This window comes from Diorhabda sublineata, chromosome 8, assembly GCF_026230105.1.
Source record: "Diorhabda sublineata isolate icDioSubl1.1 chromosome 8, icDioSubl1.1, whole genome shotgun sequence".
Taxonomy (NCBI): Eukaryota; Metazoa; Arthropoda; class Insecta; order Coleoptera; family Chrysomelidae; genus Diorhabda; species Diorhabda sublineata.
The window spans coordinates 20,715,237-20,817,275 of record NC_079481.1 but is presented as its reverse complement, the minus strand read 5'-3'; the positions used below and the strand labels follow the sequence as shown (position 1 = coordinate 20,817,275).

The following is a 102,039-nucleotide window of genomic DNA, read 5'->3' as shown; positions in this document are numbered from 1 at the left end:
AAAACGAGAAAAAACGCATGCTGAATGAGGTCCTATATATACACCTGCCCATTGGGCTAGCATTGTGAGATTGGCAAAAAAGGGATACTTCCTATAAACTTACAGAGATTAGTACAACTGGAAAAGAATTTTCTAAAACATACAAATAATGAAAAAATTGTGTGGAAGTATGTTAAGATTGTAGGGGTAGAAAAATCGCAGCCCAACATACTATTTTATAAAACTTCTTATGAACAAGGTGATTTCAAGTCAAAGACGAAAGACAAAATGTCTCAAAAACCAAGATCAGAAATCATCATTTAAAGTTGAACCTGTTTCTAAAAAGGCCCCGCTCATAGATTCATAGAGAAAAAAAGATTTATTGGATCTCTGCAAAGAAAATGCTATCAAACCTGTATATTTGTCATTCTATGAAAGTTTGTCAGAAAATTAAAACAACAGAGAGCAAGAAACAGATACTGATGTCATTTCAGATAGTTCTGAATCGAAATGTGTACAAACCTTACAAAAATTCACAAAAAAGTTTATCAATAATAATTATTATTATCTTATTATTCGCAACAGTTATCTTCAATGTTAACAATGTATAAATTTGAATAATATTTTGGACAATTCTTATTTTTTGTTTTGTTTGATAAACTAAACGGTTCTGTGAGTTGTTAACAGCCTTATTCAATTTTTAAGTTTTCAAAATGTGAGCTAAAGTTTAAATTTTAATACAAAATTACTGTCTCATTATTAACACGTATTAAGAAATTATGTTCAGTGAATGTCAAAATTAATTGAACAGTTACAATAATAAATGACAAATTATTGATGCAATTCTTAATTTTGCTATTTTCCCTTTCTTTTTTAGACATATTACACTATTGAACTAGACTATCGATATTTTGATTATAGTGTTTAATGATTTTTCTGGTAATAAATGGACTGAAAACGATATTGGGCTTAAATTTTTAAATGATTGCACAAGCTGTAACATAAGCTTTGCAATTTAACGCACATCTCTAGCACTTTTTAAAAGTGTAATATTTTTACAACGCCCTCATTTGTTCTTAAAACGCGCCAATCACTTGGTTACTTCACCAGTGCCGAACGAGTTTCATCAGACAAGCTATAGTTGATTTGTTGTATTTTTTGTTAGGTTGTCGACGCCTGAATCGACATTACTACTACTGCACCAAATAAAGTATTTTCAAGTATCCCTAAGGGAGAAAAGTTACGGAAAAAGATGTGATGCAGTTAAGGGAATTTATCAACAAATCATCTCTTTGTCATCAAAATAGCGACTCTAGCCAGTAGCAATTTGTCAAACAGGCCGGCCGCTTTCCTATACAATCGGCGCTGATGACGTAGTACCTATTTGGAACGGATCTCGGGTGGTATAAAATTTATCAGGTGTTTCAAAACGTTCGCATGCGAGTTATATCACCGCATTAAACGAAAAAAAATCGATCAAAAATCACCAAACAATCACATGTTTATAACGCAAAGTTCAAAAATGCGGCAGCAGCTAAATACTTTTATGGCTCTCTCGACCGCTCGATAGGGAGGAACTTAAACGTTCCACAAGCTTTGATTGGCTAAACATTATTGTTAATTTGCGATTAATCTGCGCGTTATAGATATGCGATTGTTTGGTGATTTTTTTCGCTGAATGCAGTGATATAACTCGCATGGGAAAGTTTTGAAACACCCTGTATATAGACTTTAAAGCTTTTTCTCTTAATACTAATCCTATCGTCTTGGAATTAGCGATTGTTTTGCGACGTGCGATTTTGTTAGGTAATAGGATATATATATATATATATATGTATATATTATTACTTAATCGTGGAGAATAATATTTCTCACAGTATGAGCAATATATAGTTTTGAAATCAAGTAAATTATGAGAAATAAGTCAATATTCATAGCAGTTGTGGAGATTATATATTATTGTTGACAAATAATATGATTCAGCGTCATTTAACATGGCAAATACCATAGTAATTATTAATACGTCAAAAAAATAATAACCGAGAATATACGTCATTTTTGTATTAAGTGCGTTAAACGAGTGTTTTTTAATAGCACAAGAAGGTGGCATAAAAACACGAATTTTATACAAGAAATACAAACAATATTTTTTATACAACTGTGAATGTGAAATATTTTAAAAATAAATGCTTCCAATACACTTTGGCGTGTTTTTTTGTTCCGATAAGTTATAATTTTTAAACGACTGATGTCACAAAAAAATAGTCGAAAATAACTAAATAATACTTTAGGATTTTTCGGAGACTATGATCGGGTTAACCCGAACATGATCTGAATATTCGAAAACTAACCATTAGTTAATCGGGTCGTATTCATATGATATGATCCTTTTTACCCTGGTAGACCGGTGGGTAAATGCTATCAGCTGAAGGGTTGTTTCATTTGTGAATCATTTTTTGAACTTCAAAAATTATTTATTGTCTACTCTTAAAGCCCAATTTTACATGTGAAGTTTAAACCTCAAACGTCAGGTAAAACTTCAGATATCGACTTTTCATGTTTAATAGATGGCGTTTACTGACAAACTACAGTTTAAACATTACTGGTGGTCTGGAGGTAACTTAAACTTCAGTTTAACATGAAACGGAGGATCCGAATCTACCTTTTCCAAATTGTTCTCATTTTTCCAATATTATAAAAGGTTCGGTAAAATGATTTACACTTTATATTTGATGAACTCGACGATGATAAAATGCAATTGCAATTGGTTCTTTGTCCATTTTTGTTCGTACAGCTTTCTCAAATAATTCAACTTTATAACAAAATTTTGCTTATATTTCCGCCTTAGGCACAACTGGCAGAAAAATGTCTGTTTAGCTGTGACCTGTAAAATAGTTTGAACTCTTAATTAATCTCCAGTTTTACCTTAGGTTGTAAAATTGGGCCTTAATGGTTGTCTACTATTAATTAATTAAACGTAAATCATCGATTTCTGCTCAATAATACAATTATTGCACATCTATTATACAATTAAATAATTCAAAGTTCTTATAGATCATCTTTCAAATTTGGAATTTCTACGGAAAATTGAAAGCGACGTTCGGAAACTGCGATGTGAGTTTCTTTCAGTGTTAGGATCTGCAATCAGCTGATTGGAAATTTACCTGAACTCGGGTCATAATTTCCGAAAAGTACTTTTTCCATACATGTTATCCTTATGGTGCATGCCACTAAGTGTTCACAAAAGCCTGAAATACTCTTTTGGGCGACATGGCGACTACGATCGTTGTGGTTGTGGTGAGAAGGTCACGACGAGGTGGGTCCAAGTGAGCGTTGAAAGAATTATTAGAATTTTCAAAACTCAAAGCAACAAAGATTGCAACCATGTGAATCTATCTCATTATTAAATGGGGTAAGGGATATTATAAATATTTAGAAACATTGCTGTGACACACCACCATTTCTCACTATCAACATTTTAACTTTCTTTAATGTAAATTAGTTAAACACTCCACTAGAAATAAACAATGACTTATTTATTCTGTTTTTACATTTTTCATTATTTACCCCAGCACTCAACACTTTTCATAATCAATTCTACTTTTGTTTATGATTATAACGCTCTGGATTAAGTGGAACAGGACAGACGGCTGCCATGAGTGCTTAGTGGAATGCACCATATTAATGTTATCAATATCAATCAATCATTAGCAACTAATATAATAGTTATAGTCATATAAAAATATCAATAAGAATAATAAAATAATTGAAAATAAAACATTTTGGTTCATAGAAATAAAATATTGAACTCTATCCGCAACAAATATAATAATTATAGTTTTGTTAAAATATCATTGGTAATTAGCTTATGCAAGCAGGTACAGAAATATATCAAGTTCTTAATAAAAAATAAAAATCTAATAAGATATTAAGGATTGCACAGCTTTTCACATGAATATAATCAAACGTCAGTCCCATAGTACAATCAGCGCCACGTATTATCCCTACAGAATTCAGACCATATTTTAAACGTACCGTCCATAAGAGATGTTCCTCCTTCTCTACACTCCATAATCCACAGTATCTGATGATCTTTCTGTGCCGTTACTATAGAAACAGTTTGTTGGCACATCACAAGTTTGACTGGTTTTGCTGTAAGTGGCTTCAATTACAAATTATTTTCAGGAAAGTAGGTGTCGATTATGATAGTGGAAAGTGTTTCATACAATAGTTGTATATAATAAAAAATTTTGAAACTTTTATTGCATATATTTTTCGACGAACCTCAAAGTTTTCGAGAAAATGACGAAAAACTGTTTTTTTTTTCGCGTGAAAGTTATTCAAATTCAAATAATTTCAATTCAAAATTGAATATTTTTCGAGATTTTACTATTTTTCCGCAAAAACACTAATTTCGGCTAACTTTATTGATTTTTTTTTTAATTTTGATGTAGTTCTAGTGTTGGACTTTCTTTCGACGAGATGTCTACGTTCAAAGTATATCGATTTTAATGATTTTTTGTTACTGTTATTTAGAGGTTTAAAATTGAGAAAAACCGAAAAAATTTTTTTTCGACCCTGAAACTTCTCGTTTTTTTCATGGGTTCCAATTTTTTAGTATATTTATGTAAATAATTCATAATATTTTGATGGAAAAACTTACTTTGGTATAAAATAAATAAAGTTGAATGAGTTTACTTATTAGAAATAACGCTAAAATTGGATAAAAAAAATAGTTATGTATTCAAACAAAAAAAAATTTACGAAATACAAAATTTCACAACATACAGGAACTTGAAAGCCCCCCCCAAAACGACTGAAGGTTGTGGGAAGGGGGTAGGATAAAGTAAGCCTGCATTCGTAGGCTGTTCTGGTGTAGTAGTAAATCTCTATTTGATTAGTTGTATTTGTAATATTTTATTATTGGTGTTTATAATCAAAAAGATGCAGATCACATAACCATAGCAAAAAATGGATCTCAAATTACAGTTTGTATTTACAAAACTAAACAAATTTATAATTAATTAGTGAATCAATAATTGGGCCGTGCCGTGAACAATTTGAGCTGTATCAGCAAGCTAAAAACAAATCCACTTTTAAATTGGGAAAACTCCCTTCAACTGAATAAGCAACTGCATAACTAACACTCCTAAATAATCTATTATCAATTGCAAACTTTGTTGGGTAATTTTGACAAGGATCGGGACAACAAAAAAGTAAAGGACTGGGGCTGGAAAGAAAATGTAGAAGCACTCGTGCCGTAGCTTTGAGTGTCTACTCAATGTTGAAAAGTATATTGAATTTAAATGAAAATATTGATATAAAGAATTTTCATGATTAATCCAGCTCATTAAGAACAAAAGTGTCGGATACCGAGGGAAAAATCTAAAGTTCATCAATTTTAATCAAGATGCTGATAAAAGACAAATTTGCTTTATAAGGTACAAATATAATCAATTCCGAGCTTGATTAGAAAATGGCTTGAAAAATACATGTATAATAGTTACACATGTCACCAACAATCACAATTATACTGTTTGAGGCGCGTGTCGATAACCAACGTCTTCAGAGACTGAAGGTAAACTTGTAGTATAACCAGTGTGTTCGGTATAACCTATATCATAAATAACTATTATTCAAAAATAAATGGAATGCAGAAATAAGTATGTACTCATATTGCATAAATGCTTTTTTGAATTTTTTTCTCGAGAATTCTATTTATCTATCTACCAATTTAAACATTTATGTTTATAATTTATCTCAACTAGAGGTTCAAATACAGGACTAGGACTGAAAATATATGTATCAAAAAGAAAATATTTTATTCAAGTTAAAAGAAAATTTTCATATAGATACTAATAAATATTTACAAAAATATTCTATTCCTTCAAAAAACAAAATACGACTATCTCTATCCTAAAAAGTTCACAAAAAATTTCTTGATGATATGATCCAAAATAATGGAAATATTCACATAAAAAAATTACATATATACAATGGTGAAGAATCCCGACTTATTTTTTGAATGGCTTGTGACAAGTACTGTCATGTTGACTTTTTTATTTTCGTTTTGTAAAATAATGAAAAACTCTAAAACCATAAATTGTGTCGGTCTGAGTTTGTTTAGATTAGAACATGAAAATCATATCATATAAAAACTGGTATATTGTGTATAGTACAACTAGACTACATAATAATCAAGAAAAAAATAAATTTCCTTTGAATAGTATGAATTTGAATTCCCCAGAAACAGTTTTCTCTATTGTAGCGTAATTTTAAATTAACAAAAATGAACACCTATTAATATAATTCTTCATATTTTAACTTGGCATTCAAAAAAGTAAATTCTGACATGAAAAATTGAGTGAGAAAGCTTTTATTCCTAGAATACCTAACCAAATAGGTAATCTGCTGATAGGCAATTTTTTTCAATAGGGATGGCAAAAACTGACAATTTTTTCATGTGTACACTACAATAATATGTTTATGTGTAGCGTAGGCGTAAGGAAATATAAATGTTAAACTTCAATGACATCACAATTTTACAGCCTATTTATTCAATTATTTGTTGGCATAACACTTCTTGATAAGTTTTCTAATGCATATAATTTATATGCTACTGAAATCGAAATGTATCCCAACATTTTTTTCTGTTTCCTAACCTCAAAGTTTCACTTGTAGGAGATATATATTTATCAAAGGACGGCGTTATAGCATATGTAAACCCCTTTGCTATGAAGAATGACGGTTGCTGTTATATATTTCGATCAGGAAAACGTACCTTTTCACAGTTTGGTGATGACCAAGGATAAAATTTACGAATTTGCGTATTCATAAGATCTGGATCCCAGTAATTTTTTCCGTTTCCCAACCTCAAAGCTTTACTTTCAGGAGAGATATTTTTATCAGATGTAAATTCTCTTGCTATGAAGAAAGACGTTAACTGTTTTATGTTTCCATCAGGACAAAGCACCTTCTCACACTTTGGTGATGACCATGGCTAAAATTTATGAATTGTACTGCAATTGGATGACCACCCATTGTATTAACCAGATCTGGATCCTAGCCACTTTTCTTGTTTTTTAACCTTAAAGTCCCAGTGTGCAGGACTTTAATATATTTTCCGAGCTTTCGAATACTTATGTAATCATCGTCTGGAAATAATTACTTAATTGAAATTTTCGGTGGTTTTGAATTGTATTAATTCTTGTGAAAATTTTAAATTCATAGGTTTGAAAATCCAATATTCAAATTGACGTTTACAGAGATAATGATTAATTGAAATATTGATCAATATTTCTATATTAATTATTTCCCAGACGATGAATACACAATTATTCGAAAGCTCGGAAAATATATTGAAGTTAGTCTACTTTGGTGTTTCATTGTATAAATTAATTTATGATAACGGGTCAAATTAGTCCAATCTTGTAATAAAAATAAATAAAATGATTTTACAAATAAACGGCTTAGGAAAAAATGAATCTTACTCAGTCTTTATCTTGACTAGAATCGTTTATTTACTCATAATATCTAAACAAAATCTGAAGTTCATAACGTTTGTCGACATCTATGTGTATTTACGAAATTAGAAGGTTTTTTAAATATATTGTGTGCAAACCTTCTGCAAAGATTCTGTAGGAATTGTCCATATTTGTAACAAATACAATGTTAACATTTACGAAAATTAAGTTGGATTTTTTGCCGTTTGTGATATTCACACTGAACACATTGTTCACACTACCACTACACCAACACTCAAACTTAGACTGTTTGACACGCGTTTCGATAGCCAAGTTATCATCTTCAGACTAAAGGTAAACTAAAACCTATCAACTTAACTCACTAAATACTAAATTTTTCCACCATTAAACGTTCTCAAGCTAAAAGTAATTCCAGCGGGAATTTCCATTTATTCCTTGACTACTGAATTTTAGAGTGAGTTGTAAGTAATATACCTTTTGTCAATTTCAAGGCTCTCAAATCCCTCCAACAATTTATTATTGGATACATATCTTAACAATTTCACATTATTTAAATTTATTTAATGATTATGACTGACAGCGGGATCGGCAATATTCGATTTTCCGGTTCATCCATATTATAAATGAGTATGTGCTCTTTAAACCGGAGATTAATGGATCTCTTAGTCTGCCCGATATACTTTCCGTCACAACATACAGTCAATTTCATCTACAACTCTTTTCTAAAGGTTTTTTAACCTTAGGATTACCCAACAATTGTTTTAATGTATAATTGGATTTATAAGCCAAATTAACACCTACTCTGTTGAAAATTCCCACCAATCCCTTTGAATAAACAGGATTGAAAGGTACCAGAGCAAATTTTACTTTTTCATTTTGATTTTGGAAAAAGGTAGCTTCACATAAAGATTTCTTAAGCCTATGATGGTTAATTAACCGCTGGAATTATTTTAGTGGGAGAATTTACTATAAAATAGTTAAGTTAATAGGTTTTAGTTTACATTCAGTTAAGTTATACATTATCTATGTCTGTAAACGAATACAGGAGAATTGAAAAGATAGGTTAGTTTTGAGTTTTGTATTAACCAGTACAACAAACGAGTGCTAAAGTCGCCAATTTAGGAACCAATAGGGTACTTGCATGATTTAAAAAGTATTTATTTTTTTGGTTGTCTATTTTATAATTATCTACTTGATATGAAATGTCAGAAAGCAGAATATTTAATTAAGCGTGAAAAAATAATATCTAAATATTTAATTGAAAATCGCAAAAATTTCAAATTTTTAACTACATAAGAAAATGATTCTCATTGGTTTTTATTTGTGAGGTCATAGGTTTAATAAAAACATTGAGCAGTTGTCTGCTTGATGATCACGAGGTTATCGTTGCCAGCAACATAGCTTGTGCTGTTATAATACAGTTTTTATTTATTAGTTACGTATAAATTATTAAAAATTAAAAGCATAATAAACTTAATTACTATAAAATATTAAAATAAGTTAAATTTGATTCTTACTTACCATTTTTGTTGAATATTCGAATTTCTTGGCATCATATAAAATCAGGTGTTTTAGCCGTGGTATTTTTACATACTGGCACAAAATACGATTTATATACCATTTTTCAGATTAATTAAAGTTTGACAATAACGCTTATTTTAGAATAACCGAAGAAATAACTGTCGTATTTACTTTGTATCATATGTTCAGTGTTGCTGCCTTATTGAAATGTTTGAACTACCTACAAAATTTTTCAATTTTTTTCTCTATAAATATTGATCAAACAATTAAAAAAAATTTATGACCCCAGAAATTATTTTTTGCAGACCCACAAGTTCACTATTGTTGATCATAATAAAAAATACTGTGTTTTTGTACAAAGCTACATTCAGAACATAATATTTTGTTACATTCAATTAGTCTTTTTAAATATTGTATCTCTATTCATTTTTGAACATATAACCTTACTTTGGAGATTGCCAGTGCTGATTCAGGAGAGGGAGATCAATAACTGATCAAATAGTTACTATTTGCTGTCTGTTGGAAAAAAAGCTATAAGCATAATACACCAGCTTTGTATAGATTACAAACAAGCCTATGATTTTGTTGATTTTGATGTTACCCTACGTCTTTTTGGCATTCCTCCGAAACTTATTCGCCTGGTGCAGATGACGTTAGCTGAGACCAAGAGCAAAGTGAAGATAGCGGGGGAGGTCTCACGAGAATTCCAAATATTACGAGGTCTTAGGAAAGGAGACGTCCTCTCGTATACCCTCTTCAACCTGACACTGGGTACGAGTCATCAGAAATATCCAAGTTAATAGAGGAGGAACTCAGGTCAATAAAACAGTGCTGTACCTGGCCTACGCTGATGACATTGATCTACTCAGTCGAAGTCAGCGTGAACTGAAGGGAAGCTTTAAGCTGCTGGAGAAGGAATCCTGTTGAGTGGGGCTCACCATTAACTAATCTAAAAAAATAAATGGTCATGTCAAGGAACAGAAGAACTCCCCCGGGGGCTTTTGAAGTAGGCCGGTATAAATTCGAAAATGTACCGTCATTTAAATACCTGGGATCACTAGTGACCGAAAATAATGACAACTCGATGGAAATAAGAGAACTTGTGAAAGCGGGGAATAGAGCATACTTCAGTCTCCAACGACTACTAAATTCACGTTTACTGAATTGGAGAACGAAAAAACGGATCTATCACACAATTCTCAGCCCGGTTGTCATGTACGCTAGCGAGACCTGGGTGTTGAACAGCCGCGAGCAGCGAAAGATCTTACGCCGAATATTTGGCCACTGTGCGAGACGAGAGTGTGCCGCAGCCGTACAAAAACCGAGTTCTAAGGGCTCTATGAAGGCCCCATCTTGGTGACAGATGTGAAGAGGACCAGACTCAAATGGCTAAGCCACTTAGAGCTTATGCCTAAGAAGCGGTGGGTGCGCAAAGCATAGAAGCTGAGAGCAGGCTACCGCGCAAGCGTTGACTGGAAGATATCGAAAAAGGCCTTCGGGAGCTGGGTATGAGAAGGTGGAGACGCCGAGCGTTGAACCTTGATTACTGGAGGAATGTGGTGGACGAGGCCAAGGTTCTTTGAGGGCTGTAGTGCTTGTGGTAGTAGTAATAGCCTTATTTTTAGACGTACGTTGGGAAGTCTGTAATACATAAAAATTATAATTGAGAAGATAGTCAATATAGTTATTTTTGTAATAAGTGCCTTAAAAGGGTGTTATTTAATGGTACAGTAAAGTGTCAATTTTTCGCTGAGATCGTAGGTCGAGGCCAAAAAGTTTCTGGAATGTGCCACACATATTTAATACACGAAACAACATTTTTTGTACAACTGTGAATGTGAGTTTATATCGTTTGAAATATATTAAAAATAAATAGTTCCAATACATCTTGACGTGATTTTTTTGTCCCGATAAGTTATCATTCTTAAAAGACTCTTTAGGACATTTTGGAGTCTATAATAGAGTTACCCGGATCAGGATCAGCTAATTAGAATTGAACTTTACTGCAAAATCAGTGAGAGGCAGTAAATCGTTAGATATCATGGAGGAATTAACGCACAAAAAAGTCATAAAAATCAAAAGACAACGTTTTAAATTTGAAATTTCCACCGAAAATTGAGCGCGATGTTCGTAATTTGTAATCTAAATCTCGTTCTGGGTTAGGATCCGCAATCAGCAAATAATGTGATATACATTAAACCGGGTTGTAGTTTCCAAAAGTAGTATTGTACGACATGAAATAGTTCAATACTTCAAATTCATTTATTCCGTTTATTCTAACTATCCAGCAATTTTATTTCTATCCATTCTCGGTGTTTTGCTTTGTGTTCACCCCCAAAAACATCACTTTTTGTGGTTTAGTGCAAAAAACCTGATTTTTTTTAAATAATGCATTTTTCGATCATTCCTGCTTAATGACAAAAAGTCATGGAAATTGTGTAATTACTTATTAAATAAATTGTATTAGGTTATCAATGATTTGGTGAACTCTCCAAGATCACTCTGGAAACTAAGTTGGAATTTCTGAAACCGTTGGAGATATTCATGCTGAAAACACAGTTTACACTACCGCCTAGAAAAACTGTGTTCAACGCGCGTTTCGATAACCAAATTATCGTCTTCAGATACTAAAAGTAATCCGTAATTATCAAAACGCGGGTCAGACAATGTAACTGTTAGTCTTGGTATAGTGATACCGTAATAGTTATTTACGTAACTAGTTTTGAAAAGAGCAATATTGTTTAAGAAGCTTAATTGCAAATTACGCAAGTTGAACAATATCGCTCTTCTCATAACGTGTTTACGTACAACGTTTTATCTAATTCCGCTCTTTTATAATATACAATAGAATCATCAATTACAATGAAAATATTGATATGGAATAAAATGGTGTTAGAAGTATTGTTACTATGGAAGCAAACAACAATTTTTCAATATATTTCAAAACTAGTCAGAAGATATTACTTGAAATGTCTTCAGATAGCGAATCAGACATTCTATTTGAAGTAAGAGAGTCGGCAAATGTTGCAGTGGGTAGTTTAATTTAAAGAACATCAACGAAAAGGTACTACTTGCTTATTTTGAAAATTGAAAAACATTAAATGCTTAGATGAAGAAGGCTGAATTGACGTTCCTACGAGAAGGACACGTATTTGATGAATGCACCTTTTTTAAAATTACAAATCCAGAAATCAAAACACACTTTATTCGCGAATTTCTGGTCACCGTTGGAACTATTGCTGGTGCCAATTTTGTTGACCTCCTCAAAAAGTATAGAAATATTAGACCTTCTACTGTAAAGCTCGACAGATTTTTGTGCGATATTATAATGGAAAATGTGGCATCCAACGCGTGAGTATAAAACCCATTGAAAATTACCAGCAAAGATCGCTAAGTACCTGGGTATACCTAATGTTAAGGATACACAGGACGCTAGTCGGCGTCTCTCCTGGCAGACTTAGTAGCGGATATTCTAACAATGAAGCAACATGGAGGATGAAAATCCAACAGTGTAGCCGAAGGTTATATTGAGAGTGCACACGAAAATAAGAGAGAAATCTTAGAAAACATTCTGGGCCAAGCCCCTGGTATACATCTAGATATCACAGATTCAAATAAAATTAACATTAGACAAGAAGGTCAAGAGAATATTCACCTAGAAAATAGACTTACTTTAAATAACTGTGTCTTTAATAATGTTGTTTTCATGTTTATAAATCTTAAAATACTATTGAATCAAAATAAGTTAATTGTCAGTTTAAATAATGAAATAATTAATTATTCTTTGAAATTTAAACAGTTACCTAAGTTTATACATTACTAGTTTTCATAACTGATATATGAAGGTTTTGAAAAATGTCAAGGAGTAACTTACAGTGTCACATTTGATAGCGGAATTAGATAAACAGTATTTTCAGTATACTCTATATATATCGATACATAAACTTGATGTTCCACTCATCTTTCTCCCTTAAGTAAAATCATTGAGCTTTTAGGAACTGCATTTACTGTCAAAGCAATTATTTGCACCTTTCTAACATAAACCAATTTCATTTTAATTTGTTACATAATATTAATCACTCGCCGAATATTTTATTTGTCCCTTTAAGATATATCTAGTTATAAATAACCCATCAAATGAAATTTGTAGATTAATTAAATTCAAAATCACTAATCAAGTTTTTAGCTTCATCTTGGAATTATTATATAATTAATTTTACTACGATGTGATGAACGATTTAGCAATTCAAAAACGTTTTATTTTAAACACAAGTCACTTTTCTCTATAAAAAAAATAAAATCTGATATTTGATTACACGTAAGTCTAATGCTTTTTATTGCAATTGAACTTGCAATTCCGATATATCTGTCATATCTTCTTCCATGTCGCTACCTTCGACATTTTCGAACTTTTGTTCATATTTGGTTTCAACGATTTCTTCATGGTCGGCTTCTTGTACTACATTCGCTAAGTTCGCCGCGGAAGTTAACGAATCGGAGGAAGTATTATTTTGAGCGTCGTTACTGTTCGATGACGAAATTTGAGGTTTCGTTCTGCCATATTTTTCGTGGATATTTCGGTGTCGTTTTAGAGCGAATCTGAAAATAACATAAAGTAGCAGTATTAAGGTAAAGAGACCGCCCAGGGCGACAGGCAAAGAGGGGCCCTGCTGGCGAGATATTTGCGAAAAATTTGTTAAGTTGGCGGCACTATAATGAAACGCAGTGTCAATCGCTGCACTGCATGCAGTTCATTTAAACGGGCATATCCTACTATAGAGGAACACATTATCTATCTCTTTTCAACAAAACTTTCGAAAAGATAACTGTACTGTACTACACATAAACACAAGACTGTTTAAAAAAAAATCTACAATCTTTTTTGCCTGATCAGAATGTAGTTACCCCTGTTATGAAGCCGGTCCTGTTATATTATGTTGATAAAATCTAGTTTGGCGAATGTTCCGGGTGCGATTTCTAATTATATTATGTTTTTTTATATATATGGCAGCAATTTCTTTATATTGTTTTTATATACTGTTTACAGTACGATGTCTGCGTTTTTACAGAGTAAATTTCTAAGAAGACCTTCTTATTTGTTAATGGAAAATTAAGAGATTTTGAACATTCTGGATCTGATTATAGTGTAAATAATCATGTCTCTAGCACCCGTTGCAGTCAGTAAATAATCCGATGTCGTTGTGAACACGACGGAATAGTAAAAATTAAAATAAATAGGTATTTTAAGAATGAGATAATCGTTATGTCTTAGGGCATAGTTTAGAGTATAAATAAATAAGATACACCACACGTGTGTATGAATTCACCCCACTGTTCAAAAAACTATTTAAATAAATAAGAAAAACATTATTGTTTAATTAGATAGATATTACCGTGATAGATATATTTGTATTTTAATGCAATTGAAGTTATGATAGGAAAATCTAAATAGTTTCCCCAAAAATATCAACTCAGTAATCAAAAGTGGATAGCAGATAAAAAAAACAAATTCAATCCCTTTTATTATCAACTTTCGGTGAATATAAAGAACTGCCCATATTTATGTAGGTTGTATAAGCTCTAGAAATTTTACCAAAGTCTGGACTTCCTTGTAGAATGATAAATAGATTTGAAGACTATGATATGAATTTTGTAAAACAAATATACCCAATCAAAAGAATATTTAGGCGTTCTTAAATGATTTTTAATTCTTTATGAAATTTGAAAAATTTATAATTCCTTACCTATCTGAAAATCCAACAGAGCAAATATCGCATTTGAAAGGTTTTTCTCCCGAATGGACTTTGGCATGGTTCTTCAAGTGTGTCGCTTGGTTGAAGCAAGAACCACAAATATCACATCTAAAAATAAATTAAAAACTTGGAAAAGGTTTCGATAAAAAAGGTCAGATAATTTTAAAATTAATAAGTTATATCAACTCCGATTTTTTTGTTAATTATACTGAAGAAGTGGTAAATATTTTTATTTGTTTAACAGCGATGCTTTGTCAATTCCAACTTCTTGTCGAATTTTTTATTTTTCCAAAAATAAAATCAATACTTTAATGCACTCATTATTTTATTGGAGAAATAGGAACACATTCATCTGAGATATGTTTTATTTTAGAAATTGCTCTGAGTTACTTTTGTGATATTTTCTTTTCGTGTGTCCCTCGCTCACTGTGTGTACGTCAGCTTATTATCGCGGGTGGAAATAAATTCAAAATATGAGGAGAATAAAATAAAATTAAGCAAGATGGCTCGACCAATCAAATTTATAGAGTTCAACAGGAGAATAAAACTGTGGCTGTATTATTTCCTGTGGTCGATCATTTGACTTCATTAGGTTACAGGAAACCCACAGAAAGCCTGTAACACTGATGAATGGAGAGGTGGAGTTTAGAAATGGTTTTCACCTTATGGCGATAGGGGAATTATCGCGGAATGCAAGGTAAATTTCTGAGAGTTCTCCATAGGCCGTTGCTAGTAGTGGTAGTCTAGCATACGGAAATGGTGTTTTTGGGTGTAGCGTTGCCAGATGCGGTAGTATGAATCACGTATTGGGCTTGCAGGTGGTTTAGACGGCTCGAAATAATCTTACTATCTACGCTGACATAAAAGGTGTTGCTGGAGTTGAATCGACATTTTTGCAATATCTGAAAAGTACCTGCTTGTAAGATGTTTTAAAAAAATCAAAAATAGCATGTTGCTGAACTGTTGTTTCATTAAAAAAAGTAACATATAAATAACGGCTATTCCAACCCCTTTCTTAATATTTAGAAAAGTAAAGAGAAAATGTTATACTATTGTGTGTATATCATTAATGATTTGTTACATTGGTTTTAAATTGAGAAAATTACCTATAAGGTTTTTCTCCAGTGTGTATCCGCCTATGGTTCCAAAGTGTAGAATGTCTAGCAAAGGATTTGTCACATACTTCGCAGATATACGGTCTCTCTCCCGAGTGTATCCTCTCGTGATTTTTAAGATGAGGAGATTGAGAAAATTGCATCCCGCATACATTACATCTAAAAATAACAAAGTTATTTAGTAATATATTTATTTCAGTGAGAACATAAAATATGTAAATAATTAACAACAGTATTAGTGAAATTGTATAAAGTATAAGTATTAAGAGTTAAAGGTGTTTATGAATAGAACTTTGCTTTTAATTTCAAATATATATAGTTATCATAAAATTTAAATACACAATATCATATAATTGACGCTTAATTTTGATTTTTTCTCTAATCTTAAAAAAGATGAAATTTCAACCACTATTGAAGGGAAGGAGTTTGAAAAAAAAGCAAAATAATTACAACATATCAGGAATCAATTACAACATCTGGTATGTGCATCTCATTTATGTTTTCATTTTAGTCACAAGATCTTTTCATATACCAAAACGAGTGAAATAAATCTAATCTAAATTATGAATTGATTTAAGAGCGATTTCATTTACATCCTAAACAGGCTCTACTGGATTGAGGTTAGGGCTGTTTGTTGGCCATACTATTACTGTCGATCTTCTATAACGGAGAGAAAGGAACTACATTTTGGTTTTAGTACGTCCACTATGTGCCTGTGTGCATTAAGACAATATCTGTCAATAATCAACATGTTAGTATGGTTCTCTATATTAATACAATCTTATACCAAATGCATACCTTGGAAGCATGCGGCATTGCAAACATATTTTGTTCTCTATTCGTCATACCAGTACAAGTTGAACATCATCAAGTTGCAAAATAAGAAGATAGAACATTATATACATGGTGATCTCAATCCAAATGATCTTTGGCAACTTGTAGTGATCTTCAATCTGATGGAGTTAATGTTTCAGAAACTTTGGATCTTGAATCGAGCTTTTCAAATCGTCTTCTTATATCAATACTTATTTCTTACTAATAGCGCCATACAAAATGTTTAGTAAATAAAATGCTTCTTGGGTATTTTTTGATTTTCAAGAAATTATTTAGTAAGACCGAGGCGAATCCAAAACTTTTGAAATTGTGTACAGTTACATGATTGTACTGAAATGAGAGTATGCAATTGCAACAGTTTAGTTTTACATTGTCATTTGGCACCTGGACACAGACAGTGTCAGGCACATAACCAATGAATTTTGCCAAGAGTCACGAACAGCGGCTCCCAAAAAATGTAAATATCCAGGCAATCCAGCTCCTAGAAAGGAGAGAAGAGGACTCATAGAGAGGAGACTGAAGATGACATAACCTTTCAAGTTAATTACTTAAGTGCTTCATGTAAAAGCAGATCATATGCGAGATCTTACATATTAGTGTTAGTGTTAAGAATGTAAAACAATTCAAGGAGCTTTTACTGAGCAAGACATTTATAGTAACTTAGGATAGAATAAATTTATTTATTGATCTGTAACCATTGGTGATATTCATACTGAACACACTGCTCAAACCACCACTACATAAACACACAATTATACTGTCTGCGTGCGTTATCGTAAACAGTGAGTGTGTATTGATCGTGATGTTGATCAGATTACAATGTTAAGAAAATCTTTAAGGTTTTCTTATAAAAAAGACAAACAAAAAATAATAATAAATAAATAAAATATTAATATGTACATTTAGATGAAATCGCACGATCGGATTAATGTTATTCAACCACATATTAATTAGTAAACCTGGCAAAGATCCAACCAACGTGTCATCATACCGTCCAATAAGCCTTCTACCTACAATGTCCAAACTTCTTGAAAAATTACTCCTATACAGAAAACTGAAGACTTACCTCAACAGAATTGGATCCCCTGCCATCAATTTGGATTCCGACAAAAACAATCGACAGTGCTACAAGTCCACCGACTCACGCTGAAAATAAATAAAGCCCTGGAAAACAAAGAATACTGCTCTGCTGTTTTCCTTGATATTGGCTTTTTACAGAATGTGGCATCAAGAGCTGCTATACAAAATTAAAAGAACCCTTCCCCCAAACTACTAACCACTTCTGAAATCTTACGTAACTAACAGAACCTTCCATACAAAAGTTAATGAGGAAAAGTCCGAACATTTTACTATAGCAGCAGGGGTGCCACAGGGTAGCGTACTAGGCCCACTATTTTACATACTGTATACATCAGATATACCAGAGACACAGTAAACAACAACAGGAACTTTTGCTGACGACACAGTCATCCTCTCTATTGATCAAGCAAAAAATCAAACAGCAGCAAAAAATGTCTAGGCTGATCTTGACCAATTACAGGAGTGGCTAAAAAAATGGAGGATTAAAGTTAATGAGACCAAATCAATAAATGTAACATTCACGCTATGTAAGGGTACATGTCCGCCAGTCAAGTTAAACAATACGGAAATACCCCAAGCAGATAGTGTCAAATTCTTAGAAATCCACCTGGACAAAAAATTTAACTGGAAACAGCACATCACAAAAAAAAAGAAAACAACTTGATATAAAAGCAAGAGAACTACATTGGCTGATAGGAAGAAAATCCAAAGTCTCACTTGAAAACATCCTTATCTACAAATTTGTCATCAAGCCTATGTGGACATATGGAATAGAGCTGTGGTGGGGCTGCGCTCCTAAATCTAAAACAAATATTATTCAGAGATCCCAATCTAAAATACTCCATCAGCTAGTAGATGCTCCATGGTATGTAACAAATCACACTATTCACGTGGATCTGGAGTGCCCACTGTACAAGAAGTTATCCAAGAGAGAATCATCAAATACCACCAAACTATAGAAACCCACCCAAATCCACTACTAAAGGAGTTGTTAACGCCTCGAAAAGACTAAAAAAAAGTTGGCCAATAGACCTAATATGAGGTACAAGAGGTTGCATCACTGGATGTAATAGAATGTAAAAAGTATTCTGATTGTTAATAAAAACTTGTAAAAAAAACCACATGTCCATAATATATGGAGTATACGATGACGGTTTTACCCAAGAGTGACTTTTCAGTGGTTGACAACACTTTTGGTGCGATGATTATATTGTTATTTTCCGCCTTGGTTCTGATGTTAACAACAACAAATAGTTTTCTTTATATGACTACTGTCATATAACTGTCATATATATTTATGTAAAATTTTCGTTGTTGCATAAATATGGAGAAAAAAATAATTTCGGGTGTTAAAAAAACAATGTTTTCTATGTAGAAAAACAATTGAAGAAGTAAATGAAAGGTATACAATAACTTTCATGAATAGTTATTTATGAACAATCCATCTAAAATGTGAGTGTTGATAAAAAAACTCAAATGTTTGGATATCGTTAAACGTAATATAAGTGACTTCATGTGAGTAATGTGATCCCAAGATAACAAAAACCTTTTTTACGGCCAATAAATTATTATTAACCAAAAGGGACAACGATAACTGGCCAATATTGTACCGATTTACTGACACGTTTTAATGCCGAATTCAAGAAAAAAAGCGATTTAAGACATATGAAGAGGTAATGGCTCAGACAACCACGTATTTAGAGCAAAATTATTTATTGGATAGTTTTAAAAAATTGGCATCTTGTTTGACCAAGTGTGTAGAGTTCAAAGGAGATTATATTAAAAAATAAATTATTCAATTGAAAAGTCACATTTCTCTCATATGCATTATTAGCTAATTGAAATATTGCCGCACCAATTTATCTCCTATATGCGGATGGGCGGAATTTATAGACCTATTCTATATAATATAGTCACAGCAAGGTAAACTGTATCTACCAAGCAAAGGTGAGTTGAATAATTGCCAAATCGAACATAAATATCAGGGCAAGTATGTGTAAAACCGACTGATCTGAGGAGCAACACTCTCCCCTATATAGACTCAATCGTTATCACTTTTTTAAATTATTTTGTCAATGTTTCAAATACTTAACATACCTGTAAGGTTTTTCTCCTGTATGTATCCTTGAATGATTTTTAAGATATGCTGCTTTCGCAAAAGCTAAACCACAAATATTACATTTGAAATTCTTTTCGCCCGTGTGTAAACGTTTGTGAGACCATAGAGAAGAATATCTGCTAAATGAACCTAAAAATATTACAAAATCATCATCTCTATATTGTAAGAGTTCGATGATAAAATTATACAAGTTAATATATTCACAATTAAAACTTGTTCATAGGGATCATGAATTCTTTAGAATGTCTTTTCATTTTTTTATAGTCTCCTTCTGTATTTTTAGATTTTCAGCCTAGTGTAACGAAACGTGAAAACCATCTAGTAGGTGATCGGCCTCTACTGCTTTTTCCATGTCCAAAATATTGCACTTTCTTCAAGAATAAAGATGATAGTTTGGTAGTGACACCTAACTCTTTCTGTATTGACAGATTAGTTCTCTTTGTAGATCAGGGGATTCTAAACAATCTCAAGTAACACCACATTTCAAATGAATTGATATATTTTGGGCGCCTTAGCTCTAAGTTTCCACGATTCTGAACCGTGTGGAAGATTGAGACGACCAACCATCAGACCCGATTCATTTTAGTGTTTTGTTTATGTATGAGTTTTTCCATATTATAGTAAATTTCTTGGCTGAGGCTATTCTTCTTTTAAATTCGTCTACGCATTCACCAATGTTCTTATTATTGACTCCAGATGTGTTTACCCTTTCTAGATTGTCAAGCAGATGGGTCTATCTAACACTTAACTTCAAATATCACTTCTTTACCGCCCGGATTAGTTGCATCTTTCGCCAGATATCTTCAATATTCAAGTAACTCCTCTGCTATGAGCTTCTGCTTTATATATGCTCTTGCAATCATTCTACAACATTGTAGAACTTCTTAAGGGTCTATTAATAGATAATTTCCGTCTAAAAACTTCTTTCTAGTTACAGTTAACTTCTTTTTAGAAACATCTGGAGCAATAGTTCAACAATCTGTTACTCAATAATAGATAGGGTCACCCACCATCTTTTACAGTTTCTTACTTTACCAGTCGGCACCACAGCTCGGTGTGAGCCTCGACAATTCGCCTCCAAATTGATCTGTTCTTCACCAACGTTCACCATCCTCTCACATTCATTGTCTTCGTTAACTTAATCAGTCCATCTAATATGGGGTCTGCCTTTTTTTCTACTGCTGTATATTTTGGCATTCATGATTCTCTTAACATTCGCTTATCCTCCTATCCTACTCTTTGAATGTGACCAAACTTCTCAACCTCCGGGCTTTTCTATAGTTTCTATTACATTAAAATATGACCGCTGCCGTTAGATGGCGAATCAAGAAAAAAAGACCTTATTACGACACGAGTATAGTTATAAAATTGTTAATTTGTAAGAGAAATAAGTTAGATGTTCCTAACATACAATAGCATACCCTGGGGGTGATTATTTGGAGAAAGGCAACCTTCAATCACCACTGATGAGTGTAATGATTTTACTTTATATACAAAAACGTTGAATTTTATGTGCAAAAAGCTAATTACCATTACAAATATTACAATGGAAAGGCTTGTCTACATTGTTTTGTTGATTTTTTGAGCCCCCAATGAAGATGATCCCACTACCGTTACATTTAGTACATTTGGTAACGCTCGCTACTCCCCTTCTTTTAACCGGGTGGTTATTTTTTATTCCTATTGGTATTGTATTTTGCGTACCTGAAAAATAAACAAATTATTTTATTTATTATAAACAGTTTAAAAAGTACTACACTATTTGAAATTTTATCTATTTGTTAGAAAATTGTCTTCTTGATCAAAATTGGCGCATTTCGGAAAACTGGTGCTATGAAAATTCTTAATTCTCATACCATATAACAAAATTAGAAATTTTATAGTGAATTCAATTTTATCCTTTTTTAGTCGCTTGGAATCAGAAACAATATTTTCATTTAAAATCATAGCACACAATAAAAGTTCTTTAAACAATTTCTCATCCTTATAGCATCAGAAAGAAAACTAGTATTACCGTAATAATATTTCAATAACAATTTTGTCTAACTTCTTTGATAAATCGCCTTTTTACAAGAACAATGTGATATTTTTAAGCTACAACTTTACAGGAGAGCAATTTTAATCATTTAAGCGTTGATAAATTAAATTGTTGCGGTAATTAATGTGGGTAAAAAAATTGATTTACACAAAACACAGACACACATGTCACGTTTTTAATGAAAATATGTCACAAAACGCTTGTAACATATTAAATAAAACACACTATCAAAATAAAGATCTTTTATTTAGAAAATACATATTTATGAAAATAACGGATTACTTAAACCATGAAATTAGTTTAAGGCACAACAATCAACAAGAAATCAATCAATCACGTAGTACTTAGTACTTGTTTTAATTAAAATTATAAGGTAACTGAAAAATAACGTTCATACAAATAAAAAAGTTAACTGTACTTGAAGTTATCTGATAGTAATTAACGTCTTCTAAGATAATTATGGCATCCAGTTTCATAGTACTTAGAAATTCAAAATAGGAACAACACTCTTTGAAAAATATGGCATCAGTATCAGAGGTTTGAACTTTTATCATCTCCATTAACATGAAATGACTGGCTTTTTTTGTGCCGCCTTTATAGTCCCGATAAATGCGTCAGGTGTATACATTGGTCCTGATCTCAGTTGCCTTTTAACTTCTCTTTCTCTTTGAGACTGAGTTGAATCGCCCTCGTTTTGCGTATGTCCTTCAACGAAGTAGTTGTGTGTAATTGATCTGAGATTTGGCAGAGTTTTGAGTGTGTAAGTGTACATTGAGATCATAAACATATTATTTTGGTGTCCGGCACAATTATCTGATTGAAAGACAACATTGAAGTCTATAGTCATTTTGGAAATTTTCTCCAGGCATTTGTAAACACATAACTATTTTATTGACACCTCTATTGGCATTAGACTCGTCCCATACATAACACTCAGCTGAACTATTTTGTAAGTTATAAATTCTTAAATTAAGTACATTTTGTTTGGACTTGTAGTAAAAAACTGAGTCATCTTTGGGGAATACTGCTTGAAGATCATAGACCGCTACTAAAATATTTTTGTTCTTATTTTTTTTTATTTTCAATACAGACAAATTCTATTCCTTAAGATATAATTCATAACCTTGTTTCTTAGATTCTTTCTCTTCATCTGTGATGTTTTTTAAAGGCTTCGCATATATCATATAAATCCTTTTCAGGAGTGAAAAACGAAATGTTAAAAGTTTGTGTGAAAATAAGATAAAATGTAGGTTCCATAGGGGGCATTTTGGGATTGGGATTTTTCCACTTAATATCTATGAAGATGGTGACAGCTTTGCTACCATCAATTTCGTTTTCAGTTAGCCTAGATGTTCTATGACTCAATCTTCAGTATTGACTCAATAAACAATTTGATGCCATTTTTAATGCTTTCGTCTACTGCATAATGGTTTGAATACCTCGGTTATCTTACATGGAAGAAATATTAGTGTTGGGATTTTTCTTTTTCAAAGCAGTCTCTATGGATCGAATATTAGCCCCCAAAGTATTTACAAACTATTGTTTTTTCACCAGAAATATTCAAAAAGAAAGCGTTGCTCTTGTTTCGAATAGTTGTCAAATTTTCATACGAATCGACTTTGACGTAACTTTGTTTTGGGGTAACTATATCTATCTATATATACTTAAATTATTTTTAACACCTGTAGCTAATTGAACTAACTCCTAGATCGTGATGCCATCTGAAAAATAAGTATGTAAAAGTTACTTTATTTTAGCATAATATAAACGCAAACTTGAAGGTTTTCAATAATAATGATAACCTGTAGTATTTGAAAACGATTCAGCAACAACATGGTTACATTCAAATGTATCACAAAGAAAACTTGAACTTTTTCATCAATAATGTAACAATAATCATTGTTTCATTCTCGATACTCACGAGTTAAATAACTAATACAGTGCAACCTTAATATAACGTATCTCAATATAACGACTTCCTCGATTTAACAAATTCTTTGTAATCCTCTTGAATTGTCCATAAGACTCAATGTAAAATATACCTTTACATTACGAACATTTTTTGCGAACAACCTCTTTATAACTAATTTTCAACTATCAAGAAAAAGTATAAATACCTCTAATTAACGAATTTTGTAAACCCAAAACCTTTATGTAAAATTACTTACCTAATTATTTTTAAATAGAAAATACATACAGTAATTTGATAAAATTGTGTTATCATTTATTAGTAGTTGTTTTTTATAACAAGATAAGTACGTAATGTTGAGGTGAATAAAACTATTTTTACCTCTTTATAACGAATTTGAGACCAACCTAACCTCAACGTAACAAACCTCAGTTCAACGAATTACTTGATATAACGAATATTTACTTTCGATTTGTTATATCAAGGTTGCACTGTATCACATTATTAATGTTAAAGTAAATAGCAACAAGAAATATACCTTTGCACTAAAAACATGGTATATTAGTGATGCCACGTTTTTTGTGGAAAGCCGGAGCACTTGTTGCGCCTGCAGGGCAAAATAACGCGTCGCGTTGTCGAAATCGTGCGCCACACTGAAAAAAACAACGTGATAACGCCATTTGCCTCGGTGGTGTCGTCTCTTTCATTCATAGCTCCCCGAACATTCATTTTTAAAATGCCGCGTTTTTGTAGAAAATGAAATTCGACATCGCGGTTTTGAATATCAGATAAAAAAAACGTATGAGATGTCACGTTGCTCTTGTAAAGAAGCGATATTGTTTGTTATAACTGTTTTGAATTTTATTGATTTAAGATCATGATGGTAGAGCCAAGCTTCGTCTACAATTATAAAACGATACAAAAAATTCATTTTATCCTTTAAAAACATTCCAAATATTGATGAGAAAGTCGCATACAAATGTGGCCCAAATTAGCTCATACTGCCTAATAAGCTTCCTGCCTGAGCGTCAAATCATAAAGCTGATTTTTGTGCATAAGTTAACAAATGAGTATCACTTGGTGAGATGTAGATAATCTCTAATAAGTGTTATGACGAAGTCTTCTCGATTTTCTCATAAGCCATTCGACTCTTCCCTCACCAGTTTACTCAGAGTTTCATTGTTTTCTGAGGTAACCACAGTGGCAAGTGGTGGTGGAAAGAGCTGTTTGTTCTCTAATATTACCCCTTTTGAGTTCTGCATACCAATTAAACATTGTTGATCGCAAAAAGGGAAAGACTGACCACACAATTTCATCAAATATAATATATTGGAGGTAATTATGAAGATAGTGCAAATATATGTAGACACAAATTTTGATCTATCACCAAAAGCATCAAATTTTAGCATATGCAGACGACATTGTATTATTAGCCAGATCCCGGGAGGAATTCGAAAAAGTCTATAGTAGATTGGAAAAGGAATCCAAAAGATTTGGCTCAGAGGGAATTGCAAAAAAACTAAATATATGGAAATGCAATGGCAAAGGAAGAACTTGAACGACAACGCTTATAAATTGACCTTTACTCTTCACTAACTTACACGTGTAACTATTTACTAATATTTATGTATATACTCAACATCTAATTTATTTAAATACCCTTTTCATTTCACTTGTCACCGTATTCACTATGAGGACAAATCCTTGACTAACTCGTGACTATCGCTTTATATATTTAAAAGTGCCTTCTAGATCCTTCGACTTTTAGAAGTCTTTGACGTAAACATGAAAAAGGCCTTCTTAGAAATTGTCTATATAAAACCAATCACAAAAACATGTAAATGTCACTAAAAAAACAAACTAATAACGGGCGCCTCCGCCAAACTTTAACTCCGATAACATATTAGAATAAGACCGGCATCACTGAGTGTATCAGTAAACGAGCTCGTAACAATATGAAATGGCGCGAAAGTCACGTTAACACAAAATTTCATAAATTTTGTTAATTCACAACTCTGAATCGTAATTAACTGATCCAGGTTTTAATCCCGTTTTAATACCAAACATTCTACCTACAAGTCCTAAGTTGTGGGACGTTGTTCCAGCTTGACCCTTGTACATTTTTTGTCCCAAAAAATCAAACGATAGAAATAAATAATAAGTCAGAACGACATTATATATCAATTTTTGATGTTTTGATCTCACCTTTATATAATAAATATCTGTATTAAGTACTAACCAAGAGCTTGTGTCTGTGTTTGTGTCCCTGTAGTTTCTTCATACTTTACAGTCGCATCAGGCGCTGCAGCTACGACGAATATTTGTGGCTGTATTGCCTCGGCGCTAAGACAATTTTCACATTTAACCTTCATAACAGCCCTCTTTTTATTGTTATCTTGAGGAAGAGGCGCCCCACACGATTCGCAATTTTTAATTTTTAGAGTATTCTGTTGAGGCTGAGTTTGGACCTGAAAATGCTTGGACATTTATTAAAAGTGAAAAAAGTAAATAGGAATACCAGGTGTAACTGTTAAATTACGAGACTGGTGCTATAAGATATTTTATTTTGATTTCAAACATTTTTACTTATTGTGAATGTAAATTTGGAGCTCGGCCCGTAAGCTTGCACTGTGGATGCTCGACTCAATATAGAAGAGAGCAATTCTATTTATAGGCGACCCAGAATTGACCAGAAACTTGGACAGATGAGAGCGTAAAAGAAAGGCACATCTTAACCAAACACTACAGCCTATAAAAGTTCAAGGTCAATATTCATATGCCTCTTCACACTCGAACTACTCGAGTAGTGCTTGCTTTTTACATAAAAAGAACGGCTAGAGGACATTCTGTATGCATGGTAATAATTTTACATAGTTTTACATAATTGATGTTCATGATGTTGTCACTAGTTGCCTGGCAGAGGTCATATAAATAAAGTTGATTCACCTTGTAAAGTTAGAAAAATATATCATATTATTTTAGGATTTTGTATTAGAAGTAACATTTCTCCCCTGTGTGTACATAAGATTCTATACCAATTAAAGTGAACTTAAGCAAGTTGCACTCATATCACTTAGAAACTTTTTGAAGATGAAGAAATTCTATCAATAATGTCAGCATCGGTTTATTAAACACTCTTCTTACCTGCTGCTGATTTTGTGATTGATGCGATTGAATTTTATGTGTTTTTAGGTCATGTTGTGTGTTGAAAGTTAGACCACATTCTTCGCAGGAAAACCTTATACGATCTGCTGATACTATTTGAATCTGAGTTGGCTGCTGTGGTGGTTGCTGAACCTGAAACATAAATTTTATTATAATAACTGAAATATTACAAGTCCCTGGGTGTATACACTTTTTTAGGAAAAAGTATTTGCCCTCAATCAAAGTATATACTCAAATGGAATGAATTATGTGCAAGTTGAGTGTCGAAATTGTCTCAAGAAAGAACATCAAAATAAGCACTGTAAAAATTTCAGTATAAAATTGATTTCGCCCTCAAAGTCTCCATAATCCATTCAAAGAATGTTTCCCTTCTAAAATCGCTAATTAGCATCTAATGAATCTCACTTTCTAATAATGAAGAGCTGTGCATGATAACTGTGTTTTAGGATTCCGAAGGTATAATTTTAGTAGATTACCTACAAGAGGGAGTTCCTTTAGAGGCGCTTATTATACTAATTTAGTGAAGTAATAAAAGTAATATGCACAAGGAAATTGCTCAAAGTTGATTTCTTGCTTAAAGATAATGCACTTAATTAGTCCATTGTAACAGCCGCTATAGCTTACAGGGACTTCAAATTAGTTTGGTATCCACAATATTCTCCATATTTGACCCCAGGTGATTACTGGCTATTTTCAAGACTTGCAGAACACTTGAGTGGTAAAAATAAATATATAAATATAAAATAAAAATAATATTTTCGCCAATTTTTCATTGAAGTGGGTCAGAAAATACGCCCTTGATATAACTGTCAAAATATTTCAAAACAAAGAACACTTTAGCCTACTAGATGAATCATTATAACGGCCAATTCAGTAGAATTATTTTTAATTATCGATATTTTTGTACAATGAGGCATATACAGAGTGTTTCCCATTTTATTACGAAAAGTTCTTATAAACATATTTGAGTTGAGTCTTCTAGTTAATGAGAAATATGATGACAAATTGTTTTATTTTATTAGAAACAACAACATGTGTTAAACATAAAGGAAAAATAGTAAATTTCAGAACATATGTTCAAAATGTGCTTGCCAAAATGCAAGCATCCTTTCGACGTCTAATGAATTGCCAAATATGTTCGAAGATACCAGGATTATTAAGAATAAGCTTACAGCCTTGTTTGATACAATTTTGAAGATCTCCTAAGTTGGCTTAATCCGTAAACAGAATATTGGCAGCAAAATTGGGATTATTTCCCATTTTTTTAAAATCTATTGGCAATATTTTATACAGAGCTGACAGTAAATTATCTTTTAGAATATTCCAAACAGTTCTGTTACTAACATTTACTTCATTAGCAATTTTTCTGGTACTCAATTCTGGATGTTGGTCAATAATTTGAAGAATCTCGTTTTTTCAATTGTGAAGTTCTCACATTTCTGGGTCGTCCAATAATATTATTTGCTTTAGTAGTTCTAGTAATGTCAATGGAAAAATAAATTTCACTCATTTATTATAAACCATACGACAAGACTTTTCATCTTATGAAGTGACTACAATATTTTAGATTACTTAGGAAACACCCAGTATAATAAGATGATAGTATAATATTGAAAGGAACATTTTTGATAGCTCTTTGAAGTCTAGCGAATTTTGGAAATTTTTTCAAATTTAACTCTTTCTCTTCAATAGCTTGCTTACCTCTAACAAAAATCATTTCGTGTTATTCATTTCCATTCTCAAAATTTCTTTTAATCGCTTTTGGAAAATAGAGGCGAATCAAATCATTATCATCTATTTGTTTTTAGTATTGTTTTATAATCAACATTATAAAATAATATTGTATATTGTTTAACAAGCAAGAAATGATAGTCATTTCCCACGAGTATGAAGTTTGGGATGTGAGACATTAACATTTCATACGAGTTATACACTATACTTTTTTTTCGGCTTCAATAGATAAATAGCGATATGATGAAACAAATAACATGAACATTGTTTAATAAGATAAGGAAATGAAATTGAAGATACAATGTACCTCATTGATCTATCAAAAACATCAAGGATACAGTAGTTTTGTGCTATAGTCGTAGAAAAAAATCTCTTCATTACAATACATATCTTTATCCCCATTGAATCAAGTTATTTTTCAGTAAAGTGACACTTGATATTACAATTGTACAATATTTTTCATTTTCAAAAGTACCTATATCTACAATTAATTGAATTAAATTGAATTTTATTATTTTGATGAGTGATAATTAAAAAATTTCCTCGACTCCTACACCAATTAGAGAATAAGCAAAAAATGGAATTGATAGTATATTAATGGAGAAAATTTGAAAAAATGGAACTTATTATGGATTGTAGAAACATAAAATATATCATTATTTTCTAATGTTTTGGTGTGTTTACTTTGAAGAATTGCAAAACAATATGAAACCATCATCTGTACAGAGAATAAAACATAAATCTGAAAGATTTACTATTGTCAATGGAACTGGTTCCTGAAATACGAATTTTGGGTATACTCCCGAATTTGCAATATACAAGGTGTTTCTGAATTATTTCGGACAAAATTCAGGAGTTAATTGTTCATATGAAATTAAGATGAGTCTTTCCTATAAATAAAATTTCCTCGGCCCACCCCTTCCCGAGATATCATCCTAGTAATGACTTAAATTTGTTTTGTTTCAGTAAACCTAAAAAATTGTAATTCTGATATTTTCATACACTCCCAAAGGAGTGTATAGGGTGTTGGAATTAGCAACTCTTCATATCAAAACATTTTTTAAGATGAAATTTTGTGAAATAAAATTATAACTTAAAATTCTTGTTTTATTCAAAAATATCTTCTATTGTTAATTTTTTTCCAAAAACCAATTGCTGCAGAGAAAAAAGTAAAAACCATAATTTATATTTTTTTAATAAATATTACATTTCACATATTTACTGTTTCCCACTCAATATATAAATTATACATTTTTTCTGCCGCTATTAGATTTAGGAAAAATAAATTAAGAATAAAAATATTTTTAAATAAAACAAGGATTTCAAGTTATAATTTTATTTCATAAAGATTCATCTTGAAACAAAGTTTTGATATGAAATATAGTAAGGGTAATTTCACTCCCCTATAATGTAATAGGAATATTAAAAAAATTCTGTAGTGAGTCCTTTGCAAGTATACGAAAATTACAGAATTTCAATTTTCTAGCTTTACTGAAATTAGAAAAGAAAAAAATTTTAATCGTCACTTTTTAAGAATGATATCTCGGAAAGGGGTGGGCTGAGGAAATTTTGTTATAGGAAAGTTCCATCTTAATTTCATACGAGCAATCATCCTCTGAATTTCGTCGCATGAATTTAGAATTACTTTGAAATATCCAAAATATATTTATCAAGAGCAGCAGTTACTCCAACATGGGTTTATGCCTGGTCGATCTGCAATAAATCTTCTGACATGCCTAGACCAGTGGACCACTGCTTATGACAGTGGAGATGCTACGGATGTCATATACCTGGACTTTGAAAATGCATTCGACAAAGTCCCTCATAGATTATTGTTACACAAACTAGAGCATCTTGGAATAAGAGGGAATCTTTTGGTCCTAATTTCATCCTTTCTCCAGCTTAGGCAGTTCCAAGTGAAAGCAAATGGTACTTTGTCAACCAAGCATGAGGTTCTTAGTGGAGTACCTCTGATCTACATTAGTGATCTTGATGTGAACATTAAAACAAATATATCATTCTTTGCTGATGATACAAAGATTTTTGCCAAGTCTGCTTTTGAGCGGCAATTACTCCAAGATGACTTGCACACAGTAGAGGAATGGAGAAACACCTGGAAAATGAAGCTCAATGAAACAAAATGTAATGTCCTACACATCTGTTTAAACAATACCAGAAGAGCTTATACACTAAAAGGTGTGGATATTATAACAGTTGATCAGCAATGTGATCTTGGAGTTATAGTGACCGAAAACCTAAAATGGGATGTACATATTAACCAAATAGTCAAGAAAATCAACTCATTCACTTATATGGTACAAAAAGCTTTTAAGGATCACTCAGTTGAGATGATAAGACTTCTTTACAAAACGTATATAAGGCCAAAAAGCTTGAATTCGCGCATTCAGTGTGGAATCCATATTTTGTGAAGGATATTGAGCTTTTAGAACGAGTTCAGTGAAGGATTTCTAAAATACCTCCCTTGCTGAAAGATTTATGCTATGAAGAACGCCTAAGAATATTCGCCCTACCCACTCTCAGAGAACGTCGCTTCAGAGGAGACTTAATAGAAACCTATAAAATTCTTGTGCATATCTACACTTGCGACATTTTCCATGTGAATACAAAACAGCAGTTAAGAGAGCATTCAAGAAAACTATCTAAGGAAAGAAACTGCAAGTTTCCCTGGAAGAACTTTTTGACAAATCGTATAGTATATATGTGGAATCCATTAGAAGAAGAGACACTTATGCACTACTTTTAGTAGACTAAAAAGTGTGAGTAGTTTAGAAAAACTTTCATTTTTAAATTTATAAAACAATAGCTTCATCGTTTTTTTTAACCGCCTACTATTGTCAAATAATAATAATAATAATAATAATAATAATAATAATAATAATAATAATAATAAAGATTTTTTTGAAATTATCTCTTCGGGAAGCGTAAAAACATTTATAAGTGATTTATCTGAATTTTGGAAAAAACGGTAATATGTTCAGAAAAACTTCAAATCAAAGTTATAGATCTTTTTATTTTACATAAAAGTGGAGCTTAGAAATTTTTCTCTATTACTGATATTCATAATATTATGGTGGCTACAGATTAAGGGATGATAATTATAGCTTTGAAAAATCATAACTCTCAGAAAAATTGAGATTTCATAAAAACAGAAAAAAACTAACTACTTCCAGATAATAATAATTTTTTTATCGATTCAAAGGGTTAAAAATGAAATTTAAAAAATATAACTAAGCCTATGCAAAACGTTAAAAATCGTACTGTTCACATTTCTCCTGACATTTAACCATAAAATACAGGTAATATATTTCGACAATTGAAAAATATAATTGCTTTTACTACTAGTGAAATAAATTTGGGAGCAAAAGAATGAAGGCCCTAAATGCCGCACACATTATACAATTTCTCATAAATCGCTTTTCTAAGCATGTTATGGAAATAAAGCTAATGACATTTATATAACCAGTTTTGGCAACAAAATTTTATTGTTTATTTCATTATCAGAAAAATTTCTCAAGTTTTATAGAGATATGAGTGGACGTAGAAAAAATATAGTGCGATGCACAAACTGAAGTCCATTAGACACTCGTGAAATCTCCGTACCCGTCGCTGAGCAGCTTTGTATGTGAGCTTTCTCACTTTTCAAGTAATGAATTACCACTTGTAACTCTTGTTACGTCAAATATTATCAATTTTATATAAACAATTAACAAGATCTCTGAAATTCAAATTCATAATTGTTCAAAATTTTTTGGAGATTTTTCAAATTTTTTGAGTTCTCTAAATTTCCCCAATTTTATTTAATTTATTTGTTATAAATCTTCTACATTTTCCAATTTTCTTCTTTTTATGAATTTTATAATTATAATCTTTTCTTTAATATTTCTAATTTTCATAATTTTTCTTTTTTTAATTATTATTTTTTTTTAAACTTCGGATTGTTCTAATTTTTTGAATTTTCCTATTTCTTGCATTCTGCAAATTTCTCAATTTTCACAATTTCTAGCATTTTTGCAATTTTTCTATTTTTTTCAAAGTTCCCAATTTTTCTGATTTTGTAATTTTTGTAATTTTCCATAACCAATCTATCTTTTTTCTAACTTTTTAATTTTCCCAATTATTGTTTTTATAATTTTACTAATTATTATAATTTTCTTTAACTCATCTAATTTTCCTAGTTATTCTAATTCTACTAATTTTTTATGATTAATTTATCTTATTTTTCAAATATTTACAATTTTCCTAACTTCTCCAATTTCTCTATTTTTTTTGTTTTCCTAATTTTTCTAGTTTCTCTAAATCACAAGTTTTTGAATATTCTCCAATTTAACTAATTTTTATTATTTTTCTAATATTTGTAAATTTCCCGATTTACAAAGTTTCCCAATTTTCTCAATATTTTATCTATTTTTCTAATTTCACCAATTTTCTTCAATTTATCTCATTTTTGTTATTCTTCTAATTTTATTCTAATATCATCCCTTAAGCTACAGCCACCCTTTGTAGATATCAGTAATAGGGAAAAACATTTTTGAGGAATGTTAAAAGACCTACAGCTCTGATTTGATTTTTACAGTTTCTTGAAAGTTTTGGAGAAACATTTTCTATTAACTTTTTTCTTCTCTACCCAATTCAAATAACATATGTAGGAAATTCTGCTACCGTCCCATTTTCTAGGACTATTGCTAAAAACTCAAAAATATATTTCTATCAGATAAAATTAAAGATATCTAATTCATTTGAAATGAAGAAAGAAACAAACGTTAATACATCCCCCCCCCCCCAAATAAATTTTAAAATAGTATTTTGCAGCGATCATTATAACATTTAATATACGTTCATGTTGTGTTATTATTAAGAAAATGATAATACCAGTTGAAAATATAATGTATATAACATTATCTTATATTAATTGTTAAATTTCAAACAATTTTTACCTGGACTGTAATCTGCTGCTGCTGCCCTTGATTTTGGTCACTTTGTCCATGATGAACTTTCTTGTGATGATTAAGCAACGAAAGATGAGCAAACATCAAACCGCACACATCACATTTAAATGTAATATTCTGAGTTAATAAATTTTGATTAACGAGCGTATAATTATAACTAAATGGTTGAGTTATATAACACTTGTCATCTGTTAATTGAGACATGTTAACTGTAGAATTATGGGTTTGGGTAGTATTGGGAGCAATTTTATGGATCATGTTGACATTAGCGTAACAAAAGGGTGCAAACGTGTCCTTCTGTCCTTGCTCTTTATCCTTGTCATTCTGCTGCGGTTGCTGATACTGTATTTGGGATTGTTGGGTTGTTATGGTATTGGGATCGAACATCATCGATAATTTGAAAGCTGACAGTAGGAACTGTCAACTTGACTGAAACAAAAATAATCAATTTATTATTTTATTGTTCAATTTGAAGAAGAACGATATACAATCGACCTTTAATGTGAGGTTAGTAACGGTAACGGTGAACACATATTTTATATATTCTATTATCAGCAGAAACATATAACATTTTTAGGGATTTTTATAGTCAACGAAAAAAAAATTAAGAAACTAGACATAAATACGTTTATTTATTAAATTAGCCTAGAGTTGGTAACACTTTACGATGTTGTTGAATCAACATCATAAAAATTGTTTGTTTACATTTATTTAGGCTAGACTTCCGTATCATGCTGGTGACGGATGGTAGTGGAATTTGGTATGTAAGATGGTGTTGGGGTGAGGACTCTAAATATGGGATATAAGAGGAAGCAACTGGGAGGCGGAGGTATGCCAGTGATATTTTGACCATTATAATGTACTTTGTAAAACGTGTTCTGAACACGCAAAAGCCAAAAAATGTCTAAAAATTAAAATTATAATGAACTTTTAATCATGCAATGTCATCTAACACATACATAGCCATATTGATAAAAGTCCTTGGCATTGCGTAAGCTGAAGTTCTGAGTTCGAATCTAAAATCTTGGGTTGTGTTAGTTTAATTTGGGTTAAATTAGGTTATACTTGTTTTAGCTGTCGTTTCAAACTATCTAAGTTATTTCAAGCAATTATATGCCATTTATGCGATTTTATAGTTTCAACATCCTTTTTGTCCAATTAAGTACAGCTGCAGCTCACTTTTTCATAACTCGTCTTTTTATTTCCGCAATGTATTGTTGTTACATATTTTGAGTCCACGCCTTCAACCCAACTTTTGTCAACGGCATAATACAAAAGTTTTACTTTCATTTAATATCATTCATTTCATTAAATCATTTGTGAACACCATATAGTGTATGAAAAGGAACACTTGTTGTCTGTCACTAATTTTGATATTTCCTCTACCCTTGTACAACATCGTGCCGAAACCAAACACACAATCGATTTCAATAGAACCAAAACTATCGCTCCACTTCGCTCTTCGAAGTCCAGGATTATTCGAGAAGCTATCGAAATAGAGAAACGTGTAAATTGTCTGAACACGGGAGATGATTACTGTCAATCTGGAAACACCTTCATCTAGTTCTTCCCAATGCTACTTCTGCCAAACATAACATTCTCTCAAAGTCGATCTCCACACATTTATTACCTCTCCCGCCAATAATATACCTCCCTTGCGCGCCAAAAAGACGAAACCCACCAATAGGTCTCCTATAGTTACAAGGTCCAGGCGGGTAGTTCATCAGTTAACTCAAGACGAGCAGTGATTGTGATAGTGTTCACGGTGTTCTCGATGGTAAGCATATTACTTTTTATTTCTATTTTAATTATTTTATATTTTTTTTGTTTCAACTTTTCATTTTCTCGGCGAAATTACAAGTTATAGACAGATTGAGGCCTTGGATTCAACCAAAAAAAGAAGTAATTCATTGTGTGGAGGAGGCAGATTGAAACCTCGAAATCGGATAAATGCTTATCAATGAACGAATAACTACCCTACCCCCACCCCTCTCTTGATAATGGCTTCGTAGTTTGAAGCGAAACGTCTAGAATTTTCAAAAATCCAACGCGATTCAACCCGTGATCCTGAGCGTTAGCATAGAGGAATGTGACAAAATTAAACACCAAAATGTACTAACTCTAATATATTTCCGAGCTTTCGAATACTTATGGTCAAGTACAATATAAAAATATGTATAAAAGTATAACAATAATAAAAATTAATTACATTATTTAGTCAAGAATTGTGATGTGTTAAACTGTTAAATGTTTTTAAAAAGATATTATGGGGTTTAAAACGCCACAATTCTTGACTAATTAATGTATTTAATTATTATTAAAGTTTTATACATATTTTTATATTACTTGACCATCTTCATAGTCCCAGACGATGAATACATAAGTAATCAAAAGATCGGAAATATATTGGAGTTAGTACATTTTGGTGTTTAATTTTGCCACAATCCCACTACAAAATGGTTTTTATATAGAGAGCGTTCCGGGACTTGGTGAAAAAAATTCGGGATTGAGTAGATGACGCGAAAATAATGCCGTGACATAAAAAATCTCATACGACCCCTCGTTTCTGACTAATAGGGCTTTGAAGATGCAGAATCAGAACTTATATTTAAATATATTTTCTAAATTATATATTCGAACATTATGAATTTTTAATCCGTAACTTTTACAGGGACAACCTGTAGAATATAAAGATAGCAAAAATAAAATTTTCAATCGATTTCTTAGCAAAAAGGTAGTCTTTATTTAACTCGATAAAGTTTATGGTTTAGGAGATATGTCGTCGTACATGCCAAGGAATCCGTTCGCCATAAAGAGACATTTGATTGTAATTTTTTACTGAAAATACTTACAGGGGGATATTAAAACACAATGAAACAGTTTTAATTGAAATGTAGAAGAATTTTTTTGGTTAATATAAAAATAAATTTTTCTACAAATACAACAAATAAAAAAACTATAATAAATATACGAAGTAGGTACCTTGCACTTTTACATACTTCCGGAGTCTATGGGGGACATTTCTTTGAACTTAAAAGAGCATTCCAAGATTCTGCCTTATAGCGTCACAATGGAAGATTATTCTATCGCTCATTTTGTTCCTTGTGTTTACCGGTGTTGCATGTACCAAGTTTTCAAGATATCCCCAAAAAAATGAATCTATTGTATTTAATTCAGGGGAACGTGGTGGCCTTGCAAATGGACCTCCCTGACCAATCCCCCTATTAGGAAAAATGTTGAATGAAATAAATGAATGAAAAGTTGATTTTTTACATCATTTAGAAAGTGGGGAGAGGCTCCATCGTGCATGAACCACATGTCTCTGCGATGTCTAGAGGAATATCACATAACATGGGTGGGAAATCATTTTGAAGAAATTCTAAGTATCGCTGACCATTCAGGTTGCTCCTGCAGAATCCTACCCTTCGATATTATGTAGTACAAATATTTATTTGTTTATTCATAAGTTTTCCAAGAAATGTCTGATTGTGTTTTAATACCTGCTTCAAGTATTTTTTATATCACAGCATTATTTTTACGTCGTCTACTCACTTCCGAATTTTTTGCATCAAGTCCCTGTATATAAAGAGATATGTGCAATATTGGAATGAATATTTGGTAAATGTCGACTAGAAACAAAATAGAATCAAAAAATCCAGTTAATAAAATCTCAATTGAAAAATTTTAGACTTATTTAGAACAAATATATTTATAATGCCCTTTAAGCAAGCAAAAATAAAAAAAACAATGTTTAGATATGAAAGAGATGAAATACAAAGTATTAACTTTATAAGTATCAAGCAAAAAATAATACCAACAGATTCTGGAAACAATATGCCTTTATTAAGAAAAGGATTGACGAAATTTGAAGCTATTGAATAATCACTTTATTTAACATTATATTCAAAGTTTTCACTTAGAGAAATTACATGAATGATAACAGTTATAACAGATATAATTATAAAATGAAAAATATGAAGTCTAAAATTACATTTTTGGAAAAAAATTGTAGAACTGAGTTTGGTTCATATTTTTCACATTCTTATCAATACCCTGTAAAACTAGTTAAATATAAATATACATTTAAACATCAAGATTGTTATATTGTTTGATTCAACTTAGAAAAAAGGACAATGAGATGTGGGATGGCTGCAGCTGCCAGAGATATTCCTCTTTTATTTCATATGCTCCCAGGTGTAGTACTCTGGAATTCCATAGTGTTTCACATTTCAAGAAAATGTGGATAGAGGTTTTGTCCTCTGTGTAACAGAATCTACATTATCTGCTAAGTCTAGTGTGCATTTCGGAAACAGTGCCTCGAAAGAACTGTCAGTATTCCTAGGTTCTTCTTACTTGGGTTGACACAATCAGCAGCTTTTCTCTGGTTATAGTTTCAAAGTAGAGTCTTTGCCTACCTCAGGCCCTGTAGGTTTTCCCAATAATTGGTTTTACTCCTATTTACCTTCTTTCCCAATGTTTTTTATATTGTTTTGTAGCTGATACAACAGAAGGGTTCAGGTCCCATGAAGGGCTTATCTCCCTCCCCTTTAGTGAACATATATGCTGTTTCCCTTCACTTCGGCGTGTCCCGGAATCCATTATAAAGTAACTTTATTTTTCTTTTCTTGATCATTTAATTTGTCTAAACAATCCCAAATAAGTTTGGATTTTATGATATATATCGGGCAGGATGATTTCCTGTAGTTCCTATCTGGATTGAACTGGACACATTTTTCAGTTGCATAAATTTCTGCTCGAAAAATACTTAGTGTGTTGCCTAGGTTTTCAGAGTGTTTGGTTCTGGGCTCATAAACTCCTATTCCAGTTCAGTCTGCTGCTTTAGATCCGTCCATACACCATTGGTGGTGATAGAGTGAATAACAGAATAAAATTCTGTATTAATTTATCCATCCTTGAAAGTTTTGTGGCATGGTCTTTGTTAAATATAAAAATAAATATCATGTTATATTAGCAAAATCAATTGTATTGTCCATAATCCCATTCAAATTGTGTGTTAACAGTGTCACATTGTGTATACGTATGTGAAATGTAGTTTTACACAATTTTGAAATTCAATTCAATACTATAGGTTAGTGGCAAATACTTTGTTTGTATTTATGAAACTTCCAATAATGTCAAATGACAAAATAATGATTTTGAGTTTGAATTTTCAATATAATGTTTGCCTTTGTTATGGAATCTATAGTCATTAATAGAGATAAATTTTGATAAAAACATATATTACCATCAGCACTGCTTATAAAATAAAATAATTGATTAAAAAAAATAGTATTATAATTGTTCTCCTCAAATATGTATTCCATCTTTCTCTAAAGTTGTTCATGGTTGAATACACAATCAAAATTTTAGCCCTGTACATGTGTAAATAACTATAGTTTTTTTACCATTGATCAATATATCTATCAACCAATCACAATTTCATATCACAAAATTGTAACTGCAAATTATCTTTATGGGCACAATAGGTATTAAATTTAATTTTCAATACACACAAATCAATTTATGATATGGTTGCTTTGTACTAAGTATAATGTATTAAATAGTAGCTTATGCTTAATTGACTAGACATTTTCTAATTTATATTATGCTTTGAATTGACAAATTTCAATATTTATTATATATATTTAATAATTTATTTAAAAAAAATAGCTCAGCAAAAGGTCTTTCTATTAGTATATATGTGCAGAATTAGAAGTACTTACAAGTTTATGAAATTTTCATTATATATTCCATTAAAAAAAATTCAAATTATTTTTCCAATTAAATTTTAGAAATGTTATGTGTTTATAAATCAAAATACAATAGCGAAAAGACCAAAACTACTTGGATTACAATGTAACTAATCTATGTAACCAGGTGTTTATAAATCGTATACCTAACCATAGAAAAGAAAAATTATTCGTTTTTATAGAAAAAACGACACGTTCAGTATATTTTATACCTATGTATATTAGAAATTATTGGTCAAAATTAACTTATTAAAATTGAAGGGTGCGGCAATTTGTTAAAATTATTTTTACAAATGTAAGAAGCAGAAAATCAAAACAAAAATATCAAATGTCTAGTTTCTCACTCAAAATTTATCTCTTTTTATAACAAAGATGCTGATAAAATGAAATGAAATAAGTATAAGTAACAAAGAAAACCGTTTACCTTCTCTCGCACAATGGATCTTCCTTGGGAGACGCGTACTCACGATGGCTTGTTATATGTTCACTTAAGATCTAAGACACACTTTAACTACTTTTACCGATTAAACATCTAAAAATGAAACGTTTTCAATATTGAGATTTTCAAATTAATCTATAATTTTATCAGAAATTGGCAGAAACAATTTGTTCTATCTCACTTTAGAAAATGGCGGATAGATCCATAGCCATCTTTGTTCCCCTCGCTGTTATGTCCTAGACAGCCCAACGCGCATGTTCTCAACAAATAGGAGACGTTCATCGAATACGTCGAACTTGACATCGAATAGTTTTCGAATTATACAATATAATTGTTATTAAATTACAATAACTTCTATTTTTAGAACCAACAGATCTTCCGCGCTCTATTTTTAAATATCTGTCATGTATTATCGTACCTCAAAAATGTATTCAATCATTATAAAAACAGATTAGTTAATTCCTAAAAATGTGATCACTACGTTTATTATTTTTTTTATCTATAAAATACCTCTTTTAAATAATCACTAAATATTACTTCCTAAACAGAACGTTTTTCTATTAATACCTTTTTTTAAATTTTTATTATATAGAGAAAATTTGAAAATCATTTTAAAACCAAATATAATTTATAAGTATTTAATATTCTTAGTTTAGTAAGCAATACATCAATGTTAATTGAATTATTGAATGAACAATTTCTCAAGGAAAAAGTGATTTCAGCGGACGGATCTGGATTCGATGTAAATGTCAGAAATTTTAGTAACATTTCATGTTTTCCTAAATAGTGAAGGCTGTGTGTGTGTTGGGTTGCGATGTCGGATATAGGAAGTGGTGATGAAGGTTCAAGCTCGCAAAGTAAGTGCTTGAAATTGTAAATTTTGTTAATCGTAATACTGTGAGGTTTCTAATTAGTACAAAAAAAAGACTTATCCTCTTCTTCACCGGACTTCCCTTCAAAATAATTTTATCGAGTTTGACAAGTCTACCAAAATGGCGATTTGATTGTTCCCTTAGAAAGTTTTCCAATTTTTCATTAAATTCGAGATTTAACATATGATATATCTTCCACAGTAAGAAATTTAATGGAATATATTGTTGATTGAATAGTTATTGAGGAATTAGGTCATAAAGTATGTCAAAATTACTGCAAAAGACCTGCATAAGTTGAATATTGTCGTAGTCTATTAATGACCTTGGCTAACGTCAATTTGGTTGCCTTTTATTTTAAGCAAACGTCAAATCGTTGGAAAATGATCTTTATGAAGCAGTTCGGTGTTTTTGATCAATTTTAATAAAAATCTGTTTAATTTTATCACAAAACTGAAGTATGCATTTTATTAAAATGAGGTTTTAACTATTACAGTGCTGTGTAGCTTAATTGTGTAAATTTTTCAGAATACCATCAGGGCATGGAGCAGGGCAGTGAATATGATTCAGGTAAATACTTTATGAATATGTTTCATTTTCAATAATAAAAATAATGTTTTAATAAATGAAGACATTTAACACCAAATCGTTTAACTTTAACTCTTATCAGTGTAGAATAAATATGAATGAAGTTCTTGGGTGATGACTCATTGCATTCCAGGAAATTCATAGTAACTTCTACTACTATAGAATTCTCATCAATTATGATTCATAACTAGTTAAACCAATTTCATTGCCGGTTGTGTTGCTTCTTATGATTTTAATTCAAAATGTTATCAAGTGAATGGACTTTAGGAAAAATTCAATATTGGCAAGATCCCAGTATGTGACTTTTTGACCTGATTATGATTATACATTTATAGTTAAGGAAACAATGGAGAATTATTGTTTGTATTATTTTGAATACTGAGAAGTGGTAAGTGCTACAGATGTAGGTGTAGAAATTGGCATAAACTGATACAAAGCATAAAATTAAATACATGGAAACTATTAATATCAATGGCATTCATTCGCTTATATATAATTTTTTTACTAGATTAGTTTACATATAACTGTAATATTTATAATATCTAATAAGTTTAAGACAATATTATAAAAATACATATTTATTTTATTATCTCTTTTTGTTAGTTGTTAATTTCTTAAACAAAATTTACTTCCTGGCGGGTGTATGAGGAACAAATAAAAATAATTTTAATGCTCGAGATATTCTATTTCCAACATTCTATGTCTGTAACTCTTTACAAAACTATAATTGCTGCCTTTTTGTTTTTCTTGCTGTGGTATCCTAGCCACCAATGTTGTCAATGTTTTGGTTATCTTCTGCATTTTTGTACAGTTTTCTCCACAAGTTAAAGACATGATAAACTGATAAAAATAAAACAATTTGGGGAATTTGAATATAGCAATGGTGCTGTGCTTTTGTATGAACTAATTTCCATAAATTCAAAGTTGAAAATTCATGTCTATATTCAATTTTTTGTAGAATAGAGTACGTTAGTCCAAAGACCCAGTTTATTAAGTCTATTTTTGATCTTTTCAAATTACATTGTAATAGTAATAATAATACTTTCTACATGGTAATGTTTTGGATACATTTTCAAAGTATGGTATTAGATTCTAAGCCAGACTAGTAGAAATATTCTCTCATATAAATATGATACGTGATATATTCAAAAAGCAGATGAGGAGGCTAAAACAAACAATTTATAGTTAAATATTTTAATGAAGCAATAGTGACATTGTAAATGTGTGGTATTTTTATGGGAACACTTGTAAGCAGTATAACTTTTATTTTTACCTATCCATCTCCATCATATTTGGTACAAGTAACATGATAAATTAGATGCCAATATCATTAGGATTAATGAAATCAGTAGCATTTATCACACTCTTGTGTAGTTAAAACATCATTTAAACAATGTATTTCTTTTTTAATTACTTTTGGAATTTTAGGCCAGCAGCAGATGGAGCAAGAACTCGCAACCAAAATGTTGCAGATTCAGAGTAAGAGATTCTACTTAGATGTGAAACAAAATCGTAGAGGACGTTTCATTAAGGTTGCAGAGGTATTAACTGCTTTTTTATTTTTAATTTGGACTCCATTACCAGTCATTAATTTTATTTAGATTGGTGCAGATGGACGACGTTCCCAAATATTCCTTGCCCTATCAACTGCTGCCGAGTTTAGAGATCATCTTTCTGCATTTAGCGACTTCTACTCTTCTTTGGGTAAGTCACATTTTAAAAGAAAGGTACCATTGGTTCCTTGTGTACCTATTTCAACCACTGCCTTTTCCATCTTCCCCAATTTCTCTTAAAATTTCCCTCTATGTTCCCAATTCCTGTATTTGGTCTGTTCATTTATTTCTTAGTTTCCCCCTTTATTTTTTAATGGTCTTTCCAACTTCCATTATGTGCCACCATACCAATTCAGCTGTTATTGTTTATTTATTGATGTTTTGTATCTTGTTCTGCCTAGTTTATCCACCTATTCATTTCATGTAATTTATTTCTATTGTGTTTGTCCAGTTTTTCTGTAATCTTTTATCTTAATTGTAAATTTCTGCTTCATATATGATGTCATTTTCACATATCTATATTTTTGTGTGCTGATATTATTTTCTTCAGTACTTAGCAAATGTTCGTCGATTTATTCAACCCTTTAGCTTTTTCTACAACTATTTTCTCCTCTTCTACAGACAAATATTTTAAAAATTTTGTCCTTATTCCTTATTATATCAGTTATTTTAATATTTGTTTATTATGCCTATTCTTCAATTCTTATTGTAATCAGGTTTTTCATGTTGTCATTTTATGTTTTTATCCAAGATTAATATAAAAAGTAATAAGTCTAAGCTGTCCCTTTGCTTTATTCCTCACTTCGTTATAAACACTTTTGAAGTTTACCCTGCAATTCATACTTTTGCCATAACTATCTTTTGTGTTTCTTATTATGGTTTCACAATTTCCATAGTATTATCCATATTTACTTTCTAGAGTCCTAATCAAAAGCTGATTTTAAATCAATATATATTAGTAGAAACTCTTTCCCTTCTCTATTTTACTTTATATTAATTTTCTTATCTTTTATATATTATTATTAGTTTGACTTTCCTGTATAAAAGCTGTTAATTTCTTTTAGCTTTAGTTCTTAGAACCACTTTTTTTCATAAAATTTTTGAATAAAATAAAATACAGAAACGAAAAAAAATTATGAGATCAACAATGCTTGATACTTTTGTGGTGTGATAAAAACAATTAACTTTTGTAGAATCTAAAGAAATTTCATAATGATTGAAATAAAACAAGAAAATTATTAGAAGCGCAATGGTGGTAGTTTGAGCCGATATGTTTTATGACCAAAATTGAGAAACCAAAGGAATAAAAACAACGCACAATAGGAGTGAAAGGTAGTTGACTGGGAGAATTTAGAAAAACATAAAAATTATCAATAGAAAGTTAAAAACCTTCATTTGTCTTAATAAATAAATTGAAATCCTCCTTGTGTTAACAATTGGTATCAGATGTGGAGTTGTTTTTAAAAAGAGGCAAGAAAGTTCAGAAAGAAATCATGAGAATGGTTGATGGCAGTGTTCAGAAAAGAGCTGGAAGCAAAAGTTGGACACCAAAGGTACTAATGAAGATAAAAAATGGCTGTTGCATTGATAAGAAGTGGGTTTGTGAAATTTTACAATGAAAGATCTATTGGATTGTCCAACTACTCTAAATCAATTCAAGGGGGACTCTTTCTAAAACTGAAAACATATAAGCTCAACAAGTGATCCGATCCTGTCCATATTCCTTACATGAAAAATTATTCTAAAGAGGGGTAGTATAACAAGGCTAGATAAGTTATTTGTCCTTCCTCTGGAACTTAGCCTTTGCTAATATGATCACTCAGTTATCAAATATTCTGGAATGTTATAAAATTTTCTGGAACTGTTCTGAAGAATTTTGTGAATATTATAAGGTCTTATATGGGTTATAAAAGGAGCGCCTAGTTTGACTAAAAAGTAGTTTATAAAATGAATTTGAAAAAATTGAGTTCTGTAAAATCTTTGATATGTGTTAATAGATAATTTAAAACAACTGGAGGTTACAGTATTAACAAGTCCCCTACCTGAAGAATGATTAGATTATTGCTTAACAATTTTTGAGGTATTGCCATACATATAATATGTCTTGAGAAAAATCTTGAACCAAAAAATGTCATAAAGTCTTAAGTACTGTTATAGGTCTCAATCAAGTATCACACCTCTTAACATTTTTTGTTTAATTTTTGAATAAAAATTTGTTTTCAAAACCATTCTGATTTTTAGGTCCACCAAACCCAGACAATGTTCCCGAAGATGGCAAACTAAAAAGTGAAATGATGATTAAAGACAATCGTCGTTACTACTTGGACTTGAAAGAGAATTCTAGAGGACGTTTTTTGCGGGTTTCCCAAATGATTGCTAGAGGAGGACCTCGTAGCCAAGTCGCCATTCCGGCTCAGGGTATGATCGAATTCCGGGATGCTCTAACTGACTTATTGGATGAATACAGTACTGACGAGCATGCTTATAAACCCGATTTACCAGAGGGCAGACACATGCATGTCGACAACAAAAATTTCTATTTTGATATAGGTAAGGAATTTTCAATAAAAATATTCCTAGCAGTTTAAATATTTACAGCGTGATCAGTGGTAAAAAAACATTTATGATATATGATTATGTTTTCTAAGCTCGTTTATACAAAATAGAATCCATTTAAATAGAATATTTTTGGAAAGAACTCTTGCATCTGTGACAGTTGCTTGATGGGTGCACTTCTGAAATAGAAGGATATTTTTATTGTAGAAGAATGAGTCATTATACTGTTATAAGTAGGCCTATTTTGAGGTATTCAATGTCATAGATCTATCTATAAATAAGTGAATATCCATAGAAACTATAATAAATGATGAAGAAAAGATTGCTATCTATTTCAAACCAATTTTTTCTAGGCTTTCTTGGTCCCATATTGCCCTGAGCTTTTTTTCGTTGGTGTTTTTCCTTTCACTTTTATAGATTTTTTTGAGTAATTTCTCTTTTATTGCTTAGTCATTCTTACGATGTATTCTAAATGTAACTCTTCTTTGTCTTAATTTTTAGTTTATGATAACTCCCCAATTATTTCCCCAATATTTTTTCTGTTACTTGTATTTTTACTAGCTATTGAAAATTGGTCGGAGTACATTTTCATCATGGTTATAACAGATACTTTCCTTTTTCATATAAAGCTGACGTTCAAAAACATATAGGCTTTAATGAGCTTTCTATATTTTCTCATTACTTCTTGGTCCAAAAAGAATAAATCGCAGCATGTTCTTGCGGCTCACAGGGCTAACTGGAACTAAACTACAATCATAAACACGGAAGAAATAATAATATGTATTATTTTGACATTTAATAAATGGATTATAGGGTGGGCAAAAACTTTTACTCAATAGTGAAAATCTATATTTGTTCAACTTGCATTCAAGTGTTGTAGTACACAAAATTGTTTAATTCAACACAGTTGCATTCGTTATTTCAATTTATTTTATCATAATTACATGTTATTTGCTCCAACCTAACCAATTGTAACATGGTTTCCTTGCTTTCTATCTATTACTCCTAATTATTTGTAGTGTTTAACCGCTTTGTGTCAATCTTCTCTGAAATATTTTTTCGTGGAGTATCTCTGTTTCTTCATTTGACTTGTAGGTATGTTTGTAAATCTTTTTAAGCTCACCAAAAGTATAATATCTGCAATTACAATTTTTATAATTTTCTATAAACCACAAAAAATGTGTTTATTATTTCATTCATATATAGTAAACAATATAGGACTCATTTACTATTGTATTTTCAGTTGATTGATTGAGTAAAGAAGATTAAAAAATATTTGAATATATCATAAAAAAGGGCTCAAGTGAAGTTATTCAATTATTTCAGGGTTAAGCTGCATTTGACGATTTGTATATATAAAACTATTTTCACAGGTCAAAATAACCGCGGAGTTTACATGCGTATCTCTGAGGTAAAAACAAATTTCCGAACAGCTATTACTGTACCTGAAAAGAGTTGGCAAAGGTTCAGAGATATATTGAGTGACTACTGCGATAAGATCAAGCAACCTTCTCAAGGTTCTGGCGGGGGTATTTCCTCCCAAGATCAACCACATTCTTTGGTAAGTAATATCTAGAACTATTTTCATTATGTACATATTATCCAAGAATATTTATTATTATTGTTATTGGATTTTTATTAATTTTCCTTAACTAATCTGATAGGTATCATTATTTTCATTACTACAGTCTAAACTTTTGAAAACAGCAAAGTAAAAATATCTGAATATTGAAAACAAAAACTCTAAAAATTATTTGTATTGACTTGAAATTGAGTTAAATTTGAGCTTCAACTGATTGTCATTCTTCTATTTTATTTTAGTTAATAGAAATGTTTTAAGCTAATGGATGTAATGAATTTAGAAATCATGAAATCATTGAGTTTTATGACTGTTAAAAATGTTTTGGGTTATTATCATATTAAAAAATGCATCAAGAGTAGATAACAAAACTTATTACCACTACCACGTTTGTGGTAAATTGCATACTTTCGAAGGCATTCCTTCCTTCAATTTGCAAACGTTTCTTGGATCTCAAAATTTTAAATATGACAACAACACATTTTCATAGGAACAATGTATTTTGAGTTCAGCTCTCTAGTCCACAATATAAGTACTGGAACATACAGATTGACACTAGTAACATAAAAATTACTTTGTAATATCACACAACATGATTTGCAGCATTTTCCCTTTCTCTCTTGTTATTTTAGAGAACAATGCTGAAGAAGCTGGCATACATAATCCAGTTTAAAAGTAGATTACTTCCTAGCACAGCAGGATATTCTTTGTTTAGTCATGCTTCTCCAAATATTAAGTTGTCTTTCCTACAGTTGTATGGTTTCTGATGTTCCTTAATTAATCATTATCCCATGTAAGTCTCCACAATTTGGTTCTGCCTACTTGTGGTAAATCGTCTTTCTAAAGTGATTTTAAACTTTATTTATTATTAGTAACTCTTTATAGAAAAAACTGAACTGTCAAGTCTTAAAAACTTTTATACAATTTCTTAAAACTTATATTTCCAAAAATTTCAGAACAAATAATATATTCTTTGCTTATTATTTTTCATTATATCATTTTATTATTTCACTTACTATAACACTCTTATTACAATACTACATGAGCCACAACATGGTGGCGCTTAAGGGTTAAAAATAAAAACACTATAATGGTTATAAAACTAATCTATCTGACAAATTTATGTAAAAACAGAAACTAACAATATAATTAACTTTGCGAAAGTGTTGACAACCTCTGGAGTCACCCTCCATCAAACGCCCTCATATTCACAATTGAATTTATGGTACAATTTTGTTGGAGCACAAAAATAATTTGTACACAAATATGAAAAAGGCAATTTCAAATTTTATTTCAACTTCATATAAGCCACTAAGTCTTAATATACCTAAATTTCACACAAGGTTCTGGCAATTTTTTTTTAATTTGTAGGGTAAAGTTCGATTCAAATTTAACATATGGGTTATGACTTGAAATATTACATTATTTTTATAATCTAACAGATTTTATTTCACATAGGTGTCGAAAGAACCTTCTTTTCACTACTTTCTACAGTCAATACAATATGTAGGTTTTTTTAATTTCTGCCTACAAAAGCACATTATCAGCATATAGTATATTGTTTATTTGTGCTCCATTAGTTTTCACACCTTTACTGTGATCTTTTATTTTATCTAAAACCTTGTTGATTATATCTTTTGAGTTTAGATTAAATTGAGTTGTCAAAAGAACAACATTTTAATTATGATATATTAATTGAGAACCTTTCATTTTGTAGTAAAGTCCGACTAATACGAAGTAGTACTGTAGTATTATATATTCATTTAACTGTATTCTCATATTTGGTCAAATCTGAATTTACAGTTTATGTTTATATTCTACCCCATCTCTCGATTTTGTGCTTCCGGTGAGGGGTCATCCATAAATACGTCACACGAATTTCAAGATTTTTTGGGACCACTCCCACCCCTTGTCACACAATGACATACTTCGTCGACCCCCTCCCGCCCCCTTTAGACGTGATGTAATTTATGGATGACCCATGATAAGAGAACAGACCAAATAAATAATAAATAGTCTGGGCTACCAAGGTAAAAATGAAGTATTACCTCCGATTTCCATGAAAATTTGGAATTAAACTTGACTTACTCTTATCTTCAAAATCTACTCTATTGCCGATATGTGCTTATTACTTTTAGCGGTGAAAACTACTCTTATTGCAAAAAATCAACAGAATTATAAGTTGTTAATGAGTTGCAAAATACTTTTAAGGTTTGAATAAAAGTTGTTTGATGCTTCAATATAGTATTTATAATTCATGAACTCTGCTTGATGTGTTCATCCTATATAAAGTACAGACGGTTAATATAAAATTAAAAAAATATTATTTAATTACTTTGTGGTGGCTTACTTATATTAAATTGACCCTTTTTGTTTGTGTTCAACTCAAATATTTTGCATCCCAAATTGATCACTCTAAAGTAGATTTATAGGGAATTTTATAACCTATAAGTTTGTAAACCTTTTAAATTTCTTTAGCTCTCTTTTTAAAAGGGCAACGTTTAAAGGGCTCAAAAATGGTATCAGTCATACGTTGGGGTACGATTTGTAAGGTAATATCTCACTTATTTTAGAAGTTACAGAAAGTTTAAAAAAAAGATCTTTTTGTTTCCTATGACTTTAAACATCATTTTTTCAAAATTACGCATTCTAATTTGTTCAAACTTCCAGAAATCATTATTGGTACGTAAATAAAGTAAATCATCACTGGATTATATTTTTATTGCAATTTGAATACTATTGCTAAGGGTGAAATATATATCGATTTTATTTAGGCCATAACTTTTAATCTAGAGAGTTCTATTAACCCTCATTTCAAAGCTTTTTAAAAGTACTTTGGAAAAGATTATATGCAGTTACCTCGAAAAGTTGACTGTTTTTCTCTTAGTCGACGTCGAATTTAAAACAATTTCAATAAATCATTACTCGGTTTGTATTATGCCTAAAACAAATTTACAAAAACCAATTTCTTCGTTTTTATAAGCTTCATTTTTGTTTCTTACACTTTTTCTGATTAAATCATAAGTATTTGATCGATTAAAAACGTGGCTTTTCCCAAGAAAAATTTGAATTTTCAATCGCGCATAACTAAAACACTATTGATTTTCAAAAACATTTTTTGCTTAAAATTTAGTCCTCTATCAATTTCCGCGCTTATTTTCAACATAAAAATTTTCAACTCCTAGTTGGGGTGGAATTCACTCCTAATGCAAAAGCACACATCAGTGTAGGGTATATTTTGCTTTTTTAGGAGTGAATCAGTGTTCAACTCAAATCATATCATTGCATAGAACCGGAATCGTAAGGAACTTTGATTGTAATTTACTGATAAAATTCCTGTTTTATTGCATTTTCGAAGATCGTTTTGCTATAGTATTAGGGGTGCTTTGATTTCCCTTTTATTCCTTTGTCTATGAAAATCTATGATTAAATTATTTCTTTTTAATAGTATTTATTTTCCTTCAAATGTCCAATGTCAATTTTACAAAGTCTTATTGTGATATTTCCCCTTCTCTCCTGGATTTTTTTAATATTAAGCTTATTTATTTTCAGGTTGGCAATAACACCCAGCAGGATTCCGGGACAAGTTTAAAGTAGGCTAGTTGCCCATTTTAGACTAATAGATTTATTAATATAACAAATTAAAAAATTGGATAGGAACAGCAGTCGATTTTTTGACCGTAAAAAAATGAAATTCTCCCCCACTTTACAATTACTAAATTTGTGATTTTTGAATGATGGCTGAGAAATCGACCACTGTCTAAAATATTGATCAGTTCAAGGAGTTGGTTTTTTTTTTGATCAGTGTTAAGTAACACTATAAATGTTAGATTCTCTATTATATGTTAAAAAATGATACTAAATTATTTATTTAGTTGTTTTAAGTTGTTACAGTAGTGATGTTTTGGCTTTTGAGTAAACCGTAGTCGGAGTACCAAGCATATCATAACTGCTTAATGTTTTTAAGTGGAGATAGGAATAGTAATAATTTGCAGCTACAAATTTGTTTTATTTTATAGTACATAAAAATATATACAGAGATGTAGCTATTTTTGAAACAGGTTAGTTGCAGGCAACAACTGGTCTTACGTTAATATCATGTGTAAGTTATTCACAACAATGAATGGCAACTCTTTGAGATACTCCGACTATAAATATACTGTTGTGACGTAACTGACTCAAAATTAATATTGGGCACAGAATAACCTAAAATTTCTATTGAGTATGCATAAAATGAAGAATTTTATTATATATAGAAACTATATAAAAGCCATAAGAATTGTTTCTTATTGGTAAAAAATTTGGTGCTACATAATAATTTTATTTAAAATTGGAAAGACTATTCACGTTCTGTCAAATTTAAAATTAGATTTATTTATGATTTGGTTGAAAATATTTTATATGAAACATATAGAATTTTTATTTGATTAAACACTTATAATACTTAAAGTTTATTATATGTAGTTAGGATTTGTACTCAATTTTTAACTCGCTCATAAGGTTTGTACAAAAAATCTTTTCCTATCTCTATTTTAGTCATACATTTGTAAAATGCATCTCTAAAAGACCTTTATTAATAATAAAGATGCCTACTGCCATAATTATAGTATTTTTAGAAGTTGAATTGAATAATTTATTCATCTTGAAGAAACTTGACTATTGTTTATTCAAAAGATTTATTTAATTTCAAAGGTTTGATGGGCACCACTTTTTTGTGATTTTCAAAATATTGTGGTCTTGTATTCTGTGATTATTTTATCTTAATGAATAAAAAGCTTTATATTTTCATTAGATCGATATGTAAGCACTTTTGTTATATTGAAAAAAAAATTAAAAACAATCTTAATGTTTGCTTCTCTGAATGTTTTTTAAAATTTATTCAAGATGATTTATCCCATCTTATCATCCAAGTCAAATGCAATTAACTAATTACTCAACTAATAATTATGCACATAAGCTAGAAGCAGACCTTAATTATATTAGTTTAGCCCAGTTATTTTCCAAAATTTCACTTTTGTTGACTAATTAGGAGTCAGAGTCAGAAGCAAGAGTATAAAATATCGCTCTAGTAGATTATTTCAAGAGTGGGTCCTTTGCATTTTAAATTTATCTATAAGCTGTAGATCATCCAGTGACAAAGACTGCTCTGATTGGGGCACAGTAGATCTTACGTTACAGTGTAAGTTGTCCCCTATATATAATCTAATATATCATCACCTTTTAAGAGCAGTATCACTTCAAGGATTAAGCTAGATCCTCACACCTGCAGGTTTCTTGTTGAAAGCAATTTTTGTATATGCTTACATAGGTGAAGCAGTATAGATCTAGCTGAATTTGCTTTTCATCCTTCTCTATGCAGAATCTACACTTGTTAGTTTCTGCCTAAACTTAATTCCATCATTTGCTTCTTGTGGAGGCAACGGCCTGTGATAAAGTCTGTAAGGAGATATAGCTTGTTTTTGCTTAAATCCAAATACTTTTTTGGAATCAGGTCAAATTCAGTTACCATTTTAGATTCATGTCACTGTCACTATTGGATATCAGTGCTTTTGTAGGTACAAAAACTCAGAATTATACTGTAATATGTATTATGACTTATTAAAATAAATAGTAAGCATGAATACATTCCACAAATTCAGGATAATAAGAAATATACAGAGAAATATACCTAAAGAGTATCAAGAAACTGTAAATCCATTTATAAGCAAATACATCAACTTCCAAAAGAAGAGTCCTGAATGTAATGGAAGAACGTGGAAAGTTAGTCTGAGATAATATAAAATTAAGAAATTATGAAACTATAAAACTATCTCTTGTTTCCTATAATAATCCGTTATTCAACATTCTTAATAAGTATTATATTGGCACTTTAAATTGATTGAGCTCTAACAGGAAATAGAGAAACCAGAAAAATAAAAGTAAAAAGTGACAGTTCCATAAAGATAATACATAAAAAGTATTCAAAGTGTAGAGAATACATAAAAAGCAGATAGTTTCCAACAGCAATAATTTTTTGGAAATTATTAAAAACAGTTTTTCGAGTACATTTTGGAAATGGATGAAAAGTTCCAAGATGTGTAACCTAAAATGATTAATAATGAAGTGGAAAGTACTTGAGATGTGTGGTTGATTGAAACGAAGAGAGAATTCAGGATTTCCTCTAAAACAGTTGTAATTGATTTGTTTTAATCTTTATTTTTGAAACGAAATTGGTATTGAAATAATTGGGTGAACATCTTATATCTAGGAAATATAATATTTTAGTTTTATTATATCAAAATATATTCACTGCCAACTAAGTGCTTAGAGCAAGTTTGACGGTATGTTTTAAAAGTGAAATCACGTTCCTAACTTATTATTATTGTTAATCTTATTTCTATCGGACATATTTTACTAAACATTTCAGGTGTTAATATGCAGTTAGGGATGTGATCTTACAATTTTTTTTTATTTTGTAAATATGTGGTACAATAGTTAATCTTTGTTTTATTTGGAAAAGTATATTGAAATATTTACTTGTGTGAAAAAGCTTTTGGTAAACAAAGAGATATATCGCATTAGAAACCAATGATTTTGTTGTATTCAAAGTGGAAATATGTTTTTGACATAAGTGTAACATAATTGTGTAGTAGCTAACTTATATGAACATGCAGCCTGAATTTTAAATTACTAATGAAAAAAAAAAACTTTCCGTATCTTTGAATAAATAAGGAAACTAGTCACTCTCAGATCCAGACTCTTCAAGCTCTTGGTCACATTTCTTATTTTTGGTATTTTCTTTGAAAGTAATATTTTCATAAAATGGTTTGTATTCCAAATGTATTGTTGGAGGGACAGATGTAAAAAGAGAGTTTAAATCGGTATACTTATCGTTTGATATTGGCAATGATTTCACATACAAACACTGTTTTTCAGCTAGTCGAAAATTACTGCTGTTCCCACTTTTTTGTTACAGTCAAGGATTAATAAACTCCAAATTTTATTTAAATCTTATAGTAAATGGATACTCTTTAGAAAAGCTTAGCCATCACATTTTTTGCCAGCTTACCTTACCATTTACATCTTCTTTCCAAACAGTCAAGTTACTATCGGCATAGGCTTTCCAGTCTATGAAATTCGCATTTTGTGGAAAATGTAAGGTTTGTCTCTGTTTCTTCACGCACTTCGGGCAATTGCTTTCCAGTCCGCCGGCCAGTTTACTTTTCCGACTGTCTGCTGCTCGGTAGTTATAGTAGAATGTAAAGAGTTACATTGCATTTCTCTATGACCAACAACCAAGGATTGAGTATATTACAAGAAACTATTTACCAGAGCGAACATTGGGGATTTTAAGGGCTGCTTCTAATATAATTTTGCTTGTAGATCTCATATTTTTCATAACTGTGAGACCACACATAAAAACATTTAATAAGGCTATTCACATTAATTAAACAACTAGATAACTGGATTTAGTGAGGTCCTGGTCCAGTAAGAATTTTAATTAATTAATTTTAAGTAATTTAAAATACTTGGTTGTAGTAACAAGAATTATTCTGATTTAGGAGATACCTATTTCTAAACATATTTAGCGCCACCAATTGAAATGTACGACTTATCTAGTTATAGCATTGGAAAGAGCTGAATTTCCCAAAAAAGATACATAGTTGTTGTACCTACTAATCCCACGATATTCTCTTTTGGGTTAGATGTCTTCAAAAAAAAAGAATTTCGCTAATCAGCTCTTATCTTCACTTTCAGCTTCCTAATGGTTTATTCATATAACTGAAGCAAATACATACAACTTATCTGGATCAAGTTGGAGCTTACGAAACCATTAGCCAGTATTCATAAAAAAACACACCCACCATTACCCATCTTTATAGACCAAAGACTTCTTAGTTTGTGCGACACATATACACTAAATCAATGCACTCTAACGGATCATTTCACATTTGAGTCCTATTCAATAAACTAAAGAGTGATTAAGTCCTTTATTTCTATTTAAACACTTGCATCCAACAACCAACTTAAAACCTATGTTTGTTGAAAATATTTTCAAATTCTTGTGCATAAACAGGATTTAAAGGTACTAGATAAAATTTTTTTAGTTTTTCATTAAAATTTTAGAAAAATCAATATAATAAAGATTTTTCTTAAATTTATAACGATTTTTCTATTATTTTTCTGTTATAACCGTTAAGAACGGCAATATCCTCAATTGGATTCTCTTTTTTTTGCACCGTTCATAATAGTGGTGAATTAATCATTTGGACTACTATTATTACTACTACTACTTAATTAAAACATGGCCTTTTTATCATCGATACATGTTTACATGTAGTAAATGTTTTTAAATATGTAAAACTATTTCTTATAACTAATATATCTCGAAATAGTAATGTTCCATTATTTTAAAGTTTTAGATACATATTAGTAAGTGGAAATAGGATAGAATTCATTCTTGATGTTATTGTCCTTCTTATTACGAAATTACGAATGGTGTTGTGGGTTGAGGACTCGAAATAAAACTGTCTAAGAGTTTCTTAAACTTCCAACGTTTCGACCTTTTATTTGATCTTTATCAAAGCTAAAAATAAATGGTACGTTATGACTCAAAGGAAGATAAACAGTTCAAATTGTATGAGTTATAATGTGCCTTATATTTTTGGCCTTGATAAAGATCAAATAAAGTATCGAACCGATGGCAACTTTTAGACAGTTTTGTTTCGACTGCTCAACCCACAACATCATTCATAATAGGTTATAATTTGATATATTGAGAAAAAACATTGCTGGATACAGGTATATCCCAATTGATTATTCCATTACAACCAACATAATGTATGCTATAGAAAAACAATAAATAATTTGATTGGTCATTACAGGTTTAAGAAATGTCTTTGTTACATAATTTATATGAAGAACTGAAGTAACTTGCTCAAATACTTTTTAATCCTGCTCATACAAAAGGTTTTGAAAGTACTTCTAGCAGAGTAGTTGGTTGTTGTTAGATGTAATGATAGTTCAAATAGATAAATAACCTATAGTTTATTGGGTGGAATTGAATATGAAATTATTTTGTCCAAGTATATTTTTCCGCGAATGAAGTTGCATTAACGTGTAAAATTTGATATATGTGTAGGACATATTAAGTAAGAGTGTTAGTGTTGGTGTAGAGATGGTAAACAAGGATAATCTGGACCAAAAATAATGTATTATACTGGCTGTGAGTATATAGAAGTCTATTATAAACTGATATTGAGAGTAAATAAAAACAAAAGAAATTGCCATTAAATTAGTTAAGCACTTAAATATTCCAAATATCAGGTTCCACAAAATGATTGTATATTTCGTGAAGATGTTATACAACTGTATCATTAGTGTTAACTCATATTTTAAAATAAGTATTTTGAGTATGCTTATTAAATATAAATTTGTGTGTAATCATTGTTTAACCAAAAGCAATAGTTTCACGACGTCCTGTATGGTTCCTTAAATAATATCTTGTTAAATCTGTTTTGTTGCAGAAATGTGTAATTTATTTGAAAATGTTCGTATTTGCTCTTAAGGTGGTGCCCGCAAAAGAGTGTTGAACTTGAAGGTAGTGATTCTATTTTCACGGGTATAGCTCAGAATTAATATGTACATTCTATGAAAACATTGTGATTAGCCAATTCTTAAATTTATTATGTTTAAAAAAACGTTTTATTTTATTTCCAAAATTTTTAATGAATCAAAGTGAAAAAAATACGTTTTTGAGATTGACAAATTATTTTTTATCTGCCCTTAGATTTTTTTATTTTTGTAGTACTAGTCAACTAAGTTTTTTTGTGTGGGTGATATTAAACATTTGAACAGTCACTTCTTTGCTAGAACTCATTGTATAGGATAAAAATCGCGGTATTTCGAAATATGCTATAAAAGTTTTGTTAGATTACGCAACTTGAACCTCGTTTGGTAACTTCTGACAAAAACCACTCAATCCAAAAGTCCGATTATGCTCCTTCCAACATAATCCGTACAAATCTCATGTCTAGTACAACACAACATAATCAGATGCTTTTGGGTTAAGTTTTTTGTTTGTTTAGATTTTTGTGAAGTGACGTTCAAATATTTACCCAAGAATTTTTTCAAGAGATATAAATTTGACAAAAAATAGCTTTTTAGTGATACAAATTATATATTATGAAATTAATTAATGTTGCAAAAAATTTATGTATGTACTGGAACTTTCGAGAGTTAAATGCAGGCCATTTAAAAAAACAGCTTCCTTCGGTCTTTACCATACCTATTGTTTACAGTCACTGTTCGTAACAAAATTTTTCTACTATGAACTTACGTGTCGATACCAGTTGTTATAGTGATTGTAAATTGAAACTATTCTGTGATGAAAAATTAAGAGGATTTGAAAGATTCATGTACTCAATTGCAATTATAGGACTTGCGAAAGAAGTGAACAATTTTGTTTCTTTTCAGTTACCGCTTGTTAATACTACTACAGTTTTTGGTTGATTTACATTTTCCATGCTAAAAACATATGTTTTTCCTCATAAGTAATAAAATTGATACACAATGCTAGATAGACGACCAGAATTAATGGGAATTTAGGAGATGGTGACAGTCCACTTTAAACTCAAATTATGAAACCATTTTGAAAACAGTTCTACAGCGAAGAAATTAATTGAAAAAAATTGTTTTGGTCTATTTTATTATTGCCATTGCAACACCTTAAGAGGAAATCAAAAGAGAGCTTCGTAGAATATGTCTTAACTAATCGGATATCACATATGTGCTATTGGTCTAAAAAAGAAATGCATTTTGTTAATTTGTTGGGAAAAATAACCTTTGCTTGTCAACTTTTTTATGTTATTGTCAGCAACAATAATTTGAGTTCTTTCGGTGGTCTGTAAACATAAATATTCTAGACGTTCCAACTCTGAAGCAATCCATATAATAAACACAATTTTTTTTGAGCTCAAACCAGTAATTCACGATTGACTTTGCGCCTTGTTGACAATTATGGTCAAAGCCATGCACTGGAAAATTTTATTACTTGAAATCTTTGAAATTTTTACTTCAGCACATCTTTTTACATTTGTCGTTGATAATTGTAGCTTCGAGGAAATTCTGGGATAGTTTTTTTCAATTCCAAGCCTTATTCCTTTGCACAAGGTCATTGGATCTAAGCTACAAATGAGTATCAATAGTAACCAACAAGTTAACATGTGTGGTGGTATTCTAGATGGTTTCAAAAAGTTATGGAACTTTTGGATAATTCTGTTAATCGACTCGTTCTTAACAACTTGATGAGTCAATTGTATTTATGGTTCTTTTTTTTAATATCATTATTCTTCGAAGCCAAAAACAGCTCGTACAAAAAATTAGTAAAAATTTAGCAAAGAAGTCGAAAATAACTTAATGAACGGACCAAATGTGTCTAATGCTTTATTCTAGTTTTCTAAAAGCGTATTCACAATATTTCCTTACTTATTATACCAATTGTAGGACACATAAATTGGATGGTTCTAAAATCTATAGCAGACTTGGTAGAAACAATTTTTGTGTATGTGAAAAAATGGAAATATTTCTAAATCTATTGTTATTTTATTCATAATGTAATAAATTAGATTATTTTATTGTGAATTCTATATGAAATTGCAAACGTTTCTGGTTTTTATTGTGTTTGTACTTAAACATTCAAAGATTCAGTTCTTAGTATCCAGTATGATCGGAATCGCCCTTTTCATCTGAACAAAGATATTTTTATTTTTAAACTTTCTTTGATTGTGTCAAATTTAAAACTGGTAAAGAGTTGCTTTTCATAATCTATCAATTTCTGGTGGAACAATATTTCTGATAACAAATTTCCGATGACGATGCAAGTTCTACACCACTATCATTATGATGGTTGTGTTACCATATCTTGAGATCACAGATTTCAAAGAATGCTAATCAACTCAGAATATTCGTTCTACATATTAACTGAAATACTTTTAATTATTAGATAAACCCAGATAAGATTGTTCTATTTGTAACAAAAAATAATATTCTTTTAGATAGTGTCCCTTTATCGCTTTCCAGTTTCAAACCGAACAAATGAAATTATTTCTCCTAGCTTGAAGGGTATTAAATCTTCGCTCTTTTTGATTTTTTGTCCAAATAATTTTTGCCTATTGTCGCAATTGTGAAAAATTTTAAACTTAGTTGAACCTGAAAATAATTTTTCTACTTGCACATCATTCTCATGTGCTTTCTGAGGCTGCAGTATATAGATGTTTTTACTACAGAACATCACTCGAAAGCAAATATTTGGCACATAAAGAATATTTTTTTGACTCATGCATATATGTATTTTCTTCATGTAAATATCATTTTTATTTGAATTACAACGATTATAAACTGTAATAGTTTTGAAAAAAAAAATTTAACTATCTATATATTTATTCTTCAACAAGGCCTTTTGAAACTAATGTAAATTTGGCACGAACCTGCAGTGATAAATTTGATTGAATACTATAACCCTGTTTTTTTATTGAAGTCACAATGATTCAGCATTGTTGATTATCTTACATTTTTTGAATTTACAAAAAAAAATTGTCAAAAAACTGATACTCAAAAAACACATTTAGAGGATTGACTCTCATTAAGCTTAACGTTATCAGTTCTTTATATATACACTGCAGGCCAAAAGTTTAAGACCACCTTAATTAAAGTAGGAAAATTAAATAAATCTCCAATAAAATATTAAGTGTTCAACTAACCGGTTAAATCATCCAGTAAAACACTTTTTGACAATCAATATACTTTTAAAGGAATATTAACAGTCCATGTTAAAAAATTTTTATGGCCGTTTTCACAAGTCTCTACATACTCTTACCACAAAATTTCTCTTCATAATTTTGAAATATGCTTGGGGATCATTATCCGGTTGGAAAATGAATTAATCGCAAACCTGAAGGAAGGGAATTTTGCTCTAAAATTTTTTTGTACTCTTCGTTTTCCGTCAATTTTGATCAAATCGCCAGTTCCATGACTAGAAAAGCAACCCCAGACCATAATTGAGCCAGTATCATGCTCGATTCCTGGGACTACACAGTCTGGTATCGACTTTTATTGAGCACGTAAATTCTTCGTTTTGAACTGAATAGCTCAAACTTGGTCGCAAAGAACTTTCAAATCTTCTTCAATCCAATCGAGCAAAAGCCCGCTGCATCCGTTTTATTCTTATTTTGTGACCTTAGAAAAGGTTTTCGAACGGCGACATGACCATACAACTTCACATCTCTCAAACACCGTTTTACTGATACAATGATAAAGGTTCAAATCGGGTTTTGTTCACTTCAACGCGGATTTCTGGTGCTGTTGAACTTCTATTTCGCTTGCTGATAACTACAATGAAATTATCTTCATTTGACGTGGTAATTCTCGGCCTTCCCGATCGCGGACGATCTTGAAAACTGTCTGGCTTCCTATAAGGAGTTATTGTGACACGAATTCAAGTCTTCGATAACTTCAATTGTAAAGTAATCCCACGTTCGGAATTGCCTTCATTATGTAGATCAACGATGGCAGAACACACTTCACTGCTAATTTCGCGTGCTTTTCCCATTTTAAGACGACTTTACTGCAGAAACCACAAGTTTAGATTAATTGTGATTGTAAACAAACCCATGTAACCGCAGGTAATAATGATGGGGGAAAAACAGAGCAGTTAGTTATCAGCACATCATAAAAGTATTATTAACGACTTTACCACCTGGCTACTGCGTTGGTCAATACACGTTTATTGCCCAATAATTTGGAAGTAAATAAAAGAATGGCTTCTTTAGATATATGATTTTAACAATAGAATATGCAGGTGTACATTTCTTTTATTAATCTTATGGGGTTTCGATGTAATTGATAGATAATTATGCTGTTTTAATGTGGTCTTAAAATTTTGACCGGCAGTTTAAGTTTAGAACGTTTAAGGTGAATTAGGTTAGATAGACATAAAATCACATCTACTGTTTGTTGCATTCGGTAGCATAGTTCACATTCATTTATTCAAATATTGAGAAATGAATTTTATTAAGAATATTTGAGTCAGTACAAGCTGCCATTCTGGAAGTGTTAAGGTTGTTATATTTGGATTCATTTCTAAATATGAAGCACAATGAGACTCTAACCATATCTGAAACAAGTAATTATGGTTCCCAAACATTTTACGTTGGTTCATTTCTGAAAAAGAGTTGAAAAATAAGATTTCAAGGAAGGTAGATGGGCTATGTGGGAAAACAATAAAAATCTCGATGAGTAGATGTAAAATTTCCATATAAATCGAGAGTAAAGACTGGTATTGGTAGTTGTACGTTGTTTAATGAATTCATAAAACAATTTTACACGGCAAATTTTGAAACAAAAGCTAAAGGCGCTGAGAATAAACTTTACTTTGAAATTTCATTTAGTACCATTTCATTTGATAACGGGAACACAAAAAGCACCCTGTGTTGAGATTCTGGGTTATATACAGTTCTCACCTGACATATTCTGCTTTTGAAAATACATCTATAAATCATACTATTACGATTATTGATTTTTAGAAATGTCGTTGTTTGTAGAATAATTTTAAAAAAGCTCTAGATCCAATAATTTAATAGGGCTAATGTGTTTTACCGAATAAGCTTCATATTAATTGCCATTATGGATTTGAGTACTTCCCGAACGGTCCACGTTCCCATCCATCCCTATATTGCAGAAATAAAATAGTTCATATGTCACAATGTAATTTTATTAATATAAAGTTATTGTTATCGAACTGACACTACTGAAAGGTTTGTTTTTATTTGAAAACAAATTTTATCTATATAACCATCTTTGCTACTAAGTATTGAGAGGGTTGTCCCATTTAATTATATTCACATTATTAATGTAAGTGTAACTACGGTTTAGTTTTGGAATTGAACGATTCACTTGCCTCAAGCTTATTGTATCTCTCATTTGAAAATTGAAAATCTTTTTTAGAAATCACTGTTTTTCACGCACTTATTTAAAACAGTTTGATAATTATAAACGTAAAAATCGAAGGAAGGCAATCCTGATTTATTCTATTGAAACTTTTAAAAGTACGAACAACCTGCCATCCATTCAGATTGTTTTTATTTTATTTATTTATTAAAAGACGAATTGTACTTTTCAAAGTTTATCTTTTAAAAAAAAAATGAATTTATTCACCTAGACATTTGTAGAATTCTATTTATGTTTTTCTCTCTATGAACATAAATAGGAAGTGGCTGTAAACACATGTATCAGTTTCATCATTCATACCAATCGTAATCAATTTAATATTGAAATTGCTTAGAGTCCTCTTAGTTAACTGTTGACAAAAAATAGTAAAAAAGCATAACTAAAAATATTGTTAATACTCACTCTTGTTAGATTCATCTTTTTCCTGATATTATTAACAATTGCTTTATATGTTTGGTATAATATTAAATGAAATGGTTAATTTTATACATTCAAAATACATTTTTTATTGGGCTAATCATTTAGTGGCGATTTTCCAAAGACAGCAATTTTTTTTAATTATTGAATTCATTTGAAAAGTATTCTTTAGATAACGAAAGGCGAAATATAGACTTTGGAATTAGTAATGTTTATGATGCAATAATCAATATTTTGACGTTGATCCAAGACATTAAAGGGAATGTAAAAAAAAGTTTTTTTGAATAAAAATAAAGGATTACAAAAACGATTAAAACTGAGCACATTAATTTTTTTGCTCATTCATAAAAATTTGAACTTTGAACCAGATCCACAGGGTGATCGGTAACAATCAATCAAAAATGAGTTGTTTAATAAAATAATTCAATCTTAACCTCTAAACATAAAATTAAATGTGAGAAATCAAAAAAGTTGTACAAAATAATTGAGCATAGAAATATGTTAATGTATTAAAAAAACTTCAGTTGGGCCAACGAGTTTCATTTCTACTATTTAAATAATATTTACACAAAGAATACTTAACAAAAATCGAATAGTTTGGCACCTAATTTGGAGCATGATTGCAATATTCTTTCTACTTGCTTATATGCTCCTTTTAAAAACCACAAACATATTTATCAATTATTTTTCTTTATATTATCTTCAATTAAGAATCGTATCTCATTTCATCGATTGTTTAAATATGTTCAACCCTTAGAAAAATGAGGTCGAAGAATTTTTTAACGAAATACTACTGGAACTTCTTATTCACTTCTATTAGACATTGAATATTGAAGTATATATGTTATGGACAAAATAATTAATCAGAGCATTTATAATTCCTGGGCACTATAAACAGTGACATGTCAAATTGGGCAATATAATACTTATTATCATAGTATCTGGGCATTATGAATATTGCTAAGTAGTTATTGGGCGATTTGATAATTAGATAGGCAGGGCACACGAAACAAGAATAAACATGTACGGAGCATGGGTTACAATTAGTCACTACTTATTTCAACGTGGATAAATCAAAATTAATTGTCATAAATTATAGAATTGATGGAAAATTAAATGAATTAATTGTTGAAAGGTCAAAATACTAATTTTTTTGACTAGCACAAGCAATACAGAGTTGATTCAAAATGTGAAATAGTCCAAGTGTATAGTGTCAAATAAAAAATCAGATTATCAGCACATAATCTATCATATTAATTTTATAATAATGATGTCAATATTCATAAAATTTAATAATAAGTATTATTAAAAATTTCATTAGTTTTTACCATATTGCCTGCTCATATTGTGCATTTTTAAAACTGTATGGACATTATGAATAGTGTTCTATTAATTACTTTGTCCATATCATATATTATTTCGTTTTAAAATGCCAAATGTTTTGAATTTTTTTGCAATACAAATTGAGGTTATCTAATTCAAATTCAATTTTTTTTTATTTTTAATTTTGGGTATTAATAAACATGAATAATGAAATTACTGCAGAACAAGGTAGAAATTTTTGACCAAAATCCTAACTATTTTTTTTTAAATTTGAATTTATTATTTTTGAAAAAATGGGTTAATGATAAAACTGGTACATCAAATTTATAAATATAGATTAAGGTATCGTGTTCGACATAAGAAATTCATTGGTAAAACTAGATGTTATTTAAGTAGGGAAGTTTTACTTAAAATTCTGTTTATAACAATGTCCATTTATTTATTGTACAAATTTTCTTAATATACTATTATGTTATTTAATCAGTATTATTAAATAATGAATTAACATTGAAGACCTTGTGATTTAAAAGTTCATTCTGGACATTGATATAAGAGTATGGTTTTTGGTAAAAAAACTGTGTTCTAATAAAAATATAGAAAAGTATAGTTTGGTAACAGAAAAATTTCACCGATCACCATGGATTTGCTGTCCTTGGACATGCTGAAACACACTTTATTATTTATATATCGAAATGTTATTTTAAAACATTATCGGTTACAAAAAATAAAAGATTTATAAAAAACATTTTTTTCATTGATCCACCTATTAAATTGTTTTTCTTTTGCTAAACACACATTTATTTATGATAGTGTTGAAACCTCTTCCATAGATTTCCCAAAAGCTACATTAATATTGTTTCACAATTTTACAGTCGATTTAATAAAAGAGATTGTATTATTGTAAGAATGTTCTGCGCAAGTATAACATGACATTTAGAGTCATTAGCTACTAGATGTTTTCTTGTTTGTGCAACTTTCCAGGCATATGCAAGGAAGTAGTCTATTCATAACGTATCAACGCTACAGTCGCAAGTCGTTTTATGGGGTTGAGACAGAAATTAAAAATGGTTTCGATATTGACCGAATACTTCATTGCAAATTGCAATGTTACCTGTTTTAATTTCTGATCAAATAAAATTAGTGATTTAAACGTTTAATGCTTATAGATAGAGCTAGGTCGTTTTTTGATAAAAACGAATAAATTGTATTTGCAAGAAGCATGATATGAGAAATTTAAAAAACGGACCCTTTTTGAGTTAAATAATAAAGTGATCGTTTTTGTTTTATTTGGCAAAACTAGTTTATAAGAAACTGAAAGTGATAGCTTTAAAATTATGTATAGTTATGTGTTCCAACACCTAGAAGTTTTGAAATTAAGCACTGGTACTGAATATGGTCAGAGAAAACAGTAGGATTCTACCTTGAATTTTTTTTGTATGTTTACGTTTCTTAGTGCTTTTTGGAAACTGCAATCCTGTATCAAATGGATGATTTGAGCCTTACTCAGAACGTCGCTTCCTGTTTTCAGTAGATATTTCAAATTTAAAAATCAGTGTGAAAAAACACTCTCATTAGTTTCGAGACCTTATTTTTCCTGTTCGATCTATACTGAACACACTGTTTACTACCATTTCAACGTATATAACGCGCGGTTTGATAACTAAGTCACCACCTTAAGAGACATTTGGTAAGTGTGGTTTATATAGTGATAGTAAGCAGTTTGTTTGGTTGCGTACATGGGCGGATTTAGGTCAAAATTTTTGGGGTTGCTAACTATCCTTGAGTATGAGTCACTGTATGCTCAAAATCAAACACAAAAATCCTATTTAAATGATCCGTTTTAATACCTATCGCAAGTAGGCCCTAGCTGTTTCATTTATCATAACAAAAATAAAACCCCCCAACATTTTATTAATATAGCTCATTTCAGTTGAGAAAACTGTCTATTTCAGAATTTTATTATGAAAACCGCTCTAGAATATTTCTTTTATTCGTTGCTAGAAAAGCTTTATGAGAATCTTTAAATAGCATTTATTTGTTTTTAAAGAAAATATTTTGTTTACCTATATTTAACCTTCAAGTCAATTTGATTTGTTCAATTAATTACCGTAGGAAAGAACTAAGGAGTATAAAAATGCTCATAACAAATTAAATTAAAAGTAACATTATTTTAATGACACAGTACTGTGAAAACTTCAAGTTTAACAAGAAAAAAATGTACAACAGAAGATTGTTTTGTTGGTGAGTTAGATAGTGATTACTGTATAACGAAAGTCTTTTTATAAGGCTTTCCTTATATTCGTCGACCTTTCGAAAGTTTCAAGTGCAAGTTTATCATAGTCTATGTCCTTCAATATTGTTGTTTCGATTACGCAACTTGCCTACTTACGTCTTACTTGTTGAAAAAGTTTATTGTCCTAAAAAAATTTTTTTGATTCAAAAAAAAAACATTATTACTAAAATATGATAGACTCTAATAACAATAAGCTGACGATTTAGTCCTGCCTGGACATAAAATATCACAATCACCGCAAATTCGATTGTTGGATGTTGACGTTAGGAGTAATATGTCCTGGCATAGTCACGTAGCCGAATTAGCTAAAGAGCTTCACAAAAATGTTGAGTTCTCTTTAATACCAAAAAGTTATATTATCGGCAATAGCTTCTAATCCTATAAAAGATTCGTCCATCTTTAGAGTATTGCTCACACATTTGGAGCTCGACTCCTAACCATATTCTGAACCTGCTGGACTCAATACAAAAGATAGCAATTCGACTTATAGGCGATCCAAAATTGAACAGAAACTTATGCTTATAGCATAAAAGAAAGGTCGCTGACCTGAATCTGTTTTATTGATATTACAACGGCAGATGCTCTTCCGAGCTATCCAACATAATCCCACGTAGAGCAGCTTTTGCAAGACATACTAGACAGGTAGACGTGGCTCATGAACACGGAGTTCGTCTGCAAACTCCCAGAACGTAAATTTCTCGGGATTCCTTTTTACGGAAAACTATATTTTAGAATTCGCAAATAGTGTTCGTATAGTATAGTGTATCGTGTCATGGTACCATAAGTTATCTATTTTTACATGAAGTACTGTAAACTGAATGGACATTTGTAGCCGTAACCATATGCGTACTTAAAACACATGTAGTTTAAATGTTTCATTTTCTTAGTTTAAAAAAGAAGACAAAACCAACCTAGTATTTTCTGGTTAATTTATAAATAGTTATTGGTTTAAAAAAAATCTATTTATCTTCTAAATGGCTAGCTCTATATATAAAGTACAAAGACTTTTAAATCGGCATTTTATAAATACTCATTTTCGACATGCTTTAAGATTATCAACACAACAATCAACAAAAGATGATAAAGAAACCCATTTTGGTTTTGAAAAAGTTAAAGAAAGTGAAAAGCACAAAAAAGGTATAATCATTTTCATTGTGGAATATATTCTATTATAAATCGTTTTAGTGTTTGAAGTTTTTGAAAATGTAGCCCTAGATTATGATATAATGAATGATGCTATGTCTTTGGGGATCCATAGGCTTTGGAAAGATTATTTCATGTGGAGTTTGCTTCCTACTGATGGCACAAAATTGTTAGATGTTGCTGGAGGCACAGGTACTGCATGCTAGTTCTAGGGAACAGTTAAAAATAAGAGATGTTATTGCTGTTTACTACAACCATAGTTTCCAAAAATTATCACTATTGTACCACTAAAGGTCCCAAAACTTACTCAAATTAGTGGGGTTAAGAACATTCATACTTGCATAATTTTTAAATATATTCTTAAAAGTTATCAAAATGTATAAATAATCTTCATAAATATGGAAATACTTATATTGCAACTCTCAACTTTTGAAAATTTTAGGAGATATAGCATTTAGATTTATCGATTATGTGAAAAATAACAATTTACAAGATTGCCACGTTACTATAAGTGATATTAATCCTCACATGCTGGAAGTTGGGAAATTGAGAAGCAGCAAACTTGGTCATGATACAAACATTATAAGTTGGAAAGAAGCAAATGCTGAACAATTAGACTTTGAAGATAATATGTTCAATGTATATACTATAGCTTTTGGTATAAGAAATGTCACACATATAGATAAAGTTCTCTCAGAGGCTTATAGAGTTTTACAACCAGGGGGAAGGTTTATGTGTATGGAATTCAGTCACTTAGAAAATTCTATGGCACAGTGGTGAGTATATATATATATATATATATGTATATATATATATATATATATATATATATATATATATATATTCCTTCAACTTTCTACTTTTTAGACCTCTTTTATATGGTTTTATTAATAAATTATCTTGATATTATATACTTTTAAACGAAATTTTAATTGGTAGAGACCTAACATCAAGATAATTTATCAGTAAAACTAAATTAATATTTTTATTTAAGTATTGGGATATCTGTTTGAATTTTTATTGCTGCTAAACTCAATTGTGCTACCAGATAACTGTTAGAGCATTGAATCCAATGTTTTTTAATTTTACAAATAGCAATTGGTCTAGTTAAATCATGCTTTATTTTAAAACAATTTCTAGATTTTCCAAAATGAATATAGCCTTGTTTTGTTAGATCTAATATCCTTAGAATGTTAAAAACATCTAATCTTATTTAAAAATGTGCTTTTTGGGTAGGTTGGAGCTTCACAAATGTTTTCAACCAAAATATAAGAAACTAGTTAAAGAAGAATGTATCAGAGTTTATTTGAGATACTGATAGTATTCTTAGTAAACAAAATTAAGTAATGTGACCTAATTGATTGAGAAATGAACCTTTTAAATAAATACAATTTCTTTGGTACTTGATATGTCAATTTTTTTGAGAAACTTTAAAAAATAAAACTATTTTCAAAAAAACAGAACTGATTCAAAACAACAAAATCAGCAATTGAACAGGATAGATCACTCTTATTGTCTCAGGTTCAAATTTGTTGTTATTCCATGAAAATAACTCACATCTATTTGAGCCTTATCAACTACACATTTAGGAATGTTATAAATTTAGAACAAAATTTGTCCCAAAGTTGGTTGATGTCTTGGGAATTTGTCAAGTTGAAAAACTCACTTATAGAAAACAAAGTTTATGGTATAAAATTTAACATAAAAAACAAAGTATATAACACCTCACTAAAACGAGTTGTTAAATTATTGAAATATCTAGGAATTGCAAATAGGATCATAATATGGGTATTAAGGTGAGAATGGATAAAGTGAGAAATGCATATACAATATGTACAAAAATGGTGAGATGCTACATCTTTCTTGTAATTTTATATAGTTTGATAGCATGGACAAACAACTTCCTGACTCTGGAATCTGTGACGTTGTATGGAAAATCTGCTACAAAACTATTCTATGTAACAAACAACAAGAATATGATTGTCGTTGTAGTCAATATTGCAAGAGTCAATGATTAATAACTGTCAAGAGACAAAAAGAACAAATTTATCAACTTCTACTTGATATAGCAAAAGTATTTGGTAATATTTGTCATAAAGTTTTCCTTTATAAACAATATTCAGATAAATTTCAATCAGACATGTAGAGTCATACAAGAAAACTGATCTTACAAGTTATAGCGATAGTGTACCACTGGGAAGTTGCTCTAGGATTTGTCTGCTACCCACAAAGCAGGCAACAGATTGACAAAAATGGATAATCATAATTAATTAAACTAAATGTTAGTAATACCAATAAGAAAATAGAACATCAGTATTCCAATAACATTCTAATCAAAATATAAAAATCAGGAAGTATGAAAGCAATTCGCTATATCAGCAGATACTTTTGGATCTAATTATTTAGCTTTGTATTATATATAATGGGTCATTAATACACACAGAGAAACTTTCTGTAAGATGCAAAAAGATAGATATTCAATGCTTGTGTTGATTCTTATTAATCTAGTTATAATAATGCAATTTATCCACCTCAAAGAGAATTGATTAAACATCCAAATACTAGACACTAATTTGAATTTTAGGTTGTATGATCAGTATAGTTTCCAGATAATTCCAGTATTAGGACAAGTCATTGCAGGCAAATGGCAACCTTATAAATATTTAGTTGAGAGTATAAGGCAATTCCCCAATCAGGTAATTAATACTTAAAATAACAGTATCTTTATAAATTGTTCTCTAATCTCCAATGTAATACTAATTTATGAGCAGTTTCTTATTGGGAACGTGGTAATGAAAATATATTAAAGTTAGTCCACTTTGGTGTTTCCTTGCCACGTTCCCAATAAGAAACCGCTCATAATATAATAATATAGCTGGCAAAGATTATATATATATATATATATATATATATATATATATATATATATATATATATATAAATTACTTCTTAGACCTTTTGCTATATTAATGCATATAAATGTTCTTGATTTTAGGTCTCTTCAGTTTTAAAATTAGTTTTTTTTTTGATAGTTTTTAAAAGAAAGATAAATTTTGAAAATAATGTAAAAAACCCCATATGTTCTTATCGGATTTTCATTTGTTTTCAAGTTATGGAGTAATTAAAAATGTTCATCTAGCTTTCCACTTATATCTGAATTTTAACATTATCAAAGTATACTATGTTCGAGGCTCAAAGGCATTTGATAATTCTGACGTTTTGATGAATTGTCAGTGTACAGTGAACAGTAACTGAACGTTTAATTTCGAATTTATGTGATTGTTAGTGTTGCAAAAAGGCCAGATACTCATTCAAATTTAGAATATGCAAATATGGTGTTTGTTTATGGTTTCTGTAATGGAAATGCTACAGCTGCTACTGAAGAATATCGTCAACGTTTTCCACACCAGAGATATCCTGATAAAAACGTATTTATTAGAGTTTTTAACAAATTGTGCGAGACTGGTAAGCTTGCCAGATGCAACTACTAGCTCACGGAGAATTGCCACTCAATTGGGAATTCCACAAAAAAGGGTTATAAACACACGTCCTTATCTACAACCAGAGGATTACGCTAACCGTAGGGAGTTTTGTCAGTGCATAAATAATAATCATTGTGTTGTATCGAGTATACTCTTTACGGATGAAGCTACATTTACCCGTGATGGCATTGATAATATTCGTAACTATCATGTATGGTTGGACGAAAATCCCCACGCAAGCAATTTTCAACATCGGTTTTGTGTAAACGTGTGGTGAGGTATGGTGTCATCCTATGTCACAAAAACTGCATTAAAAGAAAACAATTATCCGGAAAAAATGATAAATAACATATTCAAGAAAAGGATAAACAGATACTACAATCAATTTAAAAACAAATCTGAAACGAACCATCAAAACATAAAACATTTTTCCTTACCATATGTACATGGACTTTCCCAACAATCATCGAATTATTTCAATAAATTAAAATCTTGCCTTGTACTAATTGTGCACTGTCTACATAGGGCAAACATCTCAGTATTTGGAAAATAGACTAAGAGGTGATCAATACGATAAAAAAAAATAGAACTGCATTAACGAACCATGAAATATCAAAAAAACATAAATTCAATTATAAAGATTCAAAAATTCTTGAAACGGAATCTAATACATGAAAAAGAGAAATTTTAGAAATGGTTCACATTCATAAGAACGAAAAAGCTATAAATGATAAAAAAGATCTAAATAATTTTAAGCTCTATTTTGTAAATTCTAATAAATTTAATATATTTGAGATGTGGAAACCAAGGAAAAATTAATTTTTCTTATTGGAACAAAGATCTAAGTTGATTTTATCATTATTTTGATATTCATAATGAAGGTGATCTTTATATGACTATAAATAAGTAAATTGTCAGTGTCAATATCATATTTTGATAGACTTGAAGAAAAGTCGAAACGTCATAATTTATCATTCTTTTAAAATCTATCAAAAAAAAACTAATTTTGAAACAGAAGAGACCTAAAATCAAGAACATTAAGATGCATTAATATATCAAAGGTCTAAGAAATAATTATATATATATATATATATATATATATATATATATATATATATATATATATATATATATATATATATATAAATGTGAAGAATTCTTTGCCAGTTTCTTATTGGGAAAGTGGCATTTTTTATTTAGGATCAAAACTGAAGTGCTTTGAGGCTCATATCATTGATAAAAAGCAGTGGGCTGGTGACTGAAAGTCTGCTATACATAATAATGGAGCCACTGGTACACATATGGCTGCGGGATGAATGGCTTGGCCGGAGCAGCTTTCTGTGGAGGATACTCCATAATTAGCTTGAGAAACATGCTAGCCTCTTCCAAGCCGATGTATTAACTGTGATGAAATGTGGACACGCGATAATCAATCGACGCCATAGAAACACAGTAATCTTAATCTGCTCAGACAGCAGAGCGGCCGTACAAGCCATAACAGCCGTTATGGTGTGTTCTAGGCTTGTGCTGGGGTGCAGGAAAGTCCTACAAGAACTGGTGAGTGATGGCTGAAAAACCCATTCAAAGTGTTGCTATCGCGTCTCTCAACGGTCTGCTTGCAAGACAGGCTCGGCGGAGACGGATAGATATTGGCATCAGATAAGCTAAAATACACATAGATGGGCTTTCTACCTTTTTTACCAAACAACTGCCCCACTTAAATATAGGCGCGATATTCGAGTAGTAACTGGTCTGTTAACTGAACACGTTCCAAGACGCCATCTCAACACTACGGGTATCACGGACGACCCGGGGTGCCTCCATGGAGAAGAAAGAAACTGTAGACCACGTTATTGGTCAGTATATAACCCTCACAAGTACGATATTCAAACACTTGGGCAATCCTCACAGTAGTGACAATAAAAGGGTCAAGCCAAAGTACCTGATTGACTTTTCAAAGGACATCAGCCTCTGGTAATGTTGAGTCGGACAGGACGAGCCTATCAGAAGGCCATGTGTTTACGACCATTGGCCGCCCACTATTCTACTATGAAACATTTTAAAACTAAAAAGGTTATGGAACCAAGGTTTCAATTAAATGTAATTATAACAATTTTCGTTTTAATCCAGTAACTATAATGGAAAGTATTAGCTTTTTCCCAAAACTTCGTTGTCTTTATTTATATTCAGATGAATCCTTTTTGTTACAAATTTGATCAAAAATCTAAGCAACTGGTCTCTCTGGGTACAACTATGTCTAATTGCTAACGAGATGAGTGAAACAAGTGGACAGATGAAGAATTGAAATAAAGCGAATAAAAGAACTTAATTAAAACTATTGCTTTTAAATTTACAACCCAACCCTTCCGACCAAGAATTTATTTATTCTTTTAACTTATATTAAAATTACGTGAAGTTATTTTCAGATACTCTAAAAAAAAACTATTTGTTTTTAGGAACATTTCAAACAAATGATTGAAGAAGCTGGATTTAGACAGGTATCTTATGATAATCTCACATTAGGAGTGGTATCTATCCATTCTGGATATAAATTGTAATATATTTAAATAAATGACTTCTAATAACTTGATTTAGGACTAATTTATACTTTTCAAGCAATTTCATTACTTTACCATCCAACGTATTCAAGTAGTAGTCGAGGGGAATATTACTAATAAGAACAATGAGAATACACTGAAATGCAGACAAGCCACTGCAGATCTATGGCTGCAATTTTTTTCTGATATGGTAAATTAAGCCATCAGTCTCACAATGGTTATAGTTTATTTCAGAAAGGTATAGACTAATAAAACATCACTAGGTGTGCAAAGGTACCACAGAGTGACCCAATGAATATCTAAGCCACTTTCATAGTTTAGCATTGATTTTATTGTAAAAAATCTTTTTTATCAAGTGCAGATAGTACCACCCGGGTTGGGGTCAATATGTATATGGGTTTAGCCTATTGTTATCCATTCACAAACACTGAAAATAATGTGCCAACGGCGTGCCGGTAGGATACAGAATAAAAATTAGGCATTATGTTCATAGTATTAGGTACACTTATTTTTTATTGAACATTATACAGAAATTAAATTATAAAAAATCATAATATTCTTCGTCATCTGAGGAACTGTCATCTCCTCTTGACGTTATAATTAACGGGTCGACGGTCCAATCGATTAAGTAGTAAATATCCCACATTTTCTCCTCTTCTTTAATGACATGCTGGACTGCTTTTCGCCAGTTCTCTGGTGTCACCTCCCTAATGGCTTGATCAAACAGTAGCTTAATGTCTTTCATTTTGAATCTCGTGTTGTGTCTTGCTACAAATCCTTTCACTTGCGCCCATATAAGTTACACTTTGTTTTTCTGCTATATCTTCAACGGCGTATTTCATAAAACGATGTTTGTGTAAATTTACTATAGCTAATAGTTCTTTTTTCATCAAATTATATTCAAATTAAATACTTTTGGTGGTTAACCAGTCAATAACTTCAGGCCAGAAAACATACTTTTCCTAATTCTCTTACGCAATTACTTGAAATTTTAATATTACAAACAATACTATTTCAAGACCTACACCGAAATTGAGCCGAACTGGACCGAATTCCCCATTTTATTGTATTTACTTATTTTATTACTATTTACTCTCTTCCTCTTGATAAGGATACTTCTTCTCTGCCATTTTTTTCCAATGAAAGAAGTCCTTTTAATTTCATTTCTGAATTCTATTTATCTATATACAATTTTCTCGGATACTCCTATACATTATCCGGCATTCATTTCTATGCAAGAGGATTACTGTTCAAAGGAAACATACTTGTGGCCCATGAAATCAGTATTTATTTTTGTAAAACAACTGTACCCTCTTTTAACCTTCTATTTTCGACTTGTTCCTCCTTCATTTGTCACCATTACTGCCCCAGAACTACCTAGTATTCATAGATGGAATAGATGGCGACATAAAACTATTCTGTTCTATAATTCCTCCCAAAATATGAACTGTTTGTTTGAAGAAAGCAAATTCAACTCTTATCTATATGAACACATACATAAGAATGGATCTCGGACATATCTCGGGAACCGTTCATAGTACAGCTTCGGTAAAAAAATTTATAACAAAAGTGACCTCAAGAAAAACCTAGAAATTATTTACAAAGTTGTAGGTCCACCGCCAGAGGTCGCAATTGAATACCAAAAATTATAAAATGAATAATATACAAATTTTGTCTAATTAAGAGGCATTTAAACTATGATTATCGCATTCTTCAAGAAATTCAGCGTATATTTAATTTTACAAGTTTTAGTCTATCTCTTCAAATAAGAGGTGGGGAAGCGGGAACTTTATTATGAAAAAACGCCTGTAAGTCCTATCTAGGTAATCTTAGACTTTTTGAAGAGAGCTTCTGTCTACCAATGTAAGAGTTATAATTTCTTAACAACCTAATGAGTAACGTATGCGCTATTTATTTATTTTTTTAAATCAGCTACCTTTGAAAAATGTTGAATGGAAACAAGCAGTTTTAATGAAGGAATATAAAAGTAGACCAAATTAGCAATAGAATAGCGAAAACCGCATGTCGATATCTTTTTCGTATTACGAGATATTTTAAGAAACGTGTGAATTAAGCATTTTCCTTTAAACATAAATTACTCCGGGTTGTCTGAACGGATTTTAACATTTTTTGATTCCTCAAAATTTTCTTTCCTTGTTCTCTTAATAATAGTTCCAATTATTATGTCAATATTACTTATGCTGTCACCGGGAAACTGCACTGATAGGTGGATAGGACGTGAAGGCCTATTTTTTTGGCCAGCCAGGTCACCAGACTTAACCATCTTAGATTTCTATCCCTGGGGTCGGATTAAAGACCTTGTTTGTGCAATTAGACCCGCTACTAGAGATAACATGATCGAGAGAATACGAAACGCCCTTCGAGTATTTCGAGAGCAGAAATTGAGACTGCTCTACTCTTCAAAGAATAAACGCTTGTATCGAAAATGATGGGCGACAATTTGAACATTTAAGTCGTCACTAGCGAGGTACCTTAAGTTATATTACCATTTTAACTTCCATAATGCAGTTTTCCGGTGAAAGCATAAGTAATATTGACATAATAATTGGAACTATTATGTTAAAATCCGTTCAGTCAATCCGGAGTAATTTATGTTTAAAGGAAAATGCTTAAAATTTACACATTTCTTAGGATATCTCATAATACGAAAAAGATATCGACATGCGGTTTTCGCTATTCTGTTGCTAATTTGGTCTACTTTTATATTCCTTAATTAAAACTGCATGCTTCCATTCAACATTTTTCAAGGATAGCTAGATTTAAAAAATAAATAAATAGCGCCCTCTAGCATATACGTTACTCATTAGGTTGTTTCGAAATTATAACTCTCACATTGGTAAAAAGGAGTTCTTCAAAAAGAATAAGTTTGCATAGATAGGCTAAGTAGAACTGGACTTACAGGCGTTTTTTCATAATAAAGTTCCCGTTTCCCCCCACCTCTTAATGGAAGAGATAGACTAAATCTTGTAAAATCAAATATACCCTGAATTTCTTGAAGAATGCGATAATCATAGTTTAAATGCATCTTAATTAGGCAAAATTTGTAAATTAATCAAATTATAATTTTTGGTATTTAATTACGTCCTCTAGCGGTGGACCTACAACTCTGTAAATATTTTCCAGGTTTTTCTCGACGTCACTTTTGTTATAATTTTTTTGTCCCGAAGCTTTACTATAAACGGTTCCCGAGATATGGCCGAGAGCCATTCTTATTGGTACACCCGGTACATAATTTAGGGATACCTTTATTACATCTCTTTCTCCACGACCAGTCAAGAAATTCTTTCTAATAGAGGAAATTTTTAGAATACTTCAGCATGTACATGTCTTGAATTGAATCAATCACTCTGAAGATACTTTTTACTGCCAAGTCACAAACAACATAACTAAAGACTTGGTCATTAAAACTCACGTAACTGTGTTTGTAGATTGGTATTGACCAGTGCATTTTGTATGAGTTTTAATGTACAATCCAACATTGTCCTTCAAGATACAACATTCTATACTTCGCAAGAGTAAATGGCATGGCCATGTTGTAATTATCCCTATATAGTGAAAATGTATATTTCTGAATTTTTAATATTTGGGATTTAAGATAAATATACAAATTCCGATTTTTTTCATGATAAATGTTGGCATTCTCCATATCACTCTTGTTTAGGTGTTTTTTAACATGTAACAATTTTTTTTTATTTGTGTTCATCAACTTTGTAAAATACACTCATAGGTGAATTAATTAATCAATAAAAGATATGTTAATGAACAAATTTATTATTATAACATATATATGTTAAATTTTCTTTCATAGTGTAGACAAATTTATGTGAAATCTAACAAGAAAAGTTCATACACTATAGCACAAAGTGTCAATTGTTTCATCCTGTAATTTGTTTGTTGACAAGACACTTCTTATATTGATTCAATGAACAGTGCACCAGGAACAAATATGTATGTCATTGCTTACTTGTTCATTATAAACAATTTAAAATTTTTGGCCATCTCACACCATTATAAACTGTCTACATCACACAATCACCAGTTCATGTCTCTAAAAAATCTATGAATTCATATCAATGGTATTTCAATAACGCCACTCAATCCAATATCAAAAAGCTACTTTACTTTTCTATCACTTCCTTGCTTGCCTTACATTTTCTAATCTGTTATAGATTTTTTCAACTGCAATGATTTCTTCCTGTGAAGGTACTAAATTCAATAAGCCATTTTCTAACTCTTTCAACTCCTAACAGTCTGGCAACATACCTAATACTATGAACTACTATCCTCAAGCAATAGGTCTTACTGTGTTGGTTACATAAAGATCATACCGAATACACTTTTTACACCAATACTCACAATTACACTGTCTGACGCGCGTTTCGATAACACAGTTATCATCTTCAGAGACTGAAAGTAAATCAATATCAATACTCCCTATGTCCTTTAACCTTATAGCAAGAAGTCGTTTATCTCTCTAACTTATAATTTCAATGTTATACTCTATGTATAAAATCCTTAAAGCATTACTCTGGTGTCATGTTTTTATAGAAAATCATTATTATTCATAAGTACTTTATCGAAAATTGTCCATATAGGTATTATTGATTTTTAATATTGCCAAAACTCATTAAAGCAGTAAATGACTTTTAGTATTCATAACAATACAAGCTAATTAGTACTACTAAAACTCACTATAGTGTTCTAATGATTTATGGTATGATATAATCTGATAAACTTAGAGGTACATAGTACTACTAAAACTCACTAGAGGGTGTTAATAATTTCTGGTGAAAAAATACAACAAAGACAAATCATTTAGTGGTTTTAATTTTATTGCATGAATAGACCCGTGCTAACTGCAGTTATTAGTTTTCATTCGAAGGGTGAGGAACTACATCGGCGTCATATAAAATTGAAGTTATAATAAGTATAAAAATGGATAAAAGTAAATTTTTAAGAGGTTGGTGTGCACAAATACTAGATGCACTTGAACGTCAGGAGAATATAAATAGTGATAGTGATTTTAATCTTGTAAGTGAACCGTCTACATCTCGTATGCAGAATCCAACTTCCTTTGCTTATGAAGATGATTTGAACATATCTGTAAGTAACGAGATGATTACAGTTTGTAATAAATTAGTTAAACATTAAGACCCGTTTGTGTAGGTTGACACATATTTAGTATAAACGAAAAATTCTAATTAACAGAAAATCATTGTTTTATTGTAGGATGACTCTGTAGCTGATCCCGAATGGGTAATAGGCAGTAATAAAGAAAATAGGGCATATGACTGGGAGGGCATTTCTGACAGTAATAAAAATGAGAGCTGAAGATGGTCACGAGGATTGTGGTAATGATGATGACAGAAAATCATTTATGACGTTTCCAATATTCCTAATGCTTACAATTTTCATTATAGACATTTCATGTAAATGGCGATATACTAAATAATGAGCACAAGAAAATTAAAACCACTAAATAGCACAAAAAAATGAAGACTTACAAACGAAATAAAGAAAAAATGTTTGTCACAGTGTTTACAATACAAAAATTATAAAGGACAGTTACAAGCACCTAAATCTATTGAATGTAAACTACATTGTTCAGAAATTTTTTCAGAGAATGAGAGTGTTGATATTTGCAAAAATTATTGGGGATTAGCGGACTATAATCGCCAAAACGATTTTATACTTATGAATGTAGTATCTAATCCTCCCAAGAGATGCTATGTTAATGTATTAAAGAGAAGGATGATATCTCGAACTTACTATTTCCAACGAGATAGAATAAAAACTAGACTTTGTCAAAAGTTTTTCGAAGCCTCTTTATGCATATCAAATGGACCTGTCAACAAATCATTTTCGGAAGTAGGAAGTTCAGGAAACTTTGGAGGTAAGGATAAAAGGGGTACTCATCCAGCCCAAAATAAAACAAAACAAGCAGATGTTGATTTTATTAAACACCACATTGAGTCATTCCCGAAAATAGAGTCTCATTATTGCAGGAAGACTTCTGGGGAAGCAGTATTTGGACAGCAACCTTTCTATATCCAAAATGTATTCTTTGTATGTAGAAACATGTCAAACACCAGTCTCTATAAATGTTTATAGAAAAATATTTGCTACCGAGTATAATCTTGACTTCCACAAACCTAAAAAAGATTTATGCTTACTCTGCCATAAATATGATTCTTTCAAAAAGATCAATTCACCTGATATTGCTACTCTTCAAGAAGAATACGATCATCATATTGACTTAAAAAATATATACAAGATATATCGCAAAAAATAACGACAAGATTCGAGCATATAATGATGCCACATTTAATTCGATAACTTTAAATTAAACAGGTGCTACACATACCTACTCATAACGTTTCTCTGTTATATTATTTATGCAAATTAAACCTATATAATGCATCAATATACGAAGCCCTTTCTCCAAATGATGTGTACTACTATTTATGGACTGAGATAAATGGTAAAACAGGAAGCAATGAAGTAGGTACTGTACTTTATAAATGGACATTAAATGTATCACAGACTGTAACTAAAATATCAATTTTCTCGGACACGTGTGGAGGCCACAATCGAAATCAATATCTTGAGTTATTATTGCTATATCTGGTTCAGAAAACACACATTAATGTCATCAAACACAAGTTTCTCGACTCAGGTCACTCTCATGGAAGTCGACAGTGTGTTCATAGTGCCATAGAGGCAAAGGCAAATGAAACACATACCCATCTTTTCTATGATAGATATTTGCAATATTATCCGATTAGCAAGATCAAATAAGCTTATGTTAAGAAAAACAGTACTATTAAAGAACCTTACACTCCAGTGGAGATGATGTTCTTGGATATCATTGATTTAAAAGAATTGAAGTAAAAATTAATGAAAAACCGAAATATTTCAAACGATGGCTAAAAGTAAAATGTTTTAAATTTGAAAAACAAAAGCCCAAATATTATACAATTCCGTTATGATTATGATTCAATATAATATATGAAGAATTAGATGTCAGTTTATCTATTTCCAAGCAGAATGAACTGAAAACCTTAATTTTCGACAGAGAAACGTCCAAGAAAAGCCTCAGAAGGCGCCGACTTCCCGAAGAAGTGAAGTTTGATTTTAATTATCAGGATTATAAGTAACAAAATTAAAAAATAAGATTTGTTGAAAATGTGTGAGTAAAAAATTATTCCACCAAAACTCCATGACTGGTTTAAAAACTTGCCAGAAAAAGCAGGACGTGATTTTCTTCCTGGTGAAGATGAACCTTGTTCAGAGGAAGAAACAGATTGATCTTTCAATATTTATTTCGTTTTTTTGAACTTTTTCTTATGTTACTATTATTGGTAGATCTGCTTTTTTAATATAAAAAATGTTATTTTTTCTCATTTTATTTATTTATTTTAATTTGTTTTTCTTGTGGAAGAAATCACTAAATCTTTGTTATGTATAATGAATTTCACTAGAAGAATTCACTAACTGTTGTTTTATTGTTTTTATATGCAAAAAAATTTAATCAGAGTTGATTTTTTATTTTAGTTTATAAGTAAATATACTTGTTTTTATTGTTCCAGTTCAACATTGCTCTTGAAGTTTCAAAGTCTTGTAATATAACACTTTTTTAAGTTCCACTTTTATTTTCTCTTATTTCTCGAAAGTGTCACTTATGGAGTTAATGACTTCTTGCAATAAGCCGACAATATATATAGATAGATGGATAGAAATTGTCTTTCAGAAATTATTTATTAAAAAAACTAATTATAAAACAGAAGAGACCTCTTAGTAAATATATTCTAATAAATTCAATTGATTACTGCTATATATTTGAGATGTGGAAACCAAGGAAAAATTAATTTTTCTTATTGGAACAAAGTTCTAAGTTGATTTTATCCTTATTTTGATATTCTTGATGAAGGTCAAAATTTGTCTTTCTTTTAGAAGTTATTAAAAAAAAACTAATTTTATAATTTTAAAACAGAAGAGACCTAAAATCAAGAACTTTTAGATGCATTCATATATATATATATATATATATATATATATATATATATATATATATATATATATATATATATATATATTTATATATTTATAATATAATATTATAAATAATATTATTATATTATAATATATATTTATAAATTTCTTATACCTTTTAACGTTTCGATTTTTCTTCAAGTCTTTATCAAAATATGATATTGACACTGACAATTTGCTTATTTATATTGATCTACAGATCATCTTCATCATGAATATTAAAATAAGGATAAAATCAACTTAGAACTTTGTTCCAATAAGAAAAATTAGTTTTCCTTGGTTTCCACATCTAAAATATATTAAATTTATTACAACTTAAAAAAAAGGGTTACAAATATTTGGATCTTTTTTATCATTTATAGCTTTTTCGTTTCAAGAATTTTTGAATGTTTATAATTGAATTTATGTTTTTTTGATATTTCATGGTTCGTTAATGCAGTTCTATTTTTTTATCGTATTGATTACCTCTTAGTCTATTTTCTAAAAACTGAGATGTTTGCCCTATGTAGACAGCATCACAATTAGTACAAGGCACTTATTAGCCAAACTTATTATCACTGATCTTTTTTGTGACATAGAATCTCACGCATTGAAGTTTAAATATCTTGAGGACCAAGTTGGTTTTGTATACCATTCTGTTCTTATGCTATTGTTAATTTTATATAATGTGACGCAAAAAAATTGAATATTGACAATGCATTACCTACTAAAATATATGGTTTACCAAAACTCCACAAACCTGACATTCCCCTTCGACCGATTTTTTCAAGTATTCAAACTCCTCTCACCCCATTATCTAATTATTTGAAAAAAATTTTATATCAAAACAAATACTATAGCAAATACACATTTAATTTATTTTTTTTTTAAATTAAAAGTATCAAAATTCCTAATCAATATTTATTTCGTTAGATGTGGTTTCTTTATATACAAATATTCCTATTACCATTGTGAAAAATATATTAATGAAAAAATGGGACAAAATTAAAGAATATACAAAAATACCTCAAAATGAATTTATAAAAGCTATAGAACTCACACTTACAACATCATTTTTCAAATATGGAAATGAAATCTACAAACTGATGGTTGTACTATGGGAGCTTCCATTTCAAGTGTTAGAGCATAATTTGTAATGGAAGATCTTGAGAAAACAGTTCTAAGCAAACTTGATAAACTATTCCATTCTTTGCATTATGTATATATATATATATATATATATATATATATATATATATATATATATATATATATATATATAAACTACTCTAATTAATAAAAAAGGTATTTATGGAAAAATGTAGGACAGTAATAGAATAAGAACTAAATGACACCCACATGTGGTTTTAAAGTTGAGAATAAAGAAATATACTTCATATCACCCTGATTAAAATTGCGTTTGTCTCAATTTTTGAAACTCAAAAATTTATCAATGAGACAATTTAATCAATTGAGATTAGGATAACAAAACATTTTATGCCTAAAACACAATAAAGACTGGTTGGTATTTGTTTATTAGAAAATGAAAAAAAATTAACAATTTGAGATTGTTTCTAATAAATCATACACAATTAAAATTAAAAGACTCAAGTTTACAATTTAAAAAAAATTCCCATCATTTCAAACTGTCCTTTTTATTTAATCACACCATTTAATCATATGTCACTTTGCACTTATTTTACAAAAGTACCAAATGAAATTTCATGTTTCCAAAACTTACATAGATACAAGTGTTATTTACAGGAATTGTCCAATATATCACTTTTACACAATTTTTATCTTCCTCTTCCTGCAGAAGTTCCTGGCTGACCCTGTTGCCATTGAGCTCTCCCTCGCCCTGGTTGCTGCTGACCACGGCCTCTCCCTCGAGCTAAAACACATATTATTGTTTTAAAGCAATTTTTAAAATAAATAAAAAAGTAGAAAAGGGATGTTTCAGTATGTTTTGCATTTTAATTATAAACAACATCAAGAATTGAGTTTGTTAAAATATTTAGTATTATTTTTTCAATAGCATGTCTTAATGACTATAACCATTAATATGATAAATTACACAATTAAAGCATCATAACACAGTCACAAGTTTATGAATTAATGAATCAATATTTTGTTATAAAAATTGGTTTCAATTAAGGAATTCTTGATAATACAAGTATATTTTAATAATATATAGTAAGAATAGAAGGTTATATGACACTTGTATAATAATTATGTTTTTAGGTAATTCCTAGATGTATGAGTCATCCCTTTGCAGTCTCCTTTGTATCTCTTGTCCTAGCCCATGGATGCTTTTTACAATGCTTCAAACTAGTTCAAATCCATAAGAGCTTGATAATTAGAAAGGATGTTCATAGTAGTTTTCTCCTCTATTCCACAGAACCAGCATTTCAGAACAGTCACCTAGTTAGTATTGTATCTGTGATAACAGACTTTCACATGCCCTGTGATTAGTTCTACTATAGTAGTTGCCCACTGTCTACTTAGTATTTCTACTGACCATTCTATGAAAGTTTTTCGCTTGTCTGCAGTCATATGACTGCATCCACGTCTCATTGCTTATTTCCCTTTCCCACAGCTCAATTTGTTCCTTAATCTGCGAGTAAAGGATTCCCACTACAAGTTTAGGCTTTGTCCGCTTTAAAGTGACTTCAATCCAAACAATAATTTCATTGCCCCTGACTCCCATATATTCAGGAATCCAGAGCAGCATCACACAGAATCAGCCTTGATTTGGTGCTAATGTTTTCAAAGAAGTTTCTTATGATTGATTTAATTGTATCTATGAATATTTTCTAAATTCTTTTGATTTTTTTTATTGTCATTGAGCAACATAGTAGTAGCATATAGAATCAAGGTAGTAGCAGGTAAGTTTGAATAAAATAACTTCTGGTGTAATAATTAATTAATTTAAAAGTGTTTATAATATTATTAGTGATATATTAGTTATAATTGATCATTTAGGAATAAAATAAAGGGGGATATTTCCTAACAAATATTGAATGGGCCAACAATTTTCTTAAAAACAGAGTATCTTGTATTTACAAATACTGAAAGTTTAATAGTAACAAGTCATTGTAATATAAAATTAAAGACTAATATCAAGGATTTGCCATTTGAATAAAGTATTAAAGGTAACACAACGCAATTTACATAGCCTAAAAAAGTAATGAGAACAAAAATGCAAAAATGACTAAATTTTAGGTAGCAATAATATATATGTAAGTTTAATTATCTCACCTTGCGCTCGAAGAATCGCAGACTTCCCTCTTCCCGCAGTGCCCGCTTTGGTTTGTTTTTTAAACATTGGGGCATTTTTCAACATATCGGGCAATATTAAAAATCTAATTTTTGATCCTCTAATATAGACATTTTCCAACTGAGCGACTTTTCCATCTCTGTAAGTTACAGTAATTTGAGTCATTTGACAATTCATATTATCTTCAGCTTCAATTAGTTTTCCTCTGTAAACTTCGCCGGTTATTGTTTCACAAGATATAACATGACCTTCGGCTTCGTGAAGAACTTTAATGGGTACACCAATTGACATTGTGATATTTTAAAATTAAACTAAGAAAATGAATTTAGCTAAATCCTACGGGGAATACAGGATGTTTTTGGATAAATTTTATTAACGATAGAGATCGTTTAGATTGTTTGAGGCGTTCAAAACAAATTTGACAACTGACGTTCAGTCACAACAAGCGAAGCTTTAGTGTACAATTCATTATGTGATAAAATTATATCGACATCAATGTGAAATTACTCAAGCCTGAATTTCATGTAAAAGAAATCATCAGTGTTAACCAGGCAATTAAATGTATATGTGGTAGCCCCATTACAACATTAGTAAGAGTTATCATAAGTTGTAACGGATTTGTTTTTTCCTATGACGCCACATAAATTTTTTCGATGCTTCATCGCTAAAAACAATTTTAAAAGAAGGTCTTTAAGTCTTTTAGAAGAAATCAAACCTCCCTATTTTAGACTTGTGAATTAAATAGCAAAATCTGCAAATTTCGAGAAGAGTACCTATGTCAAAGAATTAAAATAAAATTTTCAGTTCTATCATACATGTGAATGCTTGAAAGCGACTGTCATGTGTCAATTCCAAATCATCAATGTCAATAAACGTCAAATATTTGTGATAAAAACAAGCATATTCTTGTAATTCTAGAAAATTTCAATAATATTTTATATTTGGTACTTTATTTTTTGAAAAATATGTCTGGTTATAGGTATCCAAAATGTAGCAATCCGTTTGAAGATGATGGCGACGTAGATGATGAAACGTTCTTAAGAAATTCTAGAAGATCATATAATAACAAGGAACCTACTTTTGAAGAACAAATGCAATCATATGCGGAAAAGAAGAGAGCTATAGAAGAAAGGACCCTCAATAGCACTGAGAAAAGTATAAGTATTTTAAGAGACTCCGAACAAGTAGGTATAGCTACTGCAGAGGAGCTTATGAGACAAAGGGAAAAACTCGAAAAAACAGATAAGCAATTGGATGAAATTAATTCAACTCTTAGATTTTCCCAAAAACATATAAATGGAATTAAATCGGTATTTAGTAGTCTTAAGAATTATATGGCTGGTAGAAGCGATTCCCCAAATTCTACAACTTCAAGTTCAACTCCAAGTACTGTTAAGGTAATTATAATTACTTATTCATAATTTAATCCAATATTGATAATACATAAATATTTTCTGATGGGAGTTATTACCTAATTCCTTGTTTTGGTCACTGTTAATTAAATACACATTGAACATTAAATTTTAGATTTTCTTTGTATTGTACCCTCAATTTACTGATACTTTATTTGCGTAAACAAGAAGTTGAGAGTTTGCCACCGAATTATTTATCACCTACATTCATAAAAATACCACATATCACCATAGTCTTTTTCTCTTGTTTTTTTGTTCCTTATGCCTATGGAGTCTAAAAAATTTAATTGTTCTAACCAAACAAGTATAGAATGAGTTTGTTTTAATTTGTGGATATGTGTAGAACAATTAATTCTGAACAAAAACCCTTGCTTATGCTGTGGCCGGTTCTAGGGTATTAAAACCCCAGAGAATCCAAATTTGGTGTCCTTTCACACAAGAAGATACAAATTTACTGAAAAAAAAGTCCAAAAAGGCAAAAAATTCAAATTTCCTTATTTAATATTTCCTCACAAGATATGCACATATAGCATAATGAACACATTTGAGGTTCAAGCAATGAAGGAGCATACTTGTGATGTACATGATTTTTTATAATGCTATTAGTCAAAAATCACATGCTTAATTAAATGTTTTTTTTTTTTGAAAATCATCAATTTTTTCATTTGAATAAAGTTGATACAATCAGATACACTATGAATCAAAACAACATCCACAAGAAAATAAACCCCATTAAATATTGTTATCTTGTTATATTAGCAATAATAATAATAATAATGGCTTAACATCCCTCTCTAGATCCTTTTGTAGCTTAACTTGAACTTTTCAACTTCCATAAATTTATACTCCCCAACTTTAACCTTTTCCTCTTGACATTGCTTTCCAAATCTCGTTATTTTTGTTGTTTTCATTGATTTTGAACCCATCTGCTTTCTCTCTGTAACTAACTTCTTTAATATTGTCTCCATTATAGATTTTCTTTTGGTTAATATTATAACATCAGCAAAGGCATTTATTTGTCCACTACTTGATTTTAAATTCTCTTTATGAATTTTCCTCATTATGTATTCTAATACTAAATTGAATGTTGCTAATAGCTAATTGCTTTGCTTTTAGGCATTAGTATGCTAACCCTTGTTTCTCTCATAGTCATCTCAGTTAATCTTCGCAGTTTTGCGATTATGTCTTGTTCTGGTAATAGGTGGTTTCTGTTTATTGAGTCAAAGACCTGTGCAAAATTGACGAAGAGCCTCTCTATGTCTACTTGGTGCTCATGTGCATTTTCCATTATTTGTTTCATTGTGTCTATAACATCTGTTGTAGACCTAGCCCATGTGACGCTTCATTGATATTGTGCACATATTTGTCAAAGGCTGTTAACTATTAATGATAATTATTATAATAAGCAATTTTTTATATTGAAGTATATTTTTGTTTGTAGAGTTTACAATATGACAGTTTTATTTGATTTTAATTAAATAAAGTCAGATTAACATTACATACAATTACCATAAATTTAATTTATAAATGAATAACAAAGACTCCTTGTTGATATCATACTTTTTTAATATTTGACCTTTTAATTTCAGCATATTATAATGAAAATGTTTATATAGTTATTTCTAGAAACATTGTAAAAAAATTTTTTAATGATATTCTCAATTAACAATTCAGCAGCGAGATGTCTTTTGAAGATTCTTCCCTGCTCAAAAATGTGAATATGTACCTATATTTTATTTGAAAAAATCAGTTAATGTTCATACCTATGTAGACAGATATTTTGTGTTGATACACAACCACACAAAACAATTTCAAATGCACGTAAAATGAGCGAAAAACTCGATCACATACGATTTTGCTTGTTTGAGACAATATGTTAGTTACCGGAAAGCAGTATCCTGGGTATTAAGTGCAAGTCTTCTTTAACTTGTCTTAACTGTTCTGACTAGTAATAGTGTATGATTTGAGAGTGATTGTTCCAAGACTGTGAAAGTTTTCCTGTTGAAACAGATTATTTTTAAGAATAAACTAATGTTTGTAAATATTTTGCAGCAATCCACATCGAATCAAAATCTAGAAGAAAATATTTCCACCTACGACCGTTATGAAAATCATCCAGCAACAAGGCTACGAAATAATGATTACAGCAGCTACAATCAAATATCTTCTGGAGGTAGTAAAGATTTTAGCGCCAAATTAGATGCTAATTTGCAAGAAATGTGTTCTAATATAAGTCGTCTTAAAGGTTTAGCATCTGAATTAGGTAATGAAATAGATTCTCAGAATGATTTGATTTCAAATATAACAGATAAAGCTGAATTAGCCGATATTACAATCACCAAACAAAATAAACAGATAGCTCGGATTCTAAAGAAATAAAATTCTCTTATTTGAATCGATAGTTTCAACAAATGGGTCTAATTATGATATTAAATATGGTAATAATATATGTGGAGAATTTATTTTTGCTATTTAAGCAGAAAACATTTTAATATATAATTTTGTGATAAAATCATTTTAATAATTAGTTATTTATATTGGATATAGTAGATAGTCATTTCATTTTAGAACCTTTAAACTTCCTGTAGTCGCGCCAATTTTTTTTCAAGATTAGTCGCCCTAGTTGCATAGACCAAGTGGGGCTGTATATATATATATATATATATATATATATATATATATATATATATATATATATATATATATATATATATATATATACATACATACAGGGTAAGTGATTCATTGAAAATGTCCAATCTCTAAAATGTAGATTCTAGACCTCAAAATATGATGATTCTGCTCAACATTCGTTATGAAACTATTGCTAGTTTCCGAGATAGGGGGTGTTCAAAATTTAAATTTAAATTTTTATTTTCGCAATAATTTTTTATGTTTTCACAATTTCTCTTTGAAAATTGGAAATTTTACGTTTTTTGGCATGAGAAATCATAATTTGCACTCTAATTTAACATTGCTAATAAAGGGCGCTAGTTACACTTGTTTGTGTTAATTAAATCAAAGTAACCTTTTTTGGGCTAAACTTACAACTAAAATAATAAAAAAAAATAAAAAGCGTTAAATTCTCCAAAAAAAGTTACTCTTCTCTGAATCGTGTAACTCAATCGGTTATTGGTTGGATGGATGCACATTCTTAAGACCAAGTATAGGTTTTGTTGGAAAGTTTATATCGCCCTTTGGATTTGGATACCACTTAAACAGCCATGTTTGAAGTACAAAATACTTTTGCATCACTAACTGATAAGATCTTCAGCCCATATTTGCTACACTTCTCTCTAAATACTGGAAGTATCTCATCTATGGTGGTATAGGCCAATCGATCATAACCATTTAGACAATTTTTTACAAATTGATCGAATATTGAACGAATGGGAGCTAGTTTATCAACTTTTGTTTGATCTGAGCTTGTTTCTTTGTCATTAAAACATATGCAACGTACAGAACCTCTGCACTCATTCTAAGGAAAAACATTTCTAAGCCATATTCATCTTTTCTTCTAAGATCCCTGGCATTTGAGTGATTGGATGACCAAGACCAGATAGATATGAGAGTCCTACAAAATCCCGCATTTCAATGTTGTCTTCTTCTATCAGTTTTTGGCCTTGTAGAAAATGAGTAAATGTGGGCTCGTTATTTTAATTTACTTTATATTTCAAAATATGAATATAAAAAAGTGGAGAAATTTTATGCTCAACACCTTCTTGATGGATTAAGGTACTAGCCCGTTCAACCTAATATAGCACACATCTTAGTATTTAAAACATAAAAATTGATGGTGGGATAGTGGCACGACTGTTGGAAGGTTTAGGATTTTCCAGAATATTCTGTAACTAATTAGTCATATAGGCTAGGGATGAGCAAATGAAAAAAATATATTGATAAATATCTTATCGATATTTTTAAACAATATCGATTTATGCAGAATAAAAAATATCGATATTTGCACTTCAAGGTGCAATTATCCAAAAAATTGTCAAATAAATCGAACGTTAAATTTGAACACACATTTAATTTTTCAGTTTTATTGATTAATTAAGAGAATAAATATTTGAATATTGTTAATAAAATGAAGTTTTTAGTAATGTCAGAAAATGATCATGTAAACAGCTGTTAGTAAACTGCATTTTATTCAAACCAGTAATCATCTGGAATAGACATAAAAAGTACTCGCTCTGTAATTTGTTCTCCAGTTAATCTGCTGGTAAAATATTATGACTGTACATGGAAAACATAATAAGTATAAAATATTATGAAAATCTTCAAAAAATATCGAATTTGATACTTGAAAATAAATATCGACTATCGATACTACAAGATAAAAAAAATCGATGATATTTATCGATTATTTTTTGAAAATATATCGATAGTTTAATATATCAATATTTTTGCCTTCCTTAATATAGACAAAGATCAAATTTGATAGAAAAAAAGAATAAGATATTTACACTCGTTAAAATATGAATATATTTCAATTTATTGTGCATTAATAAATTTTCTTTTTTATTATCACTTTTGAGTCTATAAATTATTTTGGAATTGAAATTTAAACAGTTGCAAGAACATTCATTGAAGAAGATTTCTGTCTAATACTGTTTCTAGAATATGACAAAAATAAGTTGTAATTCTGAAGCAAACCCTATTAGAATATTAGGATAATATTGATATATAAATTGAATATCATTAAATTTATCACCATCTATAAAACCAGTATAAAATATTTAGATTTAGTTATCAAATATGTTTATAAAGTTTATAAATCCAAAATACCCTTATCAACTTCTTATAGTTTACCAAATTTTCCAGTTGATAAATAATTTAAAAATGTGTCAACCAGAGCATGAGTTCTTTTACGACAAATCACATGTGGGCTCTCAGAATCCTAAAAGCAGCAAATTTGGCAATTAACAAATCCATCAAGGTGAAAATGTTCTTTGGAGCTTAGTGGTCATCTTTACTTGCCTGTCTGTTAGAAATATATTTTTTAACCTTTCTGAAACTCTAAAAAATATTCTACTTTATTCATGTACTAAATTAATTATTTAAAATGAAATACAAATTTGGTTTTTAATCCCAATCAGACAAATTTGAAGTTTGTTTTACAGATTAATTACGTTTATAATAACATAATCATACCTCTGATTCAACCAAATTTGGTAACAAGCTAGAAATAATTAACCAATTGGGATTTTGAGTATGTGATCGTGACTGAATCAGTGACAACACTATTTATTCAATAACATTGTATTTATCATAATTGGGTGCCATTTGTTTCCATTTTGATGTAATTATCTTCTGTCAAATATTATTGGCTTTTAAAAAGTAGTATGTATTCAATGCTCAGTGAAGTAATGTTCCTCAAAAGATTTGAAGAAGTAAAACATGTCTTGTTCGATGTAAGGTTAGGTTAGCTTTTTTTCTATGGCTTTATGTCACTACATTTGTTTGCTATGAGCATTTTTTTCTTAATCTTTCATCACGATATATATTCAACTTTACATTAATAGCATTTGTCCCACTTGACAATGTTTTTCAACATAACTCATCAGAAAATATATCTCCACTTGTACCTTGAGTATAATATTTGTTTTATGTTTTTTTCATTTTAGTATAGATGTAAGAGTATAATATGACAAAAGATAAATATTAATATGCCAGGTTTCCCAGAATTATCTGTTTCAATCAGAAGTGTCAGAAGCATCAAAAATAATCTTAATTTTATATTGTGTTTTCCCAAACCCAGCCGATTTATTTATTATTTTTTTCTTGAAAGGTTTTGATGCACAGATTTCTCATTACCGAACTTTAAACCTCCTAGAGTTACATTTATATTTCTATTTTTAAAGTTTACATGGTTTTATTCCTCTATATCTTTGGTTATAAATGAATTAAAATTTTTGTCTATAAACCCTATCTGAAATTTTTTTAATAGCCTAGAAATGTTGTACACTCATTAGCAGAGGGCCTCTGAAAATAATCCATAATCCATCAAATTATATAAGAACGATTTTTCAATGCTTATTGTTATTAGTATACTATAATTTCTAGATCTGTTAATATATTTAAAAATAAGAGTATTTCTTTGGTGTACATTTTTTTCTAAAACTGAAAAATTAAGAAGACACGAACTTCTAAAGTAATTAATACAAAATTTTAATTTTATCTGGGCAATTAGGGATTATTATGTTACAGTTTCGGTTTTGGATATTTTAAAGAGAGTATTTTGAAACTAATCATAAAAATGTGACGTAATTACCCTCAATTAGCTTCTAGAAAAGCAATTTCAATCACTTATCCATCTTCGTATTGTTTGTGATGTTGAGCGATAACCTTGGAGTTCAAAACGCTCAGAGACGCTTAGGTGGCCGTTTTTGGCTGGTCCAGAATGTTTAAACAAATTATTGTTGCGTATTTAGTTGGGACCTCAACTACATCACCTTCTTTCGGCATTGAATTCAGTGAAATTTTTGTCAATCCCACTGTTAATGGTCAGGAAATGACGTGCAAAATTTCCTTTGCAACTCACACACTCTCGTTACAAAGCAAACATACGCATTTATCTTTCATTTTCGTGAAAAAGTAATATTATGTTCCCCCTGTAAGGGAGACTGAGAAGGGTTGTGACAATTTTTACTTAGAGCAACATATCAATAAAGAAACATACCACAATTGGATGGTGTTATGCAAAAACGACTCAACCCACAAAAACCTGATTTTCAGATAATGGGCTTTAAAGTCAACAATCTCTGGCAAATCATGAGCTCTATATCAATATACCAATTATATGTTACCATGAACGCAATATTTAAATTTATTTTCTCATGTGTTTTTCAATAAAAAATTTTAAGTGTTTCTGTATAAAAAAAATAAAAATGTTGGATTAATGCTTTTTGCTTAATAGGTTATTAAGGAATGGAGGGTTAAAAAAATAAGCTAACCCACATTATTAATGATGAATCATGTGTTTTATTGATAAAAAAAATGCTTTACAAAAAAATCAGTTTTTCAGAAATAATTAAAATTGTTTAAAATATATTAATCCTCATCTTCATCAATATCAAAGTCCACATTTGAAACTCCAAAACCGTCAACATCATCTGAAAATTCCCCCTATTGAGCAGTTCTCAAGAAATTATAAAAATATTTTAATTCTTGTGGTACTAGCTTCAACATTTCTTTGAGGTATTTGATCTTTTCTTTTGACAGTGGTTTACCCGTTGGCCATAAGGAATCCAACCGTATATCTTTAAACGACTTGTGTTGTCGACCTTTCTTCTTTTTTTCTATATCTATTATCTGCACGTTTCCTTCTGTTGTGTTAGTTTTCATGTAGAGCTTGAAGGGTTCACTTTTCAAAATTTTGATCTCATGGGTCTTCAGCCAACTCACTTTATCTTTGTTTGAATCGATTTTTCTGTTTGTAGTATTTTCCAATAAATTGTAAATTGAAACCATTTCTTGTCTTTCTATTTTGTTAACAACAAATTTATTTTTCCTCCTACACTCCTTCATAACATTAATGTAGTCTAGGTCTGTGTATAGGCGCTGTTGGATTTTTAAAAAGTGCTCAACATCTCCAAACTATGAATCGTTAGGCAGAAAGCTGTGTCCCGAAAGCAAGAATCTTAGAGTGATGGATTCAAGAGAAGGATGGTTATGCAATGTGTGCATCATTAATAGTGCTAGGTTTATACTGCGGTTTTGACCACCGCATGAATCGGACCATAGAATCAAGTGCTTGACAGGTGGATTGACATGTTCTATTATATATTTTCTTAGAGAAGATCCTACCTCTTGGGTTCCTCTCTCAGCTTCATTTTCAAGCCAAACATTGAAGATACCCTTTCCTGTGCTACCAACGTGGATGCCAAGGTTGTAGAAATTTAATTGCCGTTTATAATACACAATACCACTTGGCAGTTTAGGTACTGGATGGGTTTTTTGCAGATCAAATGTTAAAGTTTCCAGTTCAGGGTTCTCTTTAGCAGATTCAAGATCTTTTTTCATTTGATCCCTCAAAGTCTCTGCTTTTTGAGTATGGTTGGAATGCTCTTCTCTTAGGGAATCCGCCACCTCGCCTGTAAGGCCTTTAATTTGTGCGTTGAACTTATCACACTTCAAACAGGTGTCCTTTTTAGGTTTCTGGAAACGTAAATTGAAATTGGCATAGAAATGTTTTTTGTAGGTAGAAAACTTACTGGAAGCTCATTCTCTTTCATCGTGTTCTCATACAAGTTGTACATTTTTTGTAAGTTCAGTTCAGCACCCAGATCATGTGATTGTGTATCACGTCTGCAGTAATGAGATATGTACCTTGGAAATGAATTAATATGATCCATAACTTTCTTCATTTTATTATCAGGAATTTTGTTTAATCCCCTTTTTGATCCCCTTAGGTCTTCTATCATATCTTCTCCCCTTTTCTTCAAAGCTATATCAATTCTCCTCTGATTGATTTTTAGTGTTTTCAGAAATGTTGTTTTGCACATCTCTTTGCCTTCCCAGTAGTATTTACGGGTGTTCTTTTGTTAACATCTTTTTCTATAACATTCTAACATTTTTTGTTTAACATCTTTTCTTTTTGATTTCTTTAACACACATGTTAATCATTGCGCATCTCCCAGCAAAAGTTCCTATTGACCAGAATTGGGTGAAAAGTTTCTTTCGACTCTTTTTATCAATAGTTTCAGTGCATTTCCTGTTTTTTCTTCCTTTTGTTACTTCAGCAATTATTTTCTCATTTCCTTCATCATTTGGGTTATAGTCTGGTCTTCCATCGGCTTCTTGAAGTAGCGTGCCCTCATGATTTGGCATTTCGTCATCAATCGTTGTTGCGTCTGATCCAGAGGGAAGATATTCACTACCAGATTCAGAAAACAGTGGGACAAGGGATTTTATGTCTGAGTCTTCTTTATACTGTGGCCATTCAATCAGTTCATCTTGTATTCCTTCTTCTATTAACATGAACTATCCATCTTTTTCTGTTTCATTATGGTTGAGGGCTTTTTCTTCTTCTATTCTAACATTTTCACAACCATCGTCAATAACTTTGTCCATTTCGATTTTCACATCATCACCGCCTCCATTCTTCAAGACTTTAGTTTTGTTTTGTTTCTCGAGCGCCAGGTTGACTAAAACTTTTCCTCTTGACAGCATCTGAAAATAAATATATAGAAATAATAATGGGCTAAAATAGTAGACAATATAAACAATTAAAAATCCTCAAATTTGACTTTTTTTGCCTGAGATTCATATTGAATATTTAGCAATAACCATTTAACTCACACAGCTATCTGTTACAGAGCCTTTGTACTGCTTGTATAAATTTTAGCAATAAGCATTTATTCCACAGGATACATTAAAATATTCCACATTGTACAATGTAAACAAATTAGCAATAAACATTTAAGCCTCAAAGATTATCCAATTTTTTTGTATGAAATACATATTGGTAATTTAGCAGTAACCATTCAACCCACGTGATTAACTAATATAGACTACATTCCACGCTTATAAAATTTAGCGATAGGCATTTAAACCACATAAATTATTCGATACACACATCATCATAGATGAATCGACAATCTTGGGGTTAATCATGAACATTTCAACCTTAAACGTAATTTTAACTTTACAGTAAATCCTGTGAAAAGACTGATCAAATCAAAAAATCACATTCAAAAATAATTGTTAGGTTTTGAAAAGTTCATACAACTCAAAAAGTACAGTAATCAATTATTTGTTGGCTTATCTTTATTAACAATATTCAGACTCAGACGATTATTTTCACTTTGAAGTTGGTTGAAAATCACTTGTAACAATCACAACAACACAACAAACCCTCTCCCTTCTGCTTGATTGATTGGGCAGATGAATCGAGAACCAATTCCTTGGAACTTTTCTTTTAAACGATTCTAGAAAAAGAACAGAATAAATTCATCGATTCTACCGATCGACTCTTGGATCTCGGGTTTGCAACAAATCCCCCCGTCTTCTTTTGATAATGGTGATTTAGTTTAATTTTTTTCTCAATATTTTAAATTATTACCTTATAAATTATAAACAATAAACGTTCAATGGTTTCAGTAAATAGTTCAAGAATGAAAGAATCGATACAATGAATTCATTTTGAGGAGTGGATCGAAACTGAATCGTTCACTTAAACGAATCGTTTTGCCCGCTCCTAGTGAGTATGTGGGTTGATACAGTTGGTTGAGTGTTTTTGCAAAATAGCTTACAAACATCAAACTGTTGGATGAGTCTTTTGCAGCTTCACTCAGTGGTTCAATGTTTTTTACTTAATGGTATATTGAAGATTCAAGGATTGTTGGTTAAAATGTTATCTGTATTAGTCCTTGAAACGCTGATAGGGCTTAAATCATTTTTGCTTAATGTAGAAAGGAACATATTTTACCATCAGAGTTGGATAACTCATTTTTTTATGTTTTGTGGGTTAACTCCTTTTTGCATAATACCATCCAATTATAAACGTTATGCCATAACAACTCTAGTAAGTTGTGACAGGTACCAAGGTTAGTTGTGGCAGCTATGTACTTAGACTATATTAATTATTTAAAATAATAGTAAGAAACAGTAATATGAAGTATTAAACATTGAAATAACAAGTATCAATTCTTTTATCAGTATTTATGGTTCCAAAACGAGATCAATCCAAAATCCTTATCTAATCTTATAAACAGTTATGACAGATGTATTGCAGCTTGCCTCCAGTGCAATCTTCATGAGACCAGTCTTTACATTCTAGGCACTGAACCCACATAAGCATTTTCTGCGCCTTCTTCGGCATATTCTGCACTTTTCTTGTTAGTCTGCCTCTTGGCGTTTGTCGGTTTTCGTTCATTTAAAACACTCTTTTTTTGTCTATTTTCTTGGTGGCGCTTTCGGCAACGGCTTTACTGATTCTGGCGAGAACACATTAGAAGTGACAAGAGGAGAACGAGCTGTAGAGTAGAGGCAATGGGTTCATTGGTGTTACTGCTTGTCAAATGTGAATTGCTAGATGTCGTGGCTTGAGCCGTGAGTATAACTGGAGAAAGGGCTCTTGTTTCATTACTTTGAACTGTAGCAATAGTATGATTTGGAGTAAGGGGTCTGTTTTCTACATTGACCTTAGTTTCTTGAAGTCTGGTTCTGGATTGAGCAAAACACGATCAGTGATTTGACTAGGTAGAAAATCGCCTTCTTCAAAGATATATGTATTTACAGGTCATGTTCCAGTTGCAACAAAAACAGCACTGATATTCTGTGCAGTGATCGCCACATCAAATGCTGATTTTTGTTACAGATGGAATATCATAGATACTCATGACTTTGCATTAGATCTCATCTAATTGTAGCAAGCTGTATTGATTGCTTTGTTTAGAGGCCCAAATATCGCACGATCTAACCGCTTATGTGTGCAGTGTGGGAGGAAAGTAACAATAAAATCCCATTATCTCTGTAGAAATCAATATTTTTTAAAGCTGTATGTGAAGCATGTTTATCTAGAAGCAACAGTGTTCTTGAATATTTTGAAGGTCTCACGTGATTTTTAAAATGTGACAATATAAATATGGGTGGTATGTAATTGTCTATAGCGTTTCCATCAAAAGCCAGACTCCTCTTCCACCGATGTCATCGCACTGACTTGTTTTTCTCCACGCTGTGTTATTAGTGTCAGACTTTTGAATGGTGGTTATTCTTGTCTCATCGACGTTCCAAATATCTTTTTCCTCAAGATTATATTTGTTTAAAACGCTTGTGTAGTAGAAATCAGTCACATTTGTTTTATTAAAGCTCATTGCGCGACCTATGTTCGTGGCTTATGGGAATCTTATTGATAAATTGGAAATTGCCTAAACAGCTTGAGCCACACTTCTCCTGCTTTCTCATTTTTCCCATGATGCCGGATTTTTTTTATTATGTTTTTTGCTAACATAAATGCAATACTTTTTGTTTTTTTTTTGTGATTATAAATAGCGTCACTAGCTATGCCTCTATCAGTCTTTCGTGTGTAGTTATTAAACCATCAAAAGCATTATCAAACCACATGCCCAAATAAGTTGCTGACAAAAAAGATTGATTTTAATGCCGATAACATTTACCTCAAAATTAGGTTGGAAGAATTGACAAAAAGAAATATATTATATAAACAGAAAAAAACATTACTAAAATCAATTAAAATAAGCTTACCATAAAATAAACTCAAATAGGAGAGTGACACGATGTCGCAACTTTCGCCAAAAATAGCGACTTGGTCAGAATAATAATTTGTAATTTTAAAACCAGATGCAAAGATAGGAAGACAATATCACGCTTTGAAACTTCAAAAACCACTCAATATAAGGAAAAATAGCCTAATGTGTGAATTAAATATGTCAGAATATAGAAACAATGTCGATAAAAAAACTTACTTCCGTTTTTTTTACATGCAGACATCAGGCTCGCACAACCGCTTGCAATGCGCCTCTGGCAATTACTGTGTCAACTAACACGTCTCTCAAGAAACAATTGCGTGGTGTTGCCAACTCGCTAACGGTCATTGGTTCCGACAAATCGTCTTTGTCTCACCCCTCCCTCTGTCAGATCTCACCTCGGTCTCCCCTGAAAGAATGATGATGGATGATTTTGAAAAATTTTGATTTGGACATTTTGAATGCACCTATGGGTTTCCAGTAAATTCTTATTCCTTGATATCATCACTAACCATATATATCAAAGATCTAAACGAGTTTCGTTTTAATTATTGGCGTCTTGGCCTCTTATTGACACTTTGGTTATTCAATGCAACGTTTTAAAGATTTTTGTAATATCCTGCGCATTCGCAACATGAAAGACATAAATATAAATTCCAAGAAATCTTTATTGAAGACAAATTAACGAATTTTTTGGGTTCCACAAAATGCTGTGTTGGAGAACATCTTGCCAACAAAATTTCTTTGAAAGATTTCAAATTTACGATGTCCTTGCCTTCAGTCACTGCTTTATCAGCTGCTCTTGTTGTCCAGCTTATTTTATACTCCATTGTAGTCAAGAATTTGTGCAAATTTTTCATGGTATCGCACAGTAAACGTTTTTGTTTCACCTGTCACTTTGACCTTATAAAATCTTTCTTTCCTGGCACATCCGAAAACTTTTGTCCTTATCTAAAAAGTCTTTATCATCCTTTTTGACCATCATCAATTTAGCATTGACTTTCAGAAACGCTCTTTTTGTAAGAATCATAATTGAAAAACTTTTTTGATAAACTGAGTTGTTTATGCTTCTTCAAAGGATCTGGTTTTACTATTTTTTTTCATTATATTTCTTCAAATTACTGTTAGCTGTTTAGTAATAACTTCGAATAGAAGAAGCCTCTTCTTTACAATTTCAGGAACTCGGACGTTCTTTAAGAGATACTTTAGCTTCCGGTGAAGTCTGATTATTTTTGTTTTGCCTTTGACATCCCTTACGCTATCTCTCTTTTCTTCTTATTTTTGTTCCAGTCTTTCCTGTAATCTGGATATTTTTGCATAAAGTATTCTTCTACGTCTCCTGAGTTGCAGTCTTCTCCGATGAATTGCCAGATTTTTTAATTCATCATTATTTTGCATAGGTCCTGGGATAGGAGGTAGTGTGTCATTTAACAGACTTTCGTACTTTCACTGTTCTGTGTCTGTATGTTTGACTATGTTTCTTCCAGTGTTTCCTTTTTTGCCTTCTTTCTCAGGAATTCATTGCAGATAAAGGTTTTACTTAACCTTTTTCCTTTTTTTCAGGTATTTCTTTCTTTTTGGCGAAGTTTTTCAAGTGTTACTAAATCAGCTTTCATTTTTTTCCTGCGCTTTCGGTCATATTCTTGCTTTTTTAATTTAGCTTCTTCATTTTTCAACTTACAATAATATTGCAGCAATAAATGTTAGTTAATAAAAGCAAACAATAAAAAAGGTAGTTAGCCCACCCAAATATCATTCCCTTACCGTAAATTTTTATGAGAATGATGGTGAGGATATGATGAAATGGAGAATAATCGTAAAGAACTCGTGACATAACCTTACTTTTAAAACGATTTTTCTGCTTAAGGAAATTGCTCCTGAAAGCCATCTTGTCTGTGCCACTTATAATCAGTTGAAGTACTTACCTTTTGTTTTTTTTAGAATGTGATGAAATGATGATAAAAAATTGAAATTATATATAAACTTAATAAAATCTTTTTGCAGCGCATACCCGAACACAATCACAGAAAATATAAATATAAAACAGACACAAGTGTGCTAAATTTTGCTTACTTGCAGACGACCGATTAAAAAATTTTCAACTATATTAGTTTCACTGAAATAGATGTAAAGATTATCTATGGAGCCCTCTTAACACCATAAAACCAATATAAAGCAACCCACAATACCAAAATAATCAAGAAAAGTTAACACGGGTACATACGAGAAAATTGATTGCTTACCCCACGGCTATTATTCTCACGTACATCAGCTGTTTTCTTAGATTGCTCCATTTCATCAAAGTTTTATATACTTTTATCTATGAATTGATTAGAATAAACTTTTCAATTTCAGAAATTATTTTGATTCAAGTAAAATCATTAATGATTCTTCAATTTCATAAATTATTTAATGTATCATTGTTTCGCAAGAAAAGAATATATTATAGGCTTTTTAAGAAGAAGATATAAATCGAAAGCAAGGTTTTTTTTGATTTTTAAAATGTGGGAAATAATTTAATGTGCATTGGATCTAGCTAAACTGTGTTATACAATATACGTATATGGTTCCAACCAAAAATCATTTATCGTTGTTTTTAATATACATTTATTATTAGTACAAATTTTTTATTGTAGAATAAACTGAATATATCCAAAAATATCTATAAATTATCCTATTTTTGTATATTATATCAATCACATAAGAGATATTAATTAAATTGTAGTCGATTTTATTCTTATTTTCTATTGTTTTTGTTGTATATATTTTTTTGTTTTTATCTATAATATGGAATATTTTAAGTACATGAAATAAATTTACGAAACTAAAATCTTTAATTTTTTCAATTATACAACTCGAGAGGTGAATTCCTCATCTTTATTTCTGTAGTTCGACAAAAAACCAATATAACAAAAAATTTTCCCCATAAGGAATATTTTCACCTCACGATGATTTTCCTAAATTCTCTAATAATTGTGCGGCGTAGCGCACTTAAAAATCGAGATTTTACACTTAAAATTCTTCCATTTTTTCTCGTAAAAAATAAGGTACTTGCATTTTTGTAAAAGTATTTATTTTTTTTTTATTTTATGTTTTTGATATGAAAAAATGTCAGAAAGTAAAACATGTAATTAAAAGTGAAAAAATAATATGTAAATATTTAATTGAAAATCGCAAAAATTTAAAATTTTTAACTGTATGAGAAAACGGTTCTCATTGGTTTTCAGTTGTGACGTCTTAGGTTCAATAAAAACTTTGTTGCAGTTGTCTGCTTGATGATCACGAGGTTATCGTAGCCCGCAACGTAGCGTGTGCATTCATAATGCAGTTTTCATTTATTAGTTTCCTATAAACATTTTTCTATATATAAGAAAAAAGTGAATAAACAATTTATAGGTTAAGCTCTTACATTAATATATAATTAATATTAATTAATTACTTTAAAATATTAATATAAGTTAAATTTGATTCTTACTTATATTTAAATGATCCTGGCAACAAAATAATTACATCTCACAGGATCGTCAAAACCACCAACACTTTTAAAACATTTTTGTTGTATAATCGAATTTCCTGGCATCATAAAAAAACTTCAGATATTTTAGTGGTGAAATTTTTACATCCTGGCACAAAACATGATTTATATACCATTTTCAGATTAATTAAAGTTTAATAATAACGCTCATTTTAGAATAACTGAGAGAATAACTGACTTATATATTTTGTATCATATATTCAGTGTTTATTTTATACCTATGACGTCACGCAATATGGCGGCCTTACTGAAATGTTTAAACTACCTACAAAATTTTGAATTTGAAAAAAAAAACTATAATAAAAGTTGTATATAAATTAT

At 30.5% G+C, this 102,039-nt stretch overlaps 5 protein-coding genes across 6 annotated transcripts; 3 read left to right on the top strand and 2 right to left on the bottom strand.

The window, feature by feature from the left end:
• Positions 1-13,221: 13,221 nt before the first annotated feature.
• On the bottom strand, positions 13,222-40,146 carry LOC130448135 (zinc finger protein 492-like). 2 transcript variants are annotated; one of them, XM_056785359.1, is made up of 9 exons: positions 39,870-40,146; positions 33,684-34,124; positions 26,977-27,129; positions 26,072-26,300; positions 21,416-21,589; positions 19,864-20,014; positions 15,844-16,011; positions 14,729-14,845; positions 13,222-13,583 (listed from the first exon to the last, which is right to left on the bottom strand). In XM_056785359.1, exons 2-9 carry the CDS (start codon positions 34,083-34,085, stop codon positions 13,319-13,321), a joined length of 1,659 nt encoding a protein of 552 aa, XP_056641337.1. In that variant the 5' UTR covers positions 34,086-34,124; positions 39,870-40,146; the 3' UTR covers positions 13,222-13,318. The 2 variants fall into 2 exon arrangements, with proteins under 2 accessions (XP_056641337.1, XP_056641336.1); XM_056785358.1 differs by having other exon boundaries at positions 26,072-26,309; positions 39,870-40,122.
• A 324-nt stretch (positions 40,147-40,470) lies between these two features.
• LOC130448134 (transcriptional activator protein Pur-beta) lies at positions 40,471-64,491 on the top strand. Its single transcript, XM_056785357.1, has 7 exons — positions 40,471-40,741; positions 41,282-41,323; positions 42,770-42,882; positions 42,943-43,045; positions 45,136-45,444; positions 46,824-47,011; positions 50,582-64,491. The coding sequence occupies exons 1-7, from the start codon at positions 40,699-40,701 to the stop codon at positions 50,624-50,626; spliced, it is 843 nt and encodes a 280-aa protein (XP_056641335.1). The 5' UTR covers positions 40,471-40,698; the 3' UTR covers positions 50,627-64,491.
• Positions 64,492-66,319: 1,828 nt separating this feature from the next.
• On the top strand, positions 66,320-73,269 carry LOC130447354 (2-methoxy-6-polyprenyl-1,4-benzoquinol methylase, mitochondrial). Its single transcript, XM_056784129.1, has 5 exons — positions 66,320-67,184; positions 67,233-67,382; positions 67,633-67,966; positions 69,775-69,886; positions 73,129-73,269. The coding sequence occupies exons 1-5, from the start codon at positions 67,022-67,024 to the stop codon at positions 73,228-73,230; spliced, it is 861 nt and encodes a 286-aa protein (XP_056640107.1). The 5' UTR covers positions 66,320-67,021; the 3' UTR covers positions 73,231-73,269.
• A 9,529-nt stretch (positions 73,270-82,798) lies between these two features.
• On the bottom strand, positions 82,799-84,999 carry LOC130447371 (small nuclear ribonucleoprotein Sm D3). Its single transcript, XM_056784158.1, has 2 exons — positions 84,541-84,999; positions 82,799-83,173 (listed from the first exon to the last, which is right to left on the bottom strand). The coding sequence occupies exons 1-2, from the start codon at positions 84,848-84,850 to the stop codon at positions 83,079-83,081; spliced, it is 405 nt and encodes a 134-aa protein (XP_056640136.1). The 5' UTR covers positions 84,851-84,999; the 3' UTR covers positions 82,799-83,078.
• A 424-nt stretch (positions 85,000-85,423) lies between these two features.
• Positions 85,424-101,007, top strand: LOC130447777 (synaptosomal-associated protein 29). Its single transcript, XM_056784781.1, has 2 exons — positions 85,424-85,956; positions 88,024-101,007. Exons 1-2 carry the CDS (start codon positions 85,525-85,527, stop codon positions 88,348-88,350), a joined length of 759 nt encoding a protein of 252 aa, XP_056640759.1. The 5' UTR covers positions 85,424-85,524; the 3' UTR covers positions 88,351-101,007.
• The last annotated feature ends 1,032 nt before the right edge of the window (positions 101,008-102,039 follow it).

What these genes read in the sequence shown, in the direction of transcription:
- LOC130447371 (XM_056784158.1), bottom strand. Translation starts at nt 84,850, where the DNA reads ATGTCAATTGGTGTACCCATTAAAGTTCTTCACGAAGCCGAAGGTCAT. An exon ending in TGCGATTCTTCGAGCGCAAG is followed by an intron (nt 83,174 to 84,540) that starts GTGAGATAATTA and finishes TATGTGTTTTAG; the next exon opens with CTCGAGGGAGAGGCCGTGGT.
- LOC130448135 (XM_056785358.1), bottom strand. Translation starts at nt 34,085, where the DNA reads ATGATGTTCGATCCCAATACCATAACAACCCAACAATCCCAAATACAG. An exon ending in AATCACAAAATCAGCAGCAG is followed by an intron (nt 26,310 to 26,976) that starts GTAAGAAGAGTG and finishes TAAATGTCCAAG; the next exon opens with CATTTTCAGGTCCAAACTCA. An exon ending in AACACAGACACAAGCTCTTG is followed by an intron (nt 21,590 to 26,071) that starts GTTAGTACTTAA and finishes TTTATTTTTCAG; the next exon opens with GTACGCAAAATACAATACCA.
- LOC130447354 (XM_056784129.1), top strand. Translation starts at nt 67,022, where the DNA reads ATGGCTAGCTCTATATATAAAGTACAAAGACTTTTAAATCGGCATTTT. An exon ending in AGATGTTGCTGGAGGCACAG is followed by an intron (nt 67,383 to 67,632) that starts GTACTGCATGCT and finishes TGAAAATTTTAG; the next exon opens with GAGATATAGCATTTAGATTT. An exon ending in TAAGGCAATTCCCCAATCAG is followed by an intron (nt 69,887 to 73,128) that starts GTAATTAATACT and finishes ATTTGTTTTTAG; the next exon opens with GAACATTTCAAACAAATGAT.
- LOC130447777 (XM_056784781.1), top strand. Translation starts at nt 85,525, where the DNA reads ATGTCTGGTTATAGGTATCCAAAATGTAGCAATCCGTTTGAAGATGAT. An exon ending in CAACTCCAAGTACTGTTAAG is followed by an intron (nt 85,957 to 88,023) that starts GTAATTATAATT and finishes AATATTTTGCAG; the next exon opens with CAATCCACATCGAATCAAAA.
- LOC130448134 (XM_056785357.1), top strand. Translation starts at nt 40,699, where the DNA reads ATGTCGGATATAGGAAGTGGTGATGAAGGTTCAAGCTCGCAAA. An exon ending in CGACTTCTACTCTTCTTTGG is followed by an intron (nt 43,046 to 45,135) that starts GTAAGTCACATT and finishes TCTGATTTTTAG; the next exon opens with GTCCACCAAACCCAGACAAT. An exon ending in AAGATCAACCACATTCTTTG is followed by an intron (nt 47,012 to 50,581) that starts GTAAGTAATATC and finishes ATTTATTTTCAG; the next exon opens with GTTGGCAATAACACCCAGCA.